The sequence below is a fragment of the Chionomys nivalis genome, chromosome 9 (genome assembly GCF_950005125.1).
Source record: "Chionomys nivalis chromosome 9, mChiNiv1.1, whole genome shotgun sequence".
NCBI classification, from domain to species: Eukaryota; Metazoa; Chordata; class Mammalia; order Rodentia; family Cricetidae; genus Chionomys; species Chionomys nivalis.
Genome location: NC_080094.1, coordinates 60,404,396 through 60,548,574, shown reverse-complemented (window position 1 = coordinate 60,548,574; position 144,179 = coordinate 60,404,396). Strand labels below are relative to the sequence as shown.

At 39.5% G+C, this 144,179-nt stretch overlaps 2 protein-coding genes and 1 pseudogene across 2 annotated transcripts; 1 reads left to right on the top strand and 2 right to left on the bottom strand.

Moving 5' to 3' along the window:
• The first annotated feature begins 13,983 nt into the window (after window positions 1–13,983).
• LOC130881001 (ATP synthase F(0) complex subunit C1, mitochondrial-like) lies at window positions 13,984–14,402 on the top strand (annotated as a pseudogene).
• An 18,935-nt stretch (window positions 14,403–33,337) lies between these two features.
• Window positions 33,338–111,341, bottom strand: Aqr (aquarius intron-binding spliceosomal factor). The gene is made up of 35 exons (XM_057780832.1): window positions 111,119–111,341; window positions 107,255–107,311; window positions 105,660–105,700; window positions 102,274–102,309; window positions 100,033–100,153; window positions 96,462–96,602; window positions 95,192–95,260; window positions 93,808–93,908; window positions 92,246–92,322; window positions 88,596–88,660; window positions 87,530–87,646; window positions 86,041–86,154; window positions 83,433–83,536; window positions 81,758–81,860; window positions 77,727–77,847; window positions 72,338–72,479; window positions 68,356–68,534; window positions 64,843–65,010; window positions 64,054–64,223; window positions 60,452–60,693; window positions 58,003–58,149; window positions 57,477–57,546; window positions 56,482–56,592; window positions 54,279–54,388; window positions 51,816–51,951; window positions 50,636–50,845; window positions 48,456–48,593; window positions 47,253–47,324; window positions 45,620–45,807; window positions 44,893–45,064; window positions 42,195–42,365; window positions 40,336–40,421; window positions 38,127–38,301; window positions 36,089–36,202; window positions 33,338–33,800 (listed from the first exon to the last, which is right to left on the bottom strand). Exons 1-35 carry the CDS (start codon window positions 111,191–111,193, stop codon window positions 33,507–33,509), a joined length of 4,437 nt encoding a protein of 1,478 aa, XP_057636815.1. The 5' UTR covers window positions 111,194–111,341; the 3' UTR covers window positions 33,338–33,506.
• Window positions 111,342–116,587: 5,246 nt separating this feature from the next.
• Window positions 116,588–124,966, bottom strand: Znf770 (zinc finger protein 770). The gene is made up of 2 exons (XM_057781922.1): window positions 124,874–124,966; window positions 116,588–120,835 (listed from the first exon to the last, which is right to left on the bottom strand). Exon 2 carries the CDS (start codon window positions 120,792–120,794, stop codon window positions 118,692–118,694), a length of 2,103 nt encoding a protein of 700 aa, XP_057637905.1. The 5' UTR covers window positions 120,795–120,835; window positions 124,874–124,966; the 3' UTR covers window positions 116,588–118,691.
• Between the last annotated feature and the right edge of the window lie 19,213 nt (window positions 124,967–144,179).

The window sequence follows — 144,179 nt, the reverse complement described above, 5'->3', positions numbered from 1 at the left end:
CCCTCAGTATGCTGTTTTCTTTCTAGTTCTAGATGAGGAGTCTAGGATTAAAGGTGTGTGCCGCATTGCCTGACCTCTAGTGGCTTAGCTCTGTACTCTGGTCTTCAGGCAAGTTTTATTTGTTAAAACACCAAGTATCAGTACAGACAATAAGAGTGGAGTGTGGACTATCATTCAGCTCCCTTAAATCAGGGCGAAGGGAAAGACTCTGAGTTGATAGGTCTCTGCAGATAAACACACAGACTGACGACCACTTCCACATTAGCTCCTTACTGTTGTTGAAATTACTGTCCACGGAACATGTCAAATTCAAAAGACATAGTCACTCTCTCAGTGCTCACAATCCCACAGTCATGAAGCCAAAAAGCAAACAAACAAAAAATAACAAGATACCCTACTTTACATGAGGCCATTTGGTAAAATTTCAGTCTGAAATAGAAATACTCTGTTTATATTCACTGACCAATCATTCTATCCAATCAGTGATGTCTGAGTTCACCAACAGACTCTGCCTCAAAACTTGAAGTGGAAAGTGATGGTGGAAGATACTCAATGGTAACTTCGGCCTTCACATACAAATATAGCACCCTCCTACCAACATATCAGTGCACCTGCACTCAGACCTGTGCACGCCCGCACACGTGCGTGCGCGCACACACACACACCATTATATGTGTACATAGTCATTATGAAAGATGTAATTTTCCTACCCTTCCAGATTCTCAATCCAAATGTCAAATAAAATCACCTGGGAAGATTTTTTAAAAAGAAAAGCTTAACAAAATATAACACCCTCCTCAGTTCAATTAAATCCGCATTTCTGGGCATTCACATTTTTATACAGTCTTCCGAAGATTCTAAGATGAATTCTGAGTTCAGAGTTACCTGGTGGGAGCAGCAAACATCACCTGTTAGGTAGAAAGGAAGAGTCCAGCTTTGTCAGAGGCCACGTTCTCACTCTTCCTTTGTTCTTCTGCCAAGATATTCTTTAATTTCCCAACCCACCCTGCCCTCTCACTCCGGAGTCTCACAAAGGCCTTCTACCTAGAACCTCCACCCTCTTCTTTCCTCCATTCAGGTCTAGTTCATCCAAAACACAGCTCAAGGAAAACTCACATATGATTTTTGCTAGGATAATTATGGTGACTGTGCTATTTTAAGTAGATAATAGAATTTTTTTTTTTTTTTTTTTTTTTTTTTTTTGATTTTCGAGACAGGGTTTCTCTGTAGCTTTTGGTGCCTGTCCTGGAACTAGCTCTTGTAGACCAGGCTGGCCTCGAACTCACAGAGATCCGCCTGCCTCTACCTCCCAAGTGCTGGGATTAAAGATGTGCGCCACCACCGCCTGGCTAGATAATAGAATTGTTGTGTGATAATATAATAGTTGATTAGTTGCATAGTTCCATTTTACTTGGTGTCTTGCTAGAAGCAGGGGTTCTCAGTGTGATGCCAAGAACAATAGCAGAAGTATTAGCGGGGAACTTGTCAGTGATGGAAGTTCTTCATATGCACTGAACAAGATACTCTAGGGGTGGGCCAGGCATTTCAGGATTTAATCAGCTCTTAGGGTGATTCCAGCAAACACTGAAGTTTGAGTGTACCTGGAGTCTCAGTACCTAGATGAAAAAGTGCCATGCCTTTTTTATTTCCACTGCTGCACGCCTCACGATCCTGTGAGAAATATATACTCTATAAATATTTATCAGATAAACGATAGCATGGTAAAAGAATCTGATCTGGAAAGGAAGACGAGGGACTTAGATGGGATGGTGGGGGGATGGAGGGGAGTACGTGGGACATAGATGGGCTGGCAGAAGGAGATCTTATGGGATATTAAGGAGAGCTAGGGCTAAAGCAGAGGCATTAGTCAAACAAATAGAATGTCTGGAGGAACAAAAAAAAAAACTATGGCATTCTCCTGGAGGCACAGGAAGACTCTGGGAAGGCACCAAAGGTGGTGTGTGTGTGTGTGCAAATGTGTGTGTGTGTGTGCGTGCGTGCGTGCGTGCGTGTGAACAAAGATGCATATGACAGCATTCTTGAAAGAACGATAGCATGGACAACGACAGAGACTGACATTTGAATGAATGATGGAGTTGGTGGAGCTGTTTGGGAAGAATTGAAAGGTGTGACTTTGTTGGAGGAGATATGTCACTGGTGTTGCGATTTGAGATTTCAAAGGCCCATGCCATTACCAGTTAGCTCTCTTGCCTCTTGCCTGTGGGTCAGATATAAGCTCTAAGCTACTCCTCCAGTGCCATTCCCGGCAGCCTTCTGCAATGCTTCCTGGTCATGTACTCTAACCCTCTGGAACTGAGAGCCCCAGGTTCAACATTTTCTTTTGTAAGTTGTCTTGGGTATGGTGTTTGTCACTGCAATAGGAAAATAATGAAGACAGAAACTCCTGAAGGAAAATGTACACTGGTCTTAATGAGGTTGTGGCTTATGGTGTTGACTGCTAGGTAGGCATAGACCTATTTAATTTCTCGTCATAAAGACCATTGACTTTCTGATTGTGGGGGCCATTTTATTTCTAAATGTGAAGAATGAATTTTTACACTTATTCGGTATGTGTGTTTGTATTTGTGTGTGTGCACAAGTGTTTATGTGCCACTGCACACATGTGTAAGTCAGAAGACAACTTCCACCTTTACATAGATTTCTGGGATCCAACTCAGGCCATCAGGCTCAGCTGCAAGCATCCTTAGCCACCGAATCATCTCTGCAGTGCCCGTATGGAGAAGGGTTTATAATAGATCAGAAACAAATAAAACCTCATATCCTTTATCCTAACAGTAGGGTATAGTATCTTGATCTTGATTCTTGAAAGCGTATAACCCATATCTGGTAATGGTTCTTATCATCCTAGGATTCTGGATGGACTTGTATTCTTGACTTACCACTCAGGGCCTCCATTCAATCATTTCCCCATTCTGTGTCTGACAGTATTCTAGAAACTTGGTTTTACAACCTATTCTTGGCTCTTCTTCTCATACCAAAGTCCCCTTTTTTTTGAAGCCAGATCTGCTTCTTGTTGACTGCCAAGGGAGAAACATTTGTTTCCACCTGCAGAGGAGGAATCCTGCTTTTCTAGAAATGACAATGTCAGGATGTCAACCCCCTCCATGGTTCAAGGTCAGCAAAAGAGACAAGACTCACACAGGCACTGGATGAATCAATGTTTCTATCGCATAAAGGAGTTACCCAACCAGCTCAGCTTCAGCAGTGGGAGCCCACCCCCACACCAGCAGCTGAGACAAGGTGCTGATCTGTCTGCTTGCACTCCTCCCACACCTCAGGTGTGGAACCCAGTTCCCTGCTGCCAAAAGCTGCTACGCTAGTGGGGGTGCCCAAGTACCAATTAAGATGTGGGCTAAATAGAGTAAAGGAGTATGTAATAAGGCAGGAAATAATGTTCTCACACAAGCCATGAATCAAACATGTTTGGAAGACTCTTAACACTTGGTAAGAGGAAGTGTTCTGGATCCCAGGCTCATTCGTGTGTGATTGCAAAGAGGTCTTGACAAGTTTAGTGTTGAAGGAAGTCCTTGGGATCATTCTATTTACTTTTTTTTTTTACATTTTACTTTAGACTTATTTATTTATCTATTTATTTATTTATCTTACATCCCCACCACAGTTTCACCTCCCTCTTCTCCTTCCAGTCCTTGCCCCTTTGTTCTGTCTATACCACCCCAATCCACTCCTTCTCCATTTCTGTTCAGGAAAGGGCAAGTCTCCCATAGATATCAATCAAACATGGCATATCAAGTTGCAGCAAGAATAAGCACCTCCCGTGTATTAAGATGGGGCAAGGAACCCATTATGAGGAGCAGGGTCCCAGAAGCAAGCAAAAGAGTCAGGGTCAGATCCTACGCACGCTCTTAGGAGTCCCGCAAGAAGATCAAGTTATATAACTTTCCCATACGTGCAAAGGGCAATCATGCAGGCTCGCTGGATGTTGGTTGAGGTTCTGTGAACTCCTATGAGCACCGATTAGCTGATTCTGTGTGTTTTCTTGTAATGTCCTTGATCCCTCTGGCTCCTACAATCCTTCCTTCCTCTCTTCAGCAGGATGTCTCAAGCTTGGTCTCATGTTCGGCTGAGGGTCTCTGCATCTATTTCTATCAGTTACTGGAAGAAGCTTCTCTGATGACAATTGGGCTAGGCACAAATCTAGTAGTATAACAGAATATCATTAGGCATCATTACATTGGCTTTTTTTTAAGGCATGTTTGGCTCTATCCTAGGTCTCTGGGCCACTCAGCCTCTGGGTCCTGGTGCCTCAGGTAGCGTCAGGAGAGGGCTTACTCTATGGCATGTCTCTCAGGCTGGAACAGTCATTGGTTGGTCTCTCCTTGGTTGACTTCCCAGGGGAGGCCTTACCCTCTCTAAGGAGCAGATGAGGGGATGGGGTGGGGAGAAGGTGGGGGGCTGGAGGAGAGGAGGGTGGGGAAACTGAGATTGGTATGTAAAAAATAAAATTTAAAAAACAGGTATGCTTAATAGATTATGGTTTTCAGACTCTTCAGAGATTTTCTGAACATGACATTTACAGTGTTTAATGGGAAAAAAAAATTCTTGTGATAGCTAGAAATGCCAGCAGGACAGACTGTAGGTTGAAGGTTATTTGGCTGGTTTGGTGTTCCAATCCATCCACTTTAAGTCTTGTTTGTTCATGGGAGGTGAGCAGTTCAGGCTATATATTGGCTATTGCAATAAGTCTTAGCTGGGGTCATCCCTGGTGATTCCTGAGAGTTTCCCTTTCATTCACTTCTTTCTTCACATCAATTTGTTCTTTGTCTCATGTATATTTGGCTGGAGGGATCACAATTCATATGCTAAGATGCCAGGGAATCCACTCAGTTTTCAGGCAACCCCACATCTGGTCTAAATGGAATTATTATTGCCATAGACTGGGTTTGGATTTGGTTTGTTCTTGTTTTTCTAAGTTTTTGACTTGCATCATTAAGCCATGATTTGTACTCTCCTAAATTTTTAGGTAGACCCTTAGGTATATAAATATTCCTCATAGGACAGCTTTCAGTGTGTCCCCGAGGTTTTATTGTGTTGTGTTTTCATTTTCATTGAGTTCCAGACATTTTATTTCTTCCTTGATTTCTTCTTTGACTCATTCCTTATTCAGCAATGAGATGAGTTATTCAATCTCCATGAGTTCGTGTATTTATTAGAGATTCATTTGCTGTCAATTTTCAGTTTTACTGTATTGTGGTCAGATAAGATACATTCAGTTAGTTCAATCTCTTTGAACTTGTAAAGATTTGTTTTGTGTTTAGGATGTGGTCTGTTTTAGAAACACCTCTGTGTGGTGCTGAGTAGAATGTGTTTTCTTTGGTGCTTGGGTGAGATAGTCTGTAGACATCTGCAAGTCCATTTGATGTGTGATGTCAGTGTATTCTGCTGTTTCCCTGTTTGTTTTTTGTCCTGATGACTAGTCTTTTAGAGAAGGGGGGCATTGAAATCACCAACTATGAACGGATTGATGTTAATCTGTGTCTGTAAATCCAATAGTACAATTTTATGAAAGTGGGTACACTTGAGTTTTGTGCATCTGTGCTTAGGATAGTAATGTCTTCTGGCTTAATTGTTCCCTCAATTAAAATTAGAATCCCCTCTCTATCTCTTATTAGTTTTAGTTTAAAGTCTTTTATGCCACATATTAAAATAGTGAGACCAGCTTGCTTCCTGGCCCCATTTAATTGGAATAACTTCATCCATCTTTTTATTCTAAGACTATGCCAAGCTTTAAAGCTAAAATGTATTTCCTATAGACAACAGACAGATAATTTTTTTCCTTGACCCGTTCAGCCAGCCTGTGTCTTATGATTGGAGAATTGAAGGCCATTAATATTTAAAGTTATTATCTCAAAATGTGTGTGTTAATTGAGGATATTGTACTGTTGGGTTTTGGTGGTTGTTTGTGTTTGTAATGGTACTTAATTATGGCTTTGTATTTCTTTCCAGAATCTCTCTGCTATGCTCATTTCTCTTTTCAGCCCCAAAATATTGCTTCCTGTATTTTCTTTGGGTTTAGTGTGGTGGATATAAATTTTCCTAGGCTCTTTATATCAGAGAAAATTTTTCTTTCTCCTTTAATTATGGCAGATAGTCTTGTGAGGTAAATTAGATTATTCTGCCTATTCTGATCTTTTAGAATGTGGAATGTATTGCTCCAGACTTTTCTAACTTTTTTTTTCCCATTTCCAAATCAGCTGTTATTCTGGGTTTTTCTTTATATACAACTTGCATTTTTTCTTGTAGTTTTATTTGTTATATACACTTAATGTTTTAACTATGGTGTGTCAAGGGAAGTTTTTTTTTTCTGGTTTGTCAATTTGGTGTTCTACATGCTCTTTGTATTGCTGGGATTAAAGGCATGCACCACCACCGCCCGGCTACTCCTTGAATTCTTTGATGAAGTTTATGATTGTTCTTTTAAATTCTGTGCCGTGGGATTCATCTAGGTAATTTCCATTGACAAACATTTCTACAGGACTCGTAGGTTTTGAAGAAAAGATACTGGTTTGACTTTCATGTTATTTTTACTTTTGCAGTGAGATCTGGTCATGTGGACTTCTTTTGTTAGCTTGAAGTGTGTATGGATAGAGCAGGTTGGGGCAGCAGAGAGGGGCCTAGAGGTTGGAAATAGCTTGGGTGGAGTGAAGTTGGGTGGGCAAAGGGTACTGGGCTGATGTCCAGGATGTGCCTCCTGGTCCAAGCCTGGAGTGTGGGAGTAGATCTTGCTGAGTAGAAAGGATGGATGCAGCATGGAAGGGACCTTTGGCTTAGGGAATAGGCAGGGTATGTTCTGGGAAGCCTCGAAATTGGTTGCAGTGTAGCTAGACTAGAATAATTTGGATTTGGAATCTGGGTTAGATCTTGTGGGTTGTGAAGGGTTTGTGGATGAGAGAGGTTAAGGAGACTCACCAGGCTTGATCCTCCAGGGAGATCTGGCTTGCTGGAAAGGTTGGGTACATATTAGAAGGGCCCTGTGTAGGGCAGGTCCTGGTGAACTCCTAGAGGTTATAATGAAATAGTCAAGACATTGAAGAAATAAATTGATGAAGATATGAGAACATTCAAAGAGCTGCATTTTTAAAAACACTGTTTAACCTGAATGGAATCTATGTCAGTATGTATCTATTCAGTGGAGAGCATTTGGTAAGGCATAAAGCTATACATCACCTCTTTGTTAGAAGGTTTTGAAAATATGGGATGGATTGAATGGTTTGACTTAGATTATGCTGGAGAATACACACTGTCTTAATTCTACTACCTGACCAAGGTCATATAAAACACTGTGACCAAGGTGACTTGTAAGAGAAAGAGTTTACTGGAGTTCATAGTTTCCGAGGGATAGAGTCCCTAACCACTATGGAAAGGAGCATGGCAGCAGGCAGACAGGATGACACTGGAGCAGTAACTGAGAGCTCATGTTTTGGATAATCATGAGACAGAGAGAGAGAGAAACACTGGGAATGGTACAGGTCTTTTGAGACCCCAGTGACATACCTCCTCCACAAAGACTTTGCCTCCTAATCGTTCCCAAATAGTTCCACCATAGAGAACAAGTATTCAAACATATGAGTCTATGAGAGTCTTCTCATTCAAACCACCACACACAGCTTTGCAAACAAGAAATGGTGGATGTGGGCAAATCATTTCTGTTTCTTAACAGTCCTTTGGCTCTTTGGAGGGAATTTCACATCCCATTCTTCTTCTATTTACTATTATGATAAAAATCTCCCCCATTTAGGTATAAAATAGTTTGAAGTTAAGTTGTTTTGCCATATGATCTTATTTCTGGCATGCTAATTTTGGTAGATATTTTTGGGCTTTTAGTGCTAAAACCTGAAATAATAAAAGCCGCCGCCTACACTCTACTACAGTTATAATTTTTAACTTAATGTTGGTGCTTTAAGTTGACTAGACATTATTTTAACAGAATTTTATTTCCTCTTGTCCTATTTATTTTCTCTTCATTGAATCAGATTCGGAAGTTAGTATTAAAAATCAATGCATGGATAGTGAATTTAGAAGCAGAGCAATCAGCCTATTTTAACAAGAGGGAGAAAATGAACACCAAGACAGGAAGTCAAAGCTCATGTTTTGCAAATGTATCTTTCAGCATGCATGCATTCCAGAATTTTCAGCTATGTCTGCCAACTAGTGTCAGGGTCATTGGTGCGAAGAGATTTTTTTAAAAGGTACAGTTTATGTGCATAGTAGGCAGATTGTTAACCGCTACAGACTGAATTTTTTTTTTTTTTTTGCATTGAAATTTTTCTCTCCTTTTGACAGGGAAACTGAGTTCACTAAAAAATTGAAATCATTATGGGATGGAGAGATGGCTCAGAGGTTAAAAGAGTGTAATGCTCCTTCAGAAGACACAAATTCAATTCCCAGCACCCACGGCAGATATTTTAGCACTACCTGTGCCTCTAGCTCCAGGGGAATCCAATGCCTCTGGCCTCTGCAGACACCTGCACTTGCATGCGTTCCTTAGACACGGATATTCACCATACACATTCTTAAAACCAATAAGAATAAAGAAAAATTAAATAAGTATCTGAATATAATGTAAGAAATTGGGCTTGCTCATACCAAACAAGCTGAACTCAAGTTAGGTTTGCTTTCTAAGTCTCCTGAGTTTTAAAAACTTGTTTTTCATTTCTATCTTTTTCTACTTTGTAGGAAAACATTTTGGTGTTTGTAGTTAAGCCTAGGACCTCAGACAAACTCACAAACACAAGCTCCGGCATTCACTTTTACCTTTCATTGATTCCCCAAGACATTCAGCCTTTGTGGCTTAGGATTCTATGAGATGGTAGATTTTTTTTTTTTGATTACTTAGCACAACTTCTTTGACTCTTTTAGACAATCCAATCCAATTACAAGTGAGGTATTTTAAAAATTAAACTAAGTTTTTCTCAAATTTGTTTTTTCATTTAGGGAGGGATGCCTTATGTTATCCAAAAAGTGCATTTGAAATAAACACAAAAAAATAGTAACTAATTGGTTTGTGAATCATTTCTACTTCTTTCAAGGTGTAATCATCCTCCCAACATGCATTGAACATGGAACTTTTTTAATCAGAAAAATTTCAACTGTAGAATACACTATGGACCTCATGAAAGGTATTGGGGGAAGCCACCCCTATAGAATGTGTGTTGTGGGGTTAAAGAATGGGTCTGTGGTTGAAAGAACTTCATGCTTTTCTAGAAAACCTACATCTGCTTCTCAGCAGCTTCTGTTCTCCTTGGGCACCTGTACTCACCTACACATATCAACACATGACACATAATCAAGAGTAAAGTAAACTTTGGGGCTAATGAGATAAGTCTATGATTAAGAACACTTGTTACTCTCACAAAAGACCCAGATTCCATTCCCAGAACCCATATGGCAGCTAACTCCAATTATTTGTGGCTTCAGTTCCAGAGGATATAATCTTCTGGTATCTGCCAATACTGCATGCTCGTAGTATACGGATATACATTCAGGCAACATACATCCACACACATAAAAATAAATAAATAAATAAATAAATAAATAAATAAATAAATAAACCTTTGAAAGTGTATGGTGAGATATGTATTGTTGTGGGACAATTGTTTTAGCCTGTAAAGATTTGTTTCTTGACTTGCTTAATAAAATGCTGATTGGCTAGTAGTCAGGCAGGAAGTATAGGTGGGACAACTAGGCAGGAAGTAGAGGCAGGGCAAGGAGGAAATCTGGGAAGAGGAAAGAGTCAGTCTGCCATCATCACCCAGACACAGAGGAAGCAAGATGTGACTGCCTTACCAAAAAAGGTACCAAACCATGTGGCTAACACAGAGAAGAATTATGGGCTAATATAAGTTATAAGAGTTAATAAGAAGCCTGAGCTAATAGGCCAATCAATTTATAATTAAATGTAGACCTCTGTGTATTTCTTTGGGATTGAACGGCTGCAGGACCTGGTGGGACAGAAACCTCAGTCAACAATGTATTAGAGAATGTATGTTATGTATTATGCATTATAAAAGTTACATATTAGAGTGTAAATAGAGACTGTGCCTTTGCTTTCTGGCCACCCAGACCCAAATAATCACACAGAAACTATATTAATTACAAAACTGCTTGGCTAATGGCTTAAGCATATTCCTACTTAGTTCTTATATTTTAAATACACCTATTTCTATTATTTTATATTTTACCACGAGGCTCATGGTTTACCAGTAAAGTTCTGGTGTCTTTCTCCCTCGGCAGCTACATGGCATGTCCCTGACTCTGCCTTCTTTCTCCCTGCATTCAGTTTAGTTTGCCCCACCTAGCTCTATTTTGCCCTGCCATAGGCCAAAGCAGCTTCTTTATTAACCAATGATAATAAAACATATTCACAGCATACACAGGGGAATCCCACATCATTAGAGAATCTAGGAAATACATTTTTTTTCTCATAAAATACAAAAACATTGTGCAGAATAGTTTTTGTCAACTTGACACAAGCGAAAGTCATCTGATGTCAATTAAGAAAATGCCTCTGTAAGACTGGTTTGTAGGCAAGACTGTAGGACATTTTCCTAATTATTGATTCATGGGCGAGGGCCCAGCCTACCTGTAGGTAATATCCCCTGAGCTGGTGGTTCTGGGATTTATAAGAAATCAGGCTAAGCAAGTCATAGTGAGCATCCTTCCATGGCCTCTGCAACAGCTCCTGCCTCCAGGTTACACTATGTTTGAGTTCCTGTCCTGGCCTCCTTCAGTGATGGACTACAATATAGAAATGCAAGCCAAATAAACCCTTTCCTCCCCAAGTTGCTTTTGGTCATGGCGCTTCATCACAGAAACCGTAACCCTAAGACAGACATATAAGCATACTTTCTCATCAGCATTCTGACATATAATTCAGTGTGCTTTCCCTCTGACATCTGTGTGGGGAAAACCTCTATTACAGTATGGATATTGCAGCCTCGCATCCCTATTAACACATGCCATCGGCAAAAGCTCACCTTTCACATAAGTGATGCAGCTTTCACAGCTTGGGTGCCATTTTCCCTTCTTTAAATACATATGTGCAAATGAGAAGGTTAGTGTGATGATACCATGGGAAGTTTAAATTTACAGGAAATTCCCAAAGTAGAGAAAGAGCTTCTAAGCATCACGTGTGCACAAGATCACCAAGTATAAATAGTAATTGATTATAACTCATCTTTCCTTGTCTTCAAAGGCATTTTAGTCATCTCATAAATTAAACTGGGTCCTTTTTGTGTTGGCTCTTCTAATTTTAATTATTTAGGACCAAAGCTTTCCAAAATGCAATAAACAGGGTAAATATAACATTTTGAGAAGAATTCGACACAGATCCTAACCACAAGAGAAAAATATAAGGCAGAAGATAAAGGATAAACAGGATTAGAAGATGGCATAGCCATCTGTCAGCCTCCCAGGGGACACGTTGGTTTTCACATCAGTGTTTGCTTTCTTTTTCAATGCTTTACTGGGTAGCATGTTGCTTGGTTAGCATAATTCAGGTCCAGGAATAGGACGTCAACTGATAATAGTTATACACCTTTAGATATCTCTTTTCTATAGTTTGGCCTATCTACTAACAGATTTGGGACAATGGGTTTCAAAGAAAGGGTGTTACAATGGGAATCTCAACATAATAAAAAAAATAAACATTTTCCTTTTATAATGTTTATTGTTCAGAAGCAAGATAAAAGCTTCTGTAGATGAAGTCCCTAGAGAAAATAAAGACTTTAGTCTAGCAGACAACATACAGGATGACTTTCAACTTGTCCTTGGTGAAGTACCAAGAAATCTACATCACATAGAGTAATCAATACTCTTTAATATAGTCGATGGCAGTGTCTTCAAGGGACAGCAACCCACAGGTGCTGGAACTAAAGGAGAAACTGAGAACATGCAAAGTGTGGGCTACTGATATTTGAGGGCCCAGTCCACAGGACAGTGCCAACCCTGTGCAGGTGATCATGGGTTGTATAAGAAAGCAGGCTGAGGAAGTCATGGGGAGCAAGCCAATAAGCTGTGTACCTTTATCATCTCTGTTTTAGTTCTTGCCTTTGCTTCCTCTGCTAATGGTCTGTAGTCTGTAAGTCAAGTAAACCCATTCCTCTGTATGTTGCTTTTGGTCATTTTTTTAAATCACAGCCCAAGAAACCTAAGACAAATGGTCTATATCTAGTTAGACAATTTAAGAAAATAGATGGAATAATTTGTAAATAATAGAAGCTTAATTCTCACAGTCCTGGAGAAATGCAAGATCAAACTTGGCTCTTGTAGCCTCAATGACTAGAGAAGTATCAGTCTCTGCTCCTTAAACAGTGTCCTTTTTCTGCACCCTTCAGGCTAGGATGCTCATTCCGAGTCTTAAAAAAAAAAAACATTAAACACAAGTATGAGGGTGGGACCCTTATAACACAGACACCTCCCATTGGCCCTCCTCCATACCACTTCACTGGGCCTTAAGTTTCAGTATAATTACTTTGGAGGCACACCATTATTCTGACTATAGCAGAGAAGGAAGGTTTTTGCATCCTCCTTCAAGTAGGCCTAAAAGCATTTCTTAATTCTGGGGAAATTTAAAGATAACGGTGAAGTATTTTTTCTGAGAATGAGAATCCATCTTTCAACTTTAAAGGCAATCAAGGAAAATTTGGTACCAGCCTCGCACTCTGCTTCATTACAAAACCATTAGCAACCAATCATTTGTTGGGGGAGCGACAGCAGCTACACTGGCTTCATCTTCATGGTGCCAATCCCCACTGCCTTTTGTGCCTAGGTTTGGCTGCCTTTTGTCTCTAGGCATCATATTTTCAAGATTCGCTCTCTTGGTATGTATTTATTTAAATGCTATCTTCGGGCATCACATCACATTTTACTTGCTAGTAACTTCCTGTCTCCAACAGGTACCTAGCTCTCCTCTTTCTTTGTAGCTGGGAATGTCACATACTTCATTCCATTCTCCAGAGACAAAGAGATAAAAAGGCTTTAACGTCCATTTTCTTTGTAAAATTCTCTCTGTTTGACGAAACTTCTATGTAATACCTTGCTGTTTCCTTAAACAATTTCTTTTTAATTGATTTACTTCCAAAACTGTGGGTTATCACAGATGGTTGGAACCAGTGGAATGCTATGAAGGAAACAGGAGCTTTTCTCTTCCCTTTTTAAAGGTGATTATATTCTAGAAATGGCATCTCTTATATTTTCCAGATATGAGAAGGAAGGAAGGAAAAAGGAAGGAAGGAGAGAGAGAGAGAGAGAAGGAAAAACAGATGAAAACAAACTAACTACTCAAGAGAAGTTAGGGTACCCAAGCATCATTTTCCCATCTTCAAAAGTTTGATGTGTGTGATGAGAAGATCAGTAGATGATACAGTTGTTACTGAAACTCATGTTGAGCTTGCATCTCTGCTGTGAAGCATCAAGGATTAGGTGTATTGGGGATTGAAGTCATGGCAGTATATACACCAGGCAAGGGGTCTACCACTGAGTTACACTCCCAGTCAGCCTCAAGTCTGGCATTTCAAAGGTGATTAATTAGTGTTCTCTTCTTGTATGGCTTCATCTCTTTGTGGGATGACGAATTAGTCAATTAAGGGGTAAATGAGTTATTATAAGATTGAGATTACTATAAAATCCAGTTTGTATCTGTCTCTTGTATGTGATGCCTCTTTCTACCTTTGGAATCTACAGGATCCTAACCAGCAAGAAGACCCTCATCAGAATCGCAAAGTGATTCAGAAAATAGTCCAAGACATTAGGCACCAACTGTCAACCCTGAGCAACACTGAAAGCTGGAGGACAACAGCCAGCAGGTGCCCCCAAACAGGAATATGATGGCTTCTGATCATGTTAATGGACACTGGGGAGATGTTAACTGGGGTCTTGTTTAGGTTCTAAGACTTGCAGAAAAGAAAAGCAGGTGAGAAGGGCGAGAGCTGGGAGACTGAAAAGATGCAGAGCATCAAGGCACTGGCATTTCTCCAGCTCTGATCTGCTCCTGTAGGAGTGGTCTAATCAGGCCTGTGTCTGCCTCCCTCCCGAGACGCCCAGAGGCCCCATCTCAACAGCCTTCCTGCAGCAGCTCTCTCCCCTCTCCAGGCTGGAGTTCCAGACCAGTGCTCTCTCCTAGGACATTGCTGGGCCCTCCACAGTTGGTGTAGCTGGATCAGGGGTTGGCATCTGAACAGTGTTTTGGTAACTTGATTATTGGCTATGCCAGGAACCCATCTCTCAAGCAGCAGCTCTTCTCCTATGCCATTCTGGGCTTTGCCCTGTCTGAAGCCATGGGACTCTTCTGTTTTATGATCGGTCTCCTCATCCTCTTCACTGTGAAGCACTGTGGGGTAACCCAGATGTCCCTGCTGCTTTGACTCCATGCCATTCTTAGTGCTGGAGTGCGCTAAGCTTTAACATTAAATGTGTTTTTCTAAAAACAAAACAAACCAACCAAAATGAGAGGGGGGAGGGAGAGAGGGAGGGAGGGAGGGAGGAAGAAGGAAGAGAAGGGAGGAGGGGAGGGAGGGAAGGAGGGAGGGAGGTGAAAATGAAAAGGCCTTGGGAAGCAGGTCACCACACCAAGCAAATGACCTTGGCTTTTGAGCATTCTATCAGTTCTCTCCACATTTGAGTATCTTTTTCATATGGCTACAGCATGTTTTTCCCTTGGTGGTCAAATGTTGGTTATATAAGTTATCTTCCAAGAGCTCCAGGAAGGATTAATCATAGTTGCTCAGGACTAAAAGAGTCCTTAACAGTTTGTCTTGAAACTGGGTATAATAGCACATGTCCTTAAAGCCAGCAATTGTCAGAGGCAGGAGGGTCTGTGTGTAAGTTCCAGGCTAGTCAGGGCTACACAGGGAGCAGCTGGGGCCTCAGAGACAGTGTTTTTACAACAACCCCCTCCCCCCCCAAAAAAAGTTCTGTTTGAAGTCAGGGCTACTGGGATTCAGACTCTTCTTGCTCTAAAGCTCCATTGGGCACCTTTTCTGTAACACACCTGAAAGAGAAAACCATTTCAACTGGGAGGGAGAAGAGATGAGAAGTGGCAGGTTACCCCACCCAGGAATGGATGAGCACAGCTTCATGAGGGAGAAAAAGGTCATTGAAGACAAGGAGGGGCTTGGGGCAGGTCTGGGGTGGGCAATAAGAAACTGAAAACCTCCATGCTCAGGGTGTACACTGAGGACTGGTGATGACTAGCAGAATGGAGCCCCCCAAAAGGTTGGGTCACAAACCAGTAGCAGGAGAGGCGTTTGAGCCATGAGAACCCAGCAACTGCCTTCTTAATAGGAGGCAGCCACTGTGCAGATGCCTGCTGTGCCTCCCTCTTGGCTGGTGGCAGTCACAGCTGAGTGGCGAGTCTTCAGTGCTGGGCAGCCATTCATCCTTTTCTGATGCCAAGTCCCTAGTCATTTTCAAAAAAAAAACAAAAACAAAAACAAAACAAAACCAAAAAAGCCCAAGGAGAAAGTGAGCTTTCTGTTCTTTCAGAACTCACGTGGTGGGTGAAGCCATTGTTTGTTTTACTAATGAAGCAGCCACAGATTCAGTGCATCGTGGGCTGGGTGTGCTGAGTTACTGAACAACTGTTGGCCCTCATTGCTGCTGTCACCGATGATGTCAAAGGGCCACTATGGTTCGCCTGGTGGGGATGGGCAAGATTTTGTCAGCATCCTTTGCTCGCTGAAAATTAATTCTCGGAAGCCAAATGAGCACTTTCACTCATGTAAGAGGCCAGAGTAAGCCAGCTCACCCATAAAAACATGTCTGCGACTGATGTGAGATTCTCCTCTGTATGCTGTGAATACCATTGGTTAATAAAGAAACTGGCTTGGCCTGGTAGGGTAGAGATAGGCGAAGAAGACTAAACTGAATGCAGAAATGACTCCAAGATAGCAGGATGTCTCAAAGCTCATCCCAGCATGAGTGGGAGTATATGCCCTGGACATCTGAACAGCCTCTAAGCAGCTCAACAGGTTCCAGAAAGTCCTTCTTGGAAACTGAGACTGCCTCTCTGTAGTCCTTACTACCTATAAGGTTTAGTGAATCTGCTCAGTTTCAGGTACTTTCTGAAGCTCTTGAGTTGTTTACTTGCTGACTTAGCTACCTTCCCTGCAGGTAGTGTCCCTTAGAACAGTGGTTCTCAACCTGTGGGTCATGACCCCTCTGAGGACTGAACAACCCTTTCATGGGGGTCACAGAAAACCATTAGAAAACAGACATTTACGTATGATTCCTAACAGTAGAAAAATAAAGTTATGAAGCGGCAATGAAAATAATTGTATGGCTGGAGGGTCACCACAACATGAGGAACTGTAGTAATGGGTAGCAGCATTAGGAAGGTTGAGATCCACTGCCTTAGAAAACCTTGTGTCTTAAGCTTCACTTTAAGGTGGAAGGTTTTATTCTGGAGGAAAGAGCAACACAACAGGGGTCTATGAAAAGCATTGTAAAGCAGGGACGGGTTTGGGAGGCCAGATGTGACTGCAGTATCACAGAGATGACGCTGACCTTGTAAGTTGAGGAACTTGTCAGGCCAGTGGGAGTTTTTAGCAAGCCACATGCTAAAACATCACCATTTGTACTTGGAGAACAGGGATGTGCTGGCTCATGATGGACACTCCGAACCATTAAAGTGGGCTAGCACTATTCAGCTGTGCTCCTATGTCACATGTCCCAGCACTTGGTTCATAGCCCTTGGTGTGTATGACACTGCCTTCCCCTCCCTGATCCCATGTTCTATCTGGTTTTGCTCTGACACGATGCCATTTTGCACTGCCTACTAGGATCAACTTGGCACTTTTCCTGGTTCTTCCCTGATGCCTCCACAGTCTGATCCTTGACCTAGGAATAACTAGCTCATTTAACCTTGCTTGAGATGTGGTGAGCAACACACTCCCAGAATGGCAATGGGTGTTGGTCTCTAGATCGTGGGTCCTTGGCTAAGAAAACAAGAACGGATTGATCTCACTGAACCACTGAACTTCAGCATTCTTGTGGAAATATCATTTCAGAATTTTTAAAATGAAATGAATCTTCCATTATATATTATTTACAAAAGAATTAGGGCTTTCCTAAAATGTTAAAAACACTAGAAATGGGGTATTGTTTAACTGGGTATGTAACACTAGCTACATGCAGCTGTTTCAATGATCTAAAGTTAAGTTCAGATTTGCTCTGGCAGTCTCACCAGCCACATTTCAGTTACATGTGTGGACATGGGGCAGCACACGCAGAACATTGCCGTCGTTGCCAGGTTTTCCGCAGTACGTGTACTGCACAGGGAAAGTCATTGAGCATGCTACAGAGAAGAATGGTACGGTCAGGTCTGGGATGTGAATGGCCGACTCCTTTCAAAGCAGAGGGTGGTGTTGGGGAGGGAAACATTGGGTCAGCTGACCTTTGCGGAATACTGAAGACATCACAAGTCTGATAAGCAACTCGAAACATTCAGAGAAAGACTAGATAGACTATGAGATAGATTAAAAAAAAAACCCTCAGTTTACGTATTTGTCCAGTTCTTTGGCCTTCTCTTTGACTCTATCCCCTTGGACACCTTGGGCCAGGACCTCGACGCTGCTTTCCCCTCTTCCGTATTCCTTGTTTCTTTCCTTCATGTGCTTGCTCATCAGGGCCTTCCCTCACCAGCACAGTTGGTTAGGAGGTGGGGGCCAGTGGCTGTCAGAGACACCAGTGTCGATGGCATGCTTGCACTGGTTAGCTTTTGTCAACTAGATATAGACTAGACCTAGGAAGAAGGGATCTCTGTTGAGAAATTGCTTCCAGTTAGATTGAACTGTGGGCATATCCATTGGGATGTTCTCTTGATTGCCAATTGATGGAGAAGGGCCCACGATGCAGTGGGCAGTGCCACTTCTAGGCAGGTGGGCTAGAGCTGCATGATACAGAGACCTGAACGTGAGCCTGGAGGTCAGCCAGTGAGTAGCATTCCCTGTGGTCTCTGTCTCAGGTCCTGCCTCCAGGTTCCTGTCTTGAGTTCCTGCCTCAGCTTCCCTTCACGATGGGCCGATAAGTCAAACAAACCCTTTCTTTCCAAGTTTTTTTTCGCCAGTGTTTTATCACAGAAATAAAAAAAGAAACAAAGGTAATTCCATAGGCCGATAGGCAGAATCTCTAGTGATACGTTTTTACATTATTTTTCATGAATTGAGAAAGCTGCCATACTGCTCCAGCCCCCAATTAGTAGATGACAAAAATGATTTTTGAAATGCATTCAGGAAGGGGTGACCAGAGAAATTCTTGGTGACTAAGTTACTCAGAAAGTTGAGTAGTTCAAATGTCTGTCCCTCCGCCCTCTGAGTCTGGTAGGAATTGTAATGTTACTGTATAATGTGAAAATTTTCAAATAGAACTAAACCCAGGTCTATAAATACACATAATTAAGGCTTCAAATATAGCACTGCTTTCTTTTCATGGGGGCTATTTCTGTGTGGTGATTGCCTGGCTGATATGCAATTTCAGAATACAAATGGCTTTTCTCCATAACTAATGGGGAAGTTGGCCGGGTGCTGCACACCCAGGTCCTCTCTGAGAAAAAGTCTGTTCAGCCGTGCCGGGTGCTCTTCTGGATTATGTAAGCAGAGTGGACAAGAAGCAGTGGTGTGACTGCACATCCCATTAGGATGAAATAGTCTCTGTTTGGTTTGTTTCTGGTTCTAGAATACTGGCCCTTCTGGTCATAAATCACACAATGGTCAGCCACAAACAGGAGCCCAGGGCCTATTGCTTGCTAAATTAAATAGATTGTAGTGTAAATCAGGCATAAATGCCAGCAAAGCTTTTTCTGAGACTAGACTCACAAGCACTTAAAAAAAGTTTAAATAAGAATGATGTAAATTCATTTATAACCAGAATGATTAAAACATAAAGGTGCGGCTTCAATGGAACCACCGACTCCTACGAGCAAAGATGGTCCAAGGAATTGGTCATCTCATCCCATCCCATACAAAGGGAGGACTGAGGACCATGTGGACCCTCAGTGTCATGGAGCCACCTCTCTAAGGTCATCACAGCCAACAGAACCCCATTCTAGGTCAGTGCTCAGGCCACGTTTTATCAGTAGGATGAAATTGTGATGTTGGGTGTGGTTTAGACGGGGGTGAATTTGGTGCCAATGTGCAGATACTAGTTCCCTGTCTCGTTCTGTGACTTTGACAAATAGCATTTAGAGAAGTTGAGCTTTGAAAAATGCCAACATCCTAGGGTAATTGGAGATAAAGCACTTGAAAGCCTGGCGTCTATTATATAGTACATATTAAATACCAAAGTGGGCAGGAGACATTTTGCATTTGACTAGAAAGTCGTTCTTCAGTCTCAGTGATATCTGACCTTTCTGGTCTGGCTTCTGAATGTTCTTTTGGGGAGCATTTGGATGGTCTTTCCTGACGGCCCATGTTAAGCTAGAGTTAGACCAGGTGTAGAGAAGCCAGGCAGCAGGGTCGGAACACAACGAGGTGGTGAGACTCTAAACGTTGTTTGAAAGAAACAGATCCAGTTGCTTGTTAAGATAAAGGGATAGGTGGGGAAAGAGGCAGGAACTAAAGCCACCACACAAGCCCAAGCCAGAGGAAGAGCTAGACAAGCCAATAAAGAAGTCTCTGCTCTAACACTGTCTCCAATTTTATATTAATATTTTTAAATTCTTCCTCTTAAGCATGGTCCCTAAAGTCACGAGCTTTAGATCCTGCCTGGGCTAAGCTGCTAGACAGCAAGAGGAACTTGGAGCCCAAGGCCACCCTGGGATTCCATTCCCACCATCTCCCAGTGTCAGCAAGCACTACAGAGAAGGATCTGTTTGCGGATGTCTGTAATGATATTTCATTTGTATTTTAATAAATAAAGCTTGCCTGAAGATCAGAGAGTAAAGCAGCCTCACTGGTCAGCCTTACAGATGAGGCAGTGGTAACACACACCTTTAATACCAGTAGCCACATTAGTTTGCAAAGAAAATGGACAGTGGTGGTGCACGCCTTTAATCCCAGCCCTAGAGAGAAATATAAAATGGGAGGAGACAGCTCTCAGATACAGTCTCATTCTGAGATTCCCGGAGGCAGGATCGTCATTTCAGGCTGAGGTCGAGGTAAGAGCCAGTGGCTGGCTGTTTTACTTTTTTGACCTTCAGGTTGAACCCCAATTTCTGTCTCTGGGTTTTTATTAATTATGCTACAGGTGTTTCTTGTGTAGAGGAGCCAAGCACTTGTAGTAAATGAAGCAGGAAACTGGGCATAGTGTCTTTCCTGAAATTTCAGCACCCAGGGTGCCAAGGCAGTATAATCCTGAGTTCAAGGCCAGCTTGGTGTACAATTCTGTCTGGGTGTTCACAGGCTGTGTAGCGAGTCTTAAACACCAACAAAAGTCCTATCTCTGTACGTTCCTTTACCTCTAACAGCTGTTGGCAAATCCTAGCGCACAGCAGCTGACCTCAGAAGCTTTTTGGGACTGTTTGGGTTACAAAGATAAAAGCTGTGGTTGTTTTTTTTTTTTTAATAATTCATTTTATATGTTAGATTCCCTTGAGTTGGAGTTAAAGGTGGCTGTGAGCTTACTGACTTGGATCCTCTTAACCTCTGTGCCATCTCTCATGCCCCCAGATTTTATTTATTTTTTTAAACCAATATACTATTACTCTTTATTTATTTGAGTGTAAGGTAAGAGAACTTTTGGGAGCTGGTTCTTTCCTTCTACCTTATGGGTCTTGGGAATTAAGACCACGTGGTCAGGCTTGGCAAGTGCCTTTACCCTCTGAGCCATCTCACTGGCCCTCAAAGTTGTTTGAAGTTGTCCTGCTTATTAGGGCTGTGGAACTGAGATGTTAGAGTGTATAAGGCTGTGAATCTATAAGCCCAGCATCAGAATTTTTTCTTCTAGTTATTACTGATTAGGTTATCTGACACACCAGCTTAGAAGCTCAGCAGACCACAGTAAAAGGGGAAAGTAAGTCTCTGGCAGTCACAATGTGACAAAGACAGCTGCGTTCAGAATTTTCCTGGGGGGGGGTGTCCTGGAACCTCCAAATATTCCAAGCCTTAATCTGAGGCTTGGAGGGAGCTGCAGCTCAGAAACGGGGTACCACTAGGACTAAAGTGGCCCTTTCCAGGACAGTGAGCCAGCCTGGGGCAGCTGACAAAAGAGTCAATCCTGTGCAACATTTTGAATACAATGCCAGGCGCCTGTGTTTGTACAGACTGAAAAAAATAGAAGGGACAGAATAGAAACAGTGGGAAGCATCCAGGTACTAGAAATGCCAAATACCTGAAGGAAATAGATGACAGGATAAGTGTTTCATCCAAGGATTAGAGTTTGCTAACACACACACACACACACACATGTATATAGAGAGAACTAGAATGGTAATTATGGAGAATGAAGTAGTAGAGCTAACATCAAAACTCTGTAGATGGTTTAACATCTTGTAGAACAGAGCTGAAGGAGGGCATCAGTGTGGGTAAGAGAGGCGAGTAAAACACTGAGGAGCCCATAAAAACAGACAGCATCTTTAAGGAGCAATGGAAGACTGGAAGCCATCTTTTCCAGAGAGACAGAGGTAAGGGATAAGATATTAAATGATGTTTCTCAGCACTCAAAGATAATACCCCACCACAAAGAATTCTAGACATAGTAAAGACACCGTTCAGATTCAAAGGTGAAATAAAGACATCTCCAGAAAAAAACAAAACAAAACTGGACAGTATCGGGGTGTGTATCCTTGTACTGAAAAAAAATGAGGGGATGCAATTCCTCCTAGAGAAAGAAAATGATCTCAGAAACACAGAAAGGGTAGGGAGAACAAGGAGCAGGCCAAATACATGAAAGTACACGGTAGGTAAACGCAAGCTAACTCAGGAAACAATGCTAATAGCTACATTTTAATTGCAAGATGGACAACATCTACAAAAGGTTTTGTTGAGATGACATTTGTATGAATAGTAAGGGAGGCCGGGCCAGCATAGTCAGCGTTGCAAAGACTTTAGCATTAACCCGGAAGTGAACTGGGACTAATTCTTCAGAGGCCAGAGTAAGTCAAAAATGTCCTAGTGACCTTTGGGATAGCTAGAATATAGTAGAAGTGAGTTAGGAAATGGAGGAATGAAAAGGTACTTTATATGTGCAACAGGAACAAGGAAAGAGAGCAATTAGGGCACACTGAAATATTCAAAACATCTAGATATAGCAAATTATTTACAGTTAAATGACCTAATCTATTTGAAATACAAACATCATCTGATTACACAGACTGCTTGCAGAAGAGAAATCTTAAATATAAGAACACAGAACGATCCAAAGAGATGAGCAGAACTGCGCCGGGAGGAATCTAAGCAAAAGAAAACTAAGGTGGTATGGTTAGATTGTCATTACAGTAATGTACAGTTTGAGGCCAGAAACACTGCAAGAGTTAAGTCTATTTCCTGATTATAAAAGCATTTCTAATTGGGAAGGAATTATAATTAAAAAATTTTACATATACATATACCCTCTAAATAGGGACAGCAAAAAAAAAAAAAAATCATAAAGAGAAGTGTGTGCACTCATGACCACAGAGGACCTCCGTGTGCTCGCACTCCCACCCTCCACTGTGTATGCGCGCATGTGTGTGTCTATTTGTGTGTTTGTGTGTGCATGTTTGTCCCTCTGAGTGTCTAACAGAAGGCTGCTCTCCACCCAGGCGTTTCTCACGAGGGTTGCATTTGCAGCAGGAAACCTTGAGGGAGGAGGAAATGCCTCCCACTGGGACAGAGAGCAAACTTGTTTGCTGTGCTATAAGGGCTGAGGGATCCCCTGCTTCTCACAAATCGCTCTCCTCATTCCTGTGGGATCTGGGGAGGGAGAGGAAGTGACTCAAACACTGATGCTCACGCTACACTACTATGAATGGCACAGCCCCCTTGACCGGGCCCTCGGGAATTTTCTGCCTTCTGCCAGAAATGCGCAATTTATTAGCTTAAGAAGGGTAAAAGAAATCATACTCCAAGCCAACAGTATGCTGCACACAATAGAAGAGGCCCCGATAAAAAGGCATGGGAAAGGTAATCAAGAGTGCAGGGAAAAACAAATACAATATAGGTTTATAACTATATGACTTTAAGGCAAGAACTGTAATTTAAATTAAAGGGAGAATACTAAATAGCAAAGGAAGCCTATCCATGAGGAAGATATAGTAATTTTATAGTTCTTTGCTTTCAATAACAGCTTTACAATGCTCAACACAAAATCTGGTAGGACTAGAATAATTGATGAATAAATCTGTAATCATACTGAGATTTAAAAAATATATTTTGGGGGCAGGAAAATGGCTCGGTTGGTAAAGAACTTTCCCTACAGCACAAGGAACTGAGTTCAGATGCCCCAAACCTATGGCTTCTTAAAAACTGAGGTTGGTGGAACATCCCTGCAATCCCAGCATTAGAGATTGGACAGGAGGATCCTGGCAGCTTGTTCAGCAGCAATCTTCAGGTAACATTAAAAAAAAAAATCATTATCTATTTCAAAGGATTACCACTCTTCAGAATGTGCCCTCTGTTATGGAATGAAGGCAGAAATGTGTAATAAAACGACAAGACACTTACAAATTGAATAACAGCCTTCTTAAAAAGGGAGATGTTTGAAGGAAAATCCACACAACACAAAAGTAACCATTTGAAAATGAGTTGTGCACAGTGACTTTGGGGCCAAAGGGAGCTTGCCTGGTGCACACCTTTAATCCCAGCACTCGGGGCAGAGACAGGCGGATTTCTTTGAGTTTGTGGTCAGCCTGATCAACAAAGCCAAGGCTACACAAAGAAACCCTGTCTCAAAAACACAGTGCCCAAACCAACCAACCAGCCAACCAAACAAACAGACAGACAGGGGGCTGAAGACAGCACAGTTGGTAAAATGCTTTCTGCAGAAGCTTGAGAAACTGAATTTGATCCATAGCATCAAAAGCCAGGCCTGGTGGCAGAAGCCTGTCATTCTAGCACTGGAAGGTGGAGACAGGAGGATGCCTGAGAGCTAGCTGGTCAGCTAATCAAGTTGAACTGGGGACTCCCCCACATTCAGTAAAAAACCTGTCTAAAAAAATAAAAGTGGGGAGTGGTAGACGAAGATACCAAATACCAATCTCCTGACCCTATCTTCGTTACTTTCTTATCGCTGTGAAGAAATACAGCAACCAAGGCAACTTCCAGAATAGTTTATTGGGGCTTATAGTTTCAGGTTAGTCCATGATCATTAGGGAGAACATGGCAGCAGGCAGGAAAATAAGGCATTGGAGCAGGAGGTGAGAACTTGTATGTTGTGACAATCAATAACCATGAGGCAGAGAGAACTTACTGGGAATTGTGTGGGCTTTTGAATCCGCCACTGCCACTTCCTCTGTCAGGGCTGCAGACCCCTAAGCCTTCCCAAAGAGTTCCATAAACTGGGGTCAAAGTATTCAAATATATGAGCTAATGGGGTGTCCTCACTCAAACCACCTCTCCTCTACAGAGACACACAAGGACCTTCTGTGGCAGCTTGGACGTAATTGGCTCTCATAATCTCAGGAGTGGCACTAACTAGTAGGAGGTGTGGCTTTGTTGGCATGGGTAGAGGAAGTGCATCATTTTGGGGGTGGGCCTTGACATTTCCTATGCTCAGAATACCTCCCAATGTCTCAGTTGACTTCCTGTTGCCTGCAAGACGTAGCACTCTCAGCACCACATCTGCCTGCACGCTGCCATGCTCCCTGTCATTATGATAATGGGTTGAACCTCTGAAAGCGTAAGCAAGCCACGCCAATTAAATATTTTCTTTATAAGAGTTGTTGTGGTCATGGTGTATCTTCACAGCAATAGAAATCCTAAGACTTATTCTTCCTTATGAATGCCCAGCCTTAGCTGGGCTGGTTTCTAGCCAGCTTTTCTAACTTAAATTAAACCGTTTCTCTTCTTCTACATTTTGCCTGTTAGCTTTTGACTTTCCTTTATTCTTTATGTCTTTCTTCCCTTCTTACTCCATGGCTGGTTGTGTGGTTGGTCCCTGCTCTACTCCTCCTCTTCTCAGTCCTCTCTCTCCTTCTCCCTAGATTTCTCCTTCTATTTATTCTCTCTACATGCCAGCTCCATCTATTCTTTCTCCTCTCTAGTATTGACTATTCAGATCTTTATTAGACCAATCAGCTGTTTTAGGCAAAGTAACACAGCTTTATAGAGTTTAACAAATGCAACATAAAAGAATGCAACACATCTTTGCATCATTAAATAAATATTCCATAGCATAAACAAATGTTGCACATCTTAAACTAATATTCCACAATACACACATACACAGGTGCACATCTTAAAGAGTTATCCATATATGCTTTTGCCTTAATTGTTGGGAGTGATATATAGGAGTTTCATGTGTTCCCTTTTTCTTATAAGCATAGTGACATACGAAATGTCATTTTTCATTATAGTGAAATGCGAAGGAAAGTTCCTAAAATTTAAACAATATACATTATTATTATTGTTGTTGTTTTGAGACAGGGTTTCAATATGCATTATTTTTATTTGTGTGTGTGTGTGTGTGTGCTTGTATGAATTCATGTGCATTGTGTGCATGCAGGAGCCCCTGGAGGCCAGAAGGGGGCATCAGGCACCTTCAGATAGCCTGGAGCTGGAGTTTCAGGAAGTTTTGAGCTGCATATGATCTTCTACAAGAACAGGAAGCACTCTTTACTGCTGAGCCATCTCTTTTCTCTTTAAACAAGTTCATTTTGGTCATCTATTTTTATCACTCAAAGTCAGTATTTGATCCTTTTCCTTTGGGAAACAATCCAAAAAACTCCAGAGAAACCAGAAGATGAAAATGCAAATGCCAGTTTCAGCAAAACCAGAAAAGAGCTAACATCTGTATACTCCAAAATAGGCAGGAAGAGCTGTCAGAAGCTGGAATCCAGCACAGGGTGGTAGGATCATGGCTGAGAAGTCAGGAGATGGGGTTGAGACCCAGACAGGATGGTAAGAGGGAGGTTCATGGCCTCGGATATCAGCAGATGTTCGCTTGCTGCAAATGTGGGCTCCCTATTCACAGTGGTTGGTCCAGAGAGGTCTCCTTAACTCGGTTTGATTCTAAGTCAATGTGGAACACTAAATAGAGCTGCACACACACAAGTAAGCCATTTGTTCAGAAATTGTGGTCGCAGAGGCCTTTATCTGGTGTCTTCTATACTTACCCTAAAGGAACTATCTAGGAAGAGCCAATCTCTTCTGAAATTGAGTCAAGAAGCAGAGTGGGAAATGGATTGACAACAGCAGCCTTAGAACTTATTTCTGTAGCTGAGAAAGAATATCTTGCTGTGGATTGTTTAACAAAGAGACGCAGGCTCTTGGCGACTTTAAAGCCCACGGGTGCACTTTTCGGCTGGCATGCACAGGTGCTGAGTTTGAGAGCTAATGTTGACTGGTGGCTGAGCCAGTAAATGGACAAGCAGTTTAAACCATAGATCTTCGTAGGTGCGATCTGCCTCCTTACTGAACTCATATTGTTTATAACCTGCTCTGCTTAAATTGAACATGACTTTTAGATAATTAATTAGCACAGTGGAAGCCCAGATGACTGTGTAGTAGGGTTTCTGCCCATTATGTGCTTCTCATGTCTTTTTCCAACCAAAACAAATAATTTGGCTTTCACGTATTAGTATAAACACTATTAATATCAGACCATCTTTTCTACAGAAGTCTTATTTCCTTCTGGTCTTTGTAATCCAGGCTCCTCTGGTATGCTAACCATGACAGCAAATCTTTAGTAGGCTTGCCTACTTAGGTGCAAAGTTCGAGTGCTGCCTTTTCCTACTTTGACCTGTCTCAAGAAGTGCATGATAGAGGGGTATTTGCCTAGGTCTCAGTTCAGTTAATTGTAGTGTCCTAAACAAACCACTGAAAGTCTTGGTGTTCTTATTCACAAACCACTGGAGTTGCATCTGGCTTTGTATATATTGTATATTGTATATAGTTTTGTATTAGGCTTAGAGCTCTCTTATTTAGACAAAAGGGAGAGGTGTTGTGGGAACTCCTTTAGCCAATAGCTTTAAAGACACTGGCCCACTTTTGGTGTGGCCTCATGTACTATAAGTGCAGATGAAAAGTGTGTGCAGCCCCTTTTCTTCTGCTGGATTTGGTTCCAGTTGCCAGCATACACAGAGGACTGTGGATCACTATACCCTTACTGTGAGTTTATCCCCAAATAAACCAACCTTTGTTATACTCCATTCCGGGCTATTGTGGAACTCTGTGGTACAACTACATTGCCTGACACACACAGGTGACTCCCAGAGCCTTTACCAGTTTAGCTTAGACTTGCAAGACAAAGGATGTATGGAGCACGTGAGGCATTAAGTCAGACTGAGAGGAAGAGAGGATCATGGCAGCAGTTATCAACCATGAGACTTCAATAAGTCATGCTAAGTTTAAATATCCTCATGGGAGGAGATTACATCCAGCTCCCCCAGTTTTCTTCTGGCTAACTCCTACTAGTTGAGAACAAGAGAAATGAAGAGTTGGACTATGTTGGAAGCATGAACTCTTCCTGTACAGTGGGGATGAGGAAGGAAGGGTTGGTGTGAACAGCTGGAGCTCTGCATTAATGTGTAAACAGACTGACTGCTCAGTAACCTTCTCTTGGAAGACCCATGTGAAGGACACTATGGTACCCTGGCCAAAGTTTCATTAAATTTGCATACGAAGGATACTGCTAGTAATGCCACATGACTCTCAATATAATGATACTAGATTATAATATTTTATACAAACCATTGCACCTCAAGTTTCCTCACTGAAAAACATATTTGGGCTTTATTATCTAGTGGGGGAGTACACATTCTTACTGATGTGAGATAATGGCTCCCAAGCCAAAGACTGAGGAAATAGCTACATAAGGTGGCTTATTAAAAAACAAAAGCAAAAGTCCTTTGGTCTAACCTCAAGCTTGAGAAATGCTAGATTGGAAGAAGTTAAATATTATTCTTTACAGCAGGTCTTTTTTTCTGAACCTGTAATTAGCTACTAATGCATTGTGATTCTGTAAAAGGGGATTAATTTTGATGCTTGTATGTTTGACCATGGAACACACTGTTCATAGTACTTTGTAATGGTAGTATTGTCTGTAATATATACTGAGAAATAGTGGGATCAGATATCATTGCATATATGGGCAAAAATTTAACCTGTTACCATGGTATGATCTAAGGGATGTTCTGGGGGACTAAGCTAGGGTTTGTTCCGAGGAAGGAAAACTAGAGCATCTACTGCTCCTAGATCCCATTTAATTAAAACCCTTTGGGATGCTAACAAGCACCAGTGGATGAAAAGTCTCTCATGTCTTCATTTCCATCCTCGGCTCAGCACAGCTCCAGTTCCATTATCCTTAAACATCTATTAACATGATTGCTTCATAATTACCAAGGCTAACCGCCAAGCACTTTGCCAGGAAGCAAGACACTGCTTATCTTTAAATGCTCTTCTGGCTTGTGCAAAATGGTCAGTAGGTTTTTTTTTAAACCCTTTATATGCCCTTAATTGAAGAAACATCTCTAAAAATACTATCTGAATGACTACAAGATAAGAAGAAAATAGCACATGGAAGACACAAATCAAAGCAAATGAACACAAAATCTGCTCTTAGAGTGGGACAATACCAGATTCAGCATCTACAGCAATTATCTGCCACAGACGTTCCATATAGGAGAAGCATGGTGGGATCTATTGACTTCCTTCCGGTCACACTGTGCGGCTTGAATTTTAATTTCAGAACAGCCTATGCTGCATGTTACCATGGACTCGCACAGTAGTAATAGTCAATAGACTTATCTCTGAGGAGTCCCAAAGGTCAACTGCCTCCACATGTCTGCCTCATCGCCCATCTTTGAGCTGCTCTATGGACAGGGATCCAGCTAAGTGCTGACATCACAGCTTAACTGGCAATATCCCACACTGTCACAATGCTTTGGGAGAATTTGGAGAGCGAGTGGCATTTACCAAGAATGTAGGTTATTAGATATTTTCATACTCGGCACACGAAAACAAACGAACGCCTGAATGTTTCATGGTCTTAAAGATAATATAAGGGCTCAGAGAGATTATGTTTGCCTAAGGTCAAGCCAATGCCTAATAAATAACTAGGTAAAACCTGAGTCTGCTCTCAGTGAGTCCCAAGTCTGTTTTATACTACCCATGCTTGCTCTATCATAAACAACCTGCTTTTTATAGATCACAAACGAACTATTTATATAGTTTCAGTATGAAGCAAAACATCATTTTTTTTAAAACTGGGAGGGAATTGCAGTGAATACTGAAATTTGCTTGCAATTAATTTTCCATACACTTTTATACCCCAATACAACAGGGGCAGAAGGCAAAAGACTGCTTTAACATGATACAAAGGACAACTAGAACAGTTACTGGCTTCGATACTTGAGGCATCAAGTCATTATTTCTTGAGGAAAGCTTTCTGTTGTTTAGGCAGTGAACCCACCCTAGGCCAAGCATCCTGAAGGCAGCCACTCCCTAGGTCAAAACTCCTAATTCAAAAGAAGAAGCAGAAGCATGCTAGAATTCTCTGACCTTTGGTCGGGGTGAAGTGGATCTACCTGTGTGGGCCATCTTATTGTCCAAAACACCAAGTAACCACAACCCAGGTCAGGGTGTATAGCCACACTTGTGGACAACTTTGAACAAGTTAAAACTCTCTGACCTTCAGAGCAGGTGGAAACAGGCTCACATTTTTGGACCTCCATCATCTTTCTATTCCGTAACTGACTTCTTCCATCACCCAATTCCTATAAAAAAAAACTCCCCATTTTCAGCACTTAGGATAGTTTATGTGTTCCTGATGGGACTCTGACTGGCTCATAAAATGTTTAAGTGGGAGGTACAAAATTGGTCTGCATGAAGTTTAAAATGTTAGTCTTCTATCGATCCTGTCTCCCAGGAGGCTAAGTCTCAGCTACAACAAAGCAAACAACGTCTCAGGACCAATAGGCTGAGAAAGACCTTAAGATGTCTTCATGCTAACAACTGCCCAATGCTGAAATCCCGTGCAATGTCTGACAAGATGGTTATAAGCTTCAGTGGATAGCTTCAGTGCTGGTGTATTTGTTAGTTACAGTAGCAATACTGCTGTGTAACAAATCACCCCAAAACTTGGTGGCTTAAAATAACAGGCATTTTCTTTGTGCTCATGGGCTTGGTTAGCACTACTCTGAATAAAAGTTGCAGAATTTTGGCACCATCTGGGTTCAAGGCTGTTCTATGCATCTATCTGTATTTCCTCTTTAGTCTAGATGCCACCTGCTTTTTTTTTTTTTAATATTGATTTTTACTGAGCTCTACACTTTTCTCTGCTCCCCTCCCCTTCAACTCTCTCCCAAGGTCTCCATGCTCCCAACTCACTCAGGAGATCTTATCTTTCTTTAGTTCCCAGAGCAAAACATCTTTTATCATCATACTGACTTTAAAGTCCTAGTAATGTCTAGACCTTTCTAGCCATTTGGCTGCATCAATGGAGGTCTTTACTCTCTACTGTTGTAAAGAACTGTCATAACTCAGTGTTCGGGGAAGAAAAAAGCCTCACTACGTTGACTGCCTCATTTTATCGTCATTCTTGGGGCACACACACACTTTTCTGTCTCTTTAAAAAACAGGTTTCCAAGCTATGACATATTCAAATATGAAAAAGTTTGGAGAGCTAGGGAAACACTGGTTACATGACATCAGTACCCATCTGGTGCAACTCCAGACTAAATGGGAAACTCCAGAGTCCCTGCAGCAATCCAATCACTCATGTGTTGTCCTTTTAGACCAGGAACCAGGCACATCCTCAGGACTCTGAAGTTGGATTCTACTGTTTCCTTATTATTAAAGAGACAGGAGAGAGACTGGGGGGAGGGAGAGAGAGGGGGAGGAAGACAGACAGACAGACAGACAGCAAATCTCTCTTCCGATTGCTATAAAAATTCACCAGTTCTGTATGTATCAACTGCATTTCATTGGCCTTCAGAGTGAATGAACAATTTAAAATTGAAACCCCAGAGTCATTACCATCTTTTAATTCCTTTGACTAAATACTTGGCCAGGGCCCACCATGATTTAATTTTACTGTGACAGAAAGAGCCAGTAGAAAAACAAACAAACAAACAAACAAACTACAGTCATCTAGGCAGACAGTGATACATGCCCAGACTTGGGCTTGTTTTGGTTGCTAGTATTTAATTCATACCTACTAACAGGTGGAGGGAAAAATCTTTTCCAGGAAACACCATAATACAGCAAAGCTGCTTTCCTTCCCACATAGTCTGCTAGTGTATATTCAAAATGAAAATAATTCCATGAGTGCTGTTCCCCATACACAGGCCCATGGCACCTGTTTTTAAAGTCTTGTATCAGAGAAATTATGTAACCGGCTATCTGGCTTGATCCTTACTCTGAGAAAAGAGGCCAGGGTTTTTTGCTAGGTATTTCTAGCCCTTCATCCTCGCCTCACAGACTTACACTAGCATTATGGTGCAATAGCACACCGTAAGCCGAGAGTGCAGCTCCTGCCTGGTAGCTGAACAAACTTTGTCACTTAAAATGTAAGTGACTTGACTTTCTGGGTTTTACTTCCTTATGCGTTAATAATTTCTTTGCACTATCAGGATCAGAGGGATTGCAGTATGGTTCTTTCTTTAAAGGTTCCTTGGATATGGTCAAATCTATGGGCACTAGAGGGGAGACTTGTGTAAATGTTCCCTCGGCAACTCTAGCAGATCAAAGTTGAGAAAAGAGAACTAATGGTCAATTCCTACGTGTCACGTCCACAGTGCAGCCTTCTGCTCCTGCCACCATGCCCAGAGTCCTTATCGGAAGAGGTCGCTTGTCAGAAACCATCAGTTCCATTCACTGTTAGTTCCAGCAGCACAGTCTCACTTACAAGGGCAGCAGTGATCTGTGCAGAGCGCTTCTCGAGCCAGAGTGCATGGTTTCCAGGGGACCTGGCTGAAATATGGATTTCGGTAAACAGAGAACTTCTACATCTCTAAGCAACTTCAGTATACCACCAATGCTGCTGGCTGGAAGACCACACTTCTATAACAAGATCCTAAGACATGGGACTCCTCACATTTGACCAAGAGAGTTCAACAGGGCACAAACACAGAGCTGCCGTGGCAGGAGGCTTCCACACTGTAGGCGGCTTCCGCACTGCACACAGGAGTTAAGTTCTCTCACTCCTACGGCCCAGACTTGGGTCCTGCTGACAGTCTTGGTTCTATTGCTCCAGTCTTATCTGGTGCCACAGTGTTGTGGAGAACCTGCCCTGTGTCCAGGTTCTAATTACTTGGGTCTAAAGTGGGCCCTACCAATAAATAAGACTCCAATGGACAATCAGGCACGTCCAACTTGTTGACATTGTACCAAAGTTCACGCTTAAGAGCAACACAATTGGGCTGGAGAGATGGCTCAGGGGTTAAGAGTACTGGTGACCGGGGTTCAGTTTGCAGCGCCCACACAGAGGCTAACAACCCCCTGCAACTCCAGTCCCAGGGAATCTGCTCTCTTCTTCTGACTTCCATGCATGTGGTACATAGACATACACACGAGCAAAACACCTACGTACACACAGAATGAAAATAAGCAAATCTTAAAAAGAACTATATCATTTTTAAAACTGTAAAACACCTGAAAAGTTTTAAGGAAGCTTCTGATTTTGGATTGGGCTGCATAATAGCTGCGCCTGGCTGCATGGTGCCCATGGGCCACACATACCTGAGTGACTAAACCACTTTCAGGTCCAAGGAAGAAAATTTGTTCATGTTCTTTGACAGACTGCAAAGACCTTTACCCCATGACTATCTATGTCCTTATGGGAAGACAGGTGGGAGCAAGGCTTGAGCGTCTGACAGTGCGCGCACAGTGAAACAACCTGCCACCCATCTGGGACCCGGTTCATAGTTGCTGAACAATACTCCAGTACTGTGTGGCCTTTTCTTCTACAGATGCTTACTAAACTTGTGAGTTATGCGCTGGGCTGAGGTTTAGCTGGCAGTATGCATGCCGGTCTAGCATCTACAAGGCGCCAGGTTTGATCCCAAGCAGGACATGAGAGAAGTTTAGCGAGTGCAAGCAACCCCAGTACTAGGGAGGTGGGTGCAGAAGATCGGGAGTTCATGGTTGTCTTTAGCTGCACAGGGAGCTCACTCAGGAGAACCTGAAGGAAAAAAGGGCAAGTACGCTTACATATTCTATAGAAAACTATTTTAATGCAGGTATCATTACAGATACCTTCAGCAATCAAAATTATTTTCTCTTCTGAATGAACAAACAAACCTGGAGTTTATATATTTACAAATTTAAAAATATACAAAATAAGGAAACCAGCTAATAAAAGCAAGGACAGAACATCAGTCGGCGTCATTAAAGTCCTGTAGCAAGTGTGAAAATAATAGTCTATAAATGGAGTGCCCCAGGAAAGGCTTCTGTTAGCTATCTGGTCTCTGCTGGGACAGAAGCAGCATCTTCTGCTGCTGCTGCAGACACAGGCTGGGCGGCAGTGTCACACAGGGCAGAGACATCTTCCATCTCACTGGAGGCTGTCTCGGTCTGACTGGAGCACTCAGGCTGAGAGGCTGGGGTCTCCTGACTCAAGCTGGTGTCTGTTGGACTGGGCATGAGGTTAGCTTGAGCAGCCGTGGTTTCTTCTTCTGCTTCCATTTCTGTTTCTTGATTCTGGACTTCCTCACCTTCTTCCAGCATTGCAGGCGGAAGCTGTAAGAAAGTCTAATAACAAAACACCGTAAGAACGCGAGTGTCAAGAACACCGGCTTAGAAAGCTGAGCAAGCCCTCATAGAACATCACTTTCTTAATGCACAGCTCCTGCTACAGGTTTTCAGATACTGCTAGCCATTCAGTGACAAATTCGACACTTTTGAAGAATGACCTTCATTCTGCTAATGGCAAAGAATATATCTCCGTGTCACATGTAAGTAAAAACCAACATGAAAAATCCCGAGAGTTTTAGTCAGAGGAATGTTTGACAATGCTTCTGAGAAAGCACAGTGATTGGTTAGCATTACCCGCTACATCAGCTCGAGGTTCACCTTCACTGAAGGCGTCTGTGAGGAGAGCCAATTTTTAAGAGCAGGACATAGTGGGGAGTGAAGGGTGCGCAGGGCTCAAGCCTCCAGCTCATTCATCTGGAAGAGCAGCACAGCCATCCATGCCTAGCTTTTCCTCAACGCCTTGGCAGCAGGAGCCAAGCAATAGCTTCTTTCCTCCTAGATTTTGTTTAGCTAGTCAGAAATTTGAAAACATTTTAAAAGTACCACTCAACAGCAATGGGCACTCAGGGCAGAGCTAAGAGTTGGAGATATACAGACCCGAAATTGGTAAGGTACTAATTTCCCCAAATTGACCCCATACAATTTCACTCCTGGAGACAGTGTCTCAATTACAGTGGGCTTTTAAAGGGCAAGAAACTGGCTGGCTGCGTCTAGGCAGAATGGGTCATTTTTAAAAAAGAATGGAATTAAAATATTCATTTTGCTCCATTTTAAGATCTGCTTATTCTAACTGACTGTAACCCAGGTAGCACGGTGATGGTGAAGGGATGGACAGATACACCGAACCGTGGAGTACAGTGGAGTACAGAAAGAACACTCATGTACACAGTCGATATTTTGGGTTTACTTATTATCATTTTATTTTTGGACTAAGGTGACAAGTAGTAGTTCAAAAGAGAATAAAATAGTCTACTGAGGAAATGGCATTATACGATACAATATCCACATATGGATGAGTAATACAATATAGCATGGAATCTTGCCAGAATGAACTCAAAATCTATGCCACCTGCAAACACCACAACCTGAACTATAATTGGCAGAGGGTAGTCTTTGTGAACTGAGGCTAAAGTATGTATTTTTAGGACATGAAGAATGAATTATAGGAAAGTAATTTTACATATTAGATATCAAAATTCAAAAGTCTACTAAAAGCTTCTTTAAAAAAAAAATTATAAAGGCAGAGGCAGGCGGATCTCTGTGAGTTCGAGACCAGCCTGGTCTACAAGAGCTAGTTCCAGGACAGGCTCCAAAACCACAGAGAAACCCTGTCTCAAAAAACCAAAAAAAAAAAAAAAAAAACCAAAAAAAAAAAAATTATAAAAACGTGTTTGATAAGGATCCAGTAGCTGGAAGACTGAAAACCTCCGAGAGGTCATTACAATAATAATGTAAACAGACTCAGCCCAAAGAGGATATTTAGGGGGCAAATAACAACACAAAATGACACTTAAATGAAGAAAACGAAACACCTTCCCCCGCAAAAAAAAACCTCAAGCTGCAGTGGGCTCACTACATTCCTGCTGTCCCTGCTAAAATAAAAAGGCTCACTACATCAAGTGTGGGTGAGGATGCAGAATGAGCACACTCACATGCTTCTGGATATAACACCAAGCTCTATTTGAAAAAATGCATGTACCAGATCAGCCAGCAACTTTCCATGGAGGTAGAAGTGCAAAGTTTTACACAACAATTACTTTGTAACAACCCACAATAGAAACAATAAAGTGATAAAATGCCTACCAATAGTTGAAAGGAAGGGACCATTCTGTGAAAGCAACAACTGGAATGGTCAAAAAAAAAAAAAACCAAAAACCAAAACAAAACAAAAAACAAAACAAAACAAAACAAAAAAACCCCACCGCGAAACAGCAGACCAAAAAAGTATGAGTGCATATCGGATGCTTGCATTGGTGTGACTATCTAGAAAGCAGAACTCACACCCTATGGTTTAGAGGACAGAAGCACAGAGTGACATGGGAAAAGTGGGGACAACGGTTATGCTCAGTATCTAGATTAAGGTGACAGTTTTAGGAGGACACACACACGATAAATACAGAATGTATCAAATTGCACACTTTGAGCAAGTGTACTTGATGCCAATTTACTACTACAGAAAGGTATTAAAATATGAGTGCTACCTGAGTAACAATATCTGACTGTGCATTAGTAGTACGACCCAGTCCGCAGTTAGAGAAAAGAGAGTCAACTCTGAGCACGCTCACCTGATGATAATGATGGGTCGTCTGTATCAAATGCATGTACATGTTGTACACGAAGTTCGCCATCTGGGGCATATTCTTTATCACCTGCACTTCATGAGGTGGTCTCTCTCCATTCTATAAGGAAGCAAAGAGGAAGTAAAGTAGCTAGTGAAGAAAGCCCAGCACCCATCGTTCCAATGCAAGCCCGTCTCAGAATCTATAAATACCACTAGGGTATGGAGGATATGAAATCCCAAAATCAGATCCGGAAAGTACTTCATGAAAATTCATGAAAAAATGTAAGACAACAGAGTTGAGAGTCATTAAGTTTTAAGACAACTTTGGGCTGGTAAGTAACATAAGAATTTCTGTACGTGAATTAATATCAAAGAATCATTAAGATAAAACCCCATAAAAAGAAGAAATCAACATAGTCTAAAACAGTGATTATTCTTTCAACCTTCATTCCCCAGCCATAAAATTATTGTCACTTCATAACTGTAATTTTACTACTGTTATGAGTCGTAATGTAAATATTTGATAAGCAGGATATCTGATATGTAACCATCAAAAGGGTCGTGACTCAAAGGTTGACAAACACTGGTCTAAAAAGCAACAATTTCCATTACTGTCAGGAATCCAAAGAGAATCTACAATTGTTTCAGAATGAAAATATTAGAACTATTTTTCTATTGATGTTTTTCTGAAGCATAAAATGTTTACACTTATTATCACTATGTAGCCCGTCAGCCAGGGAAGTGGTGTTCAAATCCCTGTTTTAAGCCTCGCAGCATCTGTCAGGCTCTACTGCGACACTGCCCCAGTGCACAGCCCTTACCCGCAGCACCCTGCAAGCTAGATTCTGCAGGCCTGCAGCACATGAGGGGACTCTGATGGAGCAGTTTCAGAGAAAGCTGACAGTGAAGCAACTGTTTCACTGCTAGAGTCAGGGAAACAGAGACCTGTCCTCCTCCTTCAGCTGCCCCCGAAGATGGACACTTTCCTATTTGCCAGCACTGATCATATGCAAACTCCTATCGTTTCTTACCGTGGGGATGGATCTTGTGGAAATCTAAGACTGTGAAAACAAGTTTTCCAGGACAAAGGACCCTACCTTACAGTAGCAAGCACATAATAGTGAGTCTATAAGAGTCAAGTGTAGAGCTGCAGCACCCAGGGCTTTTGTGACGCCACCCCACAACCCCCACCCCATTTCCCTCAATTTTCTCATAGCAGCATTTTTTTAAAAACAAAACAAATAAAAAAGCAAATAGAAATGTCTTAAAAAAGAAGTAGTTAACATTACTACAAAACAAACACATTAAACTTATTTTGTTTGTTTTAGAGGACTGAAAAATAAAAAGTTCACAGAATATATTTAAAATAATTTCATTTAAAATTTAATTGACCTCTGGGACATTTCAATAAGTGGAAAAAAAACAAAACAAAACAACAAAACCCAAACTCTGCAGCATGCTCTAAGAAAAGAAAAGTAACAGTAATTGTGCGTCTGTGCCTTTGTGTGTAAGAACGTAAAAATGAACTCCATTATACTTTATCCTAGAGGAAGAGTAGTGAGAAAGAGGAGAAGGGAGGGAGGAGAGGAGAGGGTTAAGCTGCACGTGTTTTCCTGCCCCGCCACCCAGAACGCAAGCTTTGTAAGAAGAACTAAACTAGATGACTGCTGAGTGACAACTGATGGGCGAGAGGAGGTGTTATGAGGTGATCGCAACATGAATTCTTGAGTCACACTGCCTGCTTACAAATTTTGGCCCCTCCGCTACCTGATGCAAGGTAAACTGTTTAACTTCTCTCATTCTCATCTTCTGCACATGTACAGTTAGGATAATCAGAACCTCCTGAGCGGCTGTGCTACTGAGACCAATGAGATGATGAATGTGTGGAGTTCATTCCTGAGATGCAGTACGTTTCAGTAAGTGCTGGCATATATTAGCTTTATAGTTCTTTGATGTAAGGAGCATTTCATATTGGTGACTGGGTATTCTGGAAAAAGTGGCCAACTATAAGAGAACTAACTCCACAGTGATGAAAGGCCTACCTTTCTGGAGGTTGGGAAAGGTTCTGTTGGAATGATATGCAAATGCAGCGGGCGAGCGGTGAGCTGGCTGAAAGCAGGAGTCAGTTCAAAACAATTTTGGAAGAGGGACACTCTAGCGAAGATATACAGCCCAAGTCTGGCTCTTGACATGGCTACCACCAAACGACGGACATCCCTTTAGGAAACAAAAGAATTTGCAAAGTTTGAAATTAATAATATGTCTATGCAGCCTTTTCCTTCTTTTACATAATCCACTAGTCTCATTATAAGTTACTGCAATAAGAACATTAAGGACTTATCAGGCATAAAGCGAATTCATATATGTGATCAGTAAACCAAGTAAGTGAATGAATGCTTCGATGATACCATCTTTAGTGCATTTGTGCATGTGTGAGACAGACAACCAACGCACTGGTCTGAAAGACCCAAGGAGCCCTACCCAGAATCACAGCAGTTCAGGTGACAGTCACCAATTACCGCGTCACCATCACTATGACAATTACCTTCCTTCTTCCACTTTTTTGCCTAGCAAATTCCCAGGTTCTATCAAGATATAATTTTCCTTCCTAGAAAATAGACCAGTTTTACTTTAGAGAAGTAATTCCTCTCGCTTCTCTTCACATTCCTAAAGCAGAGTTACGCAGAGGTCCCAACACTGGATAAGTGCTAGAACTCCTTAGTAGGAGTTCCCCACAGAAATGGAAAGGAAAATGTAAAAATGCCATCTAGGAAGAAATGGAGTGTTGGAGGAAGGAAGCAGTTTATACTATTACTGTGCTGGGTTTCCGTGGCATGTCCAGGAGGCTCTAGCTCTGCATATAAGCAGACACACAGCACTGCATGTCCTTCTGTGAGAACACTGACTGCAGTCTTTGGCTAAGAGGCTTTTATAAGTGTCAGCTCCACAGAACATGAGAAGAACGCAACTGAAATTTTGGGCGCATTCAAGTAAGGAGTCTTCCCAATTATTTGAATGTGTCCCACACTGGGCTCCAAACTGCTCACAGGTGGAGATCATAAAAGCTAAATTTATTTCTATATACCAAGAAGCAAGAACATTGCCAAATTACAGATGGCTAAAGGTGTTTCTAATCAAAAAATTCAGAGATACATGGCAATGCTGAAAACCCCTTCTTTCTAAATCTTCCATTCATAAGCGTTTTTAGTTTTCCGAAAATCATGCAGCAGTCACTATAGAACTCAAGTTACTGAATTAAAAAAAAAAAGTTTATTTTATTGCACATGATTGGATGTTTTGTCTGCAGGACTGGTACCCAGAGGAAGAAGAGGACAGAGAATTCACATATTCACACTTCAAACTCAGAGGTCAACAAAGATGGCCATTCAGACAGCAGTTATGTCAGCTAGGAAAAGAAACTGTTTCAGGAAAGACCTAACTCTATGCTTGATATTTGAATAAGCAAAAATAAGCTAACTTTAACGTTATCGCTTTGTAACAATTTCTTAAAACATTATTGTCTTTGCTTACTCTTCCATAAAGGCTATTAGTCTAATAGAATCTGACCTGAGGCCCAAAGAGATTTGGACTTAATGACAATTTATGAGAGGTTGGAGAACCTTCTCTTTATATTCATCTAATATATTAAGACAGTGAACTCTAGCTCTCCTGAGTTTTGCTAGTAAGTCACATGAGATGAAGATTTATATAAAACCAAATGGCTGCTTTGTAATAAGAAGATATTACTCCCATAAATCTCTAATACATAAATACATCACAAAAATGATAAAAATAGGCTATTGTTTGTTTGGACCATTCTTAATCCTGGGAGAACAAATGGCTCCTTTATCCTCTCATGAAGCTGAAAGATGGTAGGCAGAGAAAAACCAAAAGCCTTATGCACTGAACAAATGCTCCTGAAGAGGCCCCCTTCTACCTTAGCTTCTTTGGTTCCTGACACTGTTCCTAACAGATCCAAGACTACTGAGATCCTACGGCAACACCTTCTCTCTGCACGTAAAGAAATGGTGAAGAAGCTACAATTACTGCAGTTATGAGGTGACACTTGGTAGGAACAGCCCTGGTAAACTACACAAGGGGAGATGTTATTACCACAGAGAGTACTACAAGCGGCATAAATGATCACTAATAGCAAGTAGCTGACAAATTTAGAACGATGCTGTCCCTGACTCTCCAAAATGAAACAGACAATAACTTTTAGGAAGAGTGTGGTGTCTGAACGTCACGCACCTCAGATGGCCCACAGCCCTGGTCCGCACTAGAGAAAGGAGGATGTAATCGTTCTGCTGGCCTTGAAACCTATCGACAGTTGTCACCTGTGTAGAAAAGGTAGGGAGTGAGCATATTTTCAAAAGTACAGCAAGGCATTACCTAAACAAAATGCTGGAAGCAAGCATCTTACTTTTAAAATTATCTCAGAAGAAACCTACCCACACCAATTCTTGCTTGAAACTAGAGCAAGAAGCCAGCGAAGGCACTAAAGCACAGGGAGCACCCTGGGTCCCAGCGAAGGCACTAAAGCACAGGGAGCACCCTGGGTCCCAGCGAAGGCACTAAAGCACAGGGAGCACCCTGGGTCACGCCCTCCTGTCACTCACCCTCTTGTCCGCTGCACTTGTTTACTACTGCTGACAATTAAAGACCTGTTCTTGCTTTCCGTCGTTAGGCTGCCAAGCTCCAGAAGGCAGGCCATGTTCAGCTGATTAAGTGGCCCCCAAACACTCAACAATAGAGTTAAGCACACTCACTTATTATTCCATGTGTGCCCCCAGTATTTGTTCATAGCATTCTTGTCAAAGTGAAAAGAAAATCTTCACAGTACTTTTTATTCAGCTGGAAAGCATCCATATGAATAGGGAGAGAGGCTCATCAAGATTCTAGCCGCCAATTCTAACTCTTAGGCCTTCATCCTTGCTCTATGAATTCAACAAAGAGTACTGATTCCCCTACATGAATTACCAGTACGGTCCCTTTAGGAAGTCTATAAAATATAAACATTTCTTTGGCCTTCACAGAGATACAAATTATGTACAACGAGTTCTGACATACCACCACCACAATGCCCACCACCCTGGGCCCGCTATAAACAAGCAGGCAACTTCTCAGCTCCAGGCAGTCCCTGATCTACTTATCTCTTTTTCTGCTGGCTCTGAGCAAGCATAGTAGTGGAGCCCAATAGCATAGCATTCTGTGTTGTACATAGAGATGTTCACTCTGTCCTGTTGCTGAGCAGCCTGGCTCCCATTAATGAATGTGCTTGTTAACGGACACTAGAGTTCTTTTTACTTTACGGATACTTAGAACAAAGCTACACTGAGTATTCAGCTTGTTTTTGTGGACATGGTTTCATTGCAGAAAGTGGAATTGTAAGGCTATGTTAGGTGTATGCTTAACTCGATAAACTGTCAACCTATTTCCCAAAGTTTCTGAATCCATTTATACACTCATCAGCGATGACCCAGTGCCCAAGTTTCAGCTGCTCCACTGCCCAACACTATCAGCTTTTATAATTTTAAACATTCTGTGGATGTGTAGAATCATCATCTTGTATTTATAAAAATTTAATTTAATTGTATTCAGAGACTCATGCAACCAAAGCTACAAATATGATAAGAACTGGGGATGGCCTTGAAGTTCTGATCCTCTTGCCTCCACCTCACCAGGGTCAGGATTACAGGCATATGCCACAGTGCTGTGTTCATGTGGTGCTGAGGATGGAAGCCAGGGCTTCATGACTGCTAAGCCAGCACTCTGCAGACTGAACTGCTTTCATTTACGTCTTCCTGACAGTTAATGATGATAGTGACAACTAGTTACAGGGCTTTAGTGGCTATTTGTAATCTTCCATGAAATATGTCCTGTTCACTAGACCATTTTATAGTAGTCTGTCTTATTCAAAATGACTCTTATTAGAACTGACCATTTTGAAGCAAGTCTTATGTGTAGACACAAAACATGAAAATTCTGTTGCCATCCTGACCTTCTAGAAAGTTAGCTTGTGAGACAAAGTGGAGCAATAGAAACAACTTATAATAAATGCAAATCTTGACCAAAAGGTGAATATGAAACACATTACACCCATAATCTACCTTGTTTGGCCTTCCGATCAATGGATTATTCCCGCATCGCCTATTGATAATGTCCCGAATCAGGTGCTTTTGTCCATTGTACGTTGTCAGAATACTGATCTTGTCTGCAGGGTAGCCAAGCAAGCACATGTACATGAAGAGTGCCACTACATACTCTGCTTCTCCAAGGTTCTGTAACGCAAGCACAGCCACAGTGGACATTAAGTTCCCTATTTTCTACTGCATAACATCTGCAAGAGGCTTGCCTATCTACCACCTACTTATTTTCAGCACATCTTAAGTGAAAAGTTAATAACCTGGATAGACAACCGGAAATTTTTGATAAGCTGAAGGATAGCCTTGTTCTAGCTTAATATTGATAAAACCCTGATGTCTGTAATATATTTGTAGCAGAGGACATAGAGGTAAATATGCCTGGGGTCACAAGAATCATGATATACAGTCTGTACAACATATTTAACTGCAGATGTGGAAACAAATATTAAGGGGTGAGTTAGCTAGGAGCCAATACAATGTCCAGTCTAACCGGATGTCCAAGTAGCAATATTACAACTGACTGCACTGTGCAGAGCTTTTCCAGTCTCTCCTGCCTCCTGACGACTCCTGTGAGCTTGGTCCCGCTGTCTCCCTTCACCACCTCAACTGGACTCATCAGGTGAGATGTGCTCTCAAGTTGGCAGTCTGGCTTACGGTTAAGTTCGAGCTTCTGGGTAAAGATGGGTGAAATGGAGCTTAAAAGCAAGGGCTTTACTGAACTTCAAAGTGAGAAATCTGACCCAGAGCTACTTAATCCAGCTCAGTAGTGACCAAGTTCAAGCATCAGACGAGAAAGTAAAACAAGAACACAAGCACATCCTGAAAAGAAAGCACAAAGATAAGAAGCTGGATTCCAGGCAAAGGCAAGAGGAAAATTACTGGATGAACTTCAGAGACACCATTTATATCCAGGTTCCTGGTGACAGACAGCCTCAATTATCTCTTTCATTTAAATTCTCTAGTTCTTTGGAAGACAGGAGACAAAAGAAGCCACATGACTGTAAATCTCCATTTTCTATATTGGTAGCAAAACACATTTATCTAAGGATCAGCTCCAATATAGATAAAAGAACAAACCAAGGACCATGGGAATGACCTTATGTAATAAACGCTAAGACTGAATAAAATTCAGTTTTGAGGATTCAGGTATTTTTGGCAAGATCAGTGCACTGAGTTCTCAGCAAACAGAAGCCAGTTCTTTATTTATGTGAGCAATGAAGATCGCTTAGTTCAGCACACTGCCTGAGTCAGATGTGAAGTTTAACAGACAAACAAGCATATTTAATGAACATTTTAGAAGCGGGGCCAAGTAAGTCAAGGTTGCTTCAAGTTAGGGACTTTTAATCATTTTTCATTTATTCTCTCAGACACTGACTTTTAAAAACGTATTGTTTAAATGCACATTGATCATATTGGGGAGGGTAAGGATTTCAATACTTCAGAAATACATTTAACCCATAGCAATATTTCTTGATATACTGAAAACTCACCCAGAGATAGAATTAACAAGTAAGGAAACAGATGAGTAACTTGGATACCATTTCAGATCAATACCATTCGGTGGCTTAGGCAAGGACTCAGAACCACTACATAATGAAGTTATCAGGAGACACCAATCAACTCCGGAACTCCTTCAAAGGTAGGTATCAGAAAACATGTTTCTACTTTGAATAAGGCTCTAAACTTGCTAGCATTTAAAGGTCACATGTGTTTTAAGTATATGAGAGACTAACATCAGTATTTCTCATGTGTACAACAGGAAAAATTTAATCTGATAACTGATTTAAATTATTTATTTTCAAACTAATTTGTAGTGAAAATATTTCAGTATTATAAGTCTTCATATACTCATCCAACTTCTGGTTAAAATTATTAAGGAGTGAGAACAGCGTTTTTTTCTACATGTGACAACTTACGCATCCAATTATTTTCCTACTAGAACTGCAAGATCAAGTACTGTATGACTTCGTGATTAATTACTAATAGGGACTTACTAATTTCTTTCTAGGTGAAGTGTTTCTCTTTTCTGCTGGTGTAATTTTTTAAAGGTTTATTTTTATTTTATGTATGTTATTTTGCTTGCATGTATATATGCTCATGTGTGTGTGTGTGTGTGTGTGTGTATACACATGTGCACATACTACCCACAGAAGCCAGAAGAGGGCACCAAATACTCTGGAACTGGAGTTATGGATCACTATTAAGCTGCCCTATGGATGCTGGGAGATGAACCCTGGTCCTCTGCAAGATCTGGAAGAGCAGCTTCCTAGCTGCTGAGTCATCTCTCTAGCTCCAAGAGTATTTTTTTTTAAAGCAACTGAGCTCTAACAAATTCTAGTCAGACTTTTCAATATATTGTTTTAATTTACATTTATTTTTCAAATCAATTAAGTTTTCTTTATTATTTTTAATTTATTAACAAAAGGCCCTTTCTTACCACATCACTACATACTTGTCAATATTTGCTTTTAGTACTTTCTATTGAGTTTTTAGTTATTCTTTGTGTATCTTCGACCCTTCTGAAACTGACGGCGTTTGTGTGGTAAGGTGAGGTTATAACCCTTCTTTTCCTCAATAGCTGCCTACATGGCTCAGTGTTGCTGAATTCCAGGTACTTCAGCCAGGCAAATGCAAGACAAACTGCAGTGCCACGAGGTGTTACCTGATAGAAGTAAGGGTTAGGCTCCGACTCTCCCACTCCCTGGAAGTCTTCCACATTGATGAGCTGGAAGTCATAGAGCAGGCCAGCATTGGCTGTGCTGAACTCCGGCAGAAGCTGCACATGTGGTAAGTTGCCTAAGTTCTTGTAGCGCCAGTTGTAGAGGTTACACAAGCTGTCCCAAGACAAAGAGCCCCCGAACACAGAACATTAGCAAGGTGAGACCCTTCAGGATACAAAAGGATATTTTAAGGAGCCACAAATTTTACTTGCCAAGCTTGTTTATCTCTTTTAGCAACACTACTTTGGCAACTTTAGGCTACTTGTGGAACGAAGATGTCACAAAAAGGATGGCTCTCCTGTGCTCTGTGTAAGCACTGCTGCTACGTCATAGCCCGCAAAGCCTGCAAGTGAGGACACTGGAGGACCTGGGCGGTGGCTGGCATTCCTTATGGAGTTAAACCACAGTTTTACTCTTGTTTACTTTTGCTTTAGGTTTTATAATTACATTAAGGTCATATCTTTTGCAGAGAGGATGGAGTGAAGCCTCTTTAGTCCTTAATATCAATTAATGAAGAAAACAACTCACTTGGTCAATATATACTTTATATAACAGGCAATAAACATGGTTTCAGATTTGTAGCAGGTAGATTTATAAATCTTAGAAGAGGCTAAATTTTATGTAAAAGATGTTTCAGGGAACCTATATTAAATAGTAGTGAATCTTCACCTTGCCCTGGCTCTCCCTTGAGCATCGAGGTCCACAGTAGGGACCCCAACCCGCACAAAGCGAGTGAAAAGAGACTGCTCCATATTTGAGTACTTCTGAAAGGCCATGTTCTTAATGACTGGAGGTAATTGGTGGTGATCACCAATCATAATCCATCGTTTCAATCGGCTGAATCCATCTTGAGGATTCTAGAAATGAAAATTGAAGAAACACCAAAATACTGTAATTAATACATTACTGACAAGGTTCTAGCTTATCAAACACAAGACTTGTTCGTCACATGACTTCATTAATTCACAAATGCTCAGCCCTCACCAGCTCCATGAAGGAGCCTATCAAATGCACAAGATGAGTTAGTTGGCAAAGAAGCGAGGGTGACTGGTGCTATTGACTGGCAGCAAGAGTGGGTGAAGGTCTGAGAAGGCCTTCAACAGGGTAATCAGAAGACACCTTGAAGGTTAAGGTCAGCATTATGCAAAACATAAATAAGGAGAAACGTGCCCAGAAACAGAAGTGGAGAGATGTCAAAGTGAATACCTGGTATCAAAAGTATGATGAGAAGTTTTAAAGATCTTGAGAGTAAAAGCCAAACCACTAATAGTTTTGTATACTATTAACTTCAATTTCTTATTCTACATGCCCCCCTGTTCCTGGAAATATATCCTAGACATCAGATATAATAAACGTTAAATTTTATATGATAACTTATAAAAGCAATTTGACAGCTAAATTTATATGTAAATTAAGTACTATCTAGTATTTTTTTTGGTAATTACACATTTTGCTTTAATGCTTCAATAATAAAGAATATCATATAACAAGAAACATTCTAAAAATACTACTACTTGGTTTTAATTTTAGGCATACAATTAAGAAAAGCAATTTATCCAGAAAACACTAGAAACAAGCATAGAAACATCTCTAACAAAAACAAAAAACAAACAAAATAAAAACCACAGGTAATTCATCTTCCCTCCAAATCACATAAAAATTTAATTTTCTTGATTAAAACTCATCTTTTAAGCCGGGCAGTGGTGGCACACTCCTTTAACCCCAGCACTTGGGAGGCAAGAGGCAGGCACATCTCTGTGAGCACAAGGCCAGCTTGGTCTACAAGAGTTAGTTCCAGGAAAGGCTCTAAAGCTACAGAAAAACCCTGTCTCAAAAAAAAGAAAAGAAAACAAAACAAACAACTCATCCTTTAAAAAGCGTATATATAAACTGTGTATATAAAACTGTGTGTGTGTGTATGTGTGTGTGTATGTGCTGTATATATAAACCATGACTATTTTTTACTTCTATTATTTTCTGAGACAAGGTCTCATTATATAGCTCTAGCTGTCCTGAACTCGCTATGCAGACCAGGCTGGTCTCAAACTCAGTCTGCTTCTGCCTTCCAAATGCTGAGGTTAAAGGTGTGCACCACCATGCTTGGCTTAAACCACAGATTTTAAAACATCTCTCAAAGGGAATACAAAGCCATGAGTAGATCAGAGAAAGAGTTTACAGGCTGAAAATGGGACAACAAAGTGAACTCGGAGAGCACGAACCGCAATAACCAGTGTCCCAAGTACGGCTTAGAATGCTGATGCCCAAGATTCTCAAAAATCTGTCTCTGACCATTATTTCTTACCTGTAGAAGAAGAGGTATGAAGGTTTCTATCTCCAGAATCTGAGCAGCCTCTTCCATTAAAATGTTGTCATACTAAAAAAGAAAATCTTGTCAAACAGCTGAAAACCCAAGTAATTACCACCTTAGGCCTAAAACTGGTCAAAAGCCTTAATAATTTCATAGTAAAAGAACAACGTATAAGCTATGCAATCTAGCTCACATTCTCACAATTCTCCATCGCCCTTAACCTCAGAAGGTGAACGTTTACAGATCTGTAAAGTGAGGGTTTTGGTGAGTACTGCTAGTAGTGATAAAAACTCTGAAAATTCAAATTTGTGACTCAATTATTATGTTCCACTTTAACTGAGTTGTAATTTGTCATACAGTAAATTATTTTAATATCTATAGTGATATTTTATTTATGTTTTATATTAATAAAGCTTGCCTGAAGGTGAAACTAAGCCACTAAAGGCCAGGCAGTGGTGTCACACACCTTTAACCCCAGGATTTGGGAGACAAAGGCAGATGGATCTCTGTGAATTCAAGACCACCCTGGGCTACACAAGATCAATGCAGAAAGAGATCCAAGTGGTGATGGCTCACACCTCTAATCCCAGTTCTAGGAAGACACATGCCTTTAATCCCAGCACTAGAAAGGAATGTAAGGCGGGTGAGACAGGAACTTGTGCTCTTTCAGTCTAAGGATTTCTTCGAGTTAAGAGCTCTCTAGTGGCTGGATGTTTTGTTTTTCTGATCTTCAGGTTGAACCCTGATATCTGTGTCTGGGTTTTTATCATTTGTGCTACAATATCTCATCTGACAGCATAAACAATGTCATTGTACTGAACAGTGGGGCTGGATGCACGCTTACTATGTGAGTGGTGTTTGTAGATACATGTCTTGGGGAAGGATTCTGAAATACTACTTTCATAGCTTTTAGATCTGTTTAAACATTTATTTTAAATAAGTGATACCCAGAAAACCTGAAACCTTAACTATGATGATCTAGTTCGACAATTAAATGATAGATTCTAATTGGCAGACATATTACTCAAAAATTAGATTTAGCTTCATTAATCATATAAATATTACATTATCAGAAACTTCTGAAAAAGAGCTTTATAAGTGAATGAATCCCCAAGAAAGAAGTCTAGATCATCACAAAAGAAAAGAGTGAGGAAATGAAGACCCAATGAGACGATGCCTTAAGATGGAAGTCTTTACCTTGAAACCCAACTTCACCAAATCATGCCGCTTCAAGGCAGCATGAGTACAGGTCATAGCAATGATTTTGGCTTCTTTCACCAACAGGTATTTAGATCTGTCCAGTCCACTGCGAAGCAGTTCCGAGGCTCTGAATTCCTATGGAGTGAACACCAGCAAGAGACAACGCTAGGCTAACAGTTCATGTGTACACAACCACAAGTCACCTAATCAGACAGTTCTTGAGATATTGTTAATACAATAAATGTAAACCAAGCCTAATAAACCATAACAAAATAAGCTAAGCCTAATGAGTTATAATTCCTTTTGTTATTTGGATGCTGTCTGAGTTCATGTTATTTGGATGTTGTCTGAGTTCAAATAAAGTCTAGTGAGTTAAATTCCTTTTATTATTTGGTTGCCAGTTGAGTTCAAATAAGAGCTGATATTCAAGCTGTAATTTGGATCTTTTTGCTTATAAAGTATTGTATTTACATTATAAAAAGAGTGCTGAGTAAATATCAATTATCAACATACCTGCATTATTCAAAATCCCTCTGAGAAAAGAAAAACTATTTAATATATTCCTACCAAACAGCAAACAACTGGTTATACAAATGACAAAAGACTAAAAAGCCAGCCAGGAGGATGAATTAATCTAGGGATTGGCAACAGCAAGGAAGTCACTGTTACTACTAGAGTAGGAAGGATAAAAAGGAGAAGCGGTGTCATCACAGCCCAGGGACTTGGGCTACCCCACCAGCAGGAACTATAGTAGTAACCTAACAGAAAATGGTGTAAGGAGGAGATTACACCAAAGCAGAGGGAACTGAAGCTGGAAACTCTGAACTGTCTCTTTCCACCTCCTACAGCACCTCTCAGGACAAGGCTGGATCTAGCGAAAAGGCGCCGATAATGAAGGCAGAGCCATTACAACTGCAAGGATTGGAGTGAAGCTCAGCTGTGGCAGAGGAGGGTCAGGTACAACAGTATCAGGGCACCAGACCTGAACATTACACACACCTACTTTAATTTTCTTCCTTAACATTTTGTTTCTCAAATAACTTAGGCATTACTGGTTCAGGTGAGGTGCTCTGATGAATACCCCTCCCTGCACTCTGCAAGAAGGCAGCTGCTATTATGTACTGAATACATTTTCACCCTATGATGTGTTTATGTAACAGCACTATAGTTTTCAGGTGTAAAATTGTTATTAACCTATATATCCATCTACCTACTTTTAAGTATTAATATTTACTAAAACCAACTATGTGCCACATACTAGGACATGGGATGGAAGCATATTTAGAAGATAAAAGAGATACAAAGTCCCTCTTCTTTCAACCTGGAGTGACACCCTCTACATGTTCTTACTAAGAAACAAACTCGAAGATGACTGTTCAAAAAACTGCTACAAGGAGTGTTTGTCATGGGGTCCCCCAAAAGGGGATACAACTGGCTCTCAGTCTTCTCTATCTCCTGTGTGTAATCATGGTCCCTGCTTCACTTCCATATCAGGATAAAGCATCCTGGCTAATACTGGAACTTTATTTTGTCTGTTGATCACGAGGAACTAAGAAATGGCATGTCTCAAATTCCCATTCAAAGAACTACAATAAGTTTCCTGAGGGGCTGTGATATCAACAGCTCCACTGGCAGAGTGCTTGCCGACTGTGTATAAAGCGTGGGGTTCAGCCTCATCGCTGTATGGATTAGCTGTGATGGTACACATCTGCAGTTCCACTGCTCAAGAGGTACAGGAGAATCAGAAGCATAAGGCAATTTGCAGCTCCACAGAAAATTTGAGATGAAAAAGAACCAAATTTTAATAGAAACACTGCTTTCTTAAATAGAAGGGTTATAACTCATTTTAATTGTTGCTTATTTCTTAACTAACTCTACCTGGCTGAGTGTGGGAAGGCAGAGGCAGAAAGATTTCTGTGAATTTAGGCTAACCTCAGTTTATTTATGTAGAAAGTTTCATGCCAGTCAGGGCCTACAAAGGAAAATATTTCTCTCTCTCTCTCTCTCTCTCTCTCTCTCTCTCTCTCTCATACATACACACACACAGAGTACATATTTTCAAAACTTTTTCTTAATCTAACTATTTGGTTTGCAATATCTGACTATTTAATTTGCCTCACTAAAAAGATAAACCACAAACATTTAAAGAAACATTAAAACAAGTTGAGAAGCCTTACTTCAAGCTGAGTGAAGATTTTCTTAATATGCCTGAAGCACCCTTCAGCAATTTCCATATCTTCTTCATAAGATCGCCCTTTAAAGATGGGTTGAGGAGCATTGGCAAAATACTCGTGGAATGGGAAGAATGTGGCGACCTCTGCGGCGTCTGGTGAGGTGCTCCCTGTGTTTTTCACTCTGCTTATGTATTCTTCCCAACGTGACATTACCTGTAGGAAAACTCGAGTTGTACTTTGTTGGCTGGGTTATGAAGTTAGTGAAAACAAACTAAACAGTCTGACTGTAAAGCAGACTACTTTGCAAGACAGTGTATGTTTTTGATTGTTTCACAAAACCCATAAAATCTCATTTTGAATGCACTCAAGTGGGTTTGTGCAGGTTGACCTTTCTCTCATGTTTATAAAAATTTTCAGTTATGACATTTGTACAATACACAAACCGCATGACTACACTGAGAACAAGAAACATAAAACCAGCACTAGTCTACAATTACATCTTAATCCACTTGGAGTTCTCAGTGATGCAAACGACTTACTGTTTATTCGTTTATGTGGTTTCCTATTTCTCAATGGTTTCCATGCTCAGAAAATTATCTTAACAAAATCACAGCTTTTTGAAATCAATTAGTTCTAAGTGATACTTTATTTCTATGTGTTAAAAAGAACAACATGCTTTCCCTTGTTAGTTAATAATAAAATTATGTCTTTTATACTTTGCTCTGACTGGGTAGGTAGAATATTTAGTTACATTATTTAGTGAGGCAGAGAAAGAATGAGAATAGCAAAAAAGAAAGAAAATGATTTCAAATGTAGTAATATAAGCTTTAATTCAGAGCTACTTATAAAGAAAATTGAACCATAAAATATGAAAATACAGGGCCTGCTGAGATGGCTCAGGATAAAGGTGCTTGCTACCAAGCCTGAGCTTGACCTCTGGAGTCCATAATGTGAAAGGAGAGAACCAACCCACAAAGCCAACCCCGCACACACAAAATAAAAACAAAAATCCCCAAACAAGTTGAAGTAATAATATGAACACAGAATGTTCCTAATCGTTTTGGAAATGCCATATATTATAAAGAACTAAAACAACAGCAGTAACATTTTAAAAGAAGTCTCCAGAAATCAGGTCACTTTCCACTTGAGATGATTACTATCAAGTCCAACCCTTAAGTCCTACCTGGTACAGGAAGAAATAGCCTGCAGTTTCACAGGTATACGAGGCATCTCCTGGAACCCCCAGACTCTTCTGTAATCGCTTGACTTCTTCTAAAAGTTCTATTCTTCGAGCCAGGACATAATTAACTCTCCCATACCTAGAATTATCAAACAAGGAAGAAGGAAAAGCTGTAATGAAGAAACTGATGAAATCTACCAACAGATTTCAAGAAACATCACGGAAACTATAAATGATTAGAGAGAAAGAAAAAGAAAGCCCAGTTTAGCTTACTTAATTATGAATGGTGGATAAGTTAAACTATAAGTGGTATATCTTGGGCCACACTAAGGGAGGTTATTTAAAGAATAACTGAAGATCTGGTACTTATGTTAACAGTCTGAGCAGAGAGAAAAATCAATCAAGCAACCTATCAATTTTTTTGCAGCTATACCAAAACTTCCATATATCTTATAGTGCATCCTGGAGCAGACCACTAGGGTAGGAACACAGAGTGGACAGACCGGGTACTTTGAACAGCACTGCTCTGCTTAACTATTCTAAAAGCAGAATATTTCAGATGCTTCGAAAAGTAATTTAAAAATGCATTCTGTGTTATCTGTATTTTCTAGTGGACAGTCTGGCACCCAAACCTAGTTGAGTGAGTGAGAGTTTGGGAATTCCTTTGATGGAGGAAGGTCACTGGTTAATTAATAAAGAAACTGCTTGGCCCTCATAGGTTAGAACATAGGTGGGTGGAGTAAACAGAACAGAATGCTGGGAGGAAGAGGAAGTGAGCTTAGATGCCATGCAGCTGCTCCCCAGGGCAGACGCGATGAAGCTCCAACCCAGGATGGACGTAGGCTAGAATCTTCCCGGTAAGCGCACCTTGGGGTGCTACACAGATTATTAGAAATGGGCTAAATTAATACGTGAGAATTAGCCAAGAAGAGGCTAGATATAATGGGCCAACCAGTGTTTAAAAGAATACAGTTTGTGTGTTGTTATTTCAGGACATAAGCTAGCCAGGCAGCTGGGAGCAGGGCGGCAGGAATGCAACCCGCAGCTCCCCACTACAGAATGGCGGTGTTGCAGGAGGTCCTTCTGCTCCTCCAGCCAATATTCCTTGTCCAAAGATACAAGGCAATAAACCTAGTAGAAACAGAATTAGACCGAGTCTCCACACACTCTTTTCACAACACCTCAGCGTCTGAAAGAGGAGCAAGCAGTCTAATCGTGTGACAAAGGAAGAGTCCTGTCTCTGAGTTTCTAGGTCTTACAATGTGCAGAGCCTCACCTGGAGCAGCAAGGAACAGGCGCTGCTATATACTTATATTTCCCCTTCCTTCCCTCCTTCCCCCATAGTGTTTTAACCCAGGTGGGCAGGAATCTAGTCTCCTCTTTCTATGCCTCTCCAATCATGGGGTCACACACTGCCATCATTACACTAAGAAAACAGGGTAAGTACTCTGAAGAATGAAAAGTTGAAAAAAACTTAAGTTGATATGTGGATATGATATGTAACTTTTATTTGTTTGCTTATCCATAAAATTTTTCTACAGTAGACATTTTGGTCACAGCAAAAAAAAAAAAAAGAAAATCAAGGAATGATTTAAAACCAAGTTCCATGGGACTGCAATTTTAAGCATTCTCTTAGTGTTATGTTCATTGAACTCTGAACAATTAGATGTAGTGTGTAACTCATTTTAGTTTTTAACTTATAGAATTAGGACTTTTGTCTGTGCACACAGATGTAAGGCAAAGGGCGGCTCTGTGGACTCGGTTCTCCTCCCACCACATGGGCACAGGCACCTGACCAGACCGGCAGCCTGGCATCTTCAGGTGGGAATCGCCTCACACATCACCTGAACTATTCTATTTGTACAAACGGCCTTGATGTGAGGAAACACCCATAGGAAGATTTCACAGGGATCGCCAAGTGATCCAACCCAAGAATCTAGTGCCTCGTTGACTTACACTGTGCTGTCCTCTCTGTGCAACACTAACAAGTTATAAGCTAAGTATTTGGTGATCTCTGTGACAAGTGAACTCTGAATAGGCATAACACAGAGATAGAACATGCTTTTGATGTCTATTATCACTTTAGGTCAATGGTCATATTCATCAAACAAAAGATACACTATACCTATTAATTGTGCTTTTTATCTGACTTTCTATATAACTGAAATGAGTTGTTATAATTTCTATAAGTGAAACAATTACTTGTAGAAAAAGTTAGATTTGCACAATTTTATTCCACTTACAATGAGTTATATCAAATTATTAAATAAAGGGATAAGCACGAAGCTAAAGTGCTCCCTGCCAATACTTTTGGGTCAACCAACATACAGATTAAGTAAGTAGGTGACACTAGAATCTTAGGAATTAGTTTGGTTATCCACATCTCTTTTCTTGGTATTTTTTTAAAGGAGGAAAATGTTAAAAATTCTTTTATGTATGTTTCAACGTTCACCCCCATTCTTTTACCTGCTAAAATCTTTCTCTGTCTCCAGCTCTTCTTCTCCATGACCCAGACGCAGGAGGTGCCTCTCATCTATGTCTAAAGCCATGATTTTCTCAAACAGCTGGTTCAGAGCCTGGTCAGTAGGGCAATGGATGATAGTGAGTTTAAACAAAACAAAGACTAGTCTCTAGAAGGGTACGGTAATGTTCAGTTACATTAAGAATCAAAATTCAAACTGAAGAAAGCAGGTTTAATATCAGGCCATCTGTAAACTTTTAACAAGATTACATTTAATAATGAATCTTGTATTTGCATTATGTACACTTGGTCAAATGAATAACTGGAAATTATAAAAACCACCTACGCTTTACATCTCTATGTCTAATTTATAAAATGAGAATGCAAGGCACTAGTTCAAGGGTGCCTTGTGGTGACAGTTCTTAAAATAAACAGTGCTGAGTTTCATTTCAATACCAACAGTATTATAAGTGTTGGTGAGGATGGAAAATAACTCAGCAATGCAGAGAAAGGGCAGTGAGATGGCAGAGCATGGGGTGTGCAAGGGCAGATTTGCTATGTGGGCCAGACAAAGAGCAAGTGCATATTCAGCAGTCTCTATACAGCGACCAGAGAGCGCTTTCTGCTATAAACTACTCTGATGAAAACCATTTAGAACCCACTTGTCTCTTCCTCTGAAAAGTTTATGTTAAGGGTTCTCTCAAATCCTAAGACTTTTCTCCAACCTCTGTGGGTAGGGAAAAGTTTTGAATAAAGGCAAAAAATTTTTCAGCAAGGTAAAAGTCTAGTAATTTGGGAAGATACACTAAGTAAAAGCATCATTTACAGTATTAGCCACTGGTCAGCATCCATCCTCAGTTATCACTAGTCCAAGTCTGCCCCTCAAGCTAACATACATATTCAGGCTCCAGAATGGTATATGTAGCCTTTGCTGCCAAAACGGCAGCAGATTCAAGAATGGAAGGCATTACATTTTTTTTTTTTAATTTAAAATTCCCACTATCTGGCTTTTCATACTGTTCAAATCTCAGAACCCAATCAATTGGACTGAACTCAATCAATTGTACTGAACCCAATCAATTTGACTGCATGCTATTATTTGTTATCCATACTAAGAACTGAGGCAGAAAAATTATATATTGTAAATTCAGAAAAACTTCAAGATTTCCTTTTGAGATAGTAAGTATTGGAGAAGTGCTTAGATGAGGCAGTCAAGTGAAGACCCAGTAAACAGTTAACAAGTCAAATGAAAATCAGCCCTCTGACAGACACCAAGGTGACTGAATTCCAAATTCAGCCTTAGCAACAAGGGCGTCTTTGGTATTTCTGCCACAGACCTTCTCTAGAACTGCTATCCAAGCCCACCCTAAGTAGCCCGCACTGTAACAGGTCCTAACAAGGCACAAGACAAAGCTTAGTCAGAAATGCTGTGAAATAAGACATGACTTACTGTCTGTGCACCTTAAGAGCTTACTAACAGGACTCTACACTAAACTTTATTAAATAGAAAGAAGAAAAAATCCCTAGAACTTATTTTATTGCATTTATTCAGGTGGGGAACAAATTAACTCTTTCTTCCCAAATCAATAAGTAAAAAAATTCAGCATACTGTACAAACTACCACTATGTAAAAATTTCAGAACTACTGTAAGTATGCCAGATGAATGAACCGTAGTATTACTAAAAGTAAATAAAAATGCAAATCAAACAAACAACAGAATGAAAGACAACCCAAAAACTGTAGTTCACTGTAAACCAAAATCTCTAAAGATGCACCAACTGCAGTCACTGGCAGACTGAGAGTTAGCTCCTTCAGGTTTAGGGGAAGCAGTTTCACCATGGGTGGGGATGCTCTGTGAGCTGCTGGTCAAAGTTATGCCCCAGCCAATGAAGAATACTATTCGTCACTGTCCTGACACCTTCAGAAGGATTAACAAAGCACACAACGATCTTTTGTGTAACAGAATCCCATGTACCTACACAGGTATTTAAACACAGTCTGGTACTCACACACTTTAGATCTCTGAATCTGAGGAATACTCATTCTATTAAATAAAGAGAAATACTAGCAATAGGGTGAAAAAAGTACTGAGTACAGGCATGTGCATGCACACATACACTGACAGACAGACAGACAGACAGACAGACAGACAGACAGACAGAGAGATGGACAGACAGACAGACACAGACATATGGAAAGTCAATTACCTGATTAGAATGAGTGACAATTAAAGTTCTCTGTTCTGGAAAATTGTGGTAAATGTTAGATATGATCTGGACTGCAACATCTGTTTTTCCTGTACCAGGTGGGCCCACAACCTAAGAAAAAAATGATGAACTCATATCAAAGACTAAGTTACCACATTATGAGAAAATAGAAATAAAAACTTAGAAAAAAAAAAGAAAAAGAAACTTCACAGGGTGGACTCAGTAACGTAAAAACAGGACAGAAGGGCTGGAGAGATGGCTCAGAGGTTAAGAGCCTTGCCTGCTCTTCCAAAGGTCCTGAGTTCAATTCCCAGCAACCACATGGTGGCTCACAACCATCTGTAATGAGGTCTGGTGCCCTCTTCTGGCCTGCAGGCATACACACAGACAGAATATTGTATACATAATAAATAAATATTAAAAAAAAAACAGGACAGAAAAACACAACCTCAAAAATGCATACATCTATGGAAGAACACCAAAAAGTATAAATTTTATATCACTGATCTCCAAGGAGAGAAAAATATATACAGAAAAAAGTGTTTAATTAATGGTTAAAACTGTTAAGTCCCAAAAATCCTGTTCAGAAAAAAAATCGCTTTAAACAAACAAAACAAAACCAGAAACCAAAACAAACAAGTGAAATGATGAGAAAGAAGTATCGCATACTTGCAAACTCCCGGACTGTATGAGATTCAGACTAAAAGGCAACAACCGAAAGCTAAGAGAAAAAGTTGCACATACTTGGATATTAAACACACTCAATGCAGACCTTTCTCTGTAAAGGGTCAGAGAATAAACATCATTAAAGGCTTTGCTGGCCAAAAACTCTGTTGCAAATACTTCGTGGTTACAGCAAAAGGAGGATAATTAATTAACAGAGATGGCCATAGTATAATATGTGCATCTATGAACACCAAGCTGAGCAGCAACATCTCACGTATACAATGCTGCAATTACTTAAAAACACTCAAAAGTCAGCCAGCTTTGCTTACCATAGTCAGTCCAGGCTGCATCCCAGCCCGGATGGCCTCTATCTGTGTATGAGTGAACTGGATTGTATTTCTGCAAACAGAGGAGTAAATAAAAGTTTGTTAGATATGTAACAACATTTAGTGAAAACTCAGACAACCATGAGCAGAGAAGCTCAAACATCTACTTGTTCTTATTCCCTGACCCCCAGAGAATAATTCTTACGAAGTGCAGTTGTTTCCAGTACACTAAACTTACTGTAGGCCTCATCTGGCCAGCAGAAGTTCTAGCTCCCAGATGAACTGCCCCTGCAGTACCACCGTTACATGGGAGCTCCGTGCTCACATGCCAGTGGTTGTGTTATGCTGACTGTTAAAGTGCCAGAGAACGATTCCCTTTGAAATGTGACTACAGAATTATCTAGAATTTCTCAGCTACTCAGATAATTGACAGAACTGAAAGGAAAAAGCCCCAACGTTTGAAACAAAAGTATCCCGCCCAAAAGAGAATTTAAAAGCAGTTTGTAACTAGGCTAGGTAGTCAAATTACCGTTTGGGCTGGTTGTAAGGATAAGGGCCTCTATTAGGAATAACATGAGGCTCTACAATCAAGGTCTTCGCTTCTTCGGTGTCCTCTTCTTCCCCGTCTGCGTCTTTCCTTTTCTTCCCTTTTCCGCTCCTCACCGGGAAAGTTATTCTACAAGAGCAAAGCCCCCATTCATCTTTAAAATAAGAAATGGTCCAAGCTGAGAAGGGGAGTGGGCATGACCCCGTCCTTAATCCAGAAGCTATCAGCCACTTGAATAGGAAATATTAGTTTTTGCCAATGGAGTCTCACTGGGTGTACAAGCCTCACTTTAGGGTAGACCCATGCCCAGCAGTAGATGGCTCCCACAAAATGAATTCAATGGTATATCTGGAGTTTTTTTTCTTTTTTAACATTTAAATCTTACTGGTCTTTTGCTCATATATTATGGTTCCAATTTTGTGTTTATATGGTGTGTCTGCACATGTTTTTCATGCTTTTCTTCTTCTTCTTTTTAAAATCTGTTTGTTTTATCCCCTACCCTCCTTGGCTGGTTTGCTTTCTATAGAGAGAAAGAAGGCATTGGGTTGGAGGGGTAGGAGATGGAGAGTTTCTGGGAGTAGATGGAAGAAGGGAACTGTGATCAGAATACAGTGTATGAAAAAATTTATTTTCAATAAAAAAGAAATAACTACTATCTTGTGCATGACATTGTATGGAGAATAAAAAGATGTATAAGAAAGATTTGTGATTTACTTCTACATAAACTATAATAAAATAAAGGCAGATTTATAATTATTAAAATTGGAGTTAAGCCTTCTGTTTGGGGAAAAAGTCATCCAATTAATGGACAAATCAAAGAAACACTAAATACTTGTCATATGCACTGTAAAGTGCATTGGTGTTCACGTATTCAGAAGACTTAAGAAGACTGGTTTAAAGAACAGAGACTCTCAGAGATTCACAGCCAGAAAGAAAAGATTTCCCAGAAAGCAGATGTAACAGCAAAGGCCAAATACAAAGAGCCAAGCATTGCCAGAGCACAGAATACAACAGAAAAAAGGAAGGACAGATAGACTGGAATCTTGTTATAGCATCTCTGAAACACCAGGCTTAAGACCAGAGGTTCTTAGTCTGGAGTTAGAGGCCAAAGCTTTCAGTGAATTTCCTAAATTAAACCAAAAAAAAAAAAAAAAAAAAAAAAAAAAAAGAAATAGCCTCTATGTGTACTTTTCCCATTCTTATAGTACAGACAGAGCCAAAGGCTGCCGAGAACTAAAGCGGAGAAGGCGTCACCTTATGAGTAAGCAGCAGACTCACTTCTCCAGTGAGGGAGTGAATGGCTCTATGTAGGAAAAGGCATCAGAGATTTCAAGGGCAGAGGCAGGAAATACAGCACCAGCAAGACTGAAGGGCCTAGGGAAGCAGTCGTTAAGAGGGACACAGAGTGTTCCTAACAGAATCTATTATATACAGCAAGAGTTATGAGCATAAACAGATAAAAAAATAAAAATGGGAGACAAGAGAAATGTTTCTGTAATTAACAGAAGTGAGGGATGAAAAGAGGAAAACGAGGTATGGGTATTATGAAAACTATGTTGTAAGTATGCTGAATTATTATTTGTATTTAATAGGTATGTGGAAGTTGTGTGCTGTGGTTCCCAGCTAATGAAGCAGGATCTGAACTGAAAATGCAGGTATCGTCGTATAGTCTCTGATGTTTACGAACATGCTCCGGCAGCTGCCAATGGCTCCAAGCAGCTCACTCGATTTCTACTCAAGAGCTACAGCCCTATTTGACATTAATATAACTCTAGTTTGAATACATATTGAATATCCCTCATTTAAAAACATGAAATTGAAAATGCTTCAAAATCTTAAACATTTGGGATACTCAGACAATCCTCCAAAGTTTTGAATTCTGGAACATTCTGACTTTTAGACTTTCAGATTAGGAATGTTCAACTGGTGATGTCTATGGAAATATTTCAAAATCTGAAAAAGCTCCAAACATAAAATATTTCCTATCTCAAACATTTTAAATAAAGGATATTCAATCTGTATTTAAAATCTGCAAAAGGCAGGCAGAGTTAAAAGAGAAGTTTAGCTTCTTAGAATCAAAATAAAGTTCAACATCACATGCCTGTATGATAACAGTTAAGAAACACACTAGACTATGTGTGAGATGTACAGGCATGTGTCTTTAGTCAGCTACTATATTTATATAGTTCTTTCCAAATCACAGACACTGATTTCTTTTGAGACATGAAGCTACTTTTAATGTTGTCTTAAAATAGCTTCTGTACTGAGTCAAGAATAGATTCAAATATAATAGTCTTATCCCAGTGATTATTACAGCAAATGTAAGGACTGCCAAAATGAAATCCAGACACAATGCTCCAAACTCACTTAGTCAACAGTGCTGATGCTAGCACAGATGGACCACAGAATGGCTGCCAAAGCATACCCATACCTGAAAGGGGGTGTTTGTAGAGCTGGGTCGTTCACAGTCACTTTGACATTATGACCAGGAAAGCTCGCTTTTAAATGTTCAATGGAGAGAAAGGTATCATTGAAATCCAAGGTAGCAATCTGATTGGGCATTTTTGAATAATGGGCACTACTTGGATCCCCATAACCTAAAATGATGTCATGCAGCCAGTCCGGTACCACGCAGTCGGTATTCATCAGATTCCGAATAGTCTCCAACACAGCCTGCCAGTAGGAGGACAGAAAGCTTCATGTCAGTTGACATCTCAAACATTTGCACTCTCCTGGAATGCAGAGCTGACGGCACCAATCCGGAATGCCCATGTGTTTCAAGGCAAGCAGCTATTTTCTGCTGACAGGTGCTTGGCAAGACTGAACCAACAGCTATATTTTCAGCTGATACCATACACTGAGTTAAACAAAAGAACTAAGTTAGCAAGAACAGTTTATCCACTAAGAATTCGTTTAGATAGAATGACATAAATGGGTTTGCCACTTGACTCTTCTTGAGCCTGATGAAAATAAGATTTATGTCAACCCAATACAAGAAAAAAAGAAAAAGAAAGAAAGAAAGAAAGAAAGAAAGAAAGAAAGAAAGAAAGAAAGAAAGAAAGAAAATTACAGAACAGGGCCTTAAAAGCAAATGATTCCTAATAAATTTGAGGCTTTCCCTCTCAATAGTATATAGCTCTTCCACTGGTGACATGCAGAAAAACTTATAAAATCAGCATGGAGAGAAATAAAAAAGCTGTCAATAATAAAAATGACAAATAAATTGAAGAATTAAAGAACTGGTACTAAGCTAAGCAGTGGTGGTGCATGTCTTTAATCCCGGCACTAGGGAGGCAGAGACCTGTCTCGAAAAACAAAACAAATGCAAACAAGAACCAGGACTACAATAAAAGGGTACTACAGGAGTTAGCATATACACTGTCAAAACGAATTAACAGAGCCAAGAACATTTTTTTAGACTATCCAAAAACCATTCTGATAAATATGGAAATTAGGAGGCGAGTCCTAATTTCAAAGTACACAGTAACCAAATTAAGTTTTTTAAAACTCAGGGACCTAGCACAGTTTAATATGGCATGGGTGAGTAATGGACAGATCACTGAGTACATTCATACAACACTGATGAATGAGATGATAACTCTGCCATCTAAGGAAATTATAAATGTAGTAGAGATGAAGGAAGACATGGACTACGACAAGCAGCAGAATGTGACAACAGTAAAGAACCCTACACACTACAAAGGGAATATACTACAGATGAGAGATGGGTGAGGGGGAGATGGGCTTGATATCGGGAAAAGCTTCAAGAAAAAAGTACCATTTTAATTTAGTGCAACAAATCATTTGATTGACTTCATCATTAATAGAAAGTTACAGAAATGTTTTAAGTAGCAGGATATAAAGTATCAGTGTTCTAGAGAATTAGGAAATACACATAACAGAATTATAGAAGGGACTAGGGCACGGTGGCCATTCCAATGGTCTAGGCAAGAAGTGGAAGACCCAGATTAGAACAGGCTGCACTCACTGAAAAGTAAATAAAGCAAAGAACCAAATGAGGGATTCTATGCCAGTACACATACAGTAAACATACCACAAAGGCAGGTCATGGTCCCCTTGTTTGCAACAGGACCTGAATTCTTCTTTTAACTTCCTTTTAGGAAAATCACGTTGGATTCCCACCAGCAATGGATGAGTGTTCCCCTTACTCCACATCCTCTCCAGCAAAGGCTATCATTGGTGTTTTTGATCTTAGCCATTCTGACAGGTATAAGATGGTATCTCAGAGTTGTTTTGATTTTCATTTCCCTGATGGACCAAACTAGTCTCCCCTCTGAATGTGGTTGACAGTTGCATGGCTGGGGCAGACTGCGGAGCCACTGGCAGAGGCACCAGGATTCATCCCTACTGCTTGTACTGGCTTTTGGGAACCTCTTCTTTTTGGGTGGATACCTTGCTCAGCCTAGATATAGTAGGGAAGGCCTTGGACCTTCCTCAAAACAATGTGCCTTACCCTCTCTGAGGAGTGGATGGGGGTGGGGTGGAAGGGTATGTGGAGGAAATGGGAGGAGGGGAGAGAGTGGGAACTTGGATTGGTATTTTTTAAAAAAATCTAATAAATTAAAAAAAAATCATGTTGGGCACCTACTAAACTTTCATGGTAATTATATTCCTTACTTTCTTGATTGGTAGTTAAGGTCTCAACCATGTTTATTCATCTCTACAACTCCCATATAACTAATCACAACTTCAGACACACAAAAGACACTAAAAAGAATGGCAAATAAAGAACTATTTTGTAGATTTCAGTCATGTGATTGAGATTCCCTTACTGAAAAATGAGACTGTCCTAGGTACTGTACAACCTGGAAAGAAACCTCTCAAGAGATACTTAACTGAGTTGCTTGTGTGGAGATGAAGAACAAATTATAAATATGCCTAAGGAAAACCATCTACCATGAAACCGTATAAAGTCATGGGTTATTTAAAGAACGGGGTGTGTGATCAGTATGGCTACAGTAAAGTAAGTAAGGAGATGGAGGACATGATAGGGGAAGTCATGGGCAAATGATGATGTAACAACAGTGTCTTGGATTATTAAAAACTCTTCAATGTGATGAGAAACCATTAAAGAATGAAAAACAGGGGCACTAAAGTATAACTGACATTTTGAAAGAACGTCAGAGAGGCCATGGAGAGAGAGTAATGTACTGGGAGGAGCAGAGGGGAAGAGAAGCAGGGATGTGGAATGAGGGTGTCTACATACGGCATCGCCAGAGGTAGGGAGCCTCTCAGCACTGAAGGACTGCTTGTGGATCAGGAGGAAAGGAAGCGAGGGATTCCCACTGCATTTGTCTTCAAAGAAAGAAGAATGGAGCATAAATTTCTGCATTTGAGAGCTTATATATTTTCTTATACACAGTGGGAATGCAAGAGAGTGACAGGACTGTGTCAGCAATGAGGCTTGGGGAAAAGAGGAAGGAAAGTCACCCTGCAAAGACTGGAAGTTACCAATATTAACACAACTTGAAAGAACAGTGTTGCTTACAGTCCCTGCTAGAGACTTACACATGAGCACAGAAAAAGTATTTTCAGATCTTCCTTTACTAAAATTTCCATCTAAACCATGAAAGCAAAAGTTAGGAACCCCCAGGTCTTCCTGTTCCTAATGAGTGATGTGTGTCAAAACACTGTATCAGAGCTTCATTCAGCAGATTTGTCCACATCTGTATTCTAAAGACATCTGGGAGTACACCTACTTTGGATCCACTAAATGAATGAACAGTCTTCCTCCTCATTCTGGGCCTAATCTGAGCACCTAATGTAAAAAAGCAAGAAAGGAACTGACTTTCAGGAGAAAACCTGAATTCCAATTTCCTTAAAGCCAAAACAGATTTAGCAAATGGATTTCCTTAAATGTCACATCTAATCAATATGCTATGAATTTAAGAATGCTTGCAAAATTAAACAGTTAATGTTGTCTTTAAACTCCCTTACCCAGTATGCATGTGTTTCTATTTTAGGATTTCATTACTAGGATATAAGGGCATTTAGGTACAGAATCAAACTTACCTTAAAGTTATTCTCCTTCGGTTTCCTCCTCATTATGACATTGAAAGTGTCATACACATCTTCGGCTCCATTTTGTATAGTATTGGTCATATCCTGTTGATACTGGTTGGGATCCAAAAACACTCGAAACGTCCTTGACTCACCTCTCAGATTGGGTCTGGGTTCAGGTCCTAGACATTGTTAAAGACTTTGTTAAATGAAATATGTACTTTCAACTAACTATCAAAGAAAGTTACAAGTATTTCTCTTATAGAAATGATAAGCCATTAAACTTATCTCCAGTATCCCGCCATGACTAAACTTCCCTCTACTTAGACAATTTAGATTTAAAATTAAAAGCATATTCCCCTTTTTCTAAATTTTTATCATTTCTTACAACTCATGTTGTGCAGAGGTCAGAGGGATTACAATTGTGTGCTGTCATGCCTGGCCTACTTAGAAATATCAAAAACCGTATGCTTTCCATTATCTAATATAGAAACTTAAAAAGGAAACTCAGTTGCACATACTACTTGTGCACATTTATAAAGTACAATGGAAAATTCAATACATTTAACAGTTTTTTGTTTGCCATTTTTTTTCCATGCTGGGGACTGAACCTAGGGAATACACAGCACCTGCTAGGCAAGAGCCCCGCCACCCATTATCTATTCTACAACTATGAAGTAGGCACTTCACATACAATCTTTTGTGTTTACTACATAAACAACTAAAAGTTTACTAAGAAAGACAGCACAGAAATGTAGCACTCTAGACACACATTCTCTTGAATGAAATAGATCACTATACCATCTTCGATGACTCGCCCTTTGTCATCCAGCATGCCCTGGATTTCACAGCCTCTGACGTATACCAAGCCAACCTGCTCAATAAAAGGTCTCCTCCTGTCAAACTTAGTACCATAGGGCTTTGTGGGACGCACGGTGATTAAAAAGCATACGTCGTGTTTGCGGAGACCTAGTGAAACACAAAGGCATTTTGGCATATTAGAATTACATTGCTTCTGATCTTTCATTGGCAAATTCTTAACCTTTTTGAAGGAGAGAAAAAACATTAAAAATAAAAGAAGTGACCAATAAGGCATCTTGCATTATAACATGATTATGTGTTTCCTACAGTTTTTAATATTAAATATTTCATAGCAGTAATTACAAGGAAGATCTTTTTATATTAAAATTAGAAACTTCTGTGTCATGAATTAATTACTGAGTAAGACTTCCAAGTCATGTTACAGATCCAAAATTGGATGTTCATCATCATCCTTATTTTTAATTCTTATTAAGTAACCAAAAATACGGCTGGAATATAATTCATCTGTATCATAGTCATCAAATTTCTACCATCAGTTTCAGCTATCCATCACTGTCATTCCAAACAGCCTAAGTGCACTATCCTAAAACAGGTTAACTCAAGAATAACGCATTCAAGCACAGGAGTGCTTTAATCCAGATATCACACACAGAAGATGTGTTGAACACAGTTTCAGAGAGCAAACAGGGAACCTTTCTAAGTGAATGTCAAGAGAAGAGAGATTGGGGTCAAAGTCCACTGGCTTCTCCACTGGCTTCCCAGCTCCACCAATAACACTGAAACGGGAAGAAAAGGGGCATCAAAGTGTTACAGCTCACAACATGGAATGCCACATCACTTCATCTTTGTTTCTTTTCTGATCTATTATTTTTAGCCATTGAATGACAAAAATGAAAATGTACATAGTCAGTCTACTTATAATCTTGGGAAAAAGATATACAACTAGATTAAGACATCAATGCGAATTAATGGCTAATAGGATTGGAAGCATCATGGCTTCTTTTTGTAGTGTTTGGGTGTAAGCAAAGCTAAAAATAAATCTGTAAGGGCAAAAAGATATACAACTAGATTAAGACATCAATGCGAATTAATGGCTAATAGGATTGGAAGCATCATGGCTTCTTTTTGTAGTGTTTGGGTGTAAGCAAAGCTAAAAATAACTCAAATGTGTAAGGGCAAATAGATGCAAAGGGATCGAGGAGGCAATGAGAACTACAAGGAACAGTGTTCTGCTGAGTTATGCTGCTACATAACCTTGAGTCTGTACAACTCAAACATCTAGGTTTTAGAAACAAAGAAGAGGCCCTGGGAAGCCATCAAAGTAGGAGTCATTTTCTGACACCAACAGCGATGGCTGACTAGTATCCCTCCAAAATCAGAACATTACAGCAGCAGACACCTTAAATTTACACTTAAAAAGTCTGTACTACCATGAGCTCCCCTTTCTTCTCATGCATTTGTAACCATCCTACCTGTGGTTTTAGAAGCAAAATCTAATATCCAGTTTCTATATGGGGTAATAATGAAGATAAGGCTCCAATCTTCAAATCTTGAGGAAAGGGAGTTCTAATTTTTTGTGGAAACATTTCAAAGCTATTCTGTATGTAAGACAATATTCAAGACAGTCCTCCCCTCATTTTCTGCTCGCATGTTGGATCAATATAAGGGCTGAATGTGGGCCCAGCCTTACAGAAGAGCACTGCTCTTCCCACTACATGCCAGAGTGTGGTTCACGCATCCCTAAATACTCCACAGCACCCTGCCTTGTCCACCAATGCCCAACCATTCTATTTCTCAGTCTACCACAGGTCTATGGTAAAGGAGGGTGTGAGGGGAAGAAAAAGAAAAGTCACGGGGCTGGGGAATAAGTGAGAGAAAGCAACTAAGAAAGACTTTTTTTTTTTAGTTTTCTTCAGGTACTCCAGGTAGTAGTCCCCAGAACAATGGAGAAAGGGCTTTGTCAGGAGATATCTTTCCTTCCCCAACTTTTTACAAGGCCGACCTGTCATTTCTCATCTGTAAACTCCTGTAACAGGTCTTTAAAAATCTCCAGCCATTACTATTTCTGAGAGTGCCAATAAGTCACTTATTTTATAGCCAATGTGTAAAATAGTGTTAGATACTTAGCGCCTTAAGTTTCAGTGGGTAATAACTGCAAGATCCTGTCCAGAAACTAATGAATTCTCAAGGTACAGTAATCATAAAGGTGCACAATGTTCTAGGTATACAGTGGAACAGACTGGAACTCACAGAAAGATACAGGACTCAAAAAATCTGTCACAAATGATACCCAGTAAAGTAGCCATTTGTCAAACATTTGGCCAACTGCACTGCTAGATTCTTTCAGAATCCCCTTATAAGTCTAACATATGCTCCCCGTGGTTAGCGCCGTGCTGGGAGCTATAATTTCTGGAAACTGATCCATTATGGCACTATCCCTTTCCTTCTGGCATCTAAAGAAGGTAGCAGGAGATTAAACCTACTGGCTACTATTTCTTACCACAGCGCAGCAAGTGGGAGCCCTCAGACAGCTGGGGTTGGGCAGGCAGGGAGGGGGTAGGGGAATGATACAAAAGGGCCCACCGCCTGGCGGTTCAGGGGCCGCTTCTTACACAAGTGTTAGCAAAGTTTTAACATTTTTTCACTTAATATTTTTGAACATAGCTTCCCCCAAAGCTAATTATGGAACACAACTCCCATTGCCAAAACTTTATATACTTTTAAAAAAATTAGGAACATAAATAGTTTACTTTCTTGTCAATTATCACACAACCTCAAGTAACTCTAGTTTCCCTGAGTCTTTATCCATCTTTCTTCTTCTGGTAAAATAGTTTCCTTAGGATCCTCACTCCGTGTCTCCTCAGCAGACCCCTCCTCCGACCCGCAGTCTCCATGAGGCGTCTGCTTTAATCTTTTCAAAGTGTCACTGTCTCTACTTATTCTACAAATGTGTGTGAGTTATATCTGAGTCTCCTTTAGGACACATTAATGATTTTATATTGACTCTAAAAATCCAGAAAACATTATACTAAATCTATAATTTCCTCTCAGTTTGTTTTGCAAACTGCAATCTTTAGAACCCTTTGACAGTTACGATTTTGTTATTTATACATTTATATACTTAAAATACTCTTATATGATCCTTAGTATTTTTACTAATTACAAAGATAACTAGACTACTTTATAATAAATTTTACGAGCAAAGTTGAATAAAATTTTAAAAGGACAACATTTAGTAATAGTCTGCAATACTTCTAAATTAGGGGTTCTCAACATGTGGGCCAGGGCTCCTTTGGGGTCACATATAAGATATTTACATGACAATTCATAACAGTAGAAAAACTACAGTTATAAAATAGTAACAAAGTAATTTTATGGTTGGGGGTCAGCACAACATGAGGAACTACTAAAGGGTCACAGCTTTATGAAGATTGCAAGTCACTGTTCTAAACGAGAAACTAGAAAGGAAAGAGGTAAAAGGTACCAAATTACCTTCCCATTCATCCTTGATGTGATCTCGGACATTCAGATTGATGGTGACATCTGCACGGACTCGGGTCGGCCAGTTTTCACCAATGTTGGGTTTGGCAACCTCAACAACAGTAAAAGCCACAATGGGCTGAGCCATTCGTGCCCAACCACCAAATACTACACCACCATACTCAGACTGCCTGAAAAGCCAAAGCAGTGGATGATTACACAAACAGGAACTTTACAACCCGATACAAGTAAAACTTGGGGATACATGCTTAGCTCACGGTCAAGTGCTAGCTAGCACTGGTTACCCAGGGTAGGGGCTCTTTCTTCTTAGAGAATGAACAGTATTCTATACTTCTATACTGTATATATAGCCACACACTTCCTTTACTCCTTCATCTCTACATAGACACAGACTGTTTCCCTATCTTGCTGTTGACAACAGTGCTGCTAAGCGCATGAAGAACATGTATTTCTTCAAGACGGTGATTTTATTTTCTATTACTGGGGAATGTCCATACAGTATTCTATAATGACTGTACCATTATAGTCCCAAGAACATTGCATAAGCTTTCATTTTCTTAATAATCTTGCTATCTTCCTTCTTAACAAGGATGAGTGCCTGGAAGTCCATTTCCTGCGGAGTAGAGGTCTGAGCGCTGCTTGTTTATAGCCGTTGACCACCTTTATATGTTTATTACAATCATCCACTTAGGATGTCTGCCAATTTTTCAACTTAAATTTTTTTATGTGTGTGTTGAGTTGTCTATGTTCTTACACTTCTGATATAAATCCTTAATTAGATATGAGTTGCAGGTATTTCTTCACACGTCATAGATTTCCTTCTCATTTTCCTTTTTTTTTTTTTGGACAGAGACTTGTTACTTTAATGCTTTTCTACTCACTATTGCTATATCTTTGTGTTTGCTTCCTCTGTTTTTGATGTTATAATCCAAGCCATAAAACAAAAGCAAAAGTAAAAATATTAAGAGCAATGTTATGGAAATCATCTGTTTTCTTCCAGATATTTCGTGGTCTCAAGAGTTAGGCTTAATCTGTTTGAGTTAATGTTAGTGAGGCAATGATCTGATTTCTTTTGGGTTCTGCATGCAGATCTAGTTTTCCTCTGTTGAAGACACTCTTCCTCCTTGATTGTATATTCTCAGCACAAGTGTCACATATGCATAGTTTATTCCTGGGCTTTCCACTGTTATCTATTTGTAGATGATCCTATTTTTTGGTGTTATTTGTTTGTTTTCTTTTATTTTTTTGAGACAGGCTTTCCCTGTGTAACAGCTCTGGTTGCTCTGGAACTCAATCTATAGATCAAGATGGTCTTGAACTCAAGATCCATTTGCCTCTGTCTCCAAGGGCTGGGCTTAAAGGCATGGGCCACAACTGGAATATGCCCCCACCCCTTTTCAGGTCTACTGCGCACTATTTTGATCACAGTAGTTTCGTAATATATTTGAAATCAGGAAATGCAATGCCTCTACTTTCACTGTTCTGGATAGAAATTGCTTCAGCTACTCTATCTTTTTCCCTATTGGAAATCTCCTAAGGCTTTTGCTCGTCTGGTGTCTCTTTTATTTCTAAAGGACAGTTCTACTTAGGTTTATTTGATCCTTTCCTCTCTTTAAATAATTTCAACTATTAACATTTTATCTTTTGTTCTTTACATTCTTATACAATGCCTAAAATATATTTATTTATTTTAATTTCATTTTACATTCCAACCACAGTTCTTTTTCCCATCCCTCATCCCACCCTTTCCCCTTACCTCCAGGAAACTATTATTTAAAAACTTAAAAACATGGAAGAATCTTCATTGGGATATACTACTTTAAGTCACTTAGAAGTATCTATCTACTCACTTAAAAAAGATCAGAGGGGAAGTTGAGTTAATTGCTAACAACCAGCAGCAATTCCCAAATACTCATTCCTATCTCTGTTACTTTAAAGTGCATTCAGAACTAACTTTACATTAGATGGTGCATTTGGAACATAAACTAAGGCAGCACTTTAAAACTTACATTTAATATTAATTACAAAATGACATTAAATTACATCTACTATGAAGATTATGTGCTGTAACTAAAACTTATACAACCTTATTTTTTTACTATACAACTTTATAACATCAGAGAAAAACTAAGAATAAAAGTTGTGCAATGGCTAGCACTGGGACGGCTCTTGAAGGCATGGCAGTGTGCTTAAAACCTTGTAAAGAGTCTTAGTAAATGTACACGATGTGCATCTCCCATCACAATCCAACTTTAGAACATTTGTATCGCCCCTGAATGCTTTTGTCCAACAGCAGTTAGTCTCTGTGCACCCCAGGCAACCACTAATCCGGGTCCTTCAGTCTTATTTCTTACAGAACTGAAACTTGAAGCATAAAAAGGACAGACTTCTGCCACTTGGAAGCACATCACCTTTTACTGCTGTCCACATGAAAACATGACCTAACACGTGTACTGTGCAATAGTGCCTGGGTTTCTCTCCTCCACCCTCACAGTGTGACCAGCCCCTGCAGCTATTTCTTCATGGGCACCAGTGACAAAACTTTAGTACGATTTATTATTTCAAATGGGAACAAACTAACTCCAAAAGCAACATTTTCTTTCTTATATCAAAAGATGAGTAATTTTAAAAGATCCTCTATTATTAGAGAATAAAAACCATGAGTAATTGTTTGTTTTCTTTGTGTATTTGATATTTAAATTAAATGTACAAGTGAATTCTATTTACTTAAATACTAGTTAATAAATCCCTATTTTGCAAAATGGCCAAAATTAGGCTCTGAATCTAGGCATATAAATGCAAGGTAACCATAAATTGTAAAGGAATTTCTGCATCAAGTGTCCCCACAGGGTCTGAACAATGGGCAATAATTTCAGCAAAGCTGTGGGCAGGGAAGAGCAGCCAGTGGATATACAAATTTCATAATCCTAGCCTACTTACTGACTCAACTGATTATTAAGTCAAAAATACTTGTGTTAGGTTTTATAGTTTTATCCAGAATAACTTCTCACATAATAATTAAAAAACTAGAACTGTGTATAAAATAAAATATGGATGTGAAAAAATAGATCATAATCACACTGCCTGTGGCCACTTTCTATGGTGAGGAAAAGGGAGAAGGCTGGAAGATACCTAAGGAGGTTCACACTCCAGCAACCATTAAGTTTTCCATACAAAGTCAGCAACACTGCATGTGTGTACCTACTGTGCCTGAAAGGTAATGAAGATTCACTTCATGACTCAATTTTATTAATAAGCAAATACATACTTTTAATATATGTGATTTATAATCATTGACTATAAACAGTGAAGGAATACCCCAAATCTCTAGGGTAAAATTCCAAAACTAATCTTCACCAATCTCATAATGCAACACTGTCTACCACGGCTGGAACAAAAGGCTTTTCTTAAAGAAACTCTCCAGATAAAGATAGAAACAGAAGAAATCCCCATGTAAATAGACCTGTAGGTGAACCCTACCAGGTTAGTTCCAATGTGCTACTCATAAAATGTTCTGAAACACCCAAGGCCCTAGACAGTTCCTTTGGGCACCGACTCACACTTCCCACTATAGTCACGGGAGCAACTGCGGAAGAGGAAATCTCCTTTCCTGTAAACTCCACCCAAGACGAACAGAGTGTCTCTGCCCTATAGAGGACTGCTGGCCAGTACACATCCTTCCCTCTTTACCCTGCTACTACCATCTAAGCGAATCTTGTCTACATTTCTCTCCCTCCCTGCCTAAAATGACCTCTCCTCCCTTCTCCCCAGTTCTCCAGCCATATCTCCAGGTACTTAGACACATAGTTCACATTTTAATACCTCAGAAGTAAATTCACATTTAAAAAATTCTCAATTCATGAGTATCTTTGACAGGTAACTTCATATTACTAAACACACTGATTTTCTTAACATGGCGTATCATTTTACTGTAGACACATTTCTTCATTATAAATGGCATAAATTTACTGACCATGGCTTCATTCTGCTGACACTGTCCTCAATGTCTTGTCTAATTTCGTAAGTCGATTCCAAGCGGAAGAGATTAAAGTTCCTCAGGAGGTAGTCATGTAGAGTTAGAAACTGCAAATTCAATTTGGGGAGAGCAAGACAGCCTGAAAAAGAAAACATTATTGGTGATAGCATTATTCTTTGAATCAGCCATCTGATCTAAATGCAAAAACCATATCAGCTACTAGGGAAGCAGCTGCTGATGACGTGAAACACAGGCACATCCTCACACTTCCATCTGCGCAGACACTAAGGCTAGACTAGCACAGGCTGCCTTTTGAAAACTGAGGGCACAGGTACAACTATTCATAAAAGTAATCTACATCAGCATTTCACACACAAACTGTGCTTCTTAAATGTTTGCTGAGACACTGAACACTAGAACAGGCTCTAGGAACTTAAAAGCTCTTTCCCCTTCATGCCATCCAAGTCCTGAAGTGTGTAACATTAGCATAAACTCACAATGTGACAGATTACTATGCAAATTTAATTATGATGATGTTACTTTGCCTAAAGAGAACTCCAAGCATTCCTTTGGGTAGACTTTAAGGGTCAAGGCGCTGTCCATGTGTTATTCCATCCCTTCTCTTCTCTGTCAGTGAATGAAGTCTTACCCTTATTTAGAGATCCTTAAAGCCACAATACATTTAACACACAAATCACGTTTTTGAAATCATTATTTACAGTACAAACAGTAATAAAAGAACTGAAAGAAATGATGTGCAAAATACTCATATCATTTTTATCAGTAGATACTGACTTGCAATCTGACTCAACATCTCTCTCTCAGGCACAGGTTGAAGGAAAGGTGTCTCATTTTCATTTAAAACAAAACAAAAACCCATTAACACCTTGTAACCTCCATTGAATTAAAAATGGCTACACAGAACGGAATAGGTTCCTTTGAGCATCCTTGTCTATATGTGTGGCACCTTGCTCTCATCTGGTCTCCTGGCTCTGTCCTCCTAGTAGCCCTTCCCTAATTAGTCCAGCCTCTACTTTATTATTGCATGGATGGTAGCCAGAAGGTATAGGCAGGATTTCTGGAGAAAAAAAAGGAGGAGAATCTGGGTGTGTAAGAGATGCCAGGAGACATAGAGAGGAAACACCACATGATGGAACACAGATTAATATAAAAGGGTTAATTTAAGTTATAAGAGCTAGTTAGGAACAAGCCTAAGCTATAGGCTGAACTTTCATAATAAGTCTCCATGTCATTGTTTGGGAGCTGGCCTGTTACATATGGTGTCCAATGTGGGGGCATGTATATCCAAAAAGGACCTGAGAAAGCTTAAAAAGTTCCCAACACACAAACAAGGAACCAGATGAAGATTCCTAGTCCCAGTCTCTCAGGCTGGTTGCAGCACATAGAGACACGGCTCTCTACTTTTGCCTATGGGTTGGAGTCAGCCCCCAGAGCAATGTGCAATGCCATGTGCTAAGCTGAGCCATGTGGCAAGTGATATGACCATTTAAGATTTGTCTCATGTGGTCAGAGAATGCTACAGATGCTTAGTAAAGCCAGGTCCAGACACAAAAAAACCTCTATAAAAGTACAGTATGTTTAAACATGCTTAGAAGCTGAAGAAAGAAAATGGATATAGACAGTTATAGAAAAAATAGTTCAAAAATAATAAAATCTTTAAAGAGAGAGTAAAATAATGTATTTTAAAAAGCTACATAAAGATGGGAAATTGGGCATCTGGATCCTGTATGGTGTTTTGTTGACTGCGAATTTTTTGAATGTTAATGAACAGAGAACGACAGTTGCTGAGAGACATTAAATTGTGGAAAGGACTGCTAAATTAAACCAGCCTATATACTTTAGGGATGTCTTGGCTTCAAATTGGAAGTTAGACAATATGTTGCACTGTGGGAGGGGCTCTGCTTTTGTTTCCACAGGAAATGAAAAGCTATGAATTCCTTCAAAGTTAATCAAGATCATATTTGACCAGGGGAGACCTCCTGAGGATCTTGGCTACAGACATGAGAGGAAAGTCAAAAAGGACTACAAGACAGGTAATGTAGAAGCTAATCCCTTGACATGGGAAGAGCCCTGAGACTGGGTAAGACATGATAAATCTTGTTGGTGATAGAGCCCTTATGACTTACAATGACTTACACATAACATCCTTTCAGATGGGTGGACAGAAATTTATGTTACAGTTTGGTTATATAATCTAAGTGGACTTAAAAAGTTGACAGATGCCTTTTATCTGCTCAACATAAAACAAAAAGCCATCTTTAGCTGACTTCTATAAATCACACATTCCACACTTTTGTGAATATAGACATGTATGTTACCTTTAAAAGTTTTTATGTTTTCAGAAAAAAAGGATCAGACACGGGGCTGGAGATATGGCTCAGTGGTTAAGAGCACTGGCTGCTCTTCCAGAGGTGCTGAGTTCAATTCCCAGCAACCACATGGTGGCTCACAACCATCTGTAGTGATATCTGGCGCCCTCTTCTGGCGTGAGGGCGTACATGGAGGCAGAATGTCATATACATAATAAATAAATTAAAAAAAAAAAAAAGGATCAGACACCGAAATAAGACAAGCAGACCAGGTGATCCAGCTTCTAAGAAAGCCTGTTAGTTTCCCCAAAATTTTGCATCCAGAGCAACTTCAAAGTTGCTAGCTGAGATGGCCTAACCTCACAGACTATCCAGCCAGAACTTCAGACAAGTCTTACACTTTCTCATCACAAGACTGGACAATAGCTAGCTCTCTCAGGACTTGACCATTATCCCAATAGTCTCAGGGTCACCCCCAGGCAGCAGGAAGCAGTCTACAGAACATGATGCCCACATTCCTAGGAGGTGGGATGGGTGGGTTTTGGTCATTCAGTGGGTTATGGATGTTTGTCACTGTTTAGGGGGTTGGTTACAAGTTGTTATTGGTCAAGATCAGGAAAAAAAGTTGAAAAAAGGAGATTAAGTCAAGGACCGCAATCTGAAGGGGAAAAGTGGGGAGATAGTATAGAAATGATGGGATAAAGGGATGGATTATTGAATCTACTTTTGAATAACTATGAGTCCCAAATATTTTACACTAGTATCAATTTTTGTATACTGATTCAAATTTAAGGTTATTCTGCATATATGTTTCTATTTTTGTTTAAGGTATTGTACCTATGCAGATCATTTAAAAACATAATGTGAAGTTTTAGCCCTTGCAAGCTATTTAGGATAATAAAAAAAGACAGGTTAGTAGTCATCTATAATGATTAAACTTATAGTCATGTTAGGTATGTTTTCAAGGCCAACAGAGATGTACTTTAAATTGATATATGGCTTTCAAACACTTCAGAGACCTACAGAATATGGCATTTAAAACATTTAATAACATAAGGCTTTTTTTCATTACAATGAAACAGGTCTGTTCCTGACAGCACTAACTTACTTCAAAAAAAGATGATGGGGATCAAAGAAGTTCTATAATGTAGTTTGCTTTTCTTGTGGCAGAGCTAGCCATTTGGGCAAGAAACTGCTCTTGTCTCAATTGCTGACAGTATGCTCTTTAAACTGGACAAGCAGGACACAAAAGAAAGCAAGAAAGCAATTGCCAAACTTTGCCAAGACAAGGTAGGTCAGTCCTTCAAAATTCCTGCTTCAAAGAAAAATCTCTCAGATATTCTAGACTTATGGGGCAAAGATGGATGCTCAATATTTCAGAGGAACCTTGGGTGACAGTTTCTATCATTTCTTGCTTCTGTCATTTCTAAGGTTTTAGAATTTGTTTGTTCTGCACTTCCTGTTTACTTAAGTAATATAGCCTTCTCAGTCTTTGATGGGGTTGAAGACCAGATAGGTTATAGTTACAATTTTCCTTGTTACCAAATTCAAAAAAGAAACTTACATAAGACATAGCTTCACTATATAGAGTTAAAAGCTTTTCTTTTTATTTAGACAAAATGGGGGAAATGTTGTGGGATACCTGTATACTGTGTGAAGATGTACTGCTGTGATTGGTATAATAAAAAGCTGAATGGCCAACAGCTACGCAGGAAGTATAGGTAGGCTTTCCAGTGAGAAAAAGGGAGAGGAGGAAAATCTAGGCACACAAGAGACACCAGAAGACACAGATGGGAAACAGGAGATGCAATATGGAAGACAATGCACATGATAAAATGTAGATTTATATAAATGGGTTAAATTAAAAGTTATGAGCTAGTTAGGAAGAAGACTAAGCTATAGGCTGAGATTTCATAATTAATAGGAAGTCTCCATGTTATTATTTGGGAGCTGGCTGGCGGAACAGTGAAAGATTCCTTACAGATTCCATTATTCTACTTCCCACTTTCCTTAATATCTCTTCCTCCTGTCTCATGATCCCTGCTCTAGTGTCTTGTCCTACACACACACACACACACACACCCCTACATATAATGTAATTTCTATGTTCTATATATAGAAAAGAACAAACGGTGCTTGTCTTTCTGATTGTGGCTTTTTTGGGGGGGAGGTAAACAGGGGTTTGAGACAGGGTCTCTCTTGTAGCTCTGGCTATTCTAGAACTCACTCACCTTGAACTCAGAGATCTACTTGTCTCTGCCTCCCTGAGTGCTGAGATTAAAGGTATGCACTACCACCTGGCACTGGCTTGTGTTGTTTAATATAATTATTTCCAATTGCACACACTTTCTGAGGGCAGATTTCAGAAATTTCAGGAAATCTTTGGAACAGCAGTCACTGAAAGAATTGTGACTACTTTAGAGTCATCACTAGTATAATACCACCAGTATATTTAGGCCAAATTCTCTGCTTCAGTGTATTAATGGGTAGTTTTGAAACAAAACTACAGGCTCAATAGGTAGTATATATACTTGGGAGATTAAGGAGACAGAAGTTCAAGACCAGCCTAAGGCACATTTCAGGTTAGTTTGCACAGTGTGATACCTTGGCTCAAAATATTAAGAACAAAAATAAAAATTAAGAACCCCAAACATTTGTTACCAACTGCTGTTATGTATTTTATTGATAGTCATTACAAGCCTTCACAAAGAACTTTAAAAATGCTCTAAGAGAGCGTTTGAAAGGCAAGTCTACCAAACAGTGACACAATGAAAACTGTACTTTCTGCATTCTTAAGTCTCCTTAAAAACAGCCTTGTGGTTTAATAACCATATTTTATATAGGGCAACATATCTTAGGGCCTAGTTACATTGAATATAAATCCTTATCCTAAGCATTCAAAGTTCTCATTCTTTCTAGCTTCTAATATTAACTTCAGAACACAGAAAAGTAGCCCATGTACAGAGGAGTTGGCGTGCATTTCAGCCATATATGAAGAAATTAGGTTCACGTCACATCTGACGCTCTGTATCCTTCACTTGCGTTCCTTTACTTACCTTCCCCAGAATAGTACTCAGTTGGGACAATGTTTTCATCCCATATAATCTTCTCAGTTGGATACAAAGGCATCTGATTCAGTTGCTGAATCTGAGAGATACGGCGTTCATGGCGAGACACCTGCAGGAAGGAACAGGTTTGTGCAGAACATGAGCGACACTAGGGTTTACCCAGAGCAACCGGACAGGCACCCATATGCACGGGTGGAGAAATTCCTGCCTTTCTCTCACTGAGACACTTCAGACTTCATTTTTCTTTTCCTGTTTTCCCTCATAAATCACAGAATAAGGAGGCATCAATCAAATGTACTAGTGCCAATCCCAGCTCCTCCATTTATAAGGAAGTTACTATAAGCTGCTTCTTCTTTTTTTTTTTTTTTTTTTTTTTTTTTGGTTTTTCGAGACAGGGTTTCTCTGTAGCTTTGGTTCCTGTCCTGGAACTAGCTCTTGTAGACCAGGCTGGCCTCGAACTCACAGAGATCCGCCTGCCTTTGCCTCCCGAGTGCTGGGATTAGAGGCGTGCGCCACCACCGCCCGGCCTACTATAAGCTTCTTAATCTTAGTTTTTTTCTTAGTAAAACAAATGAAGCGTCATGGTCTATCAGGGGTCTATGAAAATGAAATGTGTACATGCCAAGAGTTCAGAACTGTAGCATCTATGTAAAAACCAAACAAACATCCCCAACAAAAATTCTGAATCCTGGATTTAATTTTCATGTTACTACTAAGAATCTCACATAACCTGGGAATTTTATAAATTCCCTAGTCTGAATCTTCTCATTGTAAAATGATAGGGTAAGCTGCCTTCCCCTTCAGTAATGATCTCTACATATGCTTAATACCATAGTTGTGCATCTCACACACAAACACGCCTGTTTTCTAATTAACAGTGCCAAAATGACACTCGTTTTTCTATGAGAAAGATCCCTGGGAAGGGTCTGTATTTCTTTTGTTCATAAAAACTTTTAGTATTGGTACCAACAGCCTGACTCAAAAGAGATTTTACATCGTCAGGAAAGAGCTCAAGGAATTTTTAGGAAGCATTTGCAGTTACAGACAGTGACGAGTGACATGTAGGAGGACAGACAGAGATGCAATCTAAGACACACTTCACAGGGTAAACACGCAAGATAAGAAGCATTTTCCATACAGAACTAATTTAAAATGCTCCCCGAGGCTCTGTCCCCAAATGACACTCAAACACCTGTCACCAAGCTTTAAACACCTGTTAACAAATAGTTTCTGGTCTCTACTCCCCAATTCATCTTTCCAACAGTGGAGGGATATGTTCTACCTCATGTATTAAAAATATAAGCTTGGAAAATAAATCACAGAATGGTACATCTAGTATGGTTCAACATGCATAAGAAAAATCAACAAATACGTGCATATTTATTTATTTATTGCTTAGACACAAATGTCTGAAACAGATGAAAAGCCAATCAATCTTAAAATAGTAAAGAAAAAAAACACAAACAAAGCAAAACCTAAAATAACCATTTTAAATCCCCCCGTCTCCACCCTAGAAAAAATAAGAAAACTGGTCAGATCAAGGCTGGTAAGAAGGAGGTGGACACGCTCATTGGACTGTTAGTGGCAATCTACACATTTTGGAGGATAACCAGGCAGCCTCTTTTCCAATGTGGATAAACACATCAGATTACCAGTTTCAGGTTCTGATTAAATGGCCACATGTGGATACACACACACACACACACACACACACACACACACACACACACTCTGCAGCAGTATCTGTAAAGGTGAAAACTGTCAACAATTTAAAGAGCCAGTAGCTGCAACATTGCTAAATAGTCATCTGTTCCAGAAAATGCTGTACTGAAGGGAAAAGGTATCCTTACACTGAAAAGTGAACTAAATTCCCAAAGAAAGTGAAATGAATATGATAATTTTTTTATTTTTTAAAATCCTGGAATTACTTGAATCTTTGCTCCTTTGGTACTGGAGACTAATGTATACATAGCATTGAAAATATTGTATAAGCACTCTATCATTGGGCTACATGCTTGACTTGCATTTTGACTTACAGAAGTTCTAAATTATAGCAATAAAATATACTCCACTATTACTCAGATAATTAAGTCATATATATACACATACATGTATGTATATATACTTATATATAAAAACATACAAACACACACACACACACACACATATATGAAAACTTTAGAAGGGTGTAAGTGCAGAATTCTGAGTAACAGGGGAAGGCCAAGCAGATAAGTTCTTCACTCCTTAACTTTAACCACTGTGGAACTGTATACATTTATGAAGTTAAACAATACAAACTCAAAAAAAAAACAACCCAGCAACAATAGCATATTAGTCCCTGCTCCAACAAAAACTATGTTTCTATAAAGCAACAAAAACTAGAAAAAAATGTAAGTTTAAAAATTAAAGCCCCTCATCACCAAAACTAACTGAAAAGTGTTCATAATTCTTAAGTTACTTAGGGATAATTAACTATACTTCTAAATTATTAAGTTTATATTATCAATATTACCTAATATTTGAATACATTACGTTTGAATAATCACCTTTTCAATAACCACATGAGCATTCTCATCCACAAGTCCTGTGTCTAGCCATGGTTTCTTAACTCTGTACCCCCAGAGTATCAGTCTAGTAACCCAGAGGCTGATCGGTGATATAATGAATTTCTGCCATAAGGGAGCTTAAAGGCATGAAAAATGCGATTAAAGAAATGAAAAACAAGTCTGACCAAAATAGGTAGATAGGTAAGTAGGTAGGTAGGTAGGTAGAGAGATAGATAAAGATAGACAGATAATGAGTGAGGTATCCCAGACCCAAAAAGAGGAACATGGGATGTACTCACTCATAATCGGTTTCTAGCCATAAATAAAGGACATTGAGCATATAATTTGTGATCCTAGAGAAGCTAGATAAGAAAGTGAACCCAAAGAAAATCATATAGTCATCCGCCTGGAGAGGGGAAGTAGACAAGATTGCAGGGCAAAAACTGGGAACTTGCGGGTGAGGTGGTATGGGGCAAAGGGGAAATGGGATGAGAAACATGAGAAGGGGAGGATGGGAGGAGCTCGGGGGATTAGGATGGTTGGGATATAGGAAGGGAGGATACGGGAGCAGCGAAGTATATATCCTATCTAAGAGAGCCATCTTAGGGTTGGCAAGAAACTTGACTCTAGAGGGGTTAGCAGGTGTCCAGGGAGATGTCCCCAGCTGGTACCTTGGGCAACTAAGGAGAGGGAACCTGAAATGACCCTATCCTATACTGATGAATATCTTGCATATCACCTTAGAACCTTCATCTGGCGATGGATCGAGGTAGAGACAGAGTCTCAATTTGGAGCAACGGTCTGAGCTCTTAAGGTCCAAATGAGGAACAGAAGGAGGGAGAACATGAGCAAGGAAACCAGGACCACGAGGGATGCACCCACCCACTATGACAGTGGAACTGATTTATTGTGAACCCACCAAGGCCAGCTGGTCTGGGTCTGAATAAGCATGGGTTGAAACTGGACTCTCTGAGCATGGCGGACAATGAAGGCTGATGAGAAGCCAAGGACAATGGCACTAGGTTTCGATCCTAATACATGAACTGGCTTTGTGGGTGCTTAGACTGCTTAGACGCTCACCTTCCTGGACATAGATAGAAGACCTTCGTCTTCCCGCAGGGCAGAGAATTTGGACTGCTCTTCAGTATCGAGAGGGAGGGGGAATGGTGTGGGGGGAGGAGAAGAGGAGTGGGGATAGGGGGAGGGGACTGGGGGGAGGGGGCAATATTTGGGAGGAGGGGAGGGAAATGGGAAACGGGGAGAAGGTGGAAATTTTAATTAAAAAAGAATAAAAAAAAGAAAAAAGAAAAAAGAAAAAAAAAGATAGACAGATAAATCAAATAATTCAAGTAAGTTGAGGTCAAAGTAAATTACTGAATCTGTATGCAGACGGCAATACTGTTTATATCTCTATGAGGGATTCAAAAAGACAGTAAAAGCCATGGGAGAAATACTGAGAACATTAATATTTACCAGCAATTCTAGAAGAAATTCTTTTTCAAAAGTTGTGTCTTCATTTTTAGGAAGCGTTGGCAAGAGGCAGAGGTATGATGCCACCTGGTGGAGTGTGTTTGAACTGCAGAATGGAGAATAGCTTATTCAGATCAATTAACTTTACTTTGGAAACAGTTTTTCTTTTCTTTTCTCTTTCTTCCTTTCCTTTCCTTTTTCCCTTCCTTTCCCTTTCCTTCCTTCCTTCCTTCCTTCCTTCCTTCCTTCCTTCCTTCCTTCCTTCCTTCCTTCCTTTCCTTTCCTTTCCTTTCCTTTCCTTTCTCCCTCCCTCCTTCCCTTCTTCCCTCCGTCCCTCCCTCCCTTCCTTTTTGGTTTTCTCTACAGGGTTTCTCTACAGCTTCAGAGCCTGTTCTGAAACTAGCTCTTATAGGCCAGGATGGTCTCAAACTCCACCTGCCTCTGCCACAGGGATTAAAGGTGTGCACGCATACCACCATCCCTCCATTTTCCTACTCTTATCTTAAAAAGTAAACATAACCCCAGGCCATAGGCATCAAAACAGACAAACAAACAAAACCAAACAACAAGGACAAAAACTAAAAAACAGGGGTTAAAACTTCTGAAGTATTTTCTGGGGATCTGAAAACCACTGAAGGACTCTGCAAGGACACCACTTTTTGCCTGGGCCAGAGCCCAGCTAGCTCTTGGATGTAGTGCCTCCTTGCTCCCACGAGGACTATCTAAAGGCAGTTACACTTAAGAATGACCTTGATGAAATAGAAAACATTTCTACTGAAAAAGTTACCAACACTGGACTCTTAGACATTTTAAAGATGTGACAAAATTCAAAGTATGTATTTTACATGTAATTTTTTTTTACGTGAAAAAAGATAAATTATCCTTATTTGTCTTTTATTAACAGTATTTTTCTTTTATCAACCCAAAATTTTTTCTTATGTCTTTTATATCAAGCCTCTCTTTTTCATTCCAAACCCCCTTAAACTGCTAATCTATTTTCAATTTTGTTTTCCGGGTCAAATAAATGGTCTAGCTTTTTACACTGGCTATGTAATGCGCTGATATCCAACAGGAGCACAATGGGGAGCACTACTAGCATGCCTGAGATACCTAGAAGATCCCTGACTGTTTTAAATACACAGGAAATAAGAAGTAAATAATACAGTAGTGGATATGTACTAGATAGTATTATTGATGTTACATATCTTAAAACCACAAGATTTTCCTACGTCATACCGTTAATATCAAACATGAAGCTTTACTGGTTTCTGTTATATTCTGTTTATAGCTAGCAGTAGTGGATATGTACTAGATAGTATTATTGATGTTACATATCTTAAAACCACAAGATTTTCCTATGTCATACCGTTAATATCAAACATGAAGCTTTACTGGTTTCTGTTATATTCTGTTTATAGCTAGCCAGCTTAATGCTCTGCTCAAAGAACAATGGCCTAAGTTATTAAAAATATTTTCACCCCTCCCAAGGAAAAGATGGTTAGTTATGTTTAAGTGACTCTTTCCTAAGGGCTAGAGGTAAGCAACAGTTGTGAGGTTAACCAGGGGCCACCACACAGCCTAAGGCGGTAGAAAAGGAATAAAAGCAACAAGGAAAAGAAAATCCCAACAGCCATGTTCTAAGGAAGAATGCTGTTCTTTTCTTTTCACGTCGTCTTACCTGAGAGGCCCAAAGAACTTGACCAAGGAATCCCGGGCATCTACTTCTGCCACATTGGAAAGGGCGAAGTCATAGAGTTCGGGGAAGTGCGCAAAAGCAGCTCTCTAGAAAAGTCAACCATCAACAGTCAACGCCTGTGCATCAACACAACCACCTGTGATTCCTAGGCCATATGGGGGATAAGATGTTGTTCAAACTCCATGGGTTTGTGTACTTTCATTTCTCTTGCTGCTGATATCCCATTATGGTTAGATAAAATACATGTGTTATTTCATTCTCTTGTATTTGTTGAGGCTTGCTTTTTGTCTTAGTATGTGAAATATTTTGGAAAAATGTGTGATTTTAGTGTTTATGAATACTATGGAGATATCAATTAAATTCATTTGATTTGTAATTTTGACAAGTAATAAATACTCACAACATCTTATGTTTATCTTCTATGTGATCCTTGCCTCATTAAACTGGAAGTGTGTTATACAATAGGGAAAGCATCAATTGTTCTAGCAGGAAAACAACAGTATCTGTGGTTTGTGCTCCCTCTCCACCACTGTAGGGAGTGAACCCAAAAGGCTTGTGCATGCCAAGGAAGAGTGACACCCCTAGCTTTCTGTGACCCCACCACAGTTGACATGAAAATGGCATGCACGTTAGCTTCCTTTGCAGTGAACTCTAATATTTTATGACCAAGAACTAGCCAAACACTACTAAAAACAAGCCCTAGGGATACTGTACTGGAGATTAACCTAAGGGAGAAGCGGAAAATACAGCATGCTTCTGACTGATTGATCTCTGGGAAGATAAGACCCAGCAAGGGGCATCCAGAGCAATCTGGACTAAAGTCAAGGCAGGCACACTGCGAGGATCTGACAGACTGAAGTAAGTCTTTCTCTTAGATCACGCCTCTGTGTTACAGAAAAGAACCAGAAGGTCACCAAAGGTAGAGGTAGGCTTGCCATGAAACTGCTAAACAACTGCAAAGTGACCCTAAAACCAAGCCCGAGAGGAAGGGGCCTACACCAAGAAAAGCATGAGTCAGACATTTACACAGCGGCTTCGGTCACTAAATACAGAGGAAAGAGGATAAAAGCACTACTGCTTTACAGACAGTGGAAAGAGATACCTGAGCTCATTCTTCTTCCAAAAAGACGTGGCACCTTAGTGCTCCATGTCACCCACCCAGCATTTAGGAAAGGTCCATAGCCGGTGAGAGATTAGGACTGACCATGAAAGAGAGTGTGAATTAAGCATGACACTTTTATTCTTCAGAGACACTCTCTAAATTGACAAGCCAGGTGTGAGGATTAATATAGAATGTCAACTTGATGGGGTTCGAAATGATCAGGGAAATAAATTCTGGATGTGTCTAGGAGAGACTGTCCAGATCACTTTAGCAGAGGTGGGGAGACCACAACTGTGCAGCACCATCCCATGGGCTGGGGTCCTGGACTGCATAAAAAGGAGAAAATGAGCCAGCGGTGGTGGCGCACGCCTTGTCTTTAATCCCAGTACTCAGAGGCAGGCAGATCTCTGTGAGTTCGAAGCCAGCCTGGTCTACAAGAGCGAGTTTCAGGACCGGATCCAAAGCTACAGAAAAACCCTATCTTCAAAACCAAAACCAAAACAAAAAGGTGTGTGTGGGGGAAATGGTGGGGACCAGCCTTCACCTCTGCTTTCTCTCTGCGGATGCAATGTGATTCCTGCCTCACACTCCTGACAATGAGCGAGCCTTCCCTGTCCTGACGAGCTGTCCCTTCCTTCCTAAGTTGCTGAGACGGCCGATTCACTAGAGCAGCACAAGTAACTGGTGTGCTGGTGTGGCTGCAGTCCCAGCACTCAGAGGCTAAGGCAAGAGGATTCAAAGTTCAGGCCAGACCGAAATACATGACTATTTCTCAGAAATAATAATCGGTGAATAAATGAATAAATAGAGTGACAGAAAACAAAGGGACTTTTGGGACATATTCGAGCTATACTGATAAATTTCACTCCTATGACATGTATTTATTGTAAAAATATTTATAAAGCATAAGTATATAAATAAGATATATGAAAATGATACCTAAAAGTAAAAATATGTACAATAATTTACCTTGGTTTTTTTTTTTAGGTTTCTTTCTTTCTTTCTTTCTTTCTTTCTTTCTTTCTTTATTTATTTATTTATTTTTGGTTTTTTGGGACAGGGTTTCTCCGTGGAACAGCCCTAGCTATCCTGAAACTAGCTCTTGTAGACCAGGCTGGCCTTGAACTCAGAGATCCGGCTGCCTGTGCCTCCCAAGTGCTGAAATTAAAGTTGTGTGCCACCACTGCCCAACTATAATTCACCCTGTTATATGTGCAGGTGTGTTTGTCTCCCTGCAAGCATCATGGCAGGCAGGAAAACAAACCTCGAAGAGACGAGAATAAAAACTTGGTTCAACCTGACTTAGTCAGTTTGGATCAAACTTGTAGAGAGTGTAATCCCAGGAGGTTTATTGTAAGCATATTTAAACAAGTAGAATTTGGGGGGAGGGGAGAGGCAAGGAGAGGAGCAGAGAAAAATGTAGAGCTCTATAAAAATCAATTAAAAAAATAAAAGAGAGAAAGAAAAGGTATACTGCATTTTATTTACCTGAAGAGATGTAATTCTGTCATAGTGAATTGTGGTCATCTCATTCTCTGTCAAAGCATTTCCAGTCTGGTCATTAATTTCAAAGCCAGTATAGAACTTCAGCATCTCTAAAAGCTGGAAGAATTCATTTAAATTAATAAATTATTTATTAAAAGTAATAAAAAATTATGTCTTTCAGGGGTTGAAAATTTCAGAAGGTAGCATTACACAACAAATACTTGAGAACATACCCAAACATATTTAACTTATGTGAAAATAAAATGTGTTTTATGAATAAATTATTAAGCCTACTTCATACACATAGTCCACTCCTACTGAGAAATTCAACTGCAATCCCAACAAAACAGAGGAATTTTGCATATCAGATCATCCTGTGACAAGGTCTGTGAGGGACTGCCTTAACTGATAATCAATGTGGGACGGCCCGGACAACTATGGGTGACACCATCTCTAGGCAGATGGGCCTGCATTGTTTAAGAAAGCTACTTAACCATGAGCCAAAAAGCAAGCCACCAAGTAGCATGCTCCCATAGTTCTGCTTTGGTTCCCTGCTTACACTGTTGCCCTAATTTTAAGGATGGGCTGTGACTTGGAAGTTTAAGGCAAACCAACACTTTCCACTCCAAGCTGCTTTCCAACAGTGTTTATCGCCAGCACAGTAAAGCAAACCATAACAGTATATCACTCATGCCTCCCATGAGTCTCCACGGCCATCACACCTCTTCAGCTTAGCTCATGATGAAGAGGCCTTGCTTTCTGCACATGGAAGCACACCCAAGGCACATTCTGGCTGCATTCACTTAAAGATTTACTATTTTTAGTCCTAACCTGTGACACATTATAGTCAATTACTAAGAATTTATATGGCAAATCATTGAACAAAATTTTTGTTGAATGAAAAAGAAATAGAAGTGCTTAGTAAGATAAGAGATAAAGAGTATGTAACACATATAGAACCTGTATCTTAAATTTACTCTCACCAGAAAAACGTAATTACAGATTTGTTAGATGTTTTCTTTCATTTGACATGACAGGAAATCCAAAGTACCAACACACTGCCTTCCTACCCAAAGCAATAAGCTGAAATGCATTTGCCTTCCTACTCAATGAACCAGAGTAGGTGCAGTACTTTCCTATGCCATCAACTGCCTGTCACTGTTGTCATAGGCAAGAGCAACCATGAACTTGCAGTTAATACTTTTTACCTGTTAGATCCCACAGTGGCTTTTCACATAAAATTAAAATATATGAACACATGAGACTACATTTCCAAAGCCATAATTTAGTTCAATAATAAAAGAACGTAGAGTTAACACAAGTTAGATAATTACTAGAGTTGTATAGTTGCACTCCAGTATGTATACAACATTCAAGTCAATATTCTAGAATTTTGCTTTGGCTCACGCCCTGGTATTTCCAGCTGCATAGTAAAGCAAAGATCAACTTAAGAGATCACAACATTCAGAGTGTCAGATCCAGCAGAACTCACCTGGGAAAACAGATGGCCGTCCCCTTCTCTGTGAACAAGACTGGAAAGGTAACAGTGAACCAAAAGGTGGGAGTCATCCAGGACGGTATTAAACCAGCGCCTCGTGGGGAGCAGAGCCTGCAAAGAATAAACACCATAGCATTCATTTTGCCTGATTCTCTGCAGCTAGAGATAAAATCTACTACTATGTCACACCAAGTGGACATCACAAAATACCCTCCTGCATGTCTAAGACACCTGGTATACAAAACAAAGGGCCTCAACCATGCTGTAAAACAAAACTAAAACAAAAAACACTCAATGTCAGTGCTTTTCCTTCTAAAAGCAATGGGGGCACAACTTAGAAGATAAAAATAAGAGCGGACACAGGAAGAATCTAACAGATCATCTGTCTTGTCTATACGTTTTTAAGCAAGATCTATGTGAAATTCTAGTATGCATTGCATATGACTGTAAAAGCAAAGCTCTTTTCCATTTCCTGTTCTTGCTTCCCTTATGACAATGAGAGACAGTGATGAAAAACTGAGAAGGACAGTCTGACAGCCAGCTATGAAGAACAGCACTGACGAGATTAAGTCACTCTGATCTGACACAGTGAGAGAATATACACTAGTCACTGGTAGAGTTAGCAGATGATAAAATCCTCAAGAATGATTGTTAGTCTAATAGTTTTAACGCCCCTTTCAAACCAGGGGGCATATTTTATTTCAATTTCCTACATTAGAGAAGAAAAGGAAATGGATTACTCTGAATTACATCAACTTATATCTGAACTTTCCGTAAGAATCCCACGCTTAACAATATGAAATCTTTAAAACTCTAAATTTTAAAAGGCAAAGCAACCCATGCCAACAGGACAGTTAGCACAAAACCTCAAGGAATCAAACCCTGAGACTTCCTTGTCTACATGAAACCTTGAAATAAAAACAGACTAAGGGTCATTTCAAGTATTTCAGATGTACCTATAGCTTGATCTTCGACTTTTAAAGAATATATAGCAAGTTGATATATATATATATATATATATATATATATATATATATATATATATATATATATTTCTCACCTCTAGATCAATCATAAGTTCGATGAATCTTTCACAGTAATGAACTTTGTCCATAGTGACAGGCTCTAAACATGAGAGAAACATGTTAGAATTTTATCAAGCCATTTTGTGTGCTATTTCTTAAAACTGGCAGCTAATAAATAATTTAAACAAACTCATTTATCTTATTCTATGCAACTCAACTATGATTCAGAATAAGAATCTCACTTATTTTTTTTTCAAGGCAGGCAATCATTATTTAATTCTACTAATATGAGAAAATGAAAAGAATCTAAATTGGGTCTGAAGTGTATTTTAATAATCTGATGTGTAAATTATTTATAGCTTTAAATTAATTTTATGTGTATGAGTGCCTACATGTATGTGTGTGTACCATGGCCTGCAGAGGACAGAAGAAGGCATCAGATCATCTAGAACTAGAGTTATATATGGTGATCTGTCACATACATGCTGGGAGCTACAACTAGGTCCTTTGCCAAGAGCAGCAAGTGCTCTAACTAATGAGCCCTCTTTCCGGTCTTAATAATTGTAATGCTTTTAGAAATCAAATCAAAGGTAGTCTTCTTTTTAATAGAAGGCAGTTTTATATCTGGTTTGTTCCACTTTCCTCAGTATCATTATCTATCAAACTCATAAGAATTCTCAGGAATAAACATAGACACACCATACATATATATATATAGTATATACACATACAATATACATTATAAAATATGCATATAATATGTACATACCCACATATGATGTATATAGCCAACTTTGAAGTGGAAAATATATATAGCAAAGAAAAAGTATTTTTTTTCACTGTCCATGTATGTCTTTTCATAATCTTAAAGGGGGATTATATTGGCTTAGAAAGAGCATTAACTTTGACATGAAAATGTCAATGACATTCAGTAGGCTGCCTTTGGTGAACCTTAAGAAAAACATACATAGATCTACCTGGAAAGTCGAAACAGACAAGATCGCCTGACAAAATTGGGAGCATGGGGGTTGGGGGAGAAGGAAGGGGGGAAGGGGAATAAGGGGAGGAGGAGAACTTGAGGGAGCGGGATAGTAGAGATGGAGGAAGGACAGAGATGAGAGGAAGGAAACAGGTATCTTGATTGAGGGAGACATTATGGGGCTAACAAGAAACCTGACACTAGAGAAATTCTCAGGAATCCACAAGGATGACCTCAGCTAAGACCTTAAGCAGTAGAGGAGAGGGTGCCCAAACTGGCCTTACCCTGCCTGTAGTCAGACTGATGAATATCTTAAATATCACCATAGAACCTTCATCCAGCAACTTATGGAAACAGAGGCAGAGACCTGCATCGGAGCACTGGACTGAGCTTCCAAAGTCCAGTTGAAGAGTGGGAGGAGTGAGAATATGAGCAAAGAGATCAGGGCCATGATGGGGACACCCACTGAAACAGTCTACCTGAGCTAATGGGAGCACCAATTCCAGCTGGACAGGGAAGGAACAAGCATAGGACCAAACTAGACCCTCTGAATGTGGCTGACAGTTGCATGGCTGGGGCAGACTGAGGGGCCACTGGCAGTGGCACCAGGATTTATCCCTCCTGCATGTACTGGCTTTTTGGGAACCTATTCTCTTTGGATGGATACTTCACTCAGGTAGGGAGGGCTTTGGACCTTCCACAAAGCAATGTGTTTACCCTCTCTGTGGAGTGGATTTGGGGGAGGTAGGGGTGAGTGGAGGGAATGGGAAGAGGGGAGGGTGTGGGAACTTGGATTGGTATGTATAATGAAAAAATATGATAGTGTGTTTTCTTTTTAAAAAAATAAAAAGAAGAGAATGTCAATGTACACATAAAGAACTAAAAAAAATTTAAAAAATTTAAATTAAAAATTTAAAAAAAAAGTTAAAAATTTAAAAAAAATTTAAAAATACTGATTGATGATATTCATGAACATGATGTACCACTGTTTTTGAAAAATTCATTTTTAATAATAACAGCCTTGGGAAATAAAATACTTTCTGGATGTAAGTTTTGTTTTTTCTTAATACCAGGAAATGATCTATCACTTACCCTCTAGAACCATGGTGTCAACACTGTTCCTAGTGACACACATTATTTAACCATTGCTTAGCTAAGACTCTAAGCAGTGACTTAATCAAACACAGCATCCATAAATACCAATCTATAAACACTTAAAAATGCATTTATTCATCTGTCATATGCAGGAAAATGGAAGGTTAAATACTGTAGAAATTTATATTAGTTTCCACCTACTGTATGAAAATGCTAATGGCAATTTTCTCCCCTGAACTTCTTCTCCAGTTAGTATACCTACCTATTGCCCAGTTGCTAAATCAATAGATTATAATATCTAGAGAGATAGTAAATATCTATTCTAGTTATTTTCCATGTAATAAACTGAGGACAAGATAAAGCAAGCTGATGAAGATGGGCACTAGATCCTGATTTTTTTACTTCATCCTTGGCCACAGGGCTCTTACGAATAAAGCCAGGCAGATCAGCTCATACAATCTTAGCACCCTGGATGACATAGCAAGAGGAGCAGAGGCTCAGGACTAGCCTGGATACCCAGTGAGCTTCAGGCCATTATGTTCTATACAGCAAGACCTAACCAAAAAACAAACAAACAAAAAAGAACTTCCCCCCAAAACAAAACAACAAAAAACTTCAAAGTAACCAATAAACTTAGCAGCCAAAACTCACAAATAACATAGAACGTATAAGGTCCTATGATCAATAAATGAAAGAATTTAAGAGGCTATGTTTAAATTAAATGCTTTCAAACTAGTCCTTGGTTGCTGTGCAAGAAATTTTTTGTTATTCTAAAACTAAAAATTAAAACAAAACAAAATAAATTCTGTACTCTCCTTTCTGTATAGCTTGAAAAAACTGACAAAGGTCAGGTTAAAATTAGAATACAAAGCTTGGTGCATAAGCTCTGCTCTGGCAGACAGAGGTGCATCAGTAAAACCCTTTCCCATAGTGCACTTGGCAGTCTAGTCTCTATACTTGCATGTATTATATGCACACAAACCCTTCTCCAGTGATGCACCTCCCAGTTTGGCATGCAGCATGAAATCTGAAGGGAAGATATTTTACGGGAAGGAGATAGATCAGCAAGATAGGGAGGGACAGGAAGAATGAGGTAGGGCAGTGAGAAAGGGAAATGAATGAGAATAAAGTATATATGAAATTCCATGATGAGACCCATTACATTGTACGCTAACTTAAAAATATTAAAGAAATATGGGTAAAGACGGACTTGAGCCATCTCATTTGTAGTTTATTATCTCAGAAACACCACCCCACTGAAATGTTATCACCTGAAAACTCTATTCAGCACTGTACTATAAAACAGCAAGTGACCGCTATAAACACCTTATTCACTACTGTCCCCAGCATCCTGCAGAGAACTTGGACCTGGTAAGCAAATGCAAAATGTTTACTAACTAAATGAACATTTCAATAAACATGCTGGTGCCTCAATAACCCTCTAAGGTAATCCCAATGCTCAGGCTGGCAATATACAGGAAACGGAAACGGCACACATTTGCCATTACATCTTTAAATCACTAGGAGCAGCGTTTGGAGCAGAAGTGAGTAAATTCCAGGAGGGCAACTACACAATAATGTACAGTGAGCTCGATAAAGGTGGCCACTTACCAGAAAGTGGGATGGACTTCAGCACGGAAATAAACTTCTGGATGAGCTGGGAAAGAAACCTTCTTTCTTGGTATGCCCTAAAAATCAAACAGTAACCCAATTATTTCTGAGTTATTAAAAAGCAAATTTAAACACTGAGCTGTCTAAATGTTCTGTCTCTCTGATATTGGGCACATAGTATCTCTTTGTAAGCACACAGGAAGAAAGGAACAGCCATATTACTGACCTGATTTGCCTACTAAGCACCTTCTTCAGTTACTTTAAGCTTCCATTTAAATTCAGGGGCCAAGACTGCATAGAATGGTTCAAAATTGCATCTATGCTGTCTTAAAAGTCTAACGTTTAGGGGCTGGAGAGACGGCTTAGCTGTTAAGAACACTTGCTGCGGCCGGGCGGTGGTGGCGCACGCCTTTAATCCCAGCACTCGGGAGGCAGAGGCAGGCGGATCTCTGTGAGTTCGAGACCAGCCTGGTCTACAAGAGCTAGTTCCAGGACAGGCTCCAAAAACCACAGAGAAACCCTGTCTCGAAAAACCAAAAAAAAAAAAAAAAAAAAAAAAAAAAAGAACACTTGCTGCTCTTCCAGCTGAACTGGGGTTCAGTTCCTGGCACTTAAATGATAGTTCACAACCACTTGTAACTCCAGTTCCAGATCTGATGCACTCTTCTGGCCTCCAATAGCAATGAATCCATGTGCTGCACTTACATAGATGCAGGCAAAACACACACACACACACACACACACACACACACACACACCACTTTTAAAAAATCTCATATTTAACCAGGCATGGTGGTATATGCCATTAATCTCTGTACTCAGGAAGCAGAAGTAGGAGAATTTCTGTGAATTCAAGGCCAGCTTGGTCTACATGGTAAGTTTCAGGCTAGCCAGAGTGAGATACATAGTGAAACTCTGTCAAAAAATAATAATAACAAAAACAAACAAACAAAAACTAATGTAGCTAAATTGACAGAAGCAACTTTATATCTTAATATGTTTACAGTACCAAATACAGCAAGAGAATTAAACATTAGTCTACAAATCCAATTCCTACTGCTTTCTGAATTGACCATCAACTGACAAACACATCAGGTATTGGATAGTTGTAAATGCTTCTACCAGAAATGCAAAGTATGGGGAGTGATCACAGTCTACTTAGGAAGGGGGAGATGGATCAATGAGTAAAGTAGTACTGTTACAACAAGCTTGAAGACCTGAGCTTGGGTCCCTAGCACCAATGGAAAAAGCCTGGCATGAGGCTGTGCATCTGTAATACCAGTGTTGAGAGGTAGACACATGTATCCGGTGGCTATACATTCAGTGACACACCTTACTCAAAAAAATGAGGCAGAGAGCAATAGAGAAAAATACCTAACATCAGTCTCTGGCCTCTAAGCACACACATGTACACATTGCAGATCTCTGTAAAAAATACTCATAATAATCTACGTGAAAACATTTATTAACAATTTATAATAGTATTATAGGAAGAAAGCAAGCAATAATTAGGCAGTGTTGTGACCCAATGCCTAATGGAGAAGAAAGCTTTGCCCACATACTGCTCTCTTGCTTCTGGGTCCATCTTTTCATCATTCTTTTTAATCAAGTTCCAGAATTTTCTTAGCTTTGGTGTCTTTTTTAATTCTAATTCCAATCGTGCCTAAAAGAGAAATACGATATACAACAATCAGTGACACTAATATTTATGATGATACTTAAATTAACCATTAGCTAGTCTCTTAATATATGATGATATGGGATTGCCTGAAATAAGACGAAGTGTGAAAACTAAGGAATGAATTGTATTCAATTATTATTCAATTCTGTATTTTCAATAATAATAATATAGAAAAAACTACCTTTAATAATCATTATTATAAGTGCAATAATTTATTTCTAAAATTAAGAATTTAAGGCTGAAAAAATACAAGCACGAATGCTTGTAAGCATTATCACTGAAATGAAATCTAAGCCTCCAACAATGAACACAAAAATAACTGTCAAGGCTGGACATGTATCTTGGTGATACATGCTTTGCTTAGCAATGACAAATCTCCGGGTTTAACTCCCAATGCTGGGGTCAGGGCAGAGGACAGGCCCTGCCAAATGGAAATAAGTAGTAGATGGTTGAGCAAGGTGTGTACCAATATGCTCAGCACTGATAAAAAATAAAAAAAAAGAAAAAAAAAAAAGGCAAGGTCCACGTAAAGATCCCATCTCATCAAAGAAACAAAAGAGACAAAAAGTGCCCACATTAGCACACTTTCTCTTGTGGTACTTACCACTTGTCAAATTAGTTTTGTTCATGCGTGTCTCACTCTACCAACTGGTACTATTTATCACTTTTTTACTTAGTATTATTTTTATCTGTCTCAGTCAACAGGTACAGATGATTGGTCTGCATATCTGGGTGTGTACAGAAACTCAAGCAGGAAGTAGAATTTTGCATAAAGCTTTACACTTAAACCTGGTAACATTCAGTTGATACAGAAGATATGTTAATCTATTACATATACATCATTCAATAAAAAGTTAATGGAAAGGCAGAGATCGCTAATATTAAACATGATCCAGACCTTCTATAGCTGTATACACATCCTAAGCCTGGAAATAAAATTCAAGTTTACATTTAGCCTTGTCCAAATACATACATAAGGATAACAATCACACTTTACTAAATTATCCTCTTTCTCTTTAAGTTCAATAAATGGCTGCTCATTTCACTTTACAATATTAAAATTAAGTGGAACAAACAATAGGATGCATGCAACAGTCCTTAAAACGGTAAAAGCTACATTTACAATAAGTTAATACACAATAAAATCCTAAGAAGGAAAGTAGATTTTAGCTCATACAGTTTTTGTGTTCATGTTAAAGCCACTCAGTCTGAAACCACATGACATGTGACAGACACATGGAGAGCATTCTGGAATAGGTACTTACAGGCTGCAAGCCCATCCACATAGGGAGGGAGATAAGCTGCTGTACTTGACTCCTTATCAAGTCTACTTCCTGTTCAAAGCATGAAGAAAACAAGTTTATATACATTCCAGTATTAAGAAAAACATGCCATCAATACTTTAAAATTAATGGTATTTTACTACTTAGAGGTTCAACAAGGGACTAGAGATGGTTAAGAGCAATTGCTGCTTTTAGAGAGGACCAGGGTTTGGCTCCCAGCATGCATCTTGAGAGGATCACAACAGTGTGTAACTCCAGCTCCAGGATATCTGCCATCCTTTTCTGGCCTCTGTTGGTACCCACATACACGTGCCACACACACATATACAAAATCAATCTTTAAAAAAAAAAATCAACATTTAAAATGGCAGTTTCCACTATTTGCAGATTTCATATAAAAAACTCATTTATTAACAAAAATGTATTTGAAACCCCCAGATTAATACTTCCTGCAGTAATCACAAAGAACACAAAACAGCTGCAAGTTTAAGTTTCCCAGGTACCTGTCTCCCCTGAGGCTGTTACCTCTCTGCTTCAGTTCCAGTTATCATACACTAGCAAGTGTCCTTTCTGAGATGTGGCGCTACATTTTTACTATTGTATCTTGTTTGTGATTTCATCCTTTTATTATGGATCCCCAAAAGAAGGCTGAAGTACTATCTGAAGCTCATAGTTATAACATACTCAATACACTGCCCTGTCTTCTTTTAAATTTATTATTTGTGTGTGTGTGCACCTGAGAATGCCAGAAGAGGCCCCAAATCCCCTGGAGTTATAGACAATTAATTATACGTAGCCCTACATGTAGTAATGGGAAGAGAACTCGGGTCCTCTGGAAGAACACCAAAGGCTCTTAACCATGCATCTCTCCAGCCCTTACATGTGTCTTTTTTTCCCCCCGCGGAGACAAGGTTTCTCTGTAACTGGAGCCTGTCCTGGAACTGGCTCTTGTAGACCAGGCTGGCCTCCAACTTACAGAGATCTGCCTGCTTCCGAGCGCTGGGATTAAAGGCGTGAGCCACCACTGACCAGCCTTGCCACGAGTCTTACATAGAAAACATGTGTGTTAGATAAACTGCATTTAATAACAGTGCTGATGATGGAGAGCTTATAGATAATCAAAATAATATATTAAGTAGGATGTCTTTAAACAGAAACAAGCATAATAAAGGTTATGACCCGACTCAGGGTCATCTAAACTTACTCTAGAAGAATAAGGAAAGTTGCAGAATTGAAAGGAAAGTAAATTTACCAAGCTATTGAAGCAATGATCCAGGAAGAGCAGGAGGACGGTCTGTTCATGGAGGGAGAACTCGCCATCAGTCTCAGCCAATGCTGCTTTCAAGATGCACTTAAAAAAGAACGGGAAGTGGTCTGGCTTCTTCTTAAAGGTCTGAAAGAATAAAAGTTCACTTTGAGCCGGGGTGGGGAGTGGGGTGGTGCACACCTTTAATCCCAGCACTTGGAAGGCAGAGGCAAGTGGGTCTCTGAGTTTCCAGTCAGCCTGGTCTACAGAGTGAGTTCCAAAACAGTCAGAGCTACACAGAAAAACCTGGTTGCAAAATACTAACAAACAAAAAACTAACAAATAATTCACTTAGAGCTCTTATTTGCATTTTTCTTTCTTAAAGAAGTGCTGTTGGGGGTTTTAGGAATATATTAACAAAATTAAACCAGCTGGGCAGTGGTGGTGCACGCCTTTAATCCCAGCACTCGGGAGGCAGAGGCAAACAGATCTTTGTGAGTTTGAGGCCAGCCTGGACTACAAGAGTTAGTTCCAGGACAGGCTCCAAAGCTACAGAGAAACCCTGCCTCAAAAAACAAAAACGAACAAACAAAATTAAATCATTACATGATTACTGTATATGTGATTAGAGAAGTAACACACATGATAGTAAGTCAAATAGAACTTTTTTGACAGGGCTATGAGAGACCTAAAGCTAACAGAATAATGACTTCAATTCTCTTACTTGTTCTTATGTACTTAGATAAAGGTTTATTCTCTTATTAAGATTTTGGAATATTTTTATTCCTTTAATTTGAACAAAACAACTACATCTTTGAAAAAACCTATAGTTTTCATGCTGTAATTAATCTCTGTTTCTCCTGCTCTATACCAGTTCTTGACACTTAGAATGCAAATAATATAAATATATTCAAGGCCCTACTTATTGCCACACATAAGTGAAAGAGATGTGTGGCTATTCTAGTTGTTTCCGTTTACTTCTCTAAACCAACCTCTACCAACATCTCCCATGATACTAATGGCAGTAAGCCCAAATGACCCTTATCCTCTGTTTCTTTCTCCTTCCAGGACTTTGCAAGCTAAGAAAGTGCTCTACCACTGAACTACATCCTAGCTCCTGAGCTGCTTGTTACTGTAGTTAACTTCCTGTTACTTTAACACAAGTTTGTACCTCAAGTTCTGGTCCATCGTTCTTCCCCAACTCACATTATCCTCTGCTCATGATTCTAAAGATACATCTTCAGGGGGCTGGAGAGGTGGCTCAGTGGTTAAGAGCACTGACTGCTCTTCCAGAGGACCCAGGTTCAATTCCCAGCACCCACATGGCAGCTCACACCTGTGTGTAACTGCAGTTCCAGGGGATCTGACACATTCTCACCAATGCACATAAAATAAAGGTTTTTTTGTTTTGTTTATAAAAAGGTACATCTTCATTCCTGATCTCCTTACCACCTAATCCTTACATTTATCTGTTTTACTACCAGATCAAAAAGGTAATTTAAACTCTAACACTTAAACGAAAGAAGCTTCCACAGTTCCTTCAATTCCTCTATCCCTTCCAGGAAATGGCACCATCACCTATTTCCAGTTGCCCAAGTTTGGTAAGTGACTGAAAACTAGTACACTTCCTTAATGCTACTTCAATTATCAAACCCAATCAGTTTTTTATTTTTAAATCTTGTATGTCCTCTGAATCTATGATAGTAGCATTTTATCCATATTGTTTTTCTGTGATTTCAGTTACCTGTGCCATCTACACTCTAAAATTATTAGAGGGAAAATTCTAGAAAGAAACAATTCATTTGTTTTCAATAATACACTGTCCTAAGGAATATGATGAACCAGTGCTCATGTGGCCTGGACTGACTACACCCTGGCACTCAGTCTAAATAAGCTATGTGCCCACTAGACACTCTGCCTTCTCAGTGAGCAGACTGATTTCACTTAACCTTTATTTTCTGTAATAATCACTACACAGTACAAAAGTGATCCTGACAATTTAAGACTAGTATAGAATAATTCTATTTTATTAGTCACTGTTGATCTCTTACACTGCCCAATTTATAGATGGAACTTTATCCTAATTACTCCATAGGAAAGTGTGTGTGTGTAGAGAAATAATGTGTGTGTGTATATGCATGCATGTATGTATATATATATATATAAAGAGATGTGTGCATAAATATACACATATAAATTTATACACTATTCTATAGGAATGTGTGTGTGGAGAGAAAGAATGTGTGTGTATATATGTATATATATATATATATATATATAGAAAGAGATGTGATATATATATACATATATATATTTATATGCTACTCCATAGAAAAGTATGTGTGTGTATAGAGAAAGTATGTGTGCGTGTGTGTGTGCATAGAGGGAGAGAGAGAGAGATGAGTGTATATATATATATATATTTATATGCTACTCCATAGTAAAGTGTGTGTGCGTATGTGTTTATAGGTACTGTCATCTGAAGTGATATCTACTAGGGTCCTAGAATGCATCTTTGTGCAAAACGGAGGAATTCCTGCCCTGTTGTTTTTTTATTTCAAACTCTAATCACTAAAGTGGTCTCTATATTTTATCAATTGGCGAAATTACTATCTGTCTTAAAAAAAAATGTCTCTTCCTTTCTATAATCATTTGAAGCAATTTCCTGAGATCCCTAGGATATCTTGTAACACCTTAGGTTAACCTGTAAGCCCTACCTGCCCAAGAACCAGGTAACTTCCTGGGATTCTGGGAGTTGTAGTTCTTAGAAAACAACAGCAAAAGCCTTAAGAGAAAGTATGGTGACTGCATGGGTTTGTCATTAAATAACTCTGCACCATGTGTCTAGGAGCCATTCAGATGGAAGTTCTAGCGAATGGTCCTGACCAAAACCCATCTTGGTCAGTATTTAATATTTAAATAAAGCTTGTTTCCAACTTGGTTCAAAATGATGAAACTTTTTTTTTTTTCTGGCAAATCTCAGGAGCCATAGTTTAATCTGAGCTCAAATGTGCCCTGGGATACAGTCAGTATTTGAGAGAAATGTCCATGTTTTAATCTTAACAATTCTAACTTAAACAATTTCTCACTTCGGAAACCACTTCATCGAAATAGATGACAACCACTATGTTTTTTCTTCATTAAAAAAGAAAATCTACATTCCGAGTTAGACTCTGTTGAGCCGTAAAAGAAACTGTTAGCTCATTAGTAATTTCCACACGGCAAAAGAAGTTCCAGGCTAGAAAGGAGGTAAGGAGACTAAGCACACATCATCTCCTAGAGCTCCCAATACAACTTGCGCTTTGCCAGCTCCAATTGTCATTCCCTGTTTCAATCACAACACAGAAAAACAACTCTACATTCTTATTATCTAAGTCCTAGAAAACCAGCTGCAAGTACTACAATCAAAAGAAAACTAACAGGACCTCTCATACTGCCATTCTTTGTCTCCTAGAACTTTACTATTGGGTGATCGCCCACCCTAAGGGGATAGCTGCTATCACGAAGATTCTGCTACTCTGTAATGGCTTAAGGGGGCCAGAGTGAGAGCTGTGAAATAACTCAGTTTTCTGTTTACCTCCCAGGCTGGGACATTTTCTCTGAACTTCTCATTCACCATACAGCAGATGGACATTAAATAGGCCTTGCTGGAAACTTCTGGAGAATAATTCATCCAGAGATAATTTTCAAGATACTGACTGTAAAGAGATAAAAAATTGCACAGAATATTTCATTAGTTATCACAGGCATTGTACTGCATAAGGCACCTGAAAAGAGAATTATTTCTACATCTTTCACAGAGTTCCCTGTACTCCGCACTGGTGCTTCTCCTGTAACCTTCCATCTAGAAACCGTGGCTCCACGAATGACAGACTGCACTCCCAAAAAAGAAGATGTCAACGGATGGTTATGTTCAAATCTTTATTGGTAACTTGACTAAATTTAGAATCACCTAGGAGACATATCTCTTGGTGTGTCTGTGGGAAGGCTCACAGAGATATTAAATGAGGAATGTAGACATCTTGGACTGAAGGAAAAAAGAAAAAGTACAAAGTGTGCTGAGCACCAGTCGTCACTTCCCCATTTCCTGACAGTGGAGGCAATGGTGAACAGAACTACAGCTGCTTTTACCTCCATGCCTCCTCTACCAAGAGGGAACAACTGTACCTTCATCTGTGAGTCAAACCAAACCCTTCCTGTCTTAAATGGCATGACAAGTACTTTGTCATGGTAACAAGAGAATCCACTCATCCACTCATCAACCAACTCTGAATACTCCCTAACATGAAGGCTCACACAAGTGAAAGTAAAACCACTCCACAAATATAACTATAAACTAAAATAATTCTCAGAAAAAATGTCTTATAACACGTTATCAAAAAGAGATTTCATAAAGCATAATTTAAAAGGTAATTCGCTGGGCACACCTTTAATCCCGGCACTCAGGAGAGGCAGGCAGAGCTCTGTGAGTTCAAGGCCAGCCTGGTTTAAAAGAGCTAGTTCCAGGACAGGCTCCAAAGCTATAGAGAAGTCCTGTCTTGAAAAACAAAACAAAAAACAAAAAGGTAATTCAGTTTCCAAGTTAATTGACATTTTCCCCTCTGGGTACCAAAATTCTTACCTTAGTCTTATGGATAGATGAGTAAATGACTTTAAGTATTTCTGACTTTCCAAACATAAGTTAGTGCTTTGAGCTTTGGCATCGGACACAGATATCGCACCTCTACCAATCACTTAATTGCATCATTTTGAAAACACCTGTGACCTCTGTTTGTTCCAGTAATTAGAGTATAATGCCTCAATTTCAGAGTGACTATGTGTGATGTGTACATAAAACATTTAGCACTGCTCAGCTTAAGACATGTTCATAAACATTCTGAACAGTACTTGTTTTCATTTTTACATGCTAGCCAAACCTAGATGTGGCATATGTTCTTACACCTTCATAATCAAAAGTTGTATGTAAGCAAGGCATGGTGGCACACACTTTTAATCTTAGCACTCAGGAACAGAGGCTGGCGAATCTGCATTCTAGGTAAGCTTGGTCTATGAAGTGAGTTCCAGGACAGCCAAAAGTACATAGAGAGATTCTCTCTTTCTCTGTCTTTCTGTCTGTCTCTCTAAGACAGGGTTTCTCTGTATAGCTTTGACTGTTTTGGAACTTACTCTGTAGGTCAGGCTGTCTTGAACTCAGAGGTCCACCCAGCCTCTGCTTCCAAAGTGCTGGGATTAAAGGCATTAAAGACACCATAGCTTAGAGAGAGCTTTTCTCAAACAAAACAAAACAAACAAACAAACAAAAAAAAACAAAACAAACAAACAAAAAAAACCAAACCTGTTTTCTTGGGCTAGGGATATGGGTCGAAGATATGGCACATGCTGAACATGAGTAATGTTTAGCAATCTGGAAAAAGGTTACATTTTCTAGTATTTGAAACATTTACATAGCAGTAGGTAGGTTTGAACAATGGTGTCTTATTTATTCACAAAATTTCAGCTGGGAAGGACGTTCCAGAGTAAACTCTGATTTATTCCCACAGACCACATGTAACTAGTGAAGACAATCTCAAAATAAAAGTTACCCTGATAATAGGGTTATCTCTCAAAACAAAGGAAATATCAAATTAGAACATCACAAAAATATAAATAGTCATGAATTTAGATTTCATTTGCTATTGGGAATCAAACCAATATGTATGTATGTGTTAAATGCAACCTGAATCCATGAGCTCTTCCCGAAGGCTATAGTAGTATTTTCGTTGCTGCAAAGGGAGCCTTTACTCACAGGCCATCCTCCATGCAATGCCTTTTCACTCACCTAAATTCCAACAGCATTATTTTCCTGATGGCAAACCTAAAAACATAAAAAGAACCAATTTTGAAATAGAAAACAGAAACATTTCAGAGATCCCAATCCTCATTCATTTGGAATCTTTTGTAACCAAATTAAATGATGCATCAGATTTTATAACATCAGATCACAAAGGCCAAAAGAGTGCACAGGTCAACTTCACAAGCACTAATGCTCTCATCTCACCGATATAGCTACCAATGTCAAAGATGCGGAAATCAGATGTCCTACACATTTCTGAGTCTTCACTGGGGGGAATACTAGGTATCTCTCTATATTATACTCTTCTTTATAATAGAAGTATGTGGCTTTACATGGATAAATGAAGCTTTACAAACAAAATACTGCTCCAGAGCCTGATTTTGTTTTAATTATTTTCTAATATTGGGAATAAAGTACCAACACCAGAACACTGCCACTAGGTGGTAGTTTTCAGATTTGAAAATTAAATTTATAACTCCCTAGGAGACCCTTACCCTGCCAAAATCCTATTCTACTGTATTCTGATCTCTTAAACAGTTTTACCAAGGACACTGTCACAAAACATTAGCAAGGATGAAATGAATGCGTTTACTGTACAAAGGCAAAAAGCTTGAGGAACAATGAGAAAACATCAGCTTCTACAGTTCAGAAAGGCTACAAAGCAGATGTGATACCTTAAGAGACATACTCCGGAGCGGCACTTAACTAAAGGTGTATATATAAGAGAGGAAAACCACCCTAGGCAATAGACACCAGATCGGAAGAGTTTTGGGGATAGAAAAAGCTACAAATAATAATCACAAATATAAATACCAAGAATGGTTTGTATTTTTCTAAGTTACCAATATTGACCGACAACATACAGTAAACATGACACTGTGCTCAAAACATAACACATATTTTATATGTTCAGCCACAGTTGGACAATTGTGTATAACAAACTAGGTCCATTGATGACATCGGCAATCACATGCAGCTGATAAAGAAACAGTAGGCAGACATGGAAATTGTCTTATTACCGTACATCCTTCCAGAATGTAGTTGTACTAAAACATGGAGTTTGGAGTTTTACAGCACCCTCACAACCACATCTGAAAACTATATAAAGAAAAAAATATATTTTCAAATGCTAAAAAGGGTTCTGTGATCTGCATGTGTGGGCAAACATACAGTGTACGTGGAGGTCAGGAGACAACTTTATGGAGTTGGTTCCAGGGATTGAACTTAAACCTCCAGGTCTGCATGGCAAGTGTTTTTACCTGATGAGGCATCAGGCTGGCCCAAGTCTGTTTATTTAAGTTAAAAAAATAAAAAAGCAAGACTATAGCAATTATTTTTAATTTATTTTCCACTTATGAATTAAGATGTTAGAGGAAGAAATAAACGGTGTCTTCTAGAGTACTGACAAAATTCAAGTTTTCTTTGTGGAAATATTATAATCTAAAGGGTATACTATATCCTGTCAGTGTCACGATTCAAAATAAAAGTTTGTACGTTTCAAATAAAGATAAATACAAAGTGGAAAAATAAAGTATTTGTTATTTTTATTTTTCCACCACAAAACCTACCTGGTGGATTCATAACAGGATTAAGAATAATGTCAAAGGGTATAAATTAATAGATCCTAGAAGAAAATGGATGCTATTCCTATTAAAGAACAAAGTATTGGATAAGAGCCAAGGAAATAGGTCAGTGCCTCAACTACTAGGCAATACCTAAGCAAGCTCCTCAGCCATACGCAAGAAGAGTACCTCAAAGTTTGGGGTGGGGGAAATGCACTGTGTATGCAACACACTTAGAGCAAAGCCAGCACACAGCAAACACTCAAGCAGTAATGACTCCTGCTTTAAATAGAAGTTGCATAAAAATATAGTAAGAGAAGCTTTCCAATCTGACACTGCAAGAAAGAGCAAAAACCAATGAATTGTGCAAAAAAACCATGCAAACCATGTGACTAGGCAAAAGCCTTTTAAGATTTGAGATCTCAGAAAAATCTATTTTTAGATAAGAATATTAAGATCTGAATAACTTATGAGTACTATGATATTCAAAGGTTCTTATGACTATAAACAGTCTATCTGGCAGTGCATTATAACCATTAATAAAATTACATTACAATGAGCATTCCCTAGATACTGAAGATGACACATTGCTCAGCAAAATAATGTCTTCAGGCACTAGTCTAAAACACTGTTCATTTAAAGATTTAAATGTATTTTGTGATTTATGTCATAAAAAATTTTAAACAGGCTCACAAACAACCCATTAAAACCACTGCCCTACTTTGACACTGCCTTATTTTTGCTTTCAAATTATTTAGTGAAATCTACTTTTTTAAGACTTAAACACATAAAAAAAATTAAAAAAAAAACAAGCAAAAAAAGATTCTACAAAATTTGAGCATGCATGGCGGCACACAAGTATAATCCCAACACTTAGGAGGCAAGACAGCAGGATCACAAGTTCAAGGCCAGCCTTGTACTCTATGAGACTTTATCTAAAAACCAATTATAAAATTACACCATTTAGACAAGTATCTTTTAACAATAATAACTGGGGCGGGCGGTGGCACACGCCTTTAATCCCAACACTCGAGTGGCAGAAGCAGGCAGATCCCTGTAAATTCGAGGTCAGTCCAGTCTATAGAGCGAATTCCAGAACAGGCTCTAAAGCTACAAAGAAACCCCGTCTCAATAAACAAAAACAAACACAAAAATTAACAGGGCATAAATATCTACAAGTAAATATATGGAAAGATGACCAATCTACATGGCTAATTTCTTTTAAAGCTTCCCATGAGCGAATGCAGTGTCTAAACCCTTCTGTGTGAGGTGGGGCAGGGAAGATAGAAACCCCACACAAAGCTGAAGACATTGTGAATAGGAACAGGAAAGAAAGGTTTAATCACTCCTTTATATATATAATTAAAAAATAACTAATTATGCCTTGGTTTTATGCAATGTATATATAATAATTATTTTGAATTTACATCTTAGTTTTATAATTTTTTTTGATTTTCGAGACAGAAGAGTATTTTTTAGAAAATTTATCAGAAATAGTAAGAAAATTATTAGTGAACTTGAAATAAATCTATGCTCAATCTATCTATCTATATATCTATCTTGGTCCTTCAAAAACCAAATTAACTGTGTGGGATTTAATCCCTCTGATTGAACCCTGAACGAGAAGACACAGAGGTAATACATGACTCATAAATACCAGCACAGAAACATTCTTGCCATCAACATTCTTGCCCAATGAGCAGTACGGAAAATAAGAAGATCCTTTGCAAGCTAAGAGCAGAACCAGACACACAGACACATTCCACATGGTTTACATAATCCCAAGGTACCACAATTACTCATTCCTACCTTGATTTGACGATCTCTTTTTCATATATCTCTTCAATTACCTGTTCCAAAAGTATAAAAATGTTTAATGTATCAAGTACCTTGCTTTTCAATCTAAACTGACAGCTTTCAATTACTGACTCAATTATTTATTATAAAATAATTTGCTTTAAGAAAGATCAAATATTTAAATAAGAGACTTTTTAGCAATGACATTATTTCTCAAATACAAAATAATAGAAACTAAACTAGAGAAATAATAAAATCCATCCACATAAATACACAGCTCTAAAATACTCTTTAAACAGGATGTGTTTATAACATTTCTAGACAAACAAACCTCATAGAGTCATGTTTTCGCAACTTAATTTTAAGTGATTTTAGATTATTAGACTCTAAAAGTCATAATAGCTTCCCAAAAATCAGCTGGAAAGTAAGTTAAAAGTGTGAGGGCATTATAGAAACAAATGGTAACTACTACATCCTACTATCCAAATGATACGATAACATCACGACTTCTAGTCAGCTGAGCCAGGGTACATAGAAGTCAGGCTCTGGAGTTCTAAGTTCTGCCTCAAACTATCAACTCAAACTGTTGAAGGCTGTGAACCTACCACAAGTGCCTGACCTGTCTAATGTCAGTTTTTTCATCTGATAAAAGGACCCCAAATAATGACTACCATAAAAGGTTGCATGAATAAGACAGGGCATGCAAATGTCTACTACAACTCTGAAATGTGGTCAACTTTGAGCTACAGTTACCATAGAAACACAGTACAGTTAAGGGTAGTGAAGAGCGTTTTGATGCCGGTGGTACTGCGTTACTGTTAATGTTTATTATATATTCAAATGTTGAACCTCAAATGATGCAGTATGATTTTATGTTAAGTGTGGCTTTAACAAAGCCACCTAAAGCATCACAACTCAATCCACACAGTCAGAGATTAAGGCCTGAGTCGTCATCACTTGTTTCATGCTTTGCAGTGTCAGCATACACTCCACGGGTAGGCTTGGCATTTTAGGACACTTCCAGGATGTTAGCTGGCATGTAGCTCTTTTTTTTTTTTCTTTTTTTTTTTTGACAATTGCTTTGATGACACCATAAGTCCCCTGAACAGTGCTATCTTTAGTCATCTACTCTAGACAAAACAGTGTCCACTCTCTCCATCCTTAAAACTTTTTTGCCTCAGTCTAGCAACCTGAAATCATCAGGAAAGTAAAGATTCTAGCTTTAATGAACAGCCAAAACTTTCGTATAAATTTTCCCATATATTTACAAAAATATTTGTTGCATGCTCATCTATAATAATAAAATATTTAAAATAATCTAAGAATCCACAGTGGGGAAATCATTACTCAGACATATTTCTGGAAAGGATTAAAGGAAATAAAAGAAAATGATAACATTAATTATCTCTAGGTAATGAATTTTATGTTATTATGCATAACTTCTAAAGACTCTAAAATTTCTAACATAAGCAATTATTAGTTTGATAATGAAAAACAGTATTTTCAACCTCAAAAAATGTATTGAAAGCTTTTGTTGAATTAATCCTTAAAAAGAAATACCAAAAGTACAACTGTGTGCAAGTATGTTGTAAGACAAAACTACTTACTTTTATATCAAAAGGTGATTTCTTCTTGATGTGAGGAGCCCAGTATTTACATGCTAACTGCAAAAAATTCAAACAAACAGTAAAAACATTAAATTCCAGATTCATACCACTGAACCACTTAAGACAGGTCACTCAATGCAAAGCTGTTGTTTCTTAACAAAGCAGATGTAGTATTAGGGCACTGGGCAGTTTTAAAGGTACCATATAAGTATACAATTTAGATATCATCCTTGGCCCCAACACAATAAATAACAGATTCCAACAGATTCATCTCTTCTCTGAAACCCCTGGCAAATGGTATGGTTTGTTTATAATCAAAGTAAAAATGTTTTTTGGATTACTCATAAAGAAATCCAAGGGCTCAAAAGATTTAGTTAGCTGCCTATGATTAGTTAGTCAACAGCTGGGTAAGTATTAAAAACCAGTTCCATAATCTTCAGGAAAGTTGATATGTAAAAGACCTTTAAATGATTACTATATACCTAGACATAAGTAGACCAAATCTTTAAGAAACTATAGTATTAAGGCTAGTTATTCAGAGGATATAAAAGTTGTTGTTTTATATTTTAGTAGGTTAAATTTCACGTAGAAATTTGAATACAGATACATAATCTCTCCAGAAATTGAAGTGGACTGTACACCTGTCAAGAACTGTGGACTAGGAGTGGAGAAATTGCTCAGCAATTAAGAGCACTTGGTCATTCAGAGGACCTGGGTTCCAACTCGATTAACATGCTGGGTGGCTTACAGCTCCTTCCAACTCCCACTCTGGGGGATCTGAGGGCCTCTTCTGTTCTCCATAGGTCACCACACACACACACACACACACACACACACACACACCACTCCACCCAGCACACACACACACACACACCACTCCACCCAGCACATAAAAATACAAATTAAAAAAACTGAACACTTCATACTGATTTTTTTTTAAACCAAATAAATCCTTTTAAAAAATGGAAACTCGTCAGGTGGTGGTGGTGCGTGCCTTTAATCCCAGACTAGGGAGGCAGAGGCAGGTGGATTTCTGTGAGTTCGAGGCCAGTCTGGCCTACAGAGCAAGTTCCAGGGCAACTAGAGCTGTTACACAGAGAAACCCTGCCTCAAAAAACACAAACAAAGAAGAAACTCTAGCAAGCACAAAGATTCAATAGATTTATGAGGAGGTAACTGCATTGTCTGGCATACTGGCGGTACTTAAATGTCTGCTATATAGATAGACAAATACACATATAAAAAGATAAATGAACAGGTGCTGGAGAGATGGCTCAGAGGTTAAGAGCACTGGCTGCTCTTCCAGAGGTCCTGAGTTCAATTCCCAGCAACCACATGGTGGCTCACAGCCATCTATAATGAGATCAGGTACCCTCTTCTGGTGTGCAGGCATACATGGAGGCAGAATGTTGTATACATAATAATAATAATAAAAAAAGATAAAGGAACAAATGAAGCCAAGGCTGAACTCTCCACTCTCCACTTAGTACAGCCAGGACAGCACAAACTGCTCAGGAGAAAGATATAAGGGAAAGTAAAAAGAGAAAATAATAATAATAATAATAATAATAATAATAATAATAATAATAATAATAATAAAGCACAGTCACAGAGTCAGAACTTCTTGATCCTTTAATACACAAGACAGGACCCTTCCTGGGCAGGTGTCAGAGGCTCAGAAATCAACTCACAGAAGAGGTCATACATCTAACCCCAACATATTACTTACCCATGACAGATTTCCACACTTTGAGGTCACCCCTTTGGCAAAACCCTTAGACAAATACAAGCAATTTAAATTATGTCTTCAAATCACTTCCTTCACATTTCTACTCTGGCATTTTGCATGTTAAACTTTCAGTTTCTCCAGATCTTCTTCCAAAGACCACAGACTCAGTGAATGCAAGGATAACCTTTCTTTGCAGCTTAGACAAATAGCACATGGCAAGTCCCAGACATTAATTCTTGTTATCATTACCACTCAATCCTCCTTCTTCTCAATACTTCTCAATGACTGCATCCCCATCTGTTCATGGACTGACTTGTCCACTCATTCCAAATACATACTAAACACACTCCACGTGTCTAATACAATGCAGGTGTCCAGAAGTACATGGAGAGTAAACAACCGGTTTCTAGCTCGACTCTCACAACCTAACACATGACAGAATATGATGCTTATAAATAAATGATTTTTTTCCGGACACCCCATTCCATCCTACAGTTTCAATTTGGTATCTAAGTTAATATCAATATGCTTTATCCTCATATTCAAGAGCTCTTTCAATATATACAACTAAATGTATATCACAGTTAACATAGTCAAAACTGTACTCTTCATATGCCAAAACATCCACGCAGCTGTTCAAGGCATTCTTAATTAATATCTTTCCTCCACAATCTATGACCAAGTCAATCTGTCTCAACTTGAGAACATAACCAGCCTTTTAAGTTGAACAGCTGAGGCTCTCCAATCTCTCATATATACTGTATATGAACACTATCGCTATCCCTAGAATTACTTTTGCTCCCTTATCCCCACCTAATATCCACATTTTGGTAAGCTGATATTCTAACAATACCATTCACCAGGTTGCAATGCAAAGCCACTGGATTTAGAAGAAAATCCAAACCTACTTGTCCTCTCAAATTGTACATGAGCTAGTCCCCACATACGGCTTCATACTCCTCTCCTACTGGTAATTCTCTGCCTTTTTCTTTGTTTGGTTTTGGCTGTTGATATTTGGGACAGGGTCTCACATATCCTATGCTGGCCTCGAACTTGCAATGTAGACAAGGCTGGCCTTGAACTTCCATTTCTCTGGTCTTCACCTCTCACGTGAAGGGAATTAAAGGAATGTACTGTCATTCCTAATCCATATTCTCTCAGTTCATATATCCCAGTCACTGTAGCTCTCTTTACATTCAAACTTAACGACATTAGCACTTGACATTGCCCGCACTGTTTCCATGTTCTCTCTCAAGTTGGCTGCTCATCTGCAATGAACTTTAATGGAGTTTAAGAAGTCAGGAATAGCCTCTCTAATGTGATGTAAAGAAAACCGGTTAAATCGGGATTCTGAAGAGCAGGAACAATGTCCAGAAAGTCAGATAGAAGTTACCATGGCACATTTAAGTCACTGAAGCTTATAGTGGCGAAAGCTCAAAGTGAGAACGGGAGAGGCGTGAGCAAGGACACTTTAAGTAAAAGCACAGCACTTTCAAAGATTTCAGTCATTATCCCTGGCGCAATCAAAACGGTTGATGAGGATTTTTAGGAAAACAAGTGATGTAGGCAGCTTTACCCCCATGTGCACTCTGAAGTAACCTGAAGAACGGACTGCAGGAGAACAGGAGGAAATATGTCAGATCAGGAAGCCTTGGAGTGGAGGGGGAGAGAGGTCCAGAAACTGACAAGTTAGCACGTCGTCGTGCAAGGGCTAAGTGAATGAAACTGCTTCTAGGATTCTGCCGACAAATCTGCTGAGACGGGAGAGAAGCGGGTGGGCTTAAAACCTTCCGCACTTACGGACTTACTAAAGAATAATTTCTGAAGAGTTCCCACTAACATGAGCGGGAAAGACTGAAGGCCCAGGATCTCCAAATCAAAGCTCCAGAAATAATTAACGTTCATAGACGGATCTACTTGTAGAGGGAGTCTTGTCAAATTAACAAAATTCTATTCAAACACAAGTTTTGCAGTCTCTTTTCTGTCAACGCGGAGCGGCCTCTTTCTGCGTGCCATTTCCAATATTTAACTAGTAACCTGCACGTGCACGAGATATCAAAGACAATCCCAAGTCCGGCCTCAGGACCTGGCCATGCTTTCTCCCCGCTTACCCAGGCAGACCCGCCGGGGCTCACCTGGGTGACGAACTCCGCGTTGATCTGGGACACCGTGGGGGCCACGATTTTCTTGGGCTGCGCAGGGGCCGCCATCGCAGCAGTCGTCTGCGGCTCCGGTGCAGACCAGAGGCCCGCGCTCGCAGCGGCGACACCAGAAAGCTTTCAAGCAGCCGTCTTGATGTTTAGCCCCGGGCTGCAAAAAGCGCCCGGCCACCATGGACTCTCACAGTTCCGCTGAGAATCCCGGCGTTCCCCCGGAAGCAGAACTAGTAGGCCCGGAAGTTAGGGCAAGCGTTAAGCCCTAGCTAGAAAGCCAACTGCTTTTACCTGTTTCTTTATCGCCCCCTAATGGACGGCGAAGAGATAACACCCAGCGTGCGGAATTATGGTAATAGCGATCGGGTAAATAATGTTGGACGTGGTTAGTAAAAGTGGGAGTTGGAAGAATAGGATTTGGGGTTTTTTTGGATGCTAAAGAAAGGCGTAGTATGAAAACATACTCATTCAAGGCATTCTGTGGCCTTAACAGCTGTCTAGAAGTATTGATTGTCATACAATAAACACAGAGTGTAAAACGTGGTACATTTTTAAATGGTTGTGTATCTTTTAAAGCATCACCAAAATCATGACAATGAAATTGTCCAATGCCCTTAAAAGTTACTATGTGTCATTGTGCTTTCAACCTTACATCACGTCTCACTCAGCCTTCTGTCAATTTCCATCCTCTGCGTCTCTGTTCATTAGAGAATTTTATTTAAGTTTTACGTAAATTTTTTGAGAAAAAAAGACTATTGTACATAAATTTTAGAACATGCCTTTTTCTTTGTTCACCAAAAATTATTTTGAGATGCATCTGTGTTGTTGCTCGTATCAGTCACTGATTCAATTTTATTGCTAAATAAATTATTTTTTTCAGACAGCACAGTTCATGAATTTAGTAATCTGTTGCTAGGCATTGAAATTGCTGCTAGTTCTGACTACTATAAACAAATCCTCTACAAGCGATTCTTAGCCATTATGGAGAGACACATTTCCTCTGAAGTAACACACTAGATGGTTAAGTCCTATGATAAGTGTGTTTGTTCACCTTTTTAAGAGGCTTAAACACTATCATTTGAGACTTGTGTTGTCTTCTTTTTCCCACCAACATTAAAATGAATAGTGTTAATTTTTTTAGCCATTTTAATAGGTATGTGGTACATCACATTATGGTTTTAATTCATGTTTCTTTAACAACTAGTAATGTTGAGTATCCTTTTGTGTGCATTATGCATATATATTCACTAGGGAAATACTTGTTCTAAACTCTCATCTAGTTTTTATTCAGTCACTTATTGTATAATTCTCGCATTTGCACAAACCTACTATTTACAAATTCATACACAGGTTAAATGCTTACCTCTAGTAAGTTCTCTCTGGAGAAATATAGACAGGAGACTAGCAACTCATTCTCTCTCTTTTAATTTTATGATATGTAGTGCCCTACCCAAAATTAATAGTTTGAAAAACATTAGCTGTGGGTCTGGAGATTAAGTACATAAGTTAGTTTTTGCCACTCTATATCTTACTCTTTATTTCTAGGGGCCTAAAAATGTGCAAGCTTACAATTTTAAATGCAAAGGAATCTGGATGTAAAATAACCACTGACACCTTATCTCCAAATGTAGCGCCTATAAAATTGTAGCGCAGGTTTTCCAACGGCTTTGATGATGAATCTTGATCATCTGAAACTGTTATCTCTATCCTCCCCTGAAGCTACCACATCTCCTATAATATGTTCTTCAATAATAATAATAATAAAACACACCCTGGAGTCAGGAAAGGTCTTCAAGAGCAAGGATGCCATTGGTGTTAAGTACCCGTGTGATAAGAGGAAGAGAATACCACAAAGACCAGGAATGGGGCAATTAAGACTTCTACTGATCAACATTAATTGGGATATTTTGTTGCTGTAGGAAAAATAAAAGTTGGCTTTAAAGTCAAGTCTGTCTATAAAAGTATCTAAAAGGACTAGTGCCAACGTAGGCATCAGGCAGGCATTTGGGAAGGCTCTGGTCCATTTCTCTGTGACTCTCTGGCTTTGACTCTTCCAATTCCATTGATGATTAGGTCACAGCACTAATGTGGAGAATCTCTGTGTGTACCATTTCCTTCTTCAATCTGAATTAAGTTCAATCGTGCACTCTGACCACCTCCTTAAGTCAGTGCTTTCCCCAGAGCCAATCTGGGTGACTCAAATGAGAGATGGAATATGCTAACAGGTTTGGAAAGATCCAGCCTGACTGATGGGCTGCAACAAAATCAGTCTGCCCCAAATCTAGTAACAGAGAGATGCCACTATAACTAGCAACACATATTCAGTAACTATCGAGAAGGCCAATTTCAAAATTATAGTGGGAAGTGGGGATACCAGGCAATATATGACTAAGAACTGAATGAGTGAAGAGGCAAAGGAGGCGGTAAGGATGTAATATATTCCACCAATTCTGATCATAAAGTAAGAAGGGTGAAGGATGACAGTGGTCAGAATAACAGTCTTCATAACCTGTCCCTGCAAGCTTGCATGTGTTGTGTGTCCTGTGTATGTAAGGGTGCGTGCTGTGCCCATACAGGTGCATGTGAAGGCCAGTGGTCAATATCAGGCATCTTTCTCTATTGTGTTCTACCTATTCTTTGAGATAGTCTCTCTCATGGAATCTGGAGTTTGCTGGTTGAGCTACATTGGCTGACCAGTAAGTTAGCCCCCAGGACCTACCTCTCTCCACTCACACCCTCAAGGCAGGAGCTACACAGATATATGCCCAGCTGTTGTGGGTGCTGGAAATCCTAACTCAAATCCTCATGCTTGCTCAGCAAATCCTTTTAAACGATGAACTATATCCCCACTCCCAACCCTGTTTTGAAGGTAGGTACAAGGATGGTGTTCGCTATCTTTTTATTTTTTTCTCCAAATACGCCCTCAAATTTCATCAGTTTCCATCTCATCTTCATATATGTAATGCCAGTACAGGTGGACTCAATCTTACCTCCCCTGTCTATGTCTGCAGTTGGTTCCCAAACATGCCTGGGAAGGAGATGGCAGAGGTGAGCTTTGCTGAGATTCTGAGAAAGTTAGACTCTGCTCTTGTGAGTAGGATCCCTCATTCATATGCCACCCTACTCCCCCTCCCATGAAGGAAACTGAGATACATTTCAAAACATTAAAGAATCATATGGAAAATAGCAAGTCACCATGAAAGGCGGAACAGATAGAAGGAAGCAGAATCTATTCAAGAACATGATTGAACAGCTCGACAGTAATCTAGTCAGTGGATTTCAAGTCATGGAAGCCAGTAAGTCTTATTGTTAAAGTAATTTGAGGCAGGTGACCCATTAGTTACAATCAAAAGCATCTTATAAATAAACATTGGCTTTTAAAACGTGTTATTTAGAGGTAAAAGAATCAATGGGGAAGTAAAAAACTAGATGATGTGGGATCTCCTCTGTATGTTATGAATATGTTTGTTTTTTTATTATTATTGGCTGATAAAGAAACTACTTTGGCCTGAGTAAATCGGGAGCCTGGGGACCGTGGGAGAGAGTTGAAGGGGAGGGAAGAGGAAGGAAAGGGAGCAGAGAAAAATGTATAGCTCAATAAAATCAATAAAAAATGTGAAAAAAAAGAGGTGAGGGCTAGTGTGACATGTTTCAGAATTCTTTACACCATGAAGATACCTTTGCCAAGGTGCCTTCTGATTAGTTTAATGGAGATCTGAATGGCAAATAGCTAGGCAGGAAGATGTTAGGCGGGACTTCTGGGGACAGAGAGGACTCTAGAAGAAGAAAGTGAAGTTGCCAACCAGACACAGAGGAAGTAGCAGAGGCAATAAGGAGGGATGAGGTAACAAGTCATAAACAAAATGTAAATTAAATTAATGAGTTACTTTAAGTTATAAGAGCTGGTGGGACAAGCCTAAGCTAAGGCCAAGCATTCATGATTAGTAATAAGTCTCCAAACAGTTATTTGCGGGGTGGTGGTCCCTATAAAGAAAGCATGTTACAGTGACATATTACATTTCTGATTGAGTTGGGCCTTTGAAAGGGATTGTAGGACACTCTCTTGTGCTCACTCTCTAGTTTGCAATGCCATAGGGTGAGAAGCTTGCTCAATGACATCCTGCCACGATGAACTTCTAACAGGCCTAACGACACGTAGCCAGCTGATCATGTGAACCACATGAATAAAACCTCCAAGACTCGGGGCCACAATAAACCTTTTGAAGGTGATGACTTCAGGCATTTATTAAGCCATAACAGAGAGTTAACAGGAGTTATAAGCAAAAGGCAGTGGAAGCCCAGAGAATGAGATGATTGGGTAAATCGAAAAGGCTACCAGAGAGACTAAGCTGAACTTTGAGACTCATTGAGAGCTTGCCAGTTTAGCTGCGAGATATGACACACTGTGTATTCCACCTAATACCACTGCTTCACTGTTCTTCACAATTGTTTCCTTGCTTTCTCTAGTGTTATCAGAATTCCACTTAGTACTGAAATTCTAAGCTCTTCTAAGTGATGAGAAATCACAAGATAGAAATTACCTGTCCTCTCTCTGAAGCTTCTAAAAGGCCAATACCACTCAACGTTATTACACAGATCTTGCAAATACTATCTCTAACAAAGGTAAGGTCCCTTGACTTTTAAGCCTGAAGCCTGTTGTTTAACTGCCCTAAATGATCTTTCATTCTAATAGGTTGTTTTATATAATACATGACAGAATCTATATTTTCCTGCATCAATTTTAAAGGCTTTTCTCCCACAACTGTTAAGGAAATAGAAAGGAATAAAGCCTGATTCAGCTCTTTCATTGAAGGGTGTGAATGTGTGTCTAATTTAAGCTAAAACTAGAAAGACAATAAGATGCAGGAAGAATTATGGTAAAGTGCTACTAGTACAAATCTGGAAAGTCAAAGGGAAGGGTAGGTAAGTAGGTTATATAATTGGGTCATATGACAAGCAATGGAATTAGCATATTTTTCAAAAGTGATAATATCACAAATGATGTACGTGAGGCCAGAGAGATAGCAGAGCAGTTGAGACCATATACTAACTTTGTAGACAATCCAAATTCAGTTCACAGTACCCACACAGAGCAGCCCACAGCCACCTGCAAACCCAGTTCCAAGGGACCTGATGCTCTCTCTGGCTTCCATCTTTACCTGCGCCCCCCCACAACTGCATACAAATATACATGATTAAAAAGAGATTTTTTAAAAAAGAGATGAAGTGCGTGATTATTAAGCATGTAACCTTAGGTAGAAAGTGGCACCTGTAGTTTATTCCAATGTGATGTGATTTTTTCTTTAAAAAATGCAAACTGTGTAACAAGAAACTTTATTTTTAAATTATTCTGAAATTTGAGTTTTTCAAGACTGTTGACCATTATCTACTTTCCATCAACATATAACATATATATTAAAATCATAAACACTGTTGCAGTATAAAACATGAAGCAGTAATTGCCTTGCTCAGCTAATCAAACTCCTTTGTCACGCTAAAGTCTTGAACCACCCAAACAAAAAAAATTCTAGTTCTTTTAAAAGATATTTATAAAGTTTATTATTTCCAGAAAACCAAAATAATTGACTCAACAATAAGTACAGTTCTAGCATGCAGCAAACCATCATTTAACATGTTTATCTTAACATAACTTCATACTTTATTTTCACTTCTACAGTTCCCATAAGAAGCTCGCAATGGTAAATATTTTGTTACAGGTACTTCAAATAGCACTACAGTACATCTCTTGACAAAATTTTTACGATATTCCAACTTTCAATATGAAACAGCTTTAAAGGGCATAAGCCAAAATACAAAACAAAACAAACAAAAAAACAAACCAAAACAAAACAAAAAAGTATCTTATTATTACTCAGGCAAAGATTCATATTCATATGAGCACAACATTCAACTCTCCCTGTTTAGTTGGGAAAGAAACATGTCAGGCATTTCCCTTCAAATAAAATTACATAAATAATTGGGGAAGTGCCCAAATCCATAATTTCATACATTAAATAATTCTTGAACTTTTACTCTTGGAAAACACAAACTATTTATGCTTTGCTTTTATGCAACAGACATGTCCTTCAAGAGTTCTGTGCAAAGCCGATTTTGTGAACCACGTCTTGCTTGTACTGGAAAATACACCTCAAATCTCAAAGAAACAGAAGAGAGGTTATTCCTTGAAGCACGTGGCTCTCCTCTTGAGAGGAAGGCACATCTGTTTATCAGTGACTCACACTACCACATTCCACCTCTGTAACTGAAACCCAAGTTTCTGGAGGGTCACCTGGGCTGGCGGCTCCCCCCCCCACACACACACACACAGTGCAGCTCTTACACCGTGGCCAAAACTTGCACTTACTCCACTGCCCACACTTTCAACAGCGGGGTTTTCACTATATTTAAGCGTGCTAAATACCCACCCTAGAAAGAGAACAGTTACCCCTTTTTATTGCTGGAAGATGTTAGTCAATGATTGTACAAACTGCCACAAAAGTGAAGGACAATCTGTGACTAAGATATTTCTCCCACAGAATAGGAGTAAACGAAATATTTTTGTAAAATGATGACAATACTGTTTGAAAAAAATGATGCCCTGAACTCTTTCAGCATCTTATTCCTATACAGGGACAATATCCTTACTAACTGAAGTGACAACGAAGATCAAAATAATACTACAGCATTAGTATCTTTCACAGAGTAGCAAAAACTGAAACTACGAAGCTACTGCCATTTGATCAAATTAGCAGATAAAACTTATTTAAGTCATAGGGCCACTCAAAGAGGTGTTAAAGTAAAGTTTTGACCCTGGCCACTGCTGTCAAGCACCAATGAGCAAACAGGTCCACTGCCTAAGTGTCTAAAACAATACAACTGCAGACAAGTCAGAAAAGTTCATGACACCTGGGAAACACCCATATAAATGTAAACGATAATGAATGGTAAATACTCCACGGGTTCAACCAACCTTCTTCCTACGTTTCAATTCCTTAGGGAAAAATAACAGCAGGGTTAGGAGGGGACTCATCTGTCTTAGAAGGTAAAATAAGCATTCTCAAAAAAAATCACTGTGAAAAAGCTGTAATTTCTCCCACCCGTTTGCACATCTGCTGTCCTCTTGTCCTTTAACTTTTAGGAAAAATGGTTTGCAATGGAGCTTAAGTGTACATGTAAAATAAAGTGTGGCAGGGTGGTTTACTAGAGCTGAATGACAATTCTGGCCTCACGTTAGGAGGTATGCATATATATAGATACGCAATGTCTTAAGGAGCAATTCAACATATGAGGCCAGACTGAAGATGATGGAGCTGTAACTTTAATACAACCAAGGTCATACACGGACCACCTTAGATATCTAGTTATGCCATCAAACTGTGCTATTCCTTCTCAAGTATTCAGTCGTTTCCGCTGTAACACTAATTTTATTTAACTTTCTCCTTATAGTGCAGGACAAGCAATTGCCTATGAAGTCATTCTACCTAATGCTGGCCTTCGGCAAAATGTCTGTGGGTATTATATCACCAGAGACCACAAACACATTAGTGGTTTTGTGTTACATAACGGCTTTCTCTTGAGGTCGTTCTTTAAAGTGAGTGAGCTGATGTCTCTTCCAGTGAGGTGCTTGTCTGAATGTTTTGCCACAGACTGAGCACTCAAATGGTTTCTGCCCTGCATGAATTAAATAGTGTCTCTCTAGTTTGGATGGAGATCGGAAATTTTTACGACAAACACTGCACTGGTAAAGGAGTCCATCACTTCTTTCAGGACGGCCTAAATAACTGTAACAATGACGGCTCTGCTCTGACTCCAAAAGTGTGTTAGCGAGGTAAGACTGCCTGTTCCTACAGTGGGTACCGAGAATGAAATCCTCTGGTTCTGCCTTGACCTCAATTCCAGCTCCCTGATTGGACTCCGAGCCCTCATACTTCTGGAAAACACGGCCCTCACTCTGTTGGGAAGCGTTATAGCTAACACCATCACTTGGATGAATGAAAAGTTTGTTTACATTCCCAAGGTTCACTTCCCAAAACGAGCTATAGGGAATCTTTTCAGTATGAGTTAGTTTATGTCTTTTTAGGTGAGCTGACTGTCTAAAAGATTTCCCACAGACATTACAGCCAAAAGGCCTCTGTCCAGTGTGAATCAGATAGTGTCTCTGGAGCTTAGAGACAGAAGGAAACACTTTCTCACATTTATCACAGGGGCACATTTTATGTCCAGCATGCATATTTTCACTTGAATCTGAAAAGCCACACTGAAGCATGTCACAGTTATTAAAGTGTTCCTCACCTGACGAACCAAAGATTGACAAGTCTTTATTAGTCACTGAACCATCCATAGTTAACATGCTTCCTGTTGTAAAGATACCTTGCAAACTTTTACCCATATTTTGGCTCTGGAATTGCTTTTGCCAAGAAAATGGCAAAGTTAGTGTTTTCTTCTTTTTGTTAACTGTCTTACATGATCCACGTCTGCCAAAGGAACCCACAAATGTTCTCTGACTTTGTTCCGGGTTCTGCTCACCAGAAGTACGTTCATAATTTTTCAAGCAGTTGCTTTGAAATGTTCTTTTCTCTGATTGAAGGTTATCTGATTTTTTACCCCCAGCACGTTTAAGTTTAGCCAAGAGCTTTTTAACAATGGTCTTATAGTTGCAGCTTCTTTTGAGCCTGTTTGGAATTCTGCCACCTCTGGCAGGAAGACACTTGTGTCCATTCAAAATCTGCTCTGACTCAAAACATTCTTCACACTCTGAACACTGAAAAGGGACGATATAAATAGAGTGGACATCAAGAGGATTATTCTCCTCAGATTCACCCATATCACCATTTTCCAAAGCATCCTGCTTTGCATTTAATTTATTAGGTACGGGACATGATTCAGGAGTCTTTCCTTTTAAAGAAAGATTCTGAAAAGTCTTATTCCTAGTGTGGATTTGTTTATGCTTCAGAAGTTTGCTTTGAATCTTAAATCCTTTTTGACAAAAACAACACTGAAAAGGTCTTTCTTCTGAATGCGTGAGTTGGTGGATTTTTAAGTGAGTTGACTGTCGGAAAGATTTACTGCACAGGACACATTTGAAAGGCCTCTGTCCAGTATGAATGAGGGCATGCCTATCGAGTTTTGACTGTGATGGAAACATTTTGCCGCAGATTGTACACGCATGAATATGCTTTCTTCTCTGTGTAGTGCTATACTTGGGATCAGGCTTCGAGCATGGGTGTAGTGCCCGTCTCTCCTCCGTAGCGAAAGTATTATACCCTCCGTACACGGGCCTCTCCTGCTTGGTCTCGAGCAATCTTCTGACTTTAACATCATTGTGATAGGATTCACTGTGAAGCTGCTGGTGTTTCACAAATGTCTTCAGATTTTTAAAGTGGCGCTGGCAAATACTGCAACTGAAAGGCAGACTGTGAGTTAGCTGGTGCCTCTCCAGATGAACCAGCTGCCGGAAGTTCTTATGGCATACATCACATTCAAATGGCTTTTGACCGGTATGAATGAGATAATGCCTAGCTAATTTTGATGGTGTTTCAAAATGCTTGAAGCAGATGTTGCAAATATACGGCCTGTTCCTAGGGAGTCTGTTGGCTACACGCTGCTGAATCTTCACCGTTTTTCGGTTGTTTTCAGCCATCGTATTCTTCAGTGGCATACTCCGACGAGCTCCATGGCGTCCTTAAGCTCCACAAACATCTACAAATTAAAAGAAAAATAGAGTATTAATTATCAGATGTGTACAAAAGCAAGTAATTTAGGCAGAAGATTAAAAGTAAAGAGAATCTCACTTTCTTGTATTTTCAAGTAACTTAACAACCATCTTAGATTAATTCTTTAGAATCATAGAACTAATTTTAAACAGATATAATTCTTGAGTTCTAAAGTTCTACTTTTCTACTTGATAAGCTGTATTTAAAAAGAACCAAACTTGATTTCTTAACATTAAATAGTCCTTTTAGTTCCAACTTTCTTCCTTCAACATTAGATGTGTCAATGAGTTGCTTAGTCATGATGATGATAATGAAAAAGGAACAACAACAACAAGAATAAGAAAAAGAAGAAGAAAGAAGAAGTAGCAGCAGTAGTCGTCGTAGTACCTGGTACTGTGGTACATTTCTTTAAGGCCACCAATCACAAGCTAGACACAGGAAGAAGAATCATTGGTTTGAGGCCACTATGGGTTATCCAGTCATTTTAGGCAAGCCTCAGCCAGTGAGGCCCTGTCTGTTCTAATAATAAAGAAATATATTTAAATTGATTAAAAGGTAAAAATTTAAAATACTAAATGAAGACATATTTACATTGAACTATAGTACCTACTGTAGCCATGCTCTGGGCATAGAACATTTCATTTATTCATATTTAGATGGTTGAACCACAATATTAAAACTATTTCTTCTTAATGGCACATGCCTTTAATCCCAGCACTATAAGCTGAGGCCACCCTGATTTACATAGTGAGTTACAGGATAGCCAGCACTAAAAAATGAGACCTTGTCTCAAAATAAAATAAAATATAAATAAATATTTGCTCTCATTTATTTCTCAATATCAACAAAGATGCCAAGAATAATATTCACAGAAGACTCGAGTTTTAATCCTAAATTTGTCACTGCATAATATGTGTGTCAGGAAAAAGGGAATTCAAGATTCTTTAAAGTGGGAGCCAGGCCTTCTCCCGTACCAAGCTGCTGTACAAGTCAGTGGCAATAATGGATGTGCATGGATCGGAAAACCGTGAAGCAACACAGAAATGTGAACTATTTCAGAGCTCAAGATTACCCACATTTAAAGGTGTGACTCTTATCTTCTTATAATACTGTAGGTTTCTAAGATAAGCATACTAAATTTAGTTTACGTCTCCCTTCTGCTTTGTTGAAGGCTCTGTAACAAAAACAAGTACAAAAGAATGAGGTTGACAAATTGCACACTTACACATGTATTTATGAGTAAAGAACAGAATGCTGAATGTGGTCTCTTCATCAGGCAATAAACTCTGCTCTGGACAGGTGTCTTTCAGACACACTACGACTTAAACATTTCACAGTTCTCACATATCATTGTCCAGAAGAGACAATTTTCTTCTCCTTTTATTACTATTCCATTAGCCTTAATTAAGACAGGAATTAAGACAAAAGCTAAGCAAAGCAAAGCTACGCCAGTGCTCCCCTTCTAGGATGTAAGAATTCAGAACTCTATACGAACTCAGAGCTCTTCTGTCTGCTGGCCTGCCAGTCATATGTTGCTCATCATCTCTCCTAGAAGACACCTTAAGCACAAAACCAAACACATTCACCGTGCAATCTGAACACGAAAAGAACAAAATTCGAGACACTATTTTGCACTAGTTGCTTATCACAGAGCTTCTCAAACTATAGGTCCATACTCATTATGGACTGTGAAGTCAGCTCAGTGGATGATGATCAGCCCAATTCGTTTAATAGAACATATACCATGTAGCAAGTTCCTGAACATATACCATTTGGCAAGTATAAAAATTGCTTTCTGGCCGGGCGGTGGTGGCGCACGCCTTTATTCCCAGCACTCGGGAGGCAGAGGCAGGTGGATCTCTGTGAGTTCGAGGCCAGCCTGGTCTACAAAAGCTAGTTCCAGGACAGGAACCAAAAAAGCTACGGAGAAACCCTGCCTCGAAAATCAAAAAAAAAAAAAAAAAAAAAAAAAAATTGCTTTCTGAAACTTCAGGCGGCAGAAGGTGAAAGGTGTGTGCAAGCTGTTCTTCACATACCTGTTCTAGGCAGGGGAACCTACAATCAATCAGTCACTGTGTTCCGTGAGAGGTAATCTATTATGGTGATGCAGATGATGGGCCACAGGCAAGCGTACTAAGGAAAGCAACAGAGTCCTCTTTTCTTCCCATGGGACATATTATTTTTAAATATGCATGCAAAATTAGTCTATTAGTAGCCAAGTGGAAAATGTCATTTAAATAAGAAAGTAAAACAGTCAGACCATAAGTCACTCTATTAATTTATAAAATACATATTACCCATCAACAAACAGCTAGGCTGTGGGTACTTTTACTTCACTCAGTTAAAAAAAAAAAAAAAGCTAATTGTAAACAAACTGCAGGGATTCCTAAGCATGTTGGCATAAAGTTAAGAGCTATGGGAGCTAAAATTACCAGAAACCCAGCAAACTGCAAAGAACTCAGTAATTTCCTCCATTCCTGTCAGGTAATTAATTTAATTCCTCTTGAGCAACAAATGTCAAGATGGTCCATCAGGACAATGAGCCAAGCTTAAAGCATCAAACCTCTATTCACCTGCTACAACAGTGTAAGAGGGACAAAAGAAGCCAGTTCCCCAGTGGACTCTTCAACAGAAAGCCTGCAAGTGAGTGTTAAATGGATATAGTGAACAAGAGGAAAGCTTCTCACAAAGGGCTCCAGACTCCTATGGGCCAACGTGCCAGGGGGAGCGAGGGCTGGTGAAGGGCTGGGAGGAGAAATGAACTGTACTAAGTCTGGTGCGGGAAGACAGCTTCTCTCCCTGAAGCAGGTAGGCAAAACCTCCTAATGACTATGGTCAAGCTACAGGGTTTGGGCCTGGAATAGAGACCTCTCCATTCTCTTTCTATACTTCTCCTTTCTCTCAGTGATTGCTTCTATAGAACACCACCCCCTCTCAAAAAGAAAAGTCCCACAACTAAAACTACACAAGGCAACTATCTGATTATAAATAACAAGAATCAGTCCCCTAGAGCTCCGGTGCCCCAAAGGGTTGCAACTGAGCAGCCATCACTACTAGCATCAAGACCAGCTACTCCTGTCACTTGCTTTGGGAAGGCACTTGATGAGAAGAACCCTACCTTGTCAGAATCATTTGTGGCAAGTGGTGATCTCACTTCCTATTTATAAGTAAAAGGTCAGAGATTTCCACACTCCAGGCACAATCCCCCATGCGCTTAGAGGTTTAATCCCATTTCAACTGAGTGTCTTTTCTCTCCACTGAATTTGCCACCATTAAAGAGAAACACACTAAGGCTATTTTTTTATGCTAAAGTGAAACAATACAAACCAATTGGTGCACTCAACGACTCAATCTAGATATTATCATGGAATTCAAACAACATTAAGCCAGGTAACTATAAAAACGGACATCAATAAAATCCAATGTTGTCTCAGGGTCGAAAGCACCATTGTTTCCGTTGCTTTAAGGAAACACCACTGAAAAGACATCTCAAATGCATCACAAAAGCAAATGAACAAGAAATGAAACACCTGAGAAAAACGTCCACTTCCAGCTGGAGAATTCTCTCTGGTGACATTTATAACAGTCCTAGCCTCTTTCTACCTTGTTCTGCCCGCTGCCAACTCTCTTGGCCTTGAACCATCAGCTTTGCCTTAATTTGAACTATATTTCCAGCCTTATCTCTGGCAAGCAAAGAGCATTTTGGGGGTCCAGCTGAGTTCAGCGGCTGTAAAAATCCATGCCCGGTATGGGCAAGGGTGAAAGCTCCACTGACTGCAGCCAGATGATGGGGTGCAGGAGAAGAGCTGAGTGAAAGATGGGAAAGAAGTGATTTGACCCCAGGAGGCTGGGCACAGGGCTCAGCTCTTTTGAGTTTACCGCTCCCACGGAGCGCACGCCAGGAGCTGAGGTCGTGGCACCCTGATCGGTTCCCCGAGAACCTCAGCGTGGTTGAGGCAGGCCTGACCCTCCCCGGGGTTCATTCCCCCCTTGCACGCAGGCTACTGAGGTCCTCCACACACACCTGGAGCTGCCAAGGGCCCGGCAGCGGCGCATCTCCCAGCCAGGGGCTCGCGAAGACAGCAGGCGAGCGCACGGCCGCAGGGTCGGCGCGGCGACCGGCTGAGTGCGCAGGCGCGGCGCTCCGGAGCGCTCCGAAAGCCGTCCTGCCGGAAACAGCGTCTCGCGATCTCTGGGCCGGCGCTCGCTCAGTGGATGACCGCGGGTCCTAGGGCACTGTCCACCGGGTACCGCTATTTCCAAGGAGAGAAAAAGAGAAGACGCAAAAATGATGCACTTTCCATCGTCCGGTCACCAACCCTTCATTATGGAAATCCCAGAGAGGACCGACTGCAAGACTCGGCTCTTACTGGAATCGAGGGTCAGAGTTCTAAACCCACTTATCTTTTGTAAGGTCGGGGTTGTGGGTAAAACTTCCTGTATTAGGTACATTCTGGGTTAGGACTGTTCTCAGCAATTCAAACGATGAAGGTTTCTGGAAAGCCACTCTTGTCAAATTGGTAAGCTTCGGGTTCAGCGACTGACCCTGTCTCAAAGAAGTTAAGTTGGATGCAACTGAGGACCACTGTTGTTGAGTCTAGTCTCCACATACATGTACACACATAGAGTAACACATACATACAACAAAACTCAGCTTCCATTTCTTCATTTGTAAAATTGGGACATAATCACTTATCCAATGACATATCACATGAAAAGCATCAAGAATTCACTTCTGAATATATAAATATCAACCAGGCCTTCAGGAACAGACAGACAGGTATACTGTGATAAAAGATCATATGTGCAGTGTGTGCGGAAGATACAACTTCTTTGGGTGGAAATGCATTCTGAGATGAAGCTCTAGTCAGGCATTCATGCAATGTCTTTTTATCAAGCATTTCCTGCATACCAAGCCTATTCTAGGAATGGGTAAATTTTCAGAAAAGTAAAAACAGAATCCATCACAGTAAATTTTATATACTACTAAGGGAGGTAGAAAATAAACAGTAAAATATAAGATATGTTGAACATTGATAAGAATAGAGGGTTGAATAAGTGGTGACGGTGGTCTGTTTTATCTTGTTTCAGAACTTAGAGAGAACGAATTTAGCTTTTCTTTCTTTGGCATGATGTTTATTGCGGTGTTTATTATGTGGAAATATTTTTCTTCAATGCCTAACTTATTCAGGATTTTTATTGTGAATTGCTGAATTTTTATCAAATACTTTTCTGCATCTGTTAAGATGAGCGTGTGTTTAAAACTTTATTCTGATGATGTAGTACATCACATTTATTAATGTGACCTTAAGGTCTTAGGACCTTAGAGTGTATCCTACTGATCACAGTGATTATTTTTATTAATATACTTTTTGTATTCCTTTGCTAGTATTTGGTTGAGGAGTTTGTTTTGATGCCCATCAGGAACACTTAGCTTGTAGGTTGTTGCTGTGTGTGTACATAACCTTCCTTGTAAACTGAATTTGAGAAAATTTCTTACTCTTCAAATTTTGGGATAATTTGACCATTTCTGTTAGCTCTTATTTAAATATTTGAATTCAACAACAAGCTAATCTGTTGTTGATGGGCACTTTTAAGAGTTATTTTATATTATAAAGTCAATTTCACTAATGATTGATTTGTTTGGGTTTTCTATTTCTTTGAGGTCAAGTTTCATTAAAGTGTTGTCTTAGTTTGTTTTCTGTTGCTGTGATCAAAACCATGACCAAAAGTCACTTGGGAGGAAAAAGTTTTATTTGGTTTTAAATGTCACTAGCAGTCTGCTGGATTTTGTAAGTATGATCCCCAGTAAGAAGCCATGTTTTTCTATTTAAAGCCCTGGAGCTTTGTTGGTTATGTGTATTTACCAAAAGAAAGGAACCCATTTGTACCCTGGGCTAGGAAACTTGTTATTGTTACCTACTATTGTGTCACTGTGATAATACTGTCATAAAAATTTAAGAGGATGAATAAATTTTCTTGTCTCATGGTTTCAGAGGTATCAGTCCATCATGGTGTGTAGGGTATAGCAGAATAAAGTATCACCATGACATTCAGCAAAGAAAAAGGACTATTAGAAAGAGCCAGGGCACGATACAGACCCCAAGGACAGACCCACCCCCTGGTTACTTTTAAGTAGGCCCCACCTCTTACCTTTTACCACATCCCAGTAATGCTGTCAAGGGGCCAGTCCATTCACCTGGGCAAACCCTCCCTATGGAGTTGTCTCTGGAGGATACTGAGACATGGGCTTTACTATCCTATCAGGCGTGTCTTATTAAGTCAAGTTCACATGCTGGTGCCTTACCCTCTAACTCTGAACAGTTCTTTGAGTAGTTGTCTTATCCCCAGATAACTTACTTTAAAAAGTTGACATAACATCTCAACTTTTCCCAAGCTTCTGAGTTTCCTTTGTACACTTTTCTTTAAATTTCTCCCATGTTAACTGATCCAAAAAGCCTGATTTTTCCAAATGTTTCCCCAACAGTTATGTGGAATGATTGCTGCTGAACCCCTTTAATATTAAATGCGCACGTAAAAGTCATTTCTCCAACCAGTTATTCATAACCAACATTATAAAAAACCTGCCATACACACCCAGAAATTTACCATACTGACTAGCCATATAAAGAATCCAGCTACTCCTAGGGAGACATTGGCAGCTTAGAAATAAATACATTCTTAATTCTGTACTCTGGAAATGATTATTGTCCATATTTCACCTGTCACCTCTATATTATTTGTGTGAAATACAGAAATGCTCCTTTCTGTATTACCTAATATTTATACAGTGTTTCTTGTGGCATGTAGCATCAACTAGCAGTTCTAATAGTTCCAAGATCAGAATCTCATCAGTAAGGGATATTATTGCGTTAAGAAATAATAGGCTTTACTTAGCTCAGTGTTGAGTTGAGTTGTTCAGTTCATAATCCTGGGCAGATGTGAATGTGTCATCATGCTGAAAATAGTCTTTGCAGATACATCGAGAAATTTCAATATGAAATCATTCTGGGTTTATAGTGAATCTTAAATGGAGTAATGTGTTCTTGAGAAAGCAAGCAAGAAAGAAGAGCGTGCAGAGGTGGTCATCTGAACACAGAGACAGAGATGGTAATTTTGCTGCCATCAAACACAATATTCCTAGACTGCTATACACTGAAGAGGCAAAGAAGAACCATGTCCATTATGTTACCCTGTGTATTAGTCACTTTGCTGTTGCTGTGACAAACACCACAACCGAGGCAACTTACAGAAGAGAGATTTTATTTGAGCTTGTGGTTCAAGAGGAATAAGAGTCTTTCACGGTGGGGAGTCATGGCAGCAAGAGCAAGCAGCTAAGATCTCACATCTTCAAACATAAGCACAAAGAAGATAAAACTAAAGGTGACAGTGAAGGAAGTCATCCCCTGTGACATACTTCCTCCACCAAGTCATACTTCCTCAACTTCCTCAAACAGTGCCACCTGTTTGTGTTCAAATACCTGCGGCTATGTGGGACATTTCTCATTCAAACAACCTCAGCTTGTAATAGTGGAACAGAACTCTAATGAGACTCCAGATATATGTTTATTATCTTGACAAGTACTCACCGAACAACCTAATATACCAGACAGAGAAATAAGAAAATCCTTTTGGTTAACTGATATCTTGATAGTGATGTGGAAAGAGAAAATAATAAACACAAGAAGCAAACAAAAGGATTTCTTCCTTCTTTCCTTCCTTGTTCTTTCATTCCTTCTTCCTTTCCTGAGATACGATTTGAACACAAGGGCTCACTCATGCTAGGCAAGCAGTCTATCTCTGAGCTTCTACTAACCAAGGCAATCTCCGAAGGTGATAAGAATCGCTAAGACAGAGTTATTTGAAAGAATATTAGAATGTGAGCACTTACAGTTTTTGTATTTCAGATCACATTGTCAGAAAAGGTCCTGGAAGAGATGAAATATGAACTGACATCTGAACACAAGAGCTAGGAATTTGTGTACAGGATAAAGGATGTTGAAAGCAGATATTACAGCTAATGCAGAGGCCTTTTGGTAGGAATTACTTGACTTCTGAGAACAGATGGGAAGGCAGCAGTTTTTGCATGGTAACCGAGTTAAAAAGGCAGTACTGACTTCAAGTTGCCTTGAGAGTGATAGGGTTGGGTCCTGTGCAGCCTTCTAAACCATAGTCAGGAGTTGGTATTTTATTCCAGAAACAATAGGATGCATTTGGAAGATGTGAAGAAGGAAATAAAAGATGTTATTTATCAAATGAATGAACTATTGCCATGGTGATGTTGAAGGAAGGGAAGGACCCGTAGCGTGCCAGTTTAGCTAAGGAATTGGATTCTCCTGTGGGACATATACCTTCATCATCAATAGGATTGGAAGTGGTGAGACTGACTGATTTCTTCCTCAGAGGCCCAAGGCTTATCCTTACAGAGTTCAGCTAGTGCCTGTTCCCTCTCTCCACACCCATCACCTCTTCTAAGTGTTAGCCCTAGACTCTGACTCCCAATGTGCTTTGTTAGTTAATTTATGCAATTGCACAAATCCGAACTCCAATATTTATATGAGGAATTGATCAAGAAGCCTCAAGATATGCTACTGACTGAAGCCAAGGTAGCAGTGGCGTTCTAGCTCCTCCCTCTGTAGCTCTAGGTCTGCAAGCCAAGCCCAGTGTCCCAGTTCCAAGGCTCCACATCCTCCCAAAACAGCATCAGCAACTGGGGATTAAGTGTTCAAACACATAAGTCTATGAGGCTCATATCAGATTCAAACCATAACTAAATGGCTGAACAAGAAATGGAATATGTGATTTCCTGGACATAGCCTTAAAGGTCAGGAACACATGGTTGCTCCTCTCCTTTCTCTTGTCCCTTAGATACTGTACGAATCCTGCCAGAACCCCAGGAGCATTCTAGTCTTTTTACATCATGGAAACGGGCCAGTTCAGTGATCCCTCCCTCTAGGCTTTCACAGGTCGGTACTATCATAGTTAAGCCACCACTGCTTTGGTTTCCTATCACACACAAAGTTAATAATTTGTAATATGACACCCCAAACTAACACCTTTTCTAAACACACCAAGATAAATATGTTTGCTGCCAGCAAGGACCTAACTGGCACATCTGTTATTCAGGTTATGCGTGATTTAGTTTTTGCACACCAAGGAAGTTCCCCATGTATTCAACCCAAAGTTTTTTTTTTTAACTTCTGAAAGAATTATAGCCCATTTATTAGTATCTATTATTAAAAGCACCATGATTCCTCTAGGGAAGCAAGAATTGATCCACATTTTCTTCACAGCATCTCACATTTCATAAACCCTTGTTTAAGATTAACTTGAATCATTAAACAACACAAAAATTCTTTTACAACTGCAAAATACAAGCTGTCTTCTGAGAGACTGAAAATGTGAGTTTAATATAATGCATAATATAATGTCAAATAGGTGCCCATAATCTATGCAGTATTGGTGAAGACAGTCCTAACTCCCTGATTTCCAGCTGCTCTGGTTTCTGTCTTACCACACATCCTATTGCTCTGGCCAGATGTTATCCAACCTTAGGACAGGAATTTCTGCCCCTGTTCAAGAGTGCAAGTCACTAAAACAGGGAGGAACAATATGAAATGTATAACTAATGAAAAACTAAACTAAAGCATGTTTTCAATTTAGTTAATTTGGTTCTTCATTTGAAATGTTTGGAGCATTTGTCTGTGTTTTAAAATCTGCTGTGTTCTATACTATACTATACATGGCACAATTCTGAACCATGACCAATTTTTTTTTAAGTGATAGCTACTAAAATAAATCTGGAAATGTTCCAGTATCTTGTACAAGGTAAGAATGAATTTTTTTAAGGTTCTTATTTTGTTTGTATACTTGGAGTGAAGAGTTGGCCACACAAGGCAGGTCATAACCTTCTGTAAATTCAGTCCCAGGGATCCAGTTCCAATTTCTGGCCTAATCAAGCACTGCATGTATATGTTATATGTACATGCAGACAAAATACTCAAACATGTGAGAATATATATATATGTATATATACATATATATGTATGTATATATATACACATATATATGTATATATATGCATGGTGGTTTAACCGGGCATGGTGGTTTGCACCTCAAATCCCAGTAATTGTAAGGCAAAAGTAGGGTCTCTGTGGTCCAAGTCACTTACTTAGCAAGTTCTGGGCTAGCCTGAGACCTGCCAACAACAACAACAACAACAAAAAAAAAAAACTAAACTAATTTATATTGATAGTTATTCATACTTGGCACTTTAGCCAGTTTTTAGTCTCTGTATTTATTAACCACCACACACAGCAAAAAGTAGCTTCTTTGATAAAAGTTGAGAACAGCACAAATCATTGGTTATATTCATAAATATAATATAGTTTGACCGCATGGGCATTCAACAAAACAATAGTATGTTCTACGCTAGGGCCTATGATCTCCCCAGTGATGAACTTTTAAGTTTTACAGTATTGTGAATAAATTTCCTCCTGTGGAGCAGGCCTCATCTGAAATCAAATGTAGGATTGCACTAGTGAGCACACTCGGCAGCCACTCAGCACTGTAGTTTGCAGAGTCCAGTGCTGGTCAAAACCACTGATATCTCTGCTCCCACAGCAGCGCTCGGAAGTACTGTGTCAGGGACAATGCTTCCTGGTCCGTTCCAGGTGGAGCTCACTATGCCCCACATGGAAAGTGAGTCGTATCTTCAGCTATGGGGTTTCATTATCTAGTTATGGTGGAGGTCAAGAGCAGTAGCGATAGCCTGCATTGTTCTGGGTGTCTCTGGGGTCTCTCTAAAACAGTAACTTTTGGGGCATATCTATATCATGCCTAGAACTGAGATTTTTTTTGTTTAATAACCCATATTTTTGGGGAACAGCACTGTGCACCCATGCAGAGTACTTCTGCTCAAAAACCTTTTAAAAAATACTTTTATATTTTCCAATTAGCTTGCAAACTTGTGGATTTCCATGAGGCTTCTTCATGCATCCTTAGTTTGGGATAATCTATCCCTTGCCGTCTCCTCTCTTAGTACACCCTATCCTTTCTCTAGCCTTTAGCCACCAATACATCCTCTTTCTCATTTTATGCCACCTGTGTTCTGTTGTCCCCCTCTAACTGATTTTTTTGGGGGGGGGGGCATTTGGAGATTGTAGGTTTCTTTATAGCGTTTCCATGTGCCATTCATTTGGTTAAGAATTCCATTAACACTTCATTTCCCATCCTCTACCCTCCTGCATCTTGATACTTTTTACTCTAGGTGTTTCCTTCTCTATTTTCATTTTACCTGCTTTTTTTTTCTATCCACCTTCTCTCAAGGCATCCACTCCCCAATGACCTATTCTTTAATTTTCTGGCTTCTATATGTACTCCTGATTAAACATATAAAATTTTTATTTTAACAGCATGAAATGTGGTGATGGCCTATGTAAATATATATATATATATATATGATTCTAAAAGGGACAGACAAGAATAAAACAATTCCACTAACTATTGACCTGCCAATCTTTGGAGGACAGTTCCCTCCCTCTTTAAGACTTAGTGAACGTTCAACCTCCAAAGCCTAGTAAACCTAGTAAAGCTAGCACAGTAATTTACACATGGTTGTGAATGAATTGGGGAATAAAGTGGTATGTAATATGCATGTAAAGTCAGATTGTCAAACGAATACACAGCTTATTTGTAGCTATTTCTCAGTCTCTGTCCAATCATTTAATAGTTTCCATCTGCTTGCCTGTGCTTTGGTGAATCTCACCCACCAAAAGCAAGTGGAAGGCTGTAAAGTAAAAATTTATTTCCTTTTCACCACCCTTGCCTTCACCACATTCTCTAGCACACCTTCTAAGTGGTCTGTAGACTTTCCCTGTCTGAGTCTGAACATGTCTGAATGTTATAGACATACAAAACAAATATTCCTGCTTGATCTTGTGTGATCCATAAGAATATAATAGTGTGAATGGATTTTGCTTACACACACATGCACACAAACACACGCTGCAACACTATATATATATATAATTTTTTATGCAAATACAGATGGATATTTCTTATTCTTTTTAATGATTTCTCTGTGTCCCATTGCATGAGTATTCTGTCTTCTGGTGTGTGAATAGCTCCCTTTAAAGATTTTGATATGGAAAAACAACCCTTCAAGCAAAATTTCTTTTTAAAATTTTTTTTGTTACATTTATCTAGTTTGTGTGTGTGTGTGTATGTTTGTGTGTGTGTGTATGTGCATACATATGCATACATGCATGTGTGAAGAGAAGAGGATAACTTACTGGACTCTGTTCTCTTTTTCCACCATGTGGATCTTAGTAATAGAACCCAGGTGGTCAGGCTTGACAGCAAGTGCCTTTGCCTGCTGAGCCATCATAGTGGGCCTCAGCAAGTCTTCTTATATTGCTGCTTTGGAGTGCTTAGGTGATGCTTTCTAATGTTCGTTGGCAACATATTTATAGAAATGGATATCTTTTATTTTATAAAGCCAATGAGAACTCATCCACATCAACCTATAAACACAAACGAAAGATGGTTTTATACGAATGGTAAAAGTGGTTAGGAGCTCAGATCCAATAAAAAAGATCTCCAACATCTTGTCATTTTCTTCTAAATTTAGATCACCAGCCTCAACTTGTCAAGAAAAATTATTCTGGAGATTGTCCTTAAAATACTTTCATTTAATTTCATCATGTCTTTTATCCTAAGGATATCTGAGAGGGGACACGTAGCCTGGGAAACAATCACTAGAGTTCAGAGATAGAAGCTGCCAGAAGGTGAGAGGGGCGCTTTCACAGTGGAGAAATGATGTGCCAAGGGACCTGGGTCATCCAGAGCATTTAGTAACCCAACCCTGTCCTTAAATAATGCCCTACTCCCAGAGGAGCAGACACCCCGAGATCCACTGCTTATTGGGTGTGGGCCTTAAACAAGTAGCTTAACTCCCTTCTACCTCAGATCCTTGAAATGATCATGATAATGCTGTCTACTATGTGAGGTTCTTATGAAAAAAAATTAAGAACTACCATTTATAAAGCATCGAAGGGCCTGTAACATAGTAATCACTACACAGGTGTTAGTTAAATAAATTGTTAAGCCAAGTGTAAGCACAGAGGTTATCCTGCCCTCTTGAAACTTCCTAAGCTGAAACAAATATATGTATGTACGTAAAATTCTTCCTCATTCTCTTACCAACCCCTTCACTGTAGACACTTTTCTATCCAATGCTCACAGAAGCCTCACATTTCAATAGTATGTTTCAATCAGAAATGTTAGGGTACAAAAAATGTATTGATATGTGTAACTGATTTTGAGGTAATTGCTTGTGTATTCATTGTGTTCAACAAACTGTTTTAGAACAAGAGCAGAGCTGTAAGAATATATCATGTAACAAATTGAGTTAAAATTCAGGAACCAAGTATGGTATATACTGTACTGAGCATTTTAATGCTACGGTTATTGAACTTCCTTTTTTCAAATGGGGGCTTGCCAGAGCTTCATACACTGCCTTGCAACTTCCTGCGTTTTGATTAGTTGCAAAAGATTTGGACTCAAAGTATGAAGCTTGTTTTTTGTTTTTTTTTTTTTTTTGAAAGATTCCAAGGTATGTTGTGCACTTTGAGACTTATTCTTTAGTATAAAGGTGAAGGCCTGATGTGGCTTTGAACGCTATTACAGGGTATTTTGGATGACTGTATCGTGATTCAGCTTAATAACGAAGGTGAATGCCTCATTTCCTCATTTTATCACAGTAGAATTTGTGGGAATTGACACCAGCTTTAAGGCTCTTCTTCAGCATAGAATCACACTCGTATGACTTTAGGAGAATGTACTGGATTGAATATTTGTGGTCCTTCAAATTTCTGTGCTGGGATCCTGATCACCATGGTGATAGCATTAGGATGTTTAAATAACAGAGATTCAAGAACTCTTTGCTCTCACCCAGTGAACCCAGGGGAATTGTGCCTCTTTAGACTGTAAATCTGCTGGTACCTTAATCTTGGAACGATGATAAATAAATATCTGATAAATAAACAAAACCACTAGTTAATTGCATTGTCTAATAGCAGTCTAAATTAACTAAGATAAATATTTCTGGTGGCGAAAGGGAGGGACAAAATTAGCATGCTACAGGTGCTCACTAAAATACGGATGGCTTTCAGAGCTTCTTGGATGAAATTGCTAAAGGAAGACATGACATTAAATAAAAGTATAAACAACAGATTGTCAGGTGTTTTATGCTTTATGTCTCTCTCTCTATCTCATGTGTGTGTGTGTGTGCGCGCTTGCGCGTGCATTATCTTGTTCTAGAAAGCAAACCTCTTAGAGCTTTAGGGCTATTCTTTCAGTACAGCAATTTGGAAAATATGGCATTCTAGTGTAGTAAGAGGAGCCGGCTGCATCCCTCCCGGCTACCTGCCGCCTAGCTAGCTTAGCCCTCCGAAATAACCACATGGAAATTGTATTAAAAAGAAGCTGCCTTGGCCTTTTGATAGGGCAGCTCTTAGGTGGGTGGAGTAGACAAAACAGAATTCTGGGAGGAAGAAGGCAGAGTCAGAGAGAGCCACCATAGAGTCCCCAGAGTCAGACATGCTAAATCTTTCCCAGTAAGCCACGACCTCGTGGTAACACACATATTAACAAAAATGGGTTAAAACAAGATGTAAGAATTAGCCAATAAGAGGCTAAAACTAATGACCAGGCAGTGTTTAAATAAATACAGTTTCTGTGTAGTTATTTCGGGGCTAAACTAGCCGGGCGGCGGGATACAGCCTGCCGCTCGCCTCTTACTACATTCTGGTTTTTTAACTTTATTCATGTGTAACTTTCTTTTCAGACTTGAGTTGCTCAGGGAACTCTGCACTGCTTTCTAACAGCACCCTGATGAATGGTCATTTCCCTTTGCTAAGTCCTAACAGTTTTTCATGTTCTGCAATTTTCTCTGTTAAACAGCCCTAGGCACAACTGCTCATAAAGTCACAGGCAATATTAAAGCCTTAGACTGGGAAAGAAACAGAGAATATCCAATTCACCCTCTCATTTTATAGTTAAAGAAATTTCAGTACCCAAGAGGATAAATAACTTGTTCAATGCCATCCAGTTAATTTGTAGACTGGGCCAAAGTTTCCAAGGTAAAATTTTTTTGTGGATAAAAATGCAGCTAAAACCATTTTAAAATTCATGCACTGTTCCTTTTGTCTTCTCAAAATGGCACAGTAATTCAATCTACACAGCCAAGTTTGGAAGCTACTGCTTCTAATCCTGAAAACACTGTGATATGACAAACAGCGAAGTGAGGTATATGATTTACAGACTTTGGCCTCAGGATTTCTTTCTTTTTTTTTTTTTTTTGGTCAGATTTTTATTTATTTATTTATTTATTTTCTTTTTATTGTTTATTTATTTATTAAAGGTTTCTGCCTTCTCCCCGCCACCACCTCCCATTTCCCTCCCCTTCCCCCATCAAGTCCCCCTCCCTCATCATCCCTAAGAGAAATCCGGGTTCCCTGCCCTGTGGGAAGTCCAAGGACCACCCACCTCCATCCAGGTCTAGTAAGGTGAGCATCCAAACTGCCTAGGCTCCCACAATGCCAGTACGTGCAGTAGGATCAAAACCCCATTACCATTGTTCTTGAGTTCTCAGTAGTCCTCATTGTCCATTATGTTCAGCAAGTCCGGTTTTATCCCATGCTTTTTCAGACCCAGGCCAGCTGGGTGGGAATGCAAACTTGTGCAACCAATTTGGAAAACAGTGTGGCGGTTTATCAGGAATTTCGGGATCCACCTACCCCTGGACCTAGCAATACCACTCTTGGGAATATACCCAAGAAATGACCTATCATACAACAAAAGTATATGCTCAACTATGTTCATAGCAGCATTGTTTGTAATAGCCAGAACCTGGAAACAACCTAGATGCCCTTCAATGGAAGAATGGATGAAGAAAGTATAGAATATATACATATTAGAGTACTACTCAGCAGTAAAAAACAATGACTTCCTGAATTTTGCAGGCAAATGGACGGAAATAGAAAACACTATCCTGAGTGAGGTGAGCCAGACCCAAAAAGAGGAACATGGGATGTACTCACTCATATTTGGTTTCTAGCCATGAATAGGGGACGTTGAGCCTATTATGCGTGGTCCTAGAGAAGCTAATTAAGAAGGTGAACCCAAAGAAAAACATTTAGGCGATGAAAGGAGACAGAGACAAAGACCCACATTGGAGCACCGGACTGAAATCTCAAGGTCCAAATCATGAGCAGGAGAAAGAGCACAAGCAAGGAACTTAGGATCGCGAGGGGTGCACCCACACACTGAGACAATGGGGATGTTCTATCAGGCCTCAGGATTTCTTGTTAATTCAGGGCTGACTAGGTCAGTCTAAAGATATTCCTTTTCTTTTCTTAATGAGATTTCCAGAGAGTCAATGGAAAATAGACAAATACAAACACAGAAAACATGTCAGCACAAGAATCAGGCTTAATAATATATTATTGTTAATTTCTGTTACTATAATATCTAGCAATTTGTATCCACTCGTGTGGCGAATTGAAGCTCAAACAACGTATTGTAAATTATCCTTGGATTCAGAATCTGAATATAGTCAAAGTCAAGTGTGAGAAGTCTGTGGCTTCTCATCCTGTCCCCGTTGTCCTCTCCTACCTCTTACGAGGCCACAAGTAGTCATTCAGTCTATGTAGGGTCATTTTCCTCTATTTCCTATGTTCTTTTTATAATACAATACATCTCACTAATGAGCAGGGTACTTCACACATTTCTAAATGTAAAGAGAATGTGCAAATGTGTGTTTCTTACCATCTTCCAATGGACTGTCCACCTTATGTCCAAGCAGTTGAAACAGACTTGAGTAAAAGCGTGTACAACCCATCACACCTATATAAGCTTTGTCTACAACTCCAAATAAATATTCTTGCCTCAGAAATTCTTTGATGACTCTTTGGCTAGAATAGCCCACCTTTACAAGAACGGAGAATCGTGGAAACTTAAGTGAATCTTTGAAGTAAATTAGACTTTGTGGGAAGGGAAATCTGGGTCTTGTGACAAGGGGAAGGGCATGGTCTAGAAAGGAAAAGGAGTGTTCATGTGAACAACTCCTCTTGGCCATATGGACACGTAACCTCCAGAGAGGAGGGCCAGCAAGCATCCAGAGTAGCAGTTTCTAATGCACCAGTATTGAGGAAGGATGTGATTAGATTAAAGAGAAGAAAGTTTTAGGACAGAGCATCTTTATGGACATTATCTCTTGGGTTAAATTTGTGCAAGGAATGTAAGTAAAGATATTTGATATTTATAGGCAAATACCCCCAAATGAGTTGTTTTTAAAAGAATAAACATTCAAAGGTATTATGTTCTGAACATGAATGTTCAAAAGTATGATTTGTCAGGACTGGAAAGGATATCCAAAATTATTTAATAAAGGTGGAATGTGGTTTGTTTTTGGAATGCTTATATCAAACCGCTCCTGTCAAGGCTCAGGAATCTATATGGAAGAGGGGCAGAAAGAGTATAAGGGCCAGAGATGGTGCACGCCTTCAAGAAAATAACATTTTCAGACTCAACAGGGCAGATACACATATGAACTCACAGAGAGTGGCACCGTGCACAAGGCCTGCACAAGCTCAGGCCGGGCAAACTCCCAGCATGGAGGAGGGGAAGAGGCATGAAATGCCACCCAAAGCTAAGAAGCTATTCACAACAGTTAGCTGTTGGGAGAGAAGAAGGTAGTTTTATTCAATGTGATGCTGCCTCTGACAACCACACCACAGGGCAGGCCTCATACTCAGGAGACAATACAATGCTGTTTTTCTCTTTTACTCTTTTAAGAGAGAAAGAACATGAAGTTAGGTGGTAGCAAGATGGGAGATGGTCTTGAAGGAGTTGGAGGAAGGGAAAGAATATGATCAAAATATATTTTATAAAATTCTCAAAGAATAAAAATATTATTAAAATAAGTCACATGCACACAGAAAGAGAGAGAGAGGGACAGAGACAGAGAGTCAGAGAGAAACAAAGATAGAAACATAAAAAGAGAGAATGCAACTTGTCTAAGGTCAGGCTTGAAGTTAGTAATGGAGCTCAGACCCCAAACTTGGTACTTGACCTTCTGGGTTTCAAGTTAATATTAATTTTCTTTATCATATACACAGTCTGGAAGGATGACTACCGGATAGCTCTTATTTTTTAACCTATATGACATAATAGAACTAAAAATACAGCATTTTATATTGAAAGTCCAAGGCTTATCAGAGAGAGAGGGAGAGAGAGACAGAGACAGACAGAGAGACAGAGAGAGACAGTGAGGGGGAGCATTCACAGAGACATATATGGGGAGGGCATGGGATAGGAATCAGGTTTAAAAAAAAGAGGGAAGGAACTGAGATGTAAAATGAAGAGGGCACTGTCTTCCTAAACCAAGTATGAGAGCTTTATCTTCATATGGATCAAATTAGGAAGTGATATCATCAGTAACGAGCACTCTAGTTGGTATAATGAGAACACAAAGAAGGGGATTACAGGCTGGTGAATAACCTTCTCACTGCCACTTATTCCGATTTGGGACAACATATTAACCCCACTTATGTCTGCTAATACAGTCGGTAGTGTTTGCTTTTAAAATGAAGATCAGAAATTCAATGTACTGAAGTAGCAAATATGGATTTGGCACTGATCAACAGTGCTACCAAAACTTAGTATTTGTGGTTTGTGAAAAACTGATAAGCAGTCAAACTCTTACTATTTGCTGATGATATGATAGTTCACATAAGTGACCCCAAAAATTCTAACAAGGAAGTTCTACAACTCATAAACACTTTCAGTAATGTAACAGGATACAAGATTAACTAAAAAAAAATCGTTAGCCCTCCTGTACACAGATGATAAATGGGCTGAGAAAGAAATCAGAAAATCCTCACCCTTCACAATAGGCACAAATAGCATAAAAATATTTAGGGGTAACTCTAATCAAACAAGTGGAAGACCTATATGAGAAGAACTTTAAATCTTTGAAGAAAGAAATTGAAGAAGGCACCAGAAAGTGGAAAGAGCTCCCATGTTCTTGGATAGGTAGAATTAACATAGTAAAAATGACAAATCTTGTCAAAAGCAATCTACTGATTCAATGCAATACCCATCAAAATCCCCGTAAAATTCTTCACAGACCTTGAAAGAATGGTACTCAACTTCATATGGAAAAGCAAAAAAAAAAAAAAAAAAAGAAAAAAGAAAAAAAATAGGCAAAACAATACTGTACAATAAAAGAATTCTGGAGGCATCACAATCCCTGACTTCAAACTCTACTACCGAGCTACAGTACTGAAAACAGCCTGATATTGACATAAAAACAGACAGGAAGACCAATGGAACTCAATCGAAGACCTGGATATTAATCCACACACTTTTCAAACACCTGATTTTTGACAAAGAAGCAAAAAATATCAAATGGAAAATGAAGGCATATTTAACAAATGGTGCTGGCATAACTGGATATCAACATGTAGAAGAATGAAAATAGATCCATATCTATCACCATTCACAAAACTCAAGTCTAGCCGGGCGGTGGTGGCGCACGCCTTTAATCCCAGCACTTGGGAGGCAGAGGTAGGCGGATCTCTGTGAGTTCGAGACCAGCCTGGTCTACAAGAGCTAGTTCCAGGACAGGCTCCAAAGCCACAGAGAAACCCTGTCTCGAAAAACCAAAAAAAAAAAAAAAAAAAACTCAAGTCTAAATGGATCAAAGACCTCAACATAAAGCCAGCCACACTGAACCTATAGAGGAGAAAATGGGAAGTTTACTTAAACACATTGGCCCAGGAGACCACTCCCTAAATATAACCCCAGCAGCAGACACTGAGAGAAACAATTAATAAAGGGGACCTCCTGAAAATGAAAAGCTTCTGTAAAGCAAGGGACACAATCAATAAGACAAAACAACAGCCTAAAGAATTGAAAAAAGATCTTTAACAACTGCACATCAGACAAAGGACTGATCTCCAAAATATATAAAGAATCAAGTAATTGGTCATCAAACAAACAAATAATCCAATAAAAATGGAGTACACACCTAAACAGAGAACTCTCAACAGAGGAATCTAAAATGGCTGAAAGACACTTAAGGAAATGTTCAACATCCTTAGTCATCAGCTTGATACTTTGTCCATTTAGTAAAATAATAATAGTAAGTTCTCCCTTAAGGCCTGTGAGTTCCCCACGTCATAACTTCTTGGGAGGAAAATTTAGTGTTTATTTTTATTTTTTACTTTAGTGTATGATCCATTGTAGGTCAGTCACATTCAAGTGGATGCCCTTACATCCATGTGTATGTGGACAGCACAAATTGGAATTGGTTGGTTATTAAAAATAATTAAAAGAGTACATGGAATTTAGGAGGGGTTGGAGAAGTCTGGGGCAGACCTGGAAGGGTTAGAGGGAGAAACAAGAGTGACTATGATCAAAATATATTGTCTGCATGTATGAAAATTTTAAAGACTTAATAAAAAATTATAATTGAAAAATACCTAACAGAAATACATTTAAATGTTGATTTTGTTTACCTCCAGATGGTAATTGGAAGTGATTTTAGTTTTTTCCTTATATAGTCTTTTCTGAATTATATTTCTTAAACATTAATTTTATTATTAGAAAAATGTATTTGAGACAGAAGGCTAGTGATTGATCTCTATTCCAGTGTAGGAAACATAGTGAGATTCTATCTCGAGGGAAAAAAAACCTAGCAACCAACCAACACATTCCAGCTTTGAGAACCATGTTCTAAACAATCCAAGGACTTTGTTAAGGAAAATACTGACATATGTGTACATCATCAGAAGGACTCAGCATATGTGCTACGGCCACTTCAAACTTAGTTCCATGTGTTGACCCCAGTGTCCCTCAAAGTCAACTCTATCTTGACCATTACATATTGTCTTTATCACAGGAGGATGGCCTTTCGAGTTTTTGTGCCCTCTAGAGGACTGAGAAATACGCAGATAGAATCTTTTACTCCATGGCATCGTCAATTATAGCCCCTTTTCTCAGCAGGCAATGGAAGATACTGGTAGAACTGGGCAGAGTTAAATAGGTTATCTAGAAATAAAAGCAGAATGTAAGTACAGTGGCTTCAGTGGTAATACCAGAGCCAAGCTTTGGATCTGGACAGGAATACTCCTAAGTGATGACTGCTGCTCTGACTGCGGTGTCATGATGATTATTTGAGATTTCATTGAATCCTGTAATATCATAATTTATGCTATTTCTTCTTTTCTCCTTTATTTGTTTATTGGATATATGGAAGCCCAGAAGGACAGCAAACAAGAACGCTCCACTTTCTAAGAGCACACAGTTAATGAAAGCTGGAACTGAAGGTAGAATTCAGAATTTGGTTCTGAAATGTGCTTTTATCTACAATAGAGTCCATGGGTGGTATGTGGTTGGGACTAAGGGGCCACGCTCTGGTTCCCGTTTCTCCCACCTCGTGCACAGTCAGTACAGCGGAGCCCTTCATCAGCTCCACTCAACATGGCCATCGTCTGCTGGCTACTATAGCTTGTGCACGTGTCGGGGGAGGGGGTGGAGGAGAGGATCTAGTGGCGATGCTTGCTGTGGAGGAATGCGGCAGACCTGTCAGAAACACGTTCCAGATTTTGAATTCTCTGAGGGATAATTTTTCTACTGGTCTTTTGAGATCATACAATTAAATACTTGTACCAGAACTGCAATCTCCAAGGTGTTAATGCTAGAAGTCACCCTCTGCTTCCTCACATGACAAGTGTTTAATAATAGCTGCTTTGATAGAGTACCCCAGGAGTCAGCTTTTAGAGCAAGTAGTCAAATAGTGATAAGAAAGAAAAAATAATCAAGTACAAAAAAAATGAAAGATTTAGCAAGTAAAGATATTTGGGGAGACATATACTGAAACATTCACTTTTTTCTGAAATTTGTATTTAATGTCTTGTTTTCTTTTTAACTCTAACAACCACAGTGGAAGGCTCCCTTTTGCCCCGGACTTTTGTTTAATTATTACAGTGGTGAAAAGCTTGCTGTCTAGAAATATTGATTCCATACCATCATTCCTTAAATAGATTGAAATTATCACTTAGTTCTCTAAAATTACTTTGATAAGATAAACAGGCAATATTCAGACAAAGGTGTCTTAGTGGCATTGAGAGATTCAGGGGTGAGATAAGGAGAGAAGCTGAAGAAATGCTGCCGCATCAGAAGGCTCAAATACACAGGACAAATACACATGGCCCGAAGCTGAAGTCGGTTAGCAGCGACTAAGAGAAATTCTTGGGACAGTGAAGAGCTTAATGTAGACTATAGTTCAATATCTGTTCTCTAGAATTTAGGAAGGTTTGCCTCTACGTGGGCCATAGATTCTTATCCAGGGTATGGGTTCAGCAGCTAATAATTTCTTAGTGTACCTTCCAGCCCCAGGAGTCAGTAATTTAGTATACTTAAGTCTGGATAGCTCTGACACTTTTGCCTTGAATATCAGACCAAAGAGCTAGTAGCATAGTGCATAGTTCTAGAACTTGCTAACATGACATTTAGACTGCCTGAGGGCTGTAGCAAAACTAAGCTCCAGTGATAAGAAGGTCCTGATTTATTTTATTATTATTTCTCCCCATTCGTCTGAGGCACCAATTGTCACTGAGAGAAAGGTGTCTTGGTTCAATCTCTTGTTACCGTATAAGCCGTATGGCAAATGTGAACTTGACATTTCCTTATTTCAGTTACTTATTTTTTCCAAAGGAGAATAAAAAAAAAAACACACCTCACAATGTAGGGGAAAAGACCCAATATCTCTCGAATGTAAAATATGGATAGGAACTAGATGTGGGAAGAAAATAAGGCAACACGACAGTGTTAATCAGCAATAGAGTAACACTAATGCCAGGACCACAGCAGACCAGACTCAGTTCTAGATACTGTGCTAGGAATAACACAGTGCTTACAACTCCATGGTGATGGGGGCAGCAGTGATGTCCGTTTCAGGGAAGAGAGAACGGGAAGAGAAGTCCTGCCGTCTGCCTGTGGTCACCCAGGAAGCATCAGGTACCCTGTTAAATTGCCGCTAATGAAATCCTGATTTCCTGACTTCATTTGAGTTTGTTCAATACTACGTTTCTAGGGAAGACTTAATCAGTTTTTTGAGAAAACATGGCATTCAGTCCCATTTCAAATTAGGAAGAATCTTTGGCTCAATTCCTTTAGTCTTTAAAAGTCCCTCCGTGGCCTTTCTTGGATAATTAGTTGCGAACAATATCAATTATATCTAAGTGGATAAATTGAATTAC

Coding starts and splice junctions, on each gene's coding strand:
- Znf770 (XM_057781922.1), bottom strand. CDS start 120,794: ATGCCACTGAAGAATACGATGGCTGAAAACAACCGAAAAACGGTGAAG.
- Aqr (XM_057780832.1), bottom strand. CDS start 111,193: ATGGCGGCCCCTGCGCAGCCCAAGAAAATCGTGGCCCCCACGGTGTCC. Junction 92,323..93,807: donor GACCCAGAAGCAAGAGAGCA/GTATGTGGGCAA, acceptor TTTGATTTTTAG/GGCATACCAAGAAAGAAGGT. Junction 45,808..47,252: donor TCATACCTCTTCTTCTACAG/GTAAGAAATAAT, acceptor TTTCATTTCTAG/AATCCTCAAGATGGATTCAG.